At 48.5% G+C, this 121,896-nt stretch overlaps 1 long non-coding RNA gene across 1 annotated transcript; it reads right to left on the minus strand.

Annotated features, from left to right (window-relative positions):
• Positions 1-39,424: 39,424 nt before the first annotated feature.
• LOC122693281 lies at positions 39,425-120,783 on the minus strand. Its single transcript, XR_006340845.1, has 3 exons — positions 120,629-120,783; positions 78,505-78,578; positions 39,425-39,537 (listed from the first exon to the last, which is right to left on the minus strand). It is a non-coding gene; the product is annotated as an uncharacterized LOC122693281 (long non-coding RNA).
• Between the last annotated feature and the right edge of the window lie 1,113 nt (positions 120,784-121,896).

The raw sequence follows: 121,896 nt of genomic DNA on the forward strand, positions 1-121,896 counted from the left end.
CAAACTGCAAAGGTAAAATGCTGAACAAAGACTCGGAGAAAAATTCTAGTCACTCTTTATTAATCCTCAATTATATGTTAGACATAGTATGAACTGCTTTACATGAATCAACTCAGTAATTATCCTCAAAACACCCCTGGAGTTGGTATTATATTCCTCACTCTATGGGCAAGTCCAAAGGAGATGATGTGACTTGCCCAAGGACACACAGCTAGTAAATGGCAGAGCCAGGATTCAGATACAGGCTTGTCTGTGCGCTCTGCCGTGGCATCCTCCTCAATAGGACCCCAAAATAGGTAAACTCTATGGATGCTTCAAAATAGAGTGAGCATCTCAGATTTCTTCCTCTGGTCATTCATTCATTTAAACCATGTTTCTCAAGGCCCTTTGAAAGGTGCTGAGTGTAGACAGGTGAATAAGACATGGTCCCTGCCCCTAGTGCTCACAATCTAGTGCAGATGAGACCAAAACGTAAGATAAAGTTGTAAGGATTCTGGGGGCCAGAAAGGCAAGGGAGATGAATAGAGAGAATTTTCTAGTTTATGAGATTCTGTTTCCTCATACCTACACTGAGGAGATTTGAAAAGGCTATGGTTTCAAGGGTTTGTTCAAAAACTGACTGTAAACAAGTACACATTTTATAGATATTATTTTGGTAGAGTATTCGAAGTACACTTAAGCAGAAAAGGTGTTAAAACAGTTTTTTAAATCGCACTCCACTGAATTTCATTACATTGTTGGGACATCTTGTGCAAGAAGTTTTTCTTACTTGAATTTGCTTGTGTTTGGTTGAGTTAGGCTGTAAGACTGATAAGCAGTTATTGTATTGTGTTGAGTTTTATAATTTGTTAGGTTGGGTTGGTTTTGTTAAATAATGTCTGGTCAAATTGGGTTGCATTTTATTAGTTGAGTTGGGCTGAACTGGGTCATTATATTGATGAATTTCAATGGAATTGATGTGAACTAAGTTGGGTACATTTTGTAGGATTCAGTTGGCTTGGCTTGGCATGAATGAAACTGATTTGTATTCATCTATTTTAGAAAGTCTTTCTGGTATGGAAGCACTTCCTGTCCAACAACTAGAATTGCTCTTGAAAGCTCTATATTCACGGCCAAAACCACAATGGACAGAGTGTTTTGTATTAGGGAGACCTGACGCAAATAAATAGCCTGAGAAGATTGGGTCTTCCTATCTCTGCTAAAGTCCAGTTTACTTTCTAGAAGGATTGCAATAAGGGTGTCAGAAGTGGGATACTGCAAAGGTAAAAAAGGCTTTTACTCATTTCTGGCATCTCCATGGGATGAATTCCATTCATCCATTTGCCAAGCATTATGGAGCACTTCTACATGAGATGCTCTGTTCTGGGTACTGAAGACTGAGGATGAACAAGGCCCTTTTAATGTCCCTTTTAAGGAATTAACCATGTCAAGCAATTACTATCCACTATGCCATTGTCTTCCCTGAGCAAACTCTTTATCCTTGAACCTGACTACAAGCATACTTTGTTTTATTGCACTTCACAGATAATGCACTTTGTTTTTGCTTTACAAATGGAAGCCTTTTGGCAAGGCTGCATTGATCAAATCTATCGATGTCATTTTCCAATTGCATTTTCTCACTTCATGTCTGTGTCACATTTTCGCAATTCTTACCGTATTTCAAACCTTTTCATTATTATTATGTTTGTTGTGGTGATCTTGGATGTGACTACTACAACCTGCTCAAGTCTCAGTGCATAACATTTTCAAGCAACAAAGTTTGTTTTTTTAATTAAGGTGTGTAAAATTTTTAGACATGGTGCTATTGCACACTTAATGGACAATAGTATAGTGCAAATATAACTTTTTTATGCACCAGGAAACCAAAACATATATATGACTTGCTTTATAGCAATATTTATTTTACTGTGGTGGTCTGGAACCAAACCCGCAGTTTCTTCAAGGTATGTCTGTACCAGCAGGGCAACTGCCAAAATTCCAGCCCCAAGACCTCAGAACAATAGAGAGGATCAAAAATCACAAAGCCACTGTTTAAAATAAAACAAAACAAAACAAAAAATCTCGCAAGTCTGGATTACATTAAAAGGGAGAGGGGGAGCACACAAATACATAACATGATAATTTTCAACCCACAGAAACAATAAATTAAAAATCGTAGGAATCTGCCTCAATCTGATCTTTTAAATTTAAATATATCAAAGTTTATTCTTAATGGTGAAAACTACTGAAAACTTTCCCCATGAAATAAGGAACTAGATAAGAATGCTTGCTGCCAACAGTTCTACTTAGCATTATACTACAGGACCTAGTCAGAGCAATCAGAGAGAAAAAGAAGGTAAAAGCTTAAGGATGGAGAATGAAGAAATAAAACTGTCTTTATTCACTGGTGACATGAGTAAGTAAGTAGAAGATCCAAAAGAACCTATAAACTATTCAGTCAATTCAGTCGCTCAGTCATGTCTGACTCTTTGTGACCCCATGGACTGCAGCATGCCAGCCCTCCCTGTCCATCACCAACTCCCGGAGCTTGCTCAAACTCATGTCCATCGAGTCAGTGATGTCATCCAACCATCTCATCCTCTGTCGTCCCCTTCTCCTCCTGCCTTCAATCTTTCCCAGCATCATTCAATATGAATACTTTTAGTTTAACAATGTCACTGGATACAAGGCCAATACACACAAAAATCAGTTTTATTTCTGTATACCAGCAATGAACAAATAGAAAAAAATTTTAAGAAAATTACAAAACTATAATAGTATCAAAGATTTCAAATACCTAAGAAATAAATCTAACAAACAATAAGAAAATTTATTACACTAAAAACTGCAAGACATTGCTGAGAATCAGAGATGAAAAGATGGAATATTTCTTAAATTGTGGTGGGGCAATTGGGTACATACATGTAAAACAAAGAAAATTAGATTCCTCTCTAACATATTATGCAAAAATAAATTCCAGGTTAATTAAAGGCCTAATAGGGAAAAATAAAACTTTTAAAATTATACAAGTGGGAGGGGGGATCGGGATGGGGAATACATGTAAAGCCATGGCTGATTCATGTCAATGTATGGCAAAAACCACTACAATATTGTAAAGCAATTAGCCTCCAACCAATAAAAATAAATGGAAAAAAAATTATACAATAAATTGTAAGAATATATCTTATAACCTCAGGATAGACTATCTATATTAAACTAGACTCAAAGCACAAATCCTAAGAGATTAAAAACTGTGATTAATTAAACTTGAAAACTTCTACACAAAGATATCCCACACAGTATTGAAAAACAAGATTTGTACTGGCAGAAAAAAATTTCACTCACTTCATACAATCACAAAGTATTAAGAAGCAGAATATATTTTTAATTGATTTACAAAAAAGATAAGCAATACTTTGGGGGGAAATGGCATAAGAAACGAATAGATAATTCACAAAACAGAAAAATAAATGTCCATTGAACATATGTAAAGATGCGCAATCTTGCTAGTAATCAGGAAAATGCAAATTAAACCCACAAAGAGATATCATTTTACACCCATCAGATTGGAAAATATTAAGCCATCTGACAATGCCAATTGTTGGCAAGAACTCTTACCCACTGCTAGTGGGAGTGTAAATTTGTACAACCATTTTGGGGAGCAACTTGGCAAACCTAGTAGAGATTAAGATATGCATATTCTTGCACCTAGAAATTCCACTTCTAAGTATATACCTTAAAAATTCTTACATATGTGCACCAGGAGATGTGTACAAAAATTGGAAATAGGCTACATGTCCATCAGTAGAGAAAAGAATAAATTAATGTTAGTATATTTATACAATGGAACACCATATAGAAATTAAAATGAATGAACTAGAATTACATATATCAACATGTATAAATCTTTTAAAAAAACATAAAATGTATTTTAAAATAAAAGTTGTGGAATGATGCATATGGTAGAATACGACGGATATAAATCTAAGAATATGCAAAACAATACCATGTATTATTTATGGACACATATGTAGTAAAAATATTTTTAAATCATGATAAACACCAAGTTTGGGATGGGACTATATTTCTGGATCAGGAAGCAAATGAATGAGATTGTGGGGAGTAATACAGATGGAGCCAACTGTTTTTGTATTATTTTATCCCTTAAAAGAAAAATGAAAGGTCTGAAACAAATACATACAGCAAAATGTCAAGATTTACCAAAGCTGGGTGGTGGGTATATAAGCATTATTATATTAGTCTAGTGGCATGCTGGTAAATATTTAACAACTGACTCTCCTGGGGAAAACTCTGATTCACAGTGTTGGCCAATCGTCTTGGTGTAAGTAGTCCCACCATGGCCAATTTCAAGCTACCAACACAACTTCACTGAATAGAGTTGGGAAGAGATGGACACAATAGGTTCTTATGAGCCAGAAGAAGTGGGCTCCAACATACCAGAGTCTTAGCTTTCTGTGTGAAACAGAGGAAAATAAAACACTAAACAGAAATAATTTTACTTTTTTTTTTTTTGGCCATACCACACAGCATGGTGTGCTAGCATAGATAGGTAGAATAGCCAGCTAGCATAGAGAGCTAGCTAGAGCATAAAGAGCTAGCATAGAGAGCTAGCATAGAGAGCTAGCTAGCATAGAGAGCCAGCATAGAGAGCTAGCACTGAAAGCTAGTGAGAAGCAGTTGTGTAGCACGGGGAGCTGAGCTCTGTGCTCTGTGATGACCTAGAGGGGTGGGATGAGGGGGTACAAGGCTCAAGAGGGAAGTGCATGCATGCTAAGTCACTTCAGTCGTGTCCAGCTCTTTACAACCCCATCAGGCTCCTCCGTCCATGGGACTCTCCAGGCAACAACACTGGAGTGGATTGCCATTTCCTCCTCCAGGGGATCTTCCCAACTCAAGGATGGAACCGCTTCTCTTACGTCTCCTGCATTGGCAGGGGTTCTTTACCACAAGCACCACCTGCTAAGCCTTAGGAGGGAGGGGATATATGTATACACAGAGCTGACACACACTGTTGTACTCCAGCAACTAACATGACTTTGTAGAGCAGCTATGCTCCGATTAAAAGAAATTCTACTTTAAAAGCACACTTGCATATGGAAAGCGGTCAGAGTGCAGGTACTCCAGTAAGGGGAGGGGTGGTGGGTGGACTCTGCCTTTGCTTTCCTCCCCCAGGAGAACCACAGAGACACCTTTCCTCCCCCCATGTAGACCACTAGCCTCAACTCCCTGCGATGTGCTAGAATTCACAACAACATCCTCATCTCCTTTGTTGATGGTGACACTTCTTCACTCAGCAAAGAAGAAAGGAGGCATCCGAAGAGGGAATGGGAGTTCTCCCACAAGACTTGAGGCACAGGCAAGCTTGTGACTTGGAGGAAACTGCAGACCCATATTCCAAAGCCAGGTAGAAATCAACAGCCAAGGCCACAGCACCCTCTCTGCTCATACTCTCAGGACGTTGGACGGGCTCACCTTGCTCCACTGAGAAGTTCTAAGCTGACTTGTTTAGGATGCTAAGAGACATAGAACGTTGGAGAAATAAATATCTTTAGGGACCATTTGGCCACCTCTTTTCAAGCAGTGTCTTATGGCAGCTGGTGTTCACTATGGGCGCCTTAGGTGCCACGGAGGAGCTAGGAGGCGGGATCAACACCCCCATTCCCTCTCCACCCACTTGAGTGTAAGCCTTCCTCATAACAATTTCATCTGAGCATCTGGTTCAACTGCCTCACAAACTAAGACAGCATGGAAGCCACTTAAACGATGATACAACTCGTATGTTTCTGCAACTGTGGGAAAGGATGTCCAGGGAGAGAAGGGGCAGGGCCAGAACTCAAGCCCCCGGGTCCTGGCCCAATCCTTCCCACCCACCTGCACCCTCAACCTAGAAGTCACTCTGGCCATCACTGGGACATCAGGACTTCCTTCTGCTTATTGGGAAGGAAGACTGTGAAGACCAGCAGGAAAACAAGTGGGAGGAGGTACAGAACAAAAGCAACTCATGAGAATCTCCCCAGGAAAACGACTACTTTCCTGCCTGACTCGTACAGACAATGGCCCTACCTCCCTGGCCGAGGTCCAAAGACAAGACAGATGTTGCCAGGAGACTCCTCCCAAATATTCTTCACTCAGCTTCTGGAGAAAGGCACAGAGAAGATGAACCCATGGCCCTCCTCCCTCAGCAGCACAGACCCAGGCTTTCCCATCTCAGCATGAATCCCAGAACCAGCACACACCACCCCTGTGACTATGAGTAGGCTGACTAACCTGAGACTCAGTCTCATCCTTTGAAGAATGGGATAATCATGGGCTCAGAGGGTGGTTATAAGGGTCAAGTGATGTAACAAACATAAAGCCTTCAGTACAGAGGTTGACCCCACAGCAAATGGCCAAAAGATAACTGATCCTCATGCTCTAACCCACAAAACATTCAGCATGAAAAATAGGACATACTCACAAATAACTATAACACTACAAGTCAGAACAGCAGTCAATATTTATTGAGCACCAACTGCGTATGAGGCAGCTTACTAGGCTCCCCTTGAGCACCTCCCTTAATCCTCACAATAATCCTACGAGACAGCCTGTTTTATAGATGAGAAAACTGAGGCTCAAATGACATGCCTAACTCAAGCTCAATGCACTGAAGCAAGATTCCAACCCAGCATCTAATCCCATAAGCCATGCTTTCGGGTGGTTTACCGGACGCCCACCACCCTACTGCTGTGATGCCTTGAACGATGGAGCTGTCGCTTCCGGCTGCAACAGAGCACAGCTGGCGGCTTCTTAGAGGAGAGGGCCTCGTAGGGTGAACGGGAAGAGACGGCCCGCTGGGCTGAACAAGCAGTCTCCACGGAGGCAGGAGACGAGGCAGAGCTGGGCCGCCTGGAGTGCTGCCTGGCAGCAGGCTCACCCACAAGTGTCTCACCTGCACTTCCACGCGCTGCCTGATCCACAGCATTCCAGGTGGGGACAGAAGAACCACGGACGCGGACTTCCCTAGCAGTCCAGTGGTTAAGACTCTATGTTTCCAATGCAGGGGGCATGGGTTCAATCCCTGGTCAGGGAACTAAGATCCCACACACTGCAGGGTGTGCCCAAAAAAGAAAGAACCACCAACAGTATCTTGAGATGGGATACTTAGATTCTACACTTATGGGATTGAACACAGGCTGCCTGAGTGTAAAGCTTAACCCTGCCACTTACCAGCTGTGTGTTCTTGGGCATGTTATTCAATCCTTATGTGCCTCAGTTTACCCAGCTGTGTAATGGGGTTAATCAGGAGTTTCAGGGGACATGAAGATTAAATGAGGTGATGCATAGGAAGCACTTAGCACTATGCCTGCACATAATACGCTCTTAATAAATGCTAGCTATTATTGTGACTCTTGTCAATATTATTCTAATTCTGAGAGACTACACCTCTCAGCAGGACTGAATCTTGGACTGTTGGATTAATTTACCCTAAAAATCAAATGCCTCAGGAACTTGGACACACGGAATTTCAATATCTCAGAACTGTTAAAAATTAGATTCCTAGAATTATAGAACCTTCAAACCTTAGAATAAAAATACAGTTCAAGCCAATAAAAGTTACAACATAAATTTTCCCCTCAATACTGCTCTCCTCCTCTCTCTTTGGGGGATTAGAACTATTATTTTGTCACCTGGATCTCTGACTTTTTTCCCCAGAAATATATGTATTATTATTTTTTTTGTTTCAAGGAGAAGAAGTTATGTTCTTTTTTCCCCCCTTCTCCCCTCCTCTTTTTTGCTCTCTTGTGCTGAGAATATGATGTGATGGGTAAAATATCAAGTGCAATAAGTCAAAATTTCTGACAGAAATAATAGAGCCCACATCCATTTCCAGCCGTTCTCCCAGTGATAACAATTAAGCTCCGGACAGTTTGAACTTTTTACAAAGAATTAATGATGCATGTGAACACGGGGGGAGAACAATTGCTAATAATTTATGAAGTCTTCACCGGCTCAAAGTAGTAAGTTTGGTAAAGTGAAGGGGGGGAAGCTTTGAAAGGTAAACACTTTGAAAAGCCATTCTGAGGATCTGCCCTGTCAATTGAGAATTTACTACATTCCATTAAACAACCTAAAATAACTTCTATGGTAATCACCCTTCAGATACAGGCGCCGGTGCCGACAAAGGTATTATTAAGTTAAATTACCCTAAAAGTGTTGGATTGACAGAAAGGTTCAGTCAATGGTTTGGAAAGCCGGGGTCCCTAAGTGACACCGACAAACAGATACTGATGTTCTGGGGCTGGGAAACTTGGCTTTCCAAGACCTGGCGCTAACAGGATTTCAATTTAAGCTTTTAAATATTTCATGCTCCCCCTGCAGATCTCAGGAGGAGGGCTGTGGGGTTCACGGAGGTGGAAGCCAGAGCCCCTCCTCGCCTTGCCTCTCAGGACCACAGTTTGATAGGTGGCTCTGAGTGGAAATAAACAAAGAGACAAATGGTGAGGAGGGCTTGTCTCTTTGAGGGCAGGAGGGAACGATGAAAAGGGAATTTGCCAGCTGGGTGTGACTGGGGAAAGGAGGAGTCTCAACTTACAGATGGGGAAATGAGACCCAGTTCTCTAAGGGAAATGGGATCTCTCGCCTGAGGCCACCCAGCAAGTCCACGGTATCCACTAGGACGTCTAATACTTCATCTCATGATGGGGAGGGTTTCCTCTCCATTGATTTTGGATGACTCCCTAGAGTCAAGCTTGGTTTGCACAATGCAGGACCCCATAAATATGTTTAAATAAACTCTATTAATACATAACATACTTGTGGAAAGATGTACAAGTCATAGTATGCAACCAATGAAATTTTGCAGACCAAACACGAGTGCAACTAGTACTTGAACTCAAGACACACAACATTCCCAGCCTTCCCTACCCCATGACCCCAGAAGGTTGTCATATCCCCCAAGTCACCACCCCCCCAACTTCAAAGAATAACCACCCTCCCAACTCCTGACACACAGATAAGTCTGTCCAACTGTTGAACTTGAGGTAGATAGACTCACAGGGCACATCTTCTTTCGGGGTCTGCCTTCTTTCCCTTGAAATCATGTTTGTGAGAGTCATCCATGTTTTTGTATGTATCTGTGGTTTGTTCATGGTCTTGGGTGCTTGGTTTTCAACTGCATGAATGTACCATAATTTATTTAGCCATGCTTCTGTTGTTAGCATTTATGTTGTTTCTGCTTGGGACTAATGCAAATAGTGCTGCTAAACTTCCTTTTACAAGTCTCCTGGTGCATATCTGTATGTATTTCAGTTGTATTTATACCAAGAAATGGAATTACTAGGTCATAGGATATGCATAAGCTTGGCTTTAGTAGATGCCAGCAAACAGATTTCCCAAATGGTTATCTCAATTTATTCTCCCACAAGCAACGCAAAATTGTTGCAGTTACTCCATATTCTCACCAACATTCGGAATTCCCTAGCTTTTAAAATATTTGAACCGTTATGTAGTGTGTGCAGTAGTATCACATGGTGATTTTAATCCGAATTATTCTGTTGACTTCTGAAAATGAACACATACATGTATCGCTCATTTCAGTGTCCATTTTGGTGAACTGCCTATTCAAGCCTTTTGCCCATTTCTCTATAGGATTATCTGCCATTCTCGTGTGGATGGTGGGAGTCCTTTTATTTGGTCTATGTATGAGCTCTTTGTCAAGTATATGAATTTCAAATATCTCCTCCCACTCAATTTCTTACCTTTTCACTCTCTGACCTCTTTACTCTGTTAATGTCTTTCAATGAACAAACATTCTCAATTTTAAGTTTAATGTGATTGATCTATTTTTGGCCCCCACAAATATCTGTCACATGAAGAAATGCTGCTGGATTTGAGGTGGACTTCCCTAATGGTCCAGTGGTTAAGAATGCACCTTGCAATGCGGGGGACTCAGGTTTGATCCCTGGATCAGGAACTAAGATTCCACATGCCGCGTAGAAACTAAGCCCACAAGAGCATCACAACTCCGAGCCTGCGCGAGGCAACTAGGGCGTCTGTGAGCCACCATGAAAAGTCCTGCATGACACAGTGAAGACTCCAGGTGCCACAACTAAGACCAACACAGCCAAATAAATAAATAAGAAGAATGCTGCTGGGAATAGAGCCAAGGTGTTTTGGAAGCCTGGCTATTCTTATTTCACATGCCTAAAATGAGGAAATCCAATAGTGGATGGTGTATTTTTTTTTTTTTGGATGGTGTATTTTAAAAGGATTTCCTATGTAAAGTGTGATGTTCTTTGCATATAGCCAACCGCTGCAGCAGGAAGCTGGGGCAACAGTTGGGGAAGAGGTGAAGGTGACTCTGGTTACAGTTTCAGAGGGAGGCTGCAAGTACAGACCAGAATGCTTTCAAGGGCTGGAAAGGAACTGTGAGACAGTAAGCACCCGTGCCCCTGCAGCTGTGCAAATCATAGTCAAGGCTCCTCAAGATAGGGACAGCAAAGAGAAGAGTGTTTCCCACTGTTTGTAAAAGCCTTTCATAGAAGATCATGTCTGCCTCCCTAAAACCACAGGATCTTGGAATTGGAGGGATTTCAGGGGTCTCCTAGTCCAATTCCTCATACTTCTTTTTCCCTGACTTCTTTTCTTCTCTAATTTATTTATCTATCTATCCATTTATCTATTTTTGGCCACACTGGGCCTTCATTGCTTTTTGCACAGGCTTTCTCTAGTTGCAGCGAGCAGGGGCTACTCTCTCGTTGGCAGTACACGGTCTTCTCATTGAGATAGCTTCTCTTGTTGCAGAGCACAGGCTCTAAGGTGCACGGGCTTCAGCAGTTGTGGCTCGCAGGCTCCAGAATGTAGGGGCTCAGAAGTTGCAGAGCATGGGCTTAGTTGCCCTGAGGCACATGGAATCTTCCCGGACCAGAGATCGAACCCATGTCCCCTGCAGTGGCAGGTGGATTCTTTACCACTGGACCACCGGCGAAGTCCCTGACTTCTCTCTGGCTGCTCTCAAAACATCTCCAATGAGGAATTATCCAGGTTAACATTTGCATATCCCCTTAACAGGGAGCTCACTACCTCTTAGAGCTCTGTACAATCATCTTTTTACTGAGCTAAACCTGTTTCCTTAATATATCTGTCTCAGTTTTACCCTCCAGGAAACAAAGAAAGAAACTGTCTAGACCATTCATGTTGCCAAGGGCAACCCTGCAGAAACAGAGCATATCTTCTGAGATAGAACAGAAAATTCCTCTACAGCACCACCCTCAATTCCTCCCCAGTGGGAGTAGCCCACACAGTGCTGGACGTCAAGTCAGGCAACATCACAGAATGAGTAGATAGCATTTTAGCATATCAGCCACATGTAGTGTCTGGCAAAGCACCGCCTCCCTCTGCGTTTGTGGTCATTGTTATTATCTCCATTATTGTTATTAAGAATAGCAGCACTGTCTTATTTTTTTTTCAAGAAATGAAATCTTTATCCTGCAATGTCTATATGGTGTTGTCTTAATAAAGCTTGTTTTGTGTCAACATCTGTTCCACGTGACCATCTGAATTTCTTCAGGTATCAACCAACAGACAACATTCATTCTCATATTTTAATCACTTCGCACTTGCTGTTCCTTCTACTTCCAACACTCTTCCCGCCTTCATTCTCTTGAACAGTATTAACTGTTTAGGGCATGGCCCAGGCACCACCTTCTCCGTGCAACCCTTTCTCCCTCTGCCCCCTTCTCTTTTACACACATACACACACACACATGCACACACACACTGCAGAGAGAGACCCTTCCTCTTCTGTGTTTCATCATCAAAGCATTTCATGCAGCAGTCTTGCACTTTTTAGCCCCTCGGGCCAGCAAGCAGTTCCTAGGTCAAAGGTGAAACTTCCAATCTATGGTGGCTTCACATGGAGGTGTGTTATGATGTGTGCTAACTAAGGACCATCTGTGTGTCATCCATTTCCCCCGTCTCGTGGCATTTCATCCTCACAAATGTCCTAGAATGTTGGTGCTACTGTTATCCCATTTTACAGGCAAGAAAATTGAGACTTTGAGAGGTGAAGTGATTCTTCACCTGGTTATCCTTTGGTCCTGGTGCCAATGTCACTCCCCCAGGAAAGCCCTTCCTGGCTAATCCCCCAGTGAAGCCAGTCCCTGCTGCAGGGAGACCTGTGACTCCCTGACATAACCCTCCCAGTGTGTAAACATGCCTTTCTTTGTGCCAGTTATCTGATGGCTTCTGTCTTCCCCACCTAGACCCAGCTCCATGGAGTTGGAGACTGGGTCTGCCTAGTTCTTCCTGAGCATAGTACACAGTAGGTGTCCCAAAATAACTATGGAAGAAGAATAGAGAGAAAGACAGGGAAGAAGTCCACATCAAAAGAATTAAGAAGGTGAAAACAGATCCTTCGGGGGCTCCTTTTCCAGCTGTGTAATTCCAGAATTGCATGGGAGAAGAGGACATTGGGGTCTGACATCATCCCCCTGGAAGAAGCGAGGCCTTCCATGGTCTTCCCTACCTGCCATGAGCTTTTCTCTGCCCACATAGGTTCTCAGGCCTGCAGAACAGAGCCCCTGAGCCACGGAGGTCTTCTCTCTACTACCTGGGTGCCTTCCCTTCAGTGTGAACCAGGCGGAGCTGTCTCAGTCCCTTGCTTCCCTGCTGGGAGCTGGAGATGCAATTAATCCTGCAGGGGTCCCCCACTGCTTTTGGGATCCAGAGACTCCTGGGAGACTGACGGTTGTGTGAGCTCACACTTGGGAGGTGTGGAGGATCCTCCCAGGCTGTTCTGAGCACAGGCTGACCAGTCAGGGTTCTCAGGAGGGGATGCCCCCTGGGGAAGGAGCAGACGCAATTCTGGGAGAAGGCATTTGTCTTCCTACTCCCACGACTGTCTACTGGGGCCAGGAGCCAGCATGCACCCCTCCAAGAGAAGAGCACTGTCTTGAAGGCACAATGAAGGAGACAGAAGCCCCCCTGGAATTCCAAAGACCAGGGGCTACAGCCTGGCCTGAATGCTCATGTCCTGTGTGACCTCAGGCAGGGCACTTATCTCTGAATCTGGGAAATAATGGTAAATCTGGGAAATAAGGGTAACTCCTTTTCAAAACTGTTGAGGACATTAACTGAGATAATTCACATAAAGGTTTAATCGCAATGCCTAGTGCATAGCAACACTCAGTAAATGAAGCTATTATTACTTTATGTGTTGTTATCCATAACTTTCAGGGCTGCATAAGGACTAAATGAGATCATGTAACTAAAGCTTCTAGACAGAGCCTAGCACAGGGTAGTTGCCCAGTAATCGTTCATTCCCATCCCAAATCTGGAGCGCCACCAGTTTAATGGGCCTGGAGTCTCCACCCTTCACATGGTAGACAGTTAACCTTCTAAATGTTCTTAATAGTTAGATGGATGGAAGGATTATGGGTAGATGGATGATGGATGGATAGATGGATGGAAGAATCATGGTTGGATGAATGGATGGATGGATGGAAGAATCATGGGTGGATGAATGGATGGACAGATAGATGGATGGATGGATGGATGATGGGTGGATGGATGGATGGATGGATGGATGGACAGATGGATGAATGGATGGATGGATGGATGGATGGACAGATGGATGAATGGATGGATGGATGGATGGATGATGGGTGCATGGATGGATGGACAGATGGATGAATGGATGGATGGATGATGGGGGGATGGATGGACAGATAGATGAATGAATGAATGGATGGATGGATGGATGATGGGTGCATGGATGGATGGACAGATGGATGAACGGATGGATGGATGGATGGATGATGGGTGGATGGATGGATGGATGGACAGATAGATGAATGGATGGATGGATGGGTGGATGATGGATGAATGGATAGATGGATGGACAGATGGATGAATGGATGGATGGATGAATGGATGATGGGTGGATGGATGGATGAATGGGTAAATCTCAAGAAACATGATATACATCTTCATGGTGACATGGTATAATTTCAACCTATTTTTCAGAACAACACAAAGCTCTCACAAATGCCAAAATTTAAGCACCATTTTTTCTAGACCTTCTCATTATCTCATTCTTTTTCTTCCCCTGATATTATACTTTCCATCAAATTTGCACATAGTTCTTCTTTGAGCTAATTCAGCACTGCTTACAGACAAGGGACACTATTATTACTGTCATTTGACATATGAGGAAACATAAGCCCAGAGAGGTAAGGAGGAAGCCCTACAGTTAGCAAGCGGCAGAACAGAGATTCTAACCCAAATGTTTGATTCCAAAACTTCCACCAACTCTTTCACAAAACCTCCATCTTAAATGAGGAAAACGAGACCTAGCAAGGGCAGGTGGCTTGCCCAAGGTCATACACGTAGTTGAGGTCCAGAACCCAGGTTAGAATGCCCTCTCTTGGCTCCTTCCACCAGCCAGATTCAAGGCAATGTTTTCAAAGATTCTCTTGGTGTCCTCTCTCCCTGGTGTGGCAATCTCTCTTTCCAGCCTTGGGGGAGCCCTGGGCACACTTTGTGGCCATCAGCAACATAAAATGGGTGAAAATATTTCAGTTAGATTTTCTCCTCTTGATGGGTGAGAATTTTTCAGGTCTGGGCACCTTTGAAATCTCTCAACGTCAGCCATCATCAGCTGTAACTGGCACCTCTGCTAATAAATTGAGAATGTCACATCTCCCAAACTGCATTATTACCGTTTATAATTTTGATTGTTCATTTGCATACGAAAATTAGTCCTGTGACATGCGTGAATTTTATTTTATTCTTGAACTAATTATAAACAAGAATGCCACATTATTTACATAACTAATTATTGTTCCGTATGTTCCCCTGCTTTTAAATCGGGGGCCCATTCTCCATTGGTTAACTACGCAGATGAAAAATCCAAGAACATTTCTAAAGTTTAGGAACTTGTTCTATTTGCATCAAATACAAATTCTTTTGAATGAGAGATAATATGCTTTCCATTTTAATAGGCCTAAATTAGGTTGATCTTAATTTATAGTTAATTTGAATGAATAATTCCTGTCTACCTGAGTCTGTTTTTTCAGCAGCTCATTGTAAATGTTTATTAACCCATAAATCTGCTGCCTTCCTTTAGGAGGCAATTTTAAGCACCACCCCCCCACAAAAAAAAACTAGAAGGAATATGGTACAGGGGGAAAAAAGCACAAGAGCATTTAAGAAACCCTGGTACAAGTCCCTATGCTGTAAGTCACATGCTGTGTGCCTTTGGGCAAATACCTAACCCTCTCTGAACCTCAGGTTTCTCAGATATTACTTAAGTGGATTGAATTAGGTAGTTACTAAGATTTTGACCTCTCTAAGATTATGGGGTTGTGGGGCGGTGAAGAGGAGGCAGAAAGGTCTAGGTATCTTCTTCATCTTGCCTTTGATCATGCATGCGTACACAGTCATTTCAATTGCATACAACTCTTCATGACCCCATGGACTGTAACCCACCAGGCTCCTCTGTCTATGGGATTTTCCCAGCAAGAATACTAGAGTCGGTTACCATGCCCTCCTCCAGGGGATCTTCCCAATCCAGGGATTGAACCCTCATTTCCTGCATCTCCTGCCTTGCAAGCAGATTCTTTACCACTGACACCACCTAGGATGCCCACCTTTGAATGTACCTGCTCCCAAATCTCTCTTTTAATTAACATCTTAAATTTGTCTCTCCTCATGGGCAATTGACCCATTTTGTTGGCCACTATAAATAATGAGGAAAAAATTCTACCCAGAAGAGGACTGTAAGGGCTGCCAAGCTAATGGTGGGATTCCAGACATGGTGAACCTTTGGGAAGACAAACGCTCTGCAAATCTAATCGCTGGAACCCTGTGCAGGCTCCTCCCAGGCATCAATCACACCAGGAATATATGAACCCCGCTGCTGTGTCTACAGAGGAAAGAACTCTGAAGCCTGAAAGACCTGGATTTTAACCCATTTTATTCCTTCCTCTAAACTATGACTTCACCTCTCTGAGACTCAGTGTGTTACAGTGAGAATAGCAATCCTGCCTACTTTACAGGAGGTTACTAGAGGATTGAAAGAGATTTGTTGTTGTTGTTTAGTCACTAAGTCATGTCTGACTCCTTGTGACCCCATGGACTGTAGCCTGCCAGGCTCCTCTGTCCATGGAATTCTCCAGACAAGAATACTGGAGTGGGTAGCCATTCCCTTCTCCAGGGGATCTTCCCGACCCAGGAATTGAACCAGGATATCCTGCATTGCAGGCAGATTCTTTACCAGCTGAGCTAAACTGACCTCTGAAGGCGAGAAAGAAAAGGACAATGATACATACACTGAATGCTTTCTAGATGTTGCTTCTTTGGATTTTTGCCCAAGAGTCACTACTTCAGGGAAGCTTTCTCTGACCTCCCAGACAAGGCTGAACTCCTCCCTGGAGACTCTCAGAGGTCCATGCAACTCCACTCACAGGAGTGATCACAATGGCAATTTCGCATTTCTCTGTGTGATTTCTAACTTGACCATTACCACAGTAGCCTACTGCCAACAGAGGCAGACACTGTATCTGTTTTTGTCTCCATTATATCTCTTGAGTCCTGGCACCAAGCTAGCCCTCACTACATATTTGAGGAAGTCGGGACTAAGTACTTGTCCTAGACTACCTTATTGAATCTTCACAAGAATGGGTTCTGCTACTATCATACCCATTTACAGATGAGGAAACCGAGGCTCAGAGAAGTGACATTCATTCCCTGCCCAAGGTTACATGTAGAGCAAATGATAGACCCTGGATTTGAACTCAGACCTGTTTGACATTGAAGAAGCTCAATCTCTTAAACTATTTATCCCTGATCCAGAGACAGAAGAAAATAAAAAGATAACAAGGCTGGAATGAGCAGGTCCTGCCTCCAAAAGCCATCCAAAGTTTCTTGCTTTGCCCAATTGCTTAAAAGTATGCTGACTGGCCTTTGAGGCACTTCTCAGCTGGTAGGGCGAGGGGTGTCTCTGCAGCCCCCAACCAAAAGGTAGGCAGGCAGAACAGTACTGACATTGGGTAACATTTCTCCGTAACTAGTAGCTAAAGACCTGCTTCCCCTGGTGAGAGGTGCAGTCACGGTGCCAACAGCCCAATCCTCCTGCCTCTGACCGTCCCACTTTTGGTTTTAGATTTCCCCTGTTGGAAAAGATGACCCTCCCCAGGGCAGACCATCATGCTGATTCTTAAATTCAATCATGCATTTACTGAGTATCTCTATTTCAGATGCCTCACTGGATGCTGAGGACAGGAGTAAATAAGATACAATTTTTAAAGTCCACAGCTTAAGATGGGGAGTTCAAGGAGATGGCCTGGATAACCCTCGGCCAGACCCTTCTACTTCCCAGACTCCATGTCCCTCTCCCCTCCCCCCACCACTGTTGAGGCCACCTGACCCTGAATACCCATCCTCTCAGACATGGCCCCCACCAGTGTTTCCTCCAAAGCATCTATTATAACTGGTGGGGAGAAGAGAACTAATTCCCCTTTACCTCATCCTAGAATCTGGGGTTCTTTTTGGCCCAAGGCAGGGAAAAACTACCACAGTCCTGGAACTGAGCACTTATACTTTAGGCAGTCATGTTAATCATCCTGACAGCTGTAAGGAAATAGTTCACTGCAATTTTTAAATATTTATTTATTAATTTTTTTTGGCATCTTTGGATCATAATGACGGCACATGGGATCTTTCCTTGTGATGTGTGGCCTTCTCTCTAATTACCGCACATGGGCTCCAGAAAACACAGGCTCTGCAGTTTATGGTGCAAGGGCTCAGTAGTTGTGGTATGCTGGCTTAGTTGCCCCTCGGCCTGTGGGATCTTGGTCCCAGACCAGAGATGGCACCTGCGTCCTCTGAATTGGAAGGCAGATTCTTAAACCACTGGACCTCCAGGGAAGTCCCCTCTCTGTAGTTTTGATTTGCATTTCCCTAATGGTTAGTTGTGTTGAGCACCTTTTCATGTACCTTACACAGCATTATTGTGTCCATGGGTAACCAATACACATGTGTATGTTACTGTATACTTTAGCAAGCAACTGCACATAAGTCATTTCATCCCCATAATTTTATCCATAAAAAGAGATGAATTCCTTTCTCTAGTTCACACAATTAGCAAAGAAAAGCAACCTTTGTTCTCATATTCATTCCTATGCCCACACAGTACAATGAGCAGTTAGCAGGCACCTACTCTGTGCCAAACACTGTTCCAGGAAAAAAATAAAAGACATAAATCCCTGCTCTCAGTGAGCTTAAATTCAATTTCCCTTTTAACATTCATTCAGTCCATCAGTTAGTCAGTCATACACTCACTGAACACTTACTGTGTCCAGCACTGCACAGATAAGTCAGGTCTGTTCCTTGCCCTTGAGGGTCTGAGAGTCTCACGGGGGCAGATACAACTTAGGTAACTGCCCGTCACATCCACAGGACAGGCCTTCTAAAGAAGGGAGTAACACAGACATGAACTCCAAATAGGTCACGAATGTGTGATGAAAGTGACACAAGTTTGGTTGAGGGCAGAGGTGGAAGTTAAATCCTTCTCCTGGCCTGGGAGGGACTTTGCATTCACACGGTCACCTTTCTGCTAAACTGTTATATTAATTTGGTCAAACAATTGTTTCTATAATTAAACAGAGGTAGTGAGGAGAACCTCAACAAAGGTGTCTTATTTAGTTCTATAAGTGGGACACTGGTGACCTCTCCCCCCGTCTATTCAGTGATCAGACAGTGGAAATAGGACCATTAATTGGGTGTTTTAGGTACCGATACAGCTATCCAAGCAGTCATGGAGCTAAGTGGCCCCAAAGTTGCTGATGAACTGTGGTCCACGGCTTAAAGACACAGCTTTTGTTTTTCTGAGTCTCATTATCTATTTACTATTCAAAGAGGTTTCGAATAGGAAGGGACCCTAATTAGAACAAGCAGCAACTCTCACTTAGAGTAGACAACCTTTCTAGAGCACTCTGGAGAGATGAGGGCCCTCCAAGAATCTCATAAAAAAAGAAAGAAATGTCCATCAACACCGTACTTATCACTTCATAAGGAAGTGGAACCAAGAAGCAATGAAATACCCATATAAGGAGTTAAGCTCATCAGATCTCGGACATTAATTAGCTGCTACCCTTCTCTGCACTAGAGCTCAGCTAAGGGTGTTGGTGGGGGTTGGGGTGGGGGGGGAACAGGGAGGCTTATGCGCCTCTGTCCAAGGTCCTTAACTCAGATCTTTGCTCTCTCGATCACCCTGCAGTTTCTTTGGCCCCTTGAACACTAGTTAAGAAAGAAAGAAGGGAGGGGGAAGAGAGAGAGTAAGAGAGAGAGAGAGAGACAGCACTGGAGAAAAACGACTGTTTTGACATGGTTTTCAAGTAATTGCAGTTACCAAGAAAGAAAATTGTTTTCCTTCAGAAAGTCAAGAGAGCACTTACTTCCCCTTCACCTCCCTCAACACTGTTTGTGAGTACAGGCTGTCAGCCGTGGTCTTGTTATGAGCAAGCTCCCCTGTTGGGTTTGGCCGGGCCCAGGCCTTGGGTTGACAGGACCGTCCCACCGGTCGCTGCTTCGCGACTCAGGAAGGCTGTTTCTGGTCTCAACAGGGCTGGGACAATGGCCAACCGCCATACCGCCGTCACGCCCTAGAAAGAGTAGGAGGGCGGATCAGAGCGCTGAGTGCTTATCCTGGCTCTGCGTTCACAGCTGTGACCATGGACAAGCGCTCTTCCCTCTCTGCCTCTCAGGTATTACAAGTTCAACGTGAGGAGATAAGGCTGAATGGACTTGAGGTCATCCAGCCCTCTGCTGACAGTCTGAAATCCCTCAAGTCAACTTTTTTTCCAGGAGTGAAAGAAATGACCACATTTCTCACTTAAGGTGGCCCAAAAAAGCATTTCTCCACTATTAGGCAACTACTGGGCCAAGCAGCAGAAATGGAAGACTATAAGTCCCTCAGCATAAGAAATAGGTCTTTGCCTCCTGTAAGGCAAAATGTTGGCCTTCTGGGACCTTCTGTGTTCACTGCTTTACTCACTTACTCCTCACAGCAACTCTAAGAGGTAAACACTGTTGCAATCCCAGTTTACAGATAAGAAAACTAAAGCCCAAGAGATGAAGTGACTTCTTCAAGGTCACCTAGAGGAGCTGGTGTTCTAAACCCTAGCTGCTTGAGTCCACATTATTCTCACTAGGCTTCCACACAAGGATCACTGTGAACATACATCCTGCTCTGATGAGCCGCACTGGGCTCAGGGAGAATGTCCAGGCTTCCTCAGCCCCTCTGAACGAGCTCTGTCCTGACCTCCTGGGTAACAAGTTCTCACTAAGACCTCTGCCAACCAGCTTTCCATCTTGGATAAGGTGATGCCAAGTTGCAGTCCCACGCACAGGGACCGAACGAAGGCTGACATTTTTAATTAGGAGGCCTGTGATTGTTTGTTGTGACTTCAATAATAAGCATTGTGAGACCCAGGGAAATCATTACATAAGCAGAGAGGTAACAAGGCTTGCTCAGGACTCATTGCTTGAGGACCTACAGAGGGGGAAGGGGGAGAAGGTCCTGTCTCAAGGAGTGTAGTGCTGCTTCCAGACCCAGGGCTAAGACCAACAGGACTGAACTCCGGTCCGGGAGTGAAGCACTGATCTGTTCCCAGCCCCCTCCACCCAGTGCTCCCAACTGAGAAAAGGAAAGCTACTCTGTCTTCTGCCCAGGTCTGCCCAGCCAGGGAAAGGTCTCTTAGAGCATGAAGTCTCAGAGCTGGAAGGGACTTGAAGACCAGGTGAAGGCCACCCACTCTCCCCCCAAGCATGTGCCAGCTCCAAACATGACAAAGAATTTTCCTTGATCGAGACAAGGTCTGTGCCCCTGTACTCTCTTTAGACAGCCACTGAGCATCACTCAAGTTAAGGTTCTGTGTCAGAGACGGGGCTGGATCCTGGGGACATCCTGGGGAACAGAGACAGTCTTGTCTTCAATGGGATAGTGACATGTCTCATGTTCTCCAGGTCTGTTCCTTGCCAGATTTAACACATGTAGTTTAGCCACTTGTTTCTTTTAAAACACAGTTCTGGTCACTCACCAACTTATCATCTCAGAGCTACAAATCTGACACATATGTAAGTTCCTTGAGAAAAACAATCACACCCCCCCACCTCATGCATACCCCAGACCCAAACTCTCACCCGTGCAATTCAACCTTTCAAATGACAATTACTGAGTTCCTACCAGGTGCCCAGGGGCCAACTGTGAATTTTAAAAAAGCACAAGTTTTGCTTCCCTGGAGCTTTCAGTCTGCTGAGAATGAGAGGCATTCATCAAACAGGCACAGAATAAACATATTCATACCACTGGTGCTGTGTGTGATAGTGGAAATAAACAGCACAGTAAAGGTAATGCGCAGGGGTGGAGACTGACCCAGCTCAGAGGCACTGGGGGCAGGGGAGTGGGGACTTCTAGCATAAAGTGAGCTTTAGATCCAGGCCTGAAGGGTGAGAGGTTGCAGTCACGTGACCCTCAGACAGAAGAATGAGCAGAGGGCAGCCCCAAGGTGATCATAGGAATGGTCCATGTGAAGACAGGAAGAGGCCTTGAGGTTGGCGTGAGGTTGTTTAGGGTGGAATACCCCAGGATGGGGTTGGCGAAGGAACCAGAGTCATGAGGGTCCTTGTCTGCCAAGCAAAGGCCTTTGGGATTATTTTCCAAGTGCAATGGGAATCCACTGAAAGTCAGAAGCAGGGAATGGTGTGAGCTAATTGACGTTGTTAGGCCATAGTGGGAAAGAGGCAAGCGTGGAAGAAGAGATAGACGGGAAGAGGGGCGCCGTGCCCCCACATAGTCACCCACCCTCCCCCTTCACCCTTTTCACACTCAGCCATAGAGCTTCAAGAGGAGGTGTGCAGAGAGACAGCTGTCCAGGACGTGAATGGGGTGGGCATACAGGGAGTGGGGAGATGTTATTTTTTTATTATTTTATTGAAGTATAGTTGATTTACAATGTCATGTTAACTTCTGCTGCACAGCAAAGTGATTCAGTTTTATCTGAATCACGACTTTATGCACACAGGCGTGCATTCTTTCTCATATTCTTTTATGCTATGGTTTATTATAGGATACTGAATAGAGTTCTGTATGCTACATAGTAGGGCCTTGCTGTTTATGCATTCTCTATATGGTGGTTTGCGTCTGCTAATCTCAAGCTCCCAGTCCAGCCCTCTCCCACTCACCCAGCCTTGGTAACCACAAGTCTCCTCTGTCTGTGAGTCTCTTTCTGTTTTGTAGAGGAGTTCATTTGTGTCACATTTTAGTTCCATATACAAGTGATATCACATGGTATTTGTCTTTCTCTTTCTGACTGACTTCACTTAGTATGATAATCTCTGTGTGTGCTAAGTCACTTTAATCGTGTCCGACTTTCTGACCTCATGGACCACAGCCCGCCAGGCTTCTCTGTCTCTGGGATTTTCCAGGCAAGATTACTGGAGTAGGCTGCCATTTCTTCCTCCAGGGGATCTTCCCAACCCAGGGATCTAACTTGCATTGGCAGATGGGTTCTTTACCACCAGCGCCACCTGACAATCTCTAGGCCCACCCTTATTGCTGCAGATAGTATTTCATCCTTTTTTAGGACCAAGTAGTATTTCGTTACGCATACTGACCACATCTTCTTTATCCACTCATCTCCTGATGCACATTTAGGTTGTTTCCATGTCCTGGCTACTGTGAATAATGCTGCTGTGAACATAGGGGTGCGTGTATCTTTTTGAATTATAGTTTTATTTGGATATATTCCCAGTAGTAGGATTTCTAGATCATATGACAACTCTATTTCTAGCTTTTTGAGGAGCCTCCATACTGTTTTCCATAGTTGGTGCACCAATTTACCTCCCCACCAATACTGCAGGAGGGTTCCCTTTCCAGAGACCTTATTTCTAATCTTTCTGTTTGGTTCCTGGGCCTCAGCCTCTTCATGAATAAAGTGGAGTCTTGAAGAGAAATAATAACACATGTATGGGACCTTAGAAAGTCTCCTTGAATCAGGATTTTCTGTGTGAGGCTTCTATTCCCTATAGAATTGAACATTATAAAACATAAGGAGCTGCCCATCCCTAGAGGTATACAAGCAGAAGCTGAGCAACTATATAGGTAGGAAACTTAAATGCAAAGAATGAGGCTAACAATTATTTATCTCCTACTATCTGCCAGTTACTGGAACAAGTAATTTTATACCTTCTTTATGCTTTTAACAAAAATGTGAGGACAAAATCATTAGCCTTCTTTTACAAATGAGAAAACTAAGGTCTATACAAGCAAAGTGACTCACCTAAGTTCACTCAGCTAGCAATGAGAAAAGCTAACATGGTCTATATGCTATTTGCTTCTCAAGTCTTGTATCATTTCATCTCCCAACAATATTATGAGGACAATGATATGTTGTCCCTATTTCACAGATGAGAAAACTGAGGCCCAAAGAAGTTAGACCTGGTGTCCCACAGGGAGGAAGGAAGGATGCCTTCATTCTATCTCCAGAGCCACGATTCTGACTCTCAACACCAAATTCCCTTCTAAAACTTCAACTCTCATTTTCAAAGTCAATTCTGACTGACCCCAGAGTTCATCCTCTATGTCCCACCCATGTAGTACCTTCTTGGACCCCTAGAGATCTGTGAACGCCCTTCCTGGATTATTCTCCTAGGCTGCTGCAACAAATCATCACAAATTGGGCAGCTGAGAATCACAGAAATTCATTGTCTCACAGTTCTGAGGCCAGAAGTCCAAAGTCAAGATGTGGGCAGGGCCAGGGCCCCTCTGATGACTTTAGGAAAGGGCTCTTCCAGGCTTCTCTTCCAGCTTCTGGCAGTCCCCAGGCTTCTGGCAGCACAGCTCCAGCAATCACAGAGTTCTCCCTATGTGTGTTTCCAAACCTCCCCCCTTTACGGGGACATCGGACACATGGCACTAGGGACCCGCCCTACTCCAGGACGACCTCATCTTTACTCACATCTGCAGTCACACTATTTCTGAATAATGTCACCTTTTGAAGTACTGGGGGTTAGGGCTTCAACACCGAGATTGGAGATGGAGACACACAGTTCAACCCATAACTCCTTCCAATCCCAAGTGTCTCTGCCTATGGGGAAAAGGTGAGTAAACAGGCTCTGATGGACCCTGGACTGTTACAGACAACAGGTCCCCTCCACCCATTCTGCACCACCCACCAGCATCACCCCTCTATCCCAGATGCCCAGGGCTTTGCTTTGGGTCCTGGTGTCATCCTGTGTTAGTGACAGCCTGGGGCTTGGCTCCCTCCACAGTGGAGTGGCCAGGAAGCAGAGAGAAACTCTCATCCCTTCCAGGGGAGGCGGGTGAGTATTTCATACAGCACAGGAGAGCCACCTCCTGCAAATGCAACATGACACCTCATAATGGGGCGATATCAGTACAAATCCGGCCTCGCGGCAGCCCAGAGCCTCCTGGTAATTCCTCACATATTGTGCTCGTGTTACTGTAAATACAATCGCCAAGCTCAGGCCAGCTGATCAGAAGGGATCGTCCCCATTCCTGCAGCTGAGAAGACCGAGACCCGCAGAGGTAACTGGCCCTCAATCACGCAGCGGGTAAATGGTGTCCAGCTGGGCAAGAGCCAAAGAAGCAGAGAAGGAATGAGGAAGGTTGGTCCCTGATGCCACATCTGGGAAGAGGTGGGAGCATGACAGAGGGGGCTTAATGTGCCAAGCCCTGAGGGGGCGGGGCGAGGGAGGGGCGAGGAACAGACATGGTTGGACAGAAAAAGATCTAAGTACCAGGGTACAAGCAAGAAAGAAATGGAGCCCAAGGAGGCTACTGGAGTTGGGTGGACTTGGACAAGAAGTGAGTGGGGTGGTGGGGGAGGGAGGAATCCAAAGTCAGGCATCGGGGGGTGGGACCCTGGGTCTTGACAGCGACCAAGCCAGAGGAAGGTTGTGCATGCTTCCTCCCGACTGGCCCACCAGGAGGAGGGCCAGCCAATGCCTGGGCATGAGCATCCAATCCTAGGATAAAAACCAAGCTTCAGGGCAGTCTCCTCTTTTGGCAGAAAACCTGTGGCACTTAAGGGATCAAGACTGGATCCTAGAGATGGGGAGTAGGAAAGAGTGTTGGCTGTCTTCCTTCCAGCCTCCATCTCAATCCCATTCTCCTTCATTCCCTGCTCTGCTCTGAGACCCAGGAGGAGGCTAACCCACGTGAATCACGTCACCTTGTCATCTAACTTGGGGTGAGATAATGAAGCCAATGGTGGGAGGTGGGAGGGAAGCAGCCTGTTCCAGATACCATAAAGCCAATGGAAATCTCACTACAAAGAGGAGGGACTTCTTGAAGATGAAGACATCACAGAGGGAAGAGAGGCTAATAGATGAAGGCCTATGTGCTCTATTCAGGCACCTGGATTCAGCCTTGCCTGAAAGCCTGCTTCAAAAGCTTTCAATTTGATGATCCAACAAATTTCTGTCTTCCCTTAAGCTAACCTCTACATTCAAAAAGAGTTCTGATAGGACTTAAATCTCCAATCTTCTTCAGATTTTATATTAACATCCATAAATGATATATGTAAACAAACAGAACAGAGAGTCCTGACAGGCTCGGGTGATCTTGCAGTATTATAAAATGAGCAGTTCACTTGGGATTGGTCTGTCCAGTGTTTTAATCATAGCTCTGCATAATCTTGGACAAAAGACATCAATCTCTGAGTCTACTCTTTCACATCCATAGACTCCCGGAAAAGAATTAAATAAAATAACACCTATAAAAGCATCTAGATTATACTAGATGCGCCCAATAAATGAGTTTACTGCAAACTCTCTCCCCTTTCTCCTAGGACCCTAACAAGAAAAAGTGTGGACCCCAGCACTGATGAGTTTGTATATTTCATGAGACAACCCCGTACACTGTCTTATACTGCCATGCTCTCTCCACCCCTTGGAGTGTTAGTGAAAAGCTACCATCTTGGGTGATGCCTGGACAAATGGCAGGACATCGCTGGGTCTCAGTTTTCCCAAGTACGTTGCTTACCAACTGTTGTGAAAATGAAACGTGTACAGTGTTAGAACAGGGTCTGGTACATAATACACACTCAATAAATGCTGATTATTTTATCAGTGGAGGTAGTGGTTTTACTAATAAGTACTGTTACTGTCTCTGAGCACCTGCTCTGGTTTTGTGTATACAGCATCTCATCATCTAGACCTTGATAACACAACCGTGTGAGGTCGGTAATGAAGTTCCAACTACACAGATGGGCTACAGCTCAAAGAAACTGAATTACTTACCTGAGTGCTGGAGCTTGGATTTGAATATTTGTGCCCTAACCCAAGCACAATGTATTTAAGGACTATAGGCATCGCCTTCCCAGAGTCCCCGCTCACGTTTCACATTCAGCCAGCCACAATCTCTGAACTTAGAAAGGCATCTTTCTGGCACTAGGCAGGTGCAAGCCCTCCAGAGAAGTTTCCCAAGTCTGCTCCTCCAGCCATCATCTCCCTTTGCAAACACACTTTCTGTTCATGTGAATGAAACCCGCTAACTGGTATGGTGTCTGCTCTAATTATAGGTTCTCCAGCCTGTGCCAAGAGGAAGCTGGTTAGTGTACACTTGAGTAGATTTCAAATCGGATTTTGTGAGTCCCCGGCATGAGGGAAGGAGGCCAAGTCCTCCTCCGGAAGAAAATAACGGGAAATGCTGGCCCATGTGAGCGTCCCCGGCTCCTCGCCTGCTGGAGCAGGTGATGCCTTTGCTTCCCGGGTTACAGAATCCTCTTTCCAGCTTCTTTTCCTCTGTTTCTATCCTTTTTCAGGAGCTGGGAAGCGAAGGAATGGGAGAGGCAACCCGAGGTGCTGAAACGGAGGAAGTACAGCAAAGGGCAAACAATGCCTTGGAATCAGAGGAAACTGTTTTCTGAACACAGTTCTGCCTCACTTCAGCTTTTGCTGCCTTTCTGAGTCTCAAGCTCATCATCTTTCAAACAGTACTTTCTCTACAATGATCCAAGGATGTGTGTTGCTGTGTTTATTCAACATTTATTCAATATCTACAGTGTGACCTATTTCATGCTGCATTGTACCCGTTACAGCTATGAATAAGATGCTTTCCTGGGAGCTTTAGAACTCCTGGTCCAGCTAGAAGCAAGCTATTTGATACTAATCACACACTGTGATGAGAGAAGAACAAGGCTCTACAGAAAGGAGAGGCACTTGACACAGAACTGGTGCATCCCAGAAGACTTCCTGGAGGAGGCACATCTAGGATGCAACCTCAAGGATGACTTGAATTAAAGGAGGACAGGACAGAATGCTCTCCTTCATGTGGGCCAAGAGAGAAGAAAAACAAAATAGCACATTCCAGAAACATCATTTAGAATAGCCAAATATCAGGGGCAGGGGCATAAACAGGAATGGCCAAAATAAAGAAACGTTTTTTTAAAAATCATGGAATTCAACAGAGCCAATCAAAACAACATTGACAAAGAACACTTTCTTTTTTCCTCTAGTCTCTTTTTTCAACTGTCTTAATTATATTTGCAAGTCCTATAATACATTTTTAGTATGTTTATTTTGTATTGAAGTATAGTTGCTGCACAATATTATATGTTACAGATGTATAATATAATGAGTCACAATTTTTAGAGACTAAACTCCATTTACAGTTATTCTAAAACTTTGGCTATATTCCCCATGTTGTACAATATATCCTTGTGGCTTATTTTATACTTAATAGTTTGTACCCGTTACTTCCCTGCCCCTATGTTACTCCTTACCCTGTCCTTCTCCCCACTGCTAACTGCTAGTTTGTTCTCTATGTCCATGAGTCTGCTTTTTTGTTTATTCACTAGTTTGCTTTATACATGTAAGTGACATCATGTAGTATTTGTCTTTCTCTGTGTGACTTACTTCACTCAATATGATAATCTCTAGGTCACCCATGTTCCTACAAATGGCAATATTTCATTCTTTTTTATGGCTGAGTAGTATTCCATCTATTGATGAATCCATAGGTTGCTTCATACCTTGGCAATTGCAAATAATGCTGCTATGAACAGAGATGCGTGTATCTTTTTGTATTGTGGGGGTCTTTTTAATATATAACTTTTTTTTTCTTCAGATACATGCCACATTTCTCCTTCACAAATGTTCTAAAGAGGGGCAGATGGGCCTTGATGAAAACAAAGGGGAAAAACATGACGTCTCTGCAGCATTATTGGCACCGTTATTCTGTTGAGACCAATTGCACTTATCACCGGTTTGGGAATTTCAGAAACATCTTCACAGCCACACCCAGAATGCCCAGAACATCTTACCAAATGTCCAGACTCTCCATGATCCAGTCAAGTTGACACATAAAATTAACCATCAAAGCGTTTATAGGAGAGATCAGCCGTGGTGACCGGGTAGAAAAAATTTTTGAACACACCAAACTCCTCTCATGAACACACCAAAATCACAACTGTGTACAACAACCACGGGCGAAAAAGGCCAGAACTCTCCAGAAAAGACCTACAACTAAAGAAGGAATCACATGAGACGGGCAAGAAGGGTGGACCGGTGACACAGCCAAATCCCACACCCCAGGAGGGTGACTCACTGCAGCGCTTCTCCCACAGGAGTGAGAGGTCTGGGTCCCTCTTCGGGGTCCCCAGCCCAGGGGTCCTGTACCAGGAAGATAAGCCCCCAGAGCATTGGCTTTGAAGGTTAGCAGGGCATTATTTCTGGAGCCGGGGGCCGGGGGGTATACAGGCTTTACTCTTAAAGGCGTACAGATAACCTCACACGCTCCGGAGCACAGGGCACAAGTGCCTCGGCCGCACCTAACTGCTGGTCTTGGAGGGTCTCTGGGTGAGGCCGGGAGACGGGCTCATCCTGACAGAAGCCATATTTGGGAGCTCCTTCCACTGAAGGAGGCTGACGCGGCCTCCAGCTCCTTAGGGCCAAAGACCTGGCCTGGCCCTGCCACACTTCAGGCCAAGCAGTTCAGGCCAGTGCTGCCACACTTCAGGCCAAGCAGTTAACTGGGCGGGACGCAGCCTCACTCACCTGCTGTCGAGCGAGCTGTCAAGTGGGCCTGAACCCACAACTGCCTCTGACAAGAACCGGTCAGCTCACAATCCCAGAATCCCCTGCGCCCAGGGCCCAGCTCCACCACAGTCCCAGAATCCCCTGCGCCCAGGGCCCAGCTCCACCACAGTCCCAGAATACCCTGCGCCCAGGACCCAACTCCCCCACGGTCCTAGAATCCCCCACGCCCAGGGCCCAGGTCTGCCACAATCCCAGAACCACCTGCGCCCAGGACCCAACTCCCCCACGGTCCTAGAATCCCATGCGCCCAGGGCCCAGCTCTGCCACAGTCCCAGAATCTCCTGAGACTAGGACCTAGCTCCCCCACAGTCCTAGAATACCGTGCGCCGAGGGCACAGCTCCACCATGTTCCCAGAATCCCCTGCGCCCAGGGCCCAGCTCCCCCACATTCCCAGAATCCCCTGAGCCCAGCCCCACGCCTGAGGAGCCTCTGAACCAGCCCCACCCACCTGGGGCGGACACCAGACTCAGAAAAGCCACGATTCGCTTTCCTGCAGACCCAGTCTGCTCCCGGCAAGCCAGACCCTACCCTGGGACCAGCTTGGCCCCAGCCCTGCCAGCTAGTAGGCCAACACAACTTTCAGGACACCAGAGACCCTGTACCCAAATGTGTCCGGAACCTCAGCCCCACACACCCAGCTGACAATCTGACACCAGGTCTGGGACCCCTGGTCCCTGCAGCCAGACTCCCAAGACCAGCTCTGCCTGCCAGTAGTGAGGCAGCAACCCCAGGACCCGACTTCACCCACCAGTGGGCAGGCAGTGGCCTCAGAGCCTTCTGGACCCTCACTCAGCCCTGCACTGAGCCAGCACAAGCACCAGCGTCCCCTGAGGCTCTGTAGTCAGGCACCTCGTGACTCAGCTTTGCCAACCAGTAGCTGGCAGCCTCCACACAGGAAAAGCCTGGCAACCAGCTGGATCGGGGGCCTGTCAAGCCTACCAGACTGCCCGTATAGCCAACCCACCACCACAGAAGGACCCAAGCGGCCCTCATAGGGGAGCCCCTGAAGCATACAGCTCGGGGGTAACAAGAGGGGAATGTGCTGCTGGGACCCACAGGACGTCCCCATAGTGAACGTTTGTCCTACTCAGACCGCCTCTCCCTCCTTCTGTCCCCTCAGTCCTTGCAATTCACCTGTTTCTCAGTCACCCTGGCTTCGATAACCTGCTCACCAGAAAAACCTCTGAACAGCCATTGCTGAATGTGCCAGACTGAACAGTAGGCATTTTACATTCATGGCACCTTGTTTAAGCCTCACAGGAACCCTTCACGTGAGAATAAGGGGCCAACAAAGGGCTCTGTAGACTTAACAGGATGAGAACTGTTTAATTATAGCTGAATTGAGCATTAATTATTGTCAGACATTGTGATGAGCACTTTACATACACTATTTCATTTAACCTAAATATTAACCCTACAAGGTATTGTTGTCATCTCTGTTTTACATGTAGGAAAATTGAGGTCCAAAGAGGTGAAATCATATGCCAAATGAGTGTAACAGTGGGGACCGGTGACTGCTCTTGGACATAAATCTAATTAAAAACAAAAAACCCTTAATGTAAGAAAAGGAACTTACAGGCTCATGTGGCAGAAAAATATAAAGGAAGAGCATCAGGCATGGCTGGATCCAGGCACTTAGATATCTGTCTCCATCTCTTGGTATACTTTGTTTATTGATAGTTTTACTCCCAGGAAACTTCTCCTTCATTGAGGTAAGATGACCAAAAGCAGCTCTAAGTGTACCCCAAAGCAACCTAGCAACCACCATCGAAATGCAAGTCTCAGTGGACCAAACCTGAGGTCACATGACCATCTAACCTGCTCTCTGTGGTCAAAAGGGTTGCAAGGTACTATTGTGCAGGCCAGGGTTGCCTGCCCACACTTGAGTCTGGGACGGGTGTAAGGTGTAGGAGAGGGGCCTTCTCACAAAGAAAGACCAAGAATCTGTTATTAAAACCCACAGAGCAGAACAAGGCAGCTGAGCGGCAGTGGCCGCCACGCAGAGATCTGACCCAGAGCCACCTCGCTCACAGCCTGCGTGTTAACCAGTATGCGCCAGCCCCTCTGTTTTGATTGCTTCTTTCTAATTCCCTGGCCCTGGGCTGACCCCTCTCAGAGTCCCCTCCTTCAGCCCTCGGCGCTGAGCGCTGGTACTTAACGGTCATGCCAAGCAGGTGATGGATGGTGGCTGCCCAGAAGGCTCTTCAAAGGGGACAGACAGCTGCTGGCTTTGCCATGACTCTTCTGTAGGGACGAAACCCAAATGCAATCACAACACCGTGGGACCGCCTCAGCTTTTTGTGGATTCTCCCCCTTTGGGCCCCTTGCCTCTGTTTCCAGTTTACACCCCAGCAAAGTAAAACATCCCAGGCTGTCTGAGGCAGAAACATCGTATCAGAAATGGAAGCATGTGACCATCCTAGCAGCCAAATAATTGTTCCTGTGTGTTCTCAGAACATCAACCCCGGAAGATACCCCAGGTGGTTCCCTATCTCACCTTCCCATCAAGCAGAGGAGGTTCAGAGAGGGTGAGACCTTATCCAAAAGTAGCACAGCCAGAGAGTGGAAACAGAGCTAGGACACATGAAAGAGAGCTGATGCCAACTGTGCACCTACTATGTGCCGAGCTCACGCTGGGGGCTTTAGCCAAGTTTTAGCTGCTTGTTCAAACCATGGAGCAAAACTTTAGGGATGAACCCTCAGTATGTAAGGCAGGGAAGTCTGAATTCCACACCAAGGCCCTGCTATGCAGGGCATCCATGGGCCTATCTTGTCTTGGATTTGGTTTCTCCATTTAGAAACCAGGATTGATGACCTCAAGGCTGATTCCATCTCAACATTCCAGATTGTGTGGCAAAGGCCATCCTGGGGGTAAGGGGGGGCCCTCTGGGCAACTTTTTAGCCACAAGAGGGAGAGGCCAAAGACTTGCTCTGAAACACCTGAACTTCCAGGAGCCACCCCGCTCTCCCTCCCGTCCAGGACTCTGCCATGCTGTCCTCTCCCTGGCTAACTCCTACTCACGCTTCTGTTCCTACTGGAACACCATCCCGTCTTCCCTTACTACACCTCCAGATTAATTTAGGAGCCTCCCAACGTATCTCAGGCCCCTCTGCTCCCCCATCAGAGTGCTTTTTATTAGGTTGCAATCTGCCACTTGTCTGTCTCCCCTCCTGGATCATAAAATCAAGGACAGGGCTGACTCTCGTCATAGCCGTATCCCCAACACCCAGGATGGAACTGGCCCAACAAGAGGTAAAGAGAGAACCCCAACTAAATTCAAGTGGTCGTGGGGATCCCAAGAGTCCTGGGAAGACTGTGCCCCAGAAGACCCCTCTGAGCACCAAACAGAAGAGAATTTTTTCCACTATTTACCAGGTGGACTTCTGTCGCCATCTGCATGGTTTATTGGCAGTAACAGCAATAGTGCCTGTTGGTAGTGATCATTTTTCTGGCTGTGAGACCTGAGAGAGGGACTTGTCACCTTGCTCCTGAACCATACTGCAAGCCTCCCAATATCTGGAGGCCAGGAGTCCACCATATTCTCCGCACATTATCACACAGCCCAGAATGCTGAGATGGAAGAAGCTTTGGGGTCATCAATGCCATTTTCTAAAAGGAGAAACTGAGATGGGGTTAGACATCATGCACCCTTGGATCAGTGCAGTCAGAAGGGAGGTGGGAAGGGCTGGGCAGGGGGAGGACCCAGGCCTAAAGGCGGGTCCGGAGAGCCCCATAGCCAGAATGGCCCATTGGAGTTAGCCCATGCTGGGGGAATGACCAGGCCCCTACACCCGCTGTTGTCAGTTACAGGATGTAGACAGCAAGGAAGGGCAAGGTGGCCCTCTGGGGCTGGCCCATCCCTGGGGTTGACAACTGAAGGCCAGAGGCCAGTGACACCGCAAGGCCTTCCCCCAAGGAGAGTCCTAACAAAGCCCCACCCAACCTGGCCCCCATCACCTCTCTGACCTCCCCTGTCCTCTCCTGCCTCTGGCCACCCTGGCCCCCTCCTTCCTCAAACCCACCCTCTCCTTCCCACCTCAGGGCCTCTGCTCTTGCTGACCTGCCCGCCTGGAGTGCTTTTCCTCCAGCTATGTCCATGCCTTGTCCCCTCACTCTCTAAAGGTCACCTTACTAGAGCATCCTTCCTTGAGGCCCCCCCTCAATAAAAAAGCAGCTCCCTACTCTGCCCTGCCCTTCTTCACTGCCACTCACTCTGACTCACTGCATTGTTGTTATATAGTCGCTAAGTCATGTCCAACTCTTTGGGGGCCCCATGGATTTTAGCCCTCCAGGCTTCTCTGGATGTGGGATTTCCTAGGCAAGAAGACTGGAGTGGGTTGCCATGCCAGCCTCCCGGGCATCTTCTCAACCCAGAGATCAAACCCTTGTGACCCAAGTCTCCTGCTTGGCAGGTAGATTCTTTCCCACTGAGCCACCTGGATGATCCTTGTTTATTTGTTATTGTCCATCTCCTTCCTCTCAAACCGAGGCCCAGGGGACTTGTCTGGTGCAGTGCACACAAGCAGCGCCAAGCTGAGAACCCAGTGCTTCGCAGGAACTCAGTAAATACCTGGGGGCTGAATCAATAAGCCTCCAGTCCTTCACTTGCAACAGAAGAGATCCTGCCTTTGAGCTGTTTAGAGCAGGTCCCCCCTGTACTGGCCCTCCACAGGACACCAGGCTTCAGCATCATAGCGCACCCAGGATGTCGGTGCCGTAACTGTTTAATTCCCCTTTGCCCCTCTCTACAGAGGAGGCAGCCGTGAGCCAGAAGCCACCTGCCCCAGGTCACACACCAGGGAACAGCTGAGCCATTGCAGGAAGCCACGACTGTCTGACATTGTGTGGGTGGTGGGGGCGGAGGGCGGGGGTGCTCTGGGCGCAGCTGCTCCTCAGCTCAGGGGTCCTGCCACCCCTTGGCTATTTCTCTTATTTCGTGCTCAAGTTTGCCATTGCCCTCTGAGTACAATGGTGTTTATTAACTTCCCACTGAGCTCATTACGGAGCAGCCACCTTATCACTGACCACCTGCATTCGGAGCTGGGCAGGATCACGTGCAGCTTATAAATAGACCCAGTCTCCACCCCAAGGGCAGCCATAGACTCAGGGGCCACCAGCTTCACCTGGAAGTTCAAGTCTGAGGGCAAAGAGCTGACCCCTCTTCTGTCCCCATCCATCGCCACCACTCCGGGACCGGGAGTCAAGCAGGAATCCATCTGAGTCTCCCACTCTCTCTGTCCCGTCTGCCATCCCTGCACCAGACACACATTCATCTTGACACTGTGACAAGTTCAGTGCCACGTGAACTTGTCATCTGCACAGCCCAAGAGAGCTGTCGTTGGAACTTCCCGTGGTGACGTGGCAAACCTCAGGCAGGCGTGAGATTTGCCGTGGATTCACTCTGCTCCTGGGCCAGCTGGCTAATCTCTCTGAGCCTCAGCTTTCCCATCTCTGTAATGGACGAAATCATGCCCCCCATGAATGCTTGTGTGCAATTTACATGTAATAACAAATGCTTAGAATCGCAAGCTCGATCATTCAGTCCTGACTTCTCCGCTATGCACAGTCAACTGAGTGTTTAGGGATCATTTTAGGGGCCCATGAAAAGGTTTTAATGTCTTTTAAAACCAAAAGCCAAGTTGTAACATAATCCAGCGAGGGATAATATTCCTTCTTGTACCAAAGCAGTCATAAAATATAATTTTAATAATTTTTTTTTTTAATGGACGAAGAGGCCCATAAAGGCAGAAATGTGTAGAACCCAGGAACTCTGTGATACAGTCCAGGAAGGCCACAATGCAGCCCTGCAGCCATGTTTGTTCAGGGATTTGGAGGCACAAACCGGGCCCCAGAGAAGGCACTTGATTAGTTTGACCTGTACTTGACCAGCATGACTTGAACTTTGGTAACTTGATGAGCCACAAGGCTGGACAAGCAATCGGCTCACAGTCTAGATCTTTTCTAAGGAAACCCATTCCTTATTCTTGCCACAAGTATTTGTGGAGTTCCTATTCTAAGGGCTTTCCAGGTGGCCCTAGAGGTAAAGAATCCACCCTCCAATGCAGGAGACTCAGGTTCCATTCCTGGGTTGGGAAGATCCCCTGGAGGAGGGCATGGCAACCCACTCCAGTATTCTTGCCAGGAGAATCCCATGGACAGAGGAGTCCTATGGGCTGCAGTCCATGGGATTGAAAAGAGTTGGACACGACTGAGTGACTGAGCATGGTTCAAGTATTGGTGTGAGTACTGGCTGGCTGTGTGAACTTAGGAAAGTGACTTTACGTCCATGTGCTACTGATAAAATGGGAGTGACTGGGTGTCAGAATTCAGACGATGAATCCAGTGAAACTTTTTAGAAGATAGGCCAGTGTATAATAATCACTCCAAAATGTTAGCCCAAGGTAACCATCGCAAACACGGTCCCTGCCCCAAGGGAGCCTGCAAAACCATTCCATGAACAAGCGTGTTAATAAAGGGTTTGGCCTTGGTGGTCATCAGTGCTATGAAGGAAATAAGAGAGTGGTGTTAGAGCAACCTCCCTTGGTGACCTTCGGTCAAAGGCCACATCCAGCCCAGGGAGGCCAGGTGGACAAACAGCCAACCTTCCTCTCCTCCCGCCCCCTGATCTCCTACCGGGCTCCTCATTGGCAGAACCCACAGGGCCGGGCATGGGAATCTGTGAATGTGTCCAATCAAGTCAGCTCCCCAGGCTCAGGGCAGTATGGTGAAGGATGGAGCTCAGTCTGGAGGGTCAAGCAGGATACCTCCCACATAGAGCCCCGCCCCTCCTCAAGGCTGAAATCATTCATTAGCTCCTCTTTGCCCACAGGTTCCCAGGATGCCCCCGCGGCCCCTTGGTCCCTACCCCTGTTCCCACTCCCATCTTACCCTCAAGTTTGGGGAACTTCTCATGGTTCCCCCAAAGCATAAGGTCCCTTCACATCTCTAGAGCTTTACCCCGGCTGTTGCCACCCCCTGGAATGCCCTCCCCACACCCACACCTGAGCAAAGCCCAGCAGGACAGTGGGACAGTGCAGAGCCTGGAAACCTGGCTTCCAGGTCTGTTTCTGCCACTTCTTAGCTGCATGGCCTGGGGGAAACCAGTTCACCTGCTGGCACCTCAGTGTCTCACCTGTAACAGGCGAAGGATGCTAGTCCAGATTGTGAAGTTACTATGAGGGCCAAACGAAAGAAGGTTTCCAAAGAGCTTGGCAGGAGGTCACTCAGTGAGTCATGTTAGAGGCAGTTTTTCTAAAGGTGTTTATTTGGCTGTGCCCCGTCTAAGTCATGGCACATGGGACCCTCTTAGTTGAGGCATGTGAACTCTTACTTGTGGCATGTGGGATCTACTTCCCTGACTAGGAATCGAACTTGGGCCCCCTGCATTGGGAACATGGAGTCTTAGCCACCGGACCACCAGGGAAGTCCCCAGAGGCAATTTTTAAGAAGTACATCGTTTACGAAGCCAATCCTGACCATCTGTCCCTCGAGTATCAGGGCCCCGCTGTTCTATGAGCTTCAGTGGACCTTTCATAGACAGCTCTCGGGGCCCCTAGAATGCTTTCCTCTGCATCTCCATCCATGCCCTGTGAGCTCCTGGAAAGAAGGACCCGTGAGTATTCTATCTGTGTCCTCAGCATCCAATGCATGGCAGACACTCAGTGAATACGGAATGAATGAATGAATGAATGAACAAGTGTTCAAACCAGTGGACCAATCTGCCTCCCCCTCCACCTGAATAAAGCTTGAACTACTTCAGTCCCTGCCTGGACTCCTAAACAGGGCACGGGGTGACCTCTCGAGGAAGCCCAGGCCCAAGGTCATGGCAGGGGGAGGGGTACTAAGGGAAGTACCCGGCTGGGAGGAGGCGGCAGGCCCCAGCTCATTGGAAATGCAGAGAGAATCCCAGCGCGGCTGCCTTCTCTGGCAGGGAGCGCGCGGGAAAAGACAAGAAAAATGAAGCCGCCACAATCTCATTTTCTGAGGCCTGCAAGTCAGCCAGGAAATAGCTATTATTCCATCGCACTGTCGGTATTAAGTTATTTCCTTCACTAAATACGGGAATGTTCATGAATATCTATTGAGTCCCAGGTACAGACACCTCCTGGCTCTGTGGCTCAGTCACTCTGCCTTTACATTCCTCCAACAACACCCCTCAATCTTGCTCTGAAGTGAAAGACAATAGTATTTTAAATTGGTTAATAAATCTCGGAATTGATGCTCCTCGAAGGCCCGGGAACTTCGTCTCTATTACTTGAATAAAAGGGATCACATTTTAACCACTGCTGGGCTAGGAATTCGGCAGAGGGACCTGAGCCAGCCTCTCCTTCTTCGTGCTGGGGAGGGGAGGGTCAGAGGCTTCAGGACCCCAGGTCCGATGGAACCCTTTGGACAGCCAGGAAATTCTCATTTTTCTGGTCTATTCAGGCCAGCTGGACATCTTGGACCACTTTGGTTTTGATGGCTTTGTGTTCGGCCAGTTCCCCTGGATTCAAATAAAAGACTTGGAAGCAGAGTTCCATGGAGAAGATCTGACATCCTTTAAAAAGGATGGGGACTTCCCTGGCAGTCCAGTGGTTAAGACTCTGAGTTTCCAATACAGGGGCTGTGGGTTCAATCCCTGGTCAGGGAACTAAGATCTAGCATGCTGCATGGTGTGGCCAAATTAAAAAATAATAATAATTAAAAATAAAAACCACCTGGATACAGATAAGGAAGGTGGGGGAGGAAAGCATAAATAATACTGTTTGGAACACCATTCCAGGTGCTGATTCTTATATCACCTTCCTCATGAGCACAGGTGACCTTCAGCATCCTTGTTGGGGTGGAGAAAGCTTTGAAAAGCCCAGATGCAGGAGAACGTGAAGTAGGACTAAAATGTCTCCTGTTTGTTCAGTTTCTTGCCACCTACTTCACATCTTTTCCCAACCCGTCCTCGCAGCCACCCTAGGAAATGCAAAGTCCAGACGTTGTCGATGGGCCAGAAAACCCACGGGTCAGGATCATCCCTATGTACCCAGCACCCAAAATACAGCCTAGCCCCAGAGTTGTTGCTGTTGTGTACTAGCTCAGTCATGTCCAATTCTTTGCAACCCCATGGACTGTAGCCCACCAGGCTCCTCTGTCTGTGGAATTTTCCAGGCAAGAACACTGGAGTGGATTGTCATTTCCTTCTCCAGGGGATCTCCCCAACCCAGGGATCAAACCCGCATCTTCTTCATTGGCAGGCAGGTTCTTTACCCCTGAGCCCCCAGCCCCAGAGAATCAGCTTCAAAAATAGTGGGGAAATGGGCTGTTGTACAACATCCCCAATTTATAGATGTGCCAACTGAGGCTTGGGGCAGGCAAAGGCTTGCTCAGCAACTCATAGTGAACTGGACCGTCAATGACTCAGCTAAGACAGTCTGTGCACCCACTATGCCCAGGTCCTGAGCTGGGTACTACAGATACAGGTGTGAACAAAAAAAGGTGCTTGATGGGGCTCGTCATCTCAGAGTGAGGGGAGGGGGCGGGGCAGAGAGCACTTGAGTGAATAAAGAAAGAACCGGGACAACTTCAGGTGTATAGTAAGTCCACTACTTATTGTACAGTAAGTTCCATTCTGAGTGAGCTAGTAAGTCCAATTGGTTCATACGTCCAACAAAGTTAGCCTAGATACCCAACTAACACAATCGGCTATTAGTAATGTACTGTAATAGGTTTCTACTACTTTTCACACAATTAATACATCAGTGAAAGTGAAAGTCGCTCAGTTGTGTCCAACTCTTTGCGACCCCATGGATATACAGCCCACGGAATTCTCCAAGCCAGAATACTGGAGTGGGTAGCCTTTCCCTTCTCCAGGGGAACTTCCCAACCCAGGGATCAAACCCAGGTCTCCCACATTGCAGGTGGATTCTTTACCAGCTGAGCCTCAAGGGAAGCCTAAGAATACTGGTGTGGGTAGCCTATCCCTTCTCTAGTGGGTCTTTCCGACCCAGGAATCAAACCAGGGTCTCCTGCATTGCAGGCGGATTCCTTACCAGCTGAGCCACAAGAGAAGCCTAAGAATACTGGAGTGGGTAGCCTATCCCTTCTCCAGCAGACCTTCCCAACCCAGGAATCGAACCCAGGTCTCCTGCACTGCAGGCGAATTCTTTACCAACTGAGCTATCAGAACAAACACAAAAAGAAAACATTTTTAATCTTAAAAGGACAGTCCCAGGTTCGTTTCTGGAAACTGGGTCCCAACCACAGGACTCGAGATATCCGGGTCTCTTCAAGACTCATCAAAGCACACATCCCGGGGCTGTCACTGGCGGAGCAGGTGGAGAGTGACCCCCGGCTAACCAAGGACCTCTCGTCACGGGTGGGTCGGAGAAGCCGAGCTCCGAGGCACTTCCAGAAAATCTCACAGTCTGGCAAGGGCCTCGTCCAGAGTGCTGAACTCCATCTGGGGAATAAAGCCAGACACATCACTCTTTTGGACAAGCAATTTTTTTTTTTGCATAATTGACAATTCTTGGCATATTCTCCCCTTCTCCACTCACAGCCTTTTTTTCATGTCACTCATGCACGTACCAGACACTCCGAGGTGACTTCCCTTGAAAAGAGAACGCCAGAGAGACCTCTGTCTCCCTACCCTTAAATATTCCACTTGTTATAAATTCCCCGAGGAGTCTTCTCAGCTCCAAATATCAGGGGAACAGAAAGCGGGGAGAAAAGGAGGGGGAAAAACACATTCTCAGAACAGTTCTTTGTACTTGAGATTCTTTGGTTTGTATTAAAATATTCTCATCTCCCCATAATTTATGAACACTCCTGGCACTAAGAGGCTTCGCTTTGTCCCTGATCCTCCATTCTAGAAATAAAACGAAGAACGTCAGTGCGGACATCTCCCGGAGGGAGGGGGCGACTGGCCAGGCACTTCCAGAGCATCTGATTTGAGTGGTCAGGGAAAGGCAGACTCATTTCCTGACCGCTTTTATCAGGGAGGAGACTCAGCAGTAGGCATTTCCCTGTCCGTGATCTCATTTGACTTTTCCCAACAGTCCTACCATGCTACTATTATAATTATTATGATGCCACTCTCTCAAAAGAAACAGTGAGACCCTAAAGGGATTAAGTGTCCTCTCAAGAGCCAGAGCTGGCTAAATATGGGCCTTGGATTTAAATCCAGATGTGGCTGACGTCCCAGTGCTCCTACCAGTTGACTGTACCATCTGGAAAAGGAGTAATCAAGGCAGGCTACCTGAAAGAGGCAGGACTTAAACTGAGTCTCAGAGCTGCTGGTGTCCCAGCTTGCTGTGTTTTCTGGTGGCAGAGATGCAGCTGTCCTCAGTCACTCAGTCTCTGTAACATCCTGAAGGAGGCAGGATCTATAATTTATTCAGTATCATTTTTGAAAATACATGAATTTGATATTTTCTCCCTCATATGAAAACCTCTGCTTCTCCCAACCCTGTGACAGCTGAGCAAAATTTAACATCCTGATCATGACATTCAAGGCTCTTAATAATTTGTCCTAACCTACCTTTTCAGCTTTCTGCCTCATTACCGTCACACACACACACACACACACACACACACACACACACACAGATATGCCCTTAAAGATATCCCATGTGCTGGTCAAATAACACTTGATCCTCATACAGGAGGATACAGACTTCCTCCTCTATATTGCTCATGGGATTCCCACTTCTGGCAATGCCTTCCTCTGCCTAGTGAACTCCTATGCATCCCTCAGAGCCCGAGTCAAATGCCCCATCAGCAAGAAGCTTTTGCTTCATCCCTTCACATACAGTTCTTTGTACATGTATCTGGTAAGAAACAGCCCAGAGTTAACTGGCCCGTAGTGAGACATCTGTCCCCCTTACAATCAGCTTTGCAGGTAGGGGCTCAGGTCTTATATTTCTCTGAATCCCCACAGCTTTAGCACAGGGCCTGGCCCTTGCCTAGAGGGTCAATAGCCACAGATGCTGATGGATGAATAAATGAATGAGTGAGTGGGTGAATGAATGAATGTATTGCAGGCTTTCAGAGTTAACTGTTGGATGAACCTAAGCCTCTGCCTCACACACACACACAGGAAAGTCTGCCTCATGACCTTACATAGAGTTGGTCCTCAATCAGCACCTTTGGTGCACAAGACATCACTCTTCTCACCTGAAACTGCTTGTTTGGGGAGAATTAAGACAACAAAAATGGACTTCCCTGGTGGTCCAGTGGTTAAGAATCTGCCTGCCAGCACAGAGGACATGGCTCCATCCCTGGTACTGGAAGATTCCAAATGCCTGGGAGCAACTAAGCCTATGAGCCACAACTACTGAGCCCACACACACCAGAGTCCATGCCCTGCAGCTAGAGAAGCCACTGCAATGAGAAGCCTGTGCAGTGCAATGAAGGCCCAGCGCAGCCAAAAAGGAACAGAATAAGTAAATTTAAAAAGCAACAACGGGGCTGCCCTGGTGGTCCAGTGGTTAAGAATCCGTCTGCCAATGCAGGGGACACGGGTTCAGTCCCTGGCCTGGGATGATTCCACGTGCCACGGGGCCATTAAACCCACACACCACAATGGCTGAGCCTGGCTCTAGAGCCCCTGTCCTGCAACTACTGAAGCCCACGCGCCCTAGAGCCTGTGCTTTACGAGAGAAGCCACGGCAGTGAGAAGCTCCCCTGCACCACATCTAGAGGGTAGCCCCCGCTCACCTCAACTAGGAAAAGCCCGTGTGCAGCCATGCAGATCCAGTGCAGCCAAAATAAATAAATAAAATTTTTAAAAATAAATACATAAAAAGCAACCACAAAAACAAGGCCTGGCAGGCAGTCTGAGACCTCAGCGGCCCCACTGGAAGGAAATAGAGCAGCTTCCAGGGTCCAGCTCTTCTCCCTCTCTCCAAGCTCCAGATCCATCTTTTACTGACCAGTGGCCTATCTCACCTAACATCCTCCCTGAGAAGAGGAACCGGGGGTTTTCAGACCCACAGTCCAGTCGAGGCGCTGAGACTGGAGACAGAGCTGACCAAGCGGTAAAATGGCATCAAACACGTGGCTTTCATCCCAAACGTCCAGGCCTGGGGAGTGGATGGAGGAGCCCTGATTTAGGACACGGGCCAGTTTCCATGGTGCAAATATTTCCATCACGATGGATTTCAAGCCAATGGTTTAACAAGTGACTTAGAAAACTCCTGAATTTTTAACAACCAGCTCTCATGAACCGGGGTGAAGCAGCTCCAGGACTGCAGGGTTACCTGTTATGGTCATTAATATGATTATTATGGTCCAACCAAGCAGGGTTGTTTTCAGTGTCTTCCCTTCACAAATCCACATGAGATTTCCCTTCAACATGGAATGTGCAGGCTAAAAATAGTTTGAGAGTCATCAAAGCAAGGGCTAAGGTCTCAATAACCTTCCAGAAGTTCAGCACCCAAGTCCTTCCCCTGGGAGATAACTCCCCAGACTCCCTCCAAGACACCAGAATCCCACCCATTACCCTCTTTGCCCAGAGCCCTACAATGGGCCAGTCAGAAAGTGCTCCCCAAAGAAGTGCTGTGTGGGCTCAGACAAATCACCTGACCTCTCTGAGCCTCGGTTTCCTCATCTGGCTCCCAGAGATGCTATGAAGTGTTAATGAGATAACGTGTGTGGAACATATTTGAAATACCCGCCACAGAGTAATGCCCAATAAAACATAGCTATTATTAAGAATACTCATCGTAATACAAGCAGCAGTTCTGCCCCTGCTCCTCTGCAGAGGGTCCCGGGGCGGGTGCTCCCGGGCCCCGGCCTTCACAAGTTATGCAAACAGCAGGACAGAGCTGGATCCTTGGAGCTGAGTAAGCCTCCCCATCTCCTCCCCCCAGGACCCCCTCACTTCCGGTCCCTCTCCAGGACCAATTTATTTATTTCCTTCTGAATCCTCCGAGTCCAGCAAGCTGTGGAGTGGTCGGATGGATTTTTTTAATTAATTGACAGGAAATCCATGAAGAAGTGATCGTTCTGGCCCTGGCTGGGTGGGGAGCCATGTCGGCCGTGGGAAACAAATGGGTGGCTTCAGGCGGCACGGAGGTGGGGGGCTTTATTGAGCTGTGGTTGGGCTGTGGGTCCTAAGGCCCAGGAGGCCCAGCACCTGCCATGCGAGGCAGGATGGAGAAGTGAAAGGCGGTCAACGTGCCCGCCGAGAAGCCAGGAGATCCGAGTTCAGGCCCTGACACCCCCACCTACCAGCCATGTCACTGTGGACAAGTCACCGCGCCTCTCGGGGCCTCAGTTGCCTCCGAGGGTGGCGGTAAGAATTTGACTCTGACACATCTGGGGAGAGAGTCAGGGGGCGTTATTCAACCCACCACAACCAGTGAGACTAAAGCAAATGTGACACAAGCTTAGGGGTGCTTGTGCCATAGGGCTGGCCCTCTCGGGCTTTGCTGGGAACCCTTCACCAGGAGTGCCAGCCCAAGCTAGCCTGCTGGGAAATGAGAGAGACATGTGGCTCAGGCACCCCAGCCGACCCCCAGTGACAGAGCTGCCTTGCTGACCGGCAGCTGACGGCTGACTCTCTTGTGAGCCCAGGTAGTGTCGCTGGTGGCTCAGATGGTGAAGAATCTGCCTGCAATGCGGGAGACCTGGGTTCCATCCCTGGGTGGGGAAGACCCCCTGGAGGAGGGCATGGCAACCCACTCCAGTATTGCTGCCTGGAGAATCCCATGGACAGAGGAGCCTGGCAGGCTACAGTCCATGGGGTCACAAAGAGTTGCACACATACTACAGGTGAAGAAACTGAGGCTCAAACAGGGGCAACGACTGGCGTAAGACCTCATGGCTAGGACCAGTGCCATCCTCTTACCCACCTGACCCCAGAGCCATGGGCCTTCCAACAGCCCCACTCGGTTCTAAAATCATGTGAGTCAGCACGATCATCCGTGGCTGGTTCCCTCTTCCCCAGTCACCTTTCCAACAAACTCTTACCATGTGCCCCCCACCTCACCCACCCGGCCCCCCTGCACCCCCTCGGTGGTTATTTGTTGAAACAGGAGAGCACAGCGGTTGAGCATTCAGACTGATATCAGAGTCAGACTCCAGCTCTGCTTCTCCCCAGCGGTGTGACCTCGGACCAGTTAATTCCCCTCTCTGATCCGTGTCTTCCTCATCAGTAATAGGGAGAACACCAGAATGTCTACTTGATGGAACTCTTTGCAGATGACATAGGAAAGGCATGGAAGCACTTATGACACAGAGCCTGGCATGGAGTGTGTGCTCAGCAAACGCCAGGTGTTATATCTGTGGCCACTACTCCTGATCGCCTGCCACAGGTCAGGCACTGACGGGGTCCCTTTGGAAGACCATGAAGATGTCAATCCCTACCCAGCAGGGGCAGAGGAGCCTACAGATGGAACGGGGCAGTACTGAACCACTGCAGAACTTGCTGCTTTCACTTGCTGCTTTTTCTGGACAAAGGGAAGATGTCAGAAAGCAGTAGAAAGAAGAGGCAATCTTTACTCAGGATGCCAGGGTCCCAGCTCTGCCTGCAATGCGCTCTGAATGATGCCTCCCTTGTCTGGCCTTCAGTTTTCCCATCATATCATGAAGGAATGAACTTCCAAACTGTCCCATCTCTTCCTGCCATTCTGTCATCTTGGGATCTCCAGCTGTTCACCCCCATTCCGCCTAACCTGACATCAGAGCAGACCTCCCCCCAAATACATTCGATGCCAAGCAGGTTTCGATAATCCAAGCAATTCTGGTTTTTATTGATGATGTCCACCCGCCCCCTTCCTTCCACAGCCCAGGATAAATTTGCATTAGGGGCTAGATTCAAAAAGAGAAGAAAAAAAAAAAGCAAGCAAGAAAGAGGGCTGTCTTTGAAGTGAATGACATGAATTATTTCGACCTAACTTACTAATTAAGACCTCATTAGCAGCCCAAATTTGTGATAGATCAGCAGAGGACTTGGCACAATGGTTTAATTTAATGATTTCTTGCATTACTTTGTTAATCATCTTTAGTCTGATTTAATTTATGCCAATGTGACTGTCCTAATTTCTAATTAAGGCATTGATGGCGGGGACGCCCGCCATAGCATAAGAATTTCAATCAAGGCTGATACAAAAGCAGATATTCGTTTTTAAGGCCTGTGAGATAGCAATTTGCTAAGCCTTCTGCTTATTGTTTTATTCACCCCCACCGAAAGGTTGGGGAGGGTCTGGTCTTCGCCTGGGGCAGACGGATTCTCACTAATCACAGACCTTTACAGTCATCGATTTTTTTTTAAGGCTCTGAAAAAGACCTTGGAGATTAACCAGACTAAGCTCCTCATTTCACGCATGAGGCAACAAGGGCCAGAGAGGGTGAGGGGCTCACCCAAGGTCACACAGCAAGTTAGCAAGACGGCGGGGGGAGACCCCAGGCATGTGCTGTCCTCCACGGTCACCCGCTTGACGGCAGTGGCGGTTTCCGCAGGCAGGGGTTGCAACTGACTGGGGTTTGAGTCAGTGAATTAAAATTGACATAATAATTTCAATAACTTCCAGCACTTGAGGGCCAGACCCTGAGCTTGAAACGTTGTGCACATTTTTCTCAAATCCACAAACCAACACTACACATGGGCGTTATAACGCCTGCCCTCCCATTTTATAGAGGCTCAGAGAGGTACAATGCCTCCCCGGCGTTCCACAGCAAAAAAGTGGGATTTGAACCCAGATCTGCCTGATTCCCAAGTCCATGCTGCTATCACTGCTCCAGGCTGCCTCCCTAGGTCACCGTTAGGTATTCATAGTAATTTGTATCAATATTATAGCTAATGTGTATTTAGGACTTACCAAGTGCCAAGAGCTGTGCTAAGCCCCTTACATGAGAATCCCATTTGATCCTCACAACACCCTGTGAAGAAGCCATCATTCTTATGACAAATCATACCTAGAAAAGCCAAGGATCAGAGAGGTTACTTGAGCTGCCCAATGATGCACAGCAAGATGGCAGTGCCCAAAGGCTGAACCATCCTCAGCTGCCTCTAACTCTAAAACTTCCTACATCCCACCTCTGTCCTGAGCATTTCTGAGCTTGGCTGAGCCGGAATGCCTGGGCTTTGCCTCCTGGGGCACTAGAATATGCCTTTGGGCTCCTTTCAGGATGCCAGAGGCGGCATGAGCCACGGAGGAGACGCGCGCCGAGCCAAGAGCCGGGAAGAACATACTTCCATCCTAGTTCCACCACCAACTTGCAAATCCTGTCTCCTCCCTGGGCCTCAGTTTCCCACTCTGAAAAATGAGGAGCCTGGAAAAGCGGTTCTCCAACATGGCTGCACATTGGATCACCAGAGGCCACCCTCCCCCTAAATAAACCCAGGTGAATAAACCCAGCCCAGACCTGATGAATCAGAACCTCTAGGGACAAGGTCCAGGACTCTGGATGGCAACCAGCATCCTTGGTGATTCTAATACACTTAACATTTGAGAATGAGTCCTACTGGCCCCTTCAACACTGGCAGGACCAAAAATATACTCTTGACCAGCTATGCAAGCTGTTCCTTCCTGCATCCTCTTCCCCAGCATGGGAAATGGTACCCAGATGCTCAGATCAAGCACTGGAAGCGTCCTTGGCTCCTCCCTCCCTGTCTCCAGATCTCTGATCCATTACTATGTCCTGTCAACTCGACCTCCACAAAATCCTGAATGTTGACTTCCCTTCCTCCCCCTACCTAAATAACTGCACCTTCCTCCCCTCTGTTTCTCCACGGCCATCCTGGCCCCCTGCAATCCACTCTCCTCCCAGCATCCTAGTGACCTTGGCAAAATATAAAGTCTTTGCACCTGGTATTCCGTCTGCCTGGAAGTCCATGTCTTTGGCTGTTCATCCCCTTCTTGCCATTCTCTCTGACTTTCCGATCTAAAGGAACCCTGTGCGGCGCATTCCCCACCCCAGCAATCTGCATCACTCCCTTCCTAACCAGCATCGCTATTTAAAATTATCTCATTTTTCTTTTGTCCATTGTCTCCCCATGATATTTGATACAATAATACTTATACATTTGGTCTTTGTTCCCGGTTCCTGGCACGGAACTCCTAAAAAAACCCTTGGAATTTCCTGAGTGACAGGGGTGAGAGGAATATCTTTTGTTATTCATAATCAGCCCCTTTCAACTCTAGTGAGTTTATGTTAATGAGGTGACTTGGGGAAAACCCCTAAGGATGGGGGCTGGTTGCCAAGGGAACCAGCTCTGCGATTAGAAGGTTGGAACTTTCAGTCCCACCCCACCCCCAACTTCTGGAGAGGTGAGAGGGGCCGGAGATTGAGGTCAGTCACCGATGACAATCACTGCAATGGAGGTAATGAAAAGCCCAGTAAAAGCCCTAGGCAAAGGTGTGGATAGCTTTGGGGTTGGAGCCGGGAGGGCAGGGGGGCCCCACGCCACCTCCCACATACCAAGCACCATGCAACTCTTCATTCAGCTGTTCTTGAGTTGTATCCTTCACCATCAACAAATAATAGCGTGCAAAGGGCTTTCCTGTGTTCTGCTAGGTGTTTCAGCAAATCATTGAAACCATGCAGGGGCCTGTGGGAATCTGAAACGTATGGGGGCCAGCCTGTCCCTAACTGAGTCCTCAACCAGTAGGGTCTGCAGTAAGCCCAGGTGGTGAGTGTCAGGACCGAGAAGGAGGACATCCAGCTGGTGTCCAGGGCATTGGAGAACTGGCTCGTGGCGGGAGGGGGGTGGGGGCGGGAATCCCACCTATTTGGTGTCAGAAGCACTGTAAGTAGTAGAATAAAAACAGTGCTCTTTCCTTCTAGTTGCTATTCACAGTCGTAGCAGAGAAAGAGAGCTTCGTTTTTAATTGTACCTTCATTAGCATGTCAGGTCCATGGGAGCAGGGTCCCTACCTGACTAGGGCACCCCAGTGTCCCCAGGAGGCAACATCTGACACAGGGCAGACACCCCAAAGTACCCGTCACATGAACAAATGCAAGATGACATCTGTGCTCCTGGAAGAGCTGGGTCTGAACCCTAGTCCTTGGCGATGTCCCAGAAGAGGAACACCTTAAGAAAGGACATCTTAGGGACTTCCCCCACCCCGGGCGGTCCAGTGGTTAAGACTCTGCCTTCCAATGCAGGGGGCGAGGGTTCGATCCCGGTCAGGGATCTAAGGTCCCACATGCCACAGGGTGTGGCCAAAAAATTTTTTTTAAAAAGAGAAAGGACATCCTGGGGACCTTTAATGCACAGGACAGCCTCGGGTCACAATGAGGAGAACTGGCCACAACGTTCAGGGACCCCTCTGTCCTGGAGATTCAGCTGCCACTACGCCCTTGAGCGCAATCATAGAGAATTAAAAAGTTTGCAAGAAAGTGCATCTGCTAATGTGCAACATTTATGTTAGTCAATATAGATTTATTTAATGCAATAAATGACATAATTGGACTTTTATTTCCATAATATATTTTTCCGAGATAACTAATATTGTGAGTAACCCTGGATTGCTGATGTCTCCTGAATGAACATATTTCCTGTATTATTACTCTTGTATAAAACTGACATTTAAACAGTTTAATAAATGAGCAGTTGTTTGACTTGTATCAGTTTCAATACATTCCGGGATATTAATAAAATATATTTCATAAGCCAGCTCAATAGACCATGCCGTAAAAATTCAATGATTTATTAGCGACACACTGGCTATTAGTTGGGACAGATACTCAAAATGCCATTAGGGTTAAAATAATAATCAATCAAACTAATTAGACCCTATTTTTCATATGCAAATATAATTAAGCATACATTTCTCCCGTAACTTTAAAGAGAATTATTGAAGCTCAACCTCTTATGAAGAGCCCCTCACTTGAGTTAATGAAATGACAGTGTCTGAAGTTGGATATACAAATGAAATTGATGAACTGTTCTGGGCTTTGAGGATCACAGGGAGGTGGAACAGGAAAAGAAGGGCTGAAAAAAGACCCCCCTGTACACCTGAGTCTATTCATCCTACCAGAGCTGATTAGGGGAAAGTTTCAAGACTCAAAGTGGGCATGGATGACAAATCCATGGACTGAACTCACACCACTGAGTTCAGACCTTCGCTTCACCAACAGAGTGGACCTTGGCAAATTAACTTCCTCTGCCCCAGTTTCACCATCTGTAAAATGGGAGTGATGATGATAGCACAATGAAATCTGCTGAAAAGAGTAATGTGTGGCTCGCTCATAACAAGCACCCCAAAAACATTAGCTGTTTTTATCCAGAGGCAGTTTATTTGACCCCTCAGCTTTTTCTGCAAGACCTTTCAGCTGCTTGACTGGCTGAGTGACCCTGGCAAAAGTCTAATCCTTTCTCTCTGGGTGTCGGCTTCCAAGACTCCAGAGTCAATGGGTTAGACTAGATGATTCAGAAGGTCAGAGCTTACAGGTGAAGAAGCTGAAGAATGATGACCACTAATCATTCTTTTCTAAGTCACAAAGCCTAGCTGTGCCCGTGAAACAGGGTCAAAGCGGCCAAGGAAACCAGAACCAAGTCAGGGCAGGAAGTCAGAGCATCTGGGAGTGGTCTCTTCAAAGAAACCAGTATTGGAGAGCACGAGAAGAATCTAGACTGCTTCTTCCAGCCTAGATGCTTGGCACATTAGCGAAGACCAGGGTCAGCAAACAATTTCGGTAAAAGGCCAGAGAGTACGTATTTCAGGCTCTGCAGACCATACAGTCTGTCACAACTCCTCAACTCTGCTGCCACAGCTTCACAGCAGCCATAGACTGTGCTCCAACAAAACAATTTACAGACACAGGGGACAGGAGAGCTGAGGCTCATGAATTCAGGTAATGTCATCTGATGAGACAAACCCTGAGATGTGCAGTGACTTAACCATGGCAGAGGTCTCTTTCTAGCTCCTGCAAAGCCCACTGCAGACACTCCTGTTTGGGTAACTCTCTAGGGTGACTTTCTTCCAAGAGGTATTAGAGACCCAGGTTCTTGCCATATTGTGGCTCCTCCATCCTCAGCTCAGAGTCTCCCAACTCACTGGACTGAAGTGAATTAAATCAGTGGACGGGAGAGGGCATGTAAGATCACACCTGGGAGAGTTTATGACCAGGATTGGGGGTGGAGCCCATCTCCCCCACTCACATTTGACTAGAACTTGGTCTCAGCATCACTGAGAGGAAGGCTGGGACCTGAGCTGTGTGTCCTGAAAGAAGACAAAACAGATGTAGGGAAAAGCTAGTCATCTCTGCCACAGGAGAGCGAAAAAAAACCCACAATATGTCTGGATGTGACAGGATGCATTCACCATCTCCATCCTACCTTTTTGCTTCTGATTTCGATCTGGACAAATAGCATAATCATGCTACTTGGGGACCTCCCCCAAGACTTCTGGGGTTACTTGCCCATCCCCCTTTTCCATATTCCCTCCCCATGTCTCCCTGTAAGGACCTCCCCCCCATACCTGTCTCTCCTCCTGGCAGGTTCTGTCTTTCTCAAGGGCAACATCAGGTCTGTCTGGCTCACCACTGTACCTGTCTTCACACTGACCACGTGGGAGATTCTCAATAAAAATTAATGCGTGAATAGATAAATCTAAGATGAGTCATAATGATCAAGCACATGTAAAATTGGGTTAAAAATAACAGAAAATAATTAAGAAGAGGCAAAGAAACTGATGTGACATATCCCCGAGAAAAAGCCCATGAATGTCCAGGAAAAGAAGAAACCTGAAAAATTCAGAAGAAAGCCCAGAATTAAAAGTAGGAAAACAGGGGCTTGCCAGTGGTCCAGTGGGTAAGACTTCGCCTTCCAACACAGGGGGAGCAGGTTGGTTCATCCCTGGTTGGGGAGCTAAGATTCCCTCATGCCTCTTAGCCAAAAAACCAAAACATAAAACAGAAGTGATATTGTAACAAATTCAATGAAGAGTTTTAAAATGTTCCATATTACCTGAAACCATGACAGCATTATTAATAGGTTATACCCCAATACAAAATAAAAAGCTTTAAAAAAAATGGCCCACAGAAATATAGCAAACAGCTGCAGCCATACAGCCCTAAAGAATATGAAAGAATGAACTGTGTGTCCCTGTGTGTGCACGCATGTGTGTATTTGTGTGTGGGGTTACACCAGTCTCTTTGTCTAAGATAGGAGCTCATGCATCAGACACTAACTTGGTCTGGTTTTTCCAGCCCTTTCTTTCCACCTTAGGTCAGAACATGCACGGGGCTCTGGAGAGGAGAAAGGTAATTATGCCCAATGGGTGGAGAGCAAACTCAGCATTTTTCGCAAAAAGGCTGTGGGCTCTCCAAGGGACATCCGTGGCCAGAAACCTGGCTTCAGCCACAAGATGTATTTCCAGCCTCAGGGAGGAAGAAGAATGAGATGGTTGGGGCTTCTGCGCCAGCCGTCTTTTTTAAAAAATCATTTCGAAATTAAATTAAATGCTATTAAATTAGCGAAAGTGCCAGGGGAGCCTGGGAAGAGAGTCACTCAGATAAATGGCTGGGCATCTTAAAATCATGGAGGTGTCAGATGCTGGGGCTGGATGGGGGGGCCCCGTTTTCTGGCTCTGGACCATGCCCTGCGTCCAGATGACCTGGGGAGTTTTCACAAAAGCACAGCGCGGGGCACATGCCCTTGTAGAGAAGCTGGCTCTGCAGGTGTGCGCGGAGTAGGGCTTTGTCTCTTAGGAAAAGTCCAAGAAGGTGATTCTGACATACATACCCAGTGACAAAGCACAGATATACCCCAGTGGCTTCATTTTGCAGAGAAGGGAGAGAAAGGGACTTGTAAGTTTCTCCCAAGGTACAACAACAATGCAGAGGGAGATCAGAGGTTTTTCAGTCCTAATACAGTCTCCATACTGGAGGAAGGGGATTTGGGAAGATTCCAAAGGAAAGGTGAGTGTCTGGGGCAGAAAATGCTTTCCCATTCTCCAACGCTCGCTGACACATTCAGCAAATATTCACAGCACATCCCCTCTGTCCTGGGGACCCCGTGATGGCCAAGCCCCAGCCCGTGATAAACAAAATGACTTCAGCTACTGATAAGTGCTATGATGGAAATGAAACAGGAGGAGGAGAGAGACAGGAGGGAGGCCACTTTAGCCGTGACATTTGACCAGAAACGTGAGCAATGGACAAGTAAATCCAAGGATGAGAAACAAGGAACAAATGTCACCAAAATGTCTAATAGTGGGGGTGGGGGGGTGGGGAACCCCGCTGTCTCAGTGGTAAGGGATCTGCCTGCAGTGCAGGAGACGTGGGTTCAGTCCCTGGGTTGGGAAGATCTCCTGGAGGAGGGCATGGCAACCCGCTCCAGTATTCTTGCCTAGAGAATCCCGTGGACAGAGGAGCCTGGCGGGTTACAGTCCATAGGGTCGCAAAGAGTCAGATACATCTGAAGCGACTGAGCGCTTTCGCATGAGTTCAGCCTTTTCAACCCTGAAAAAGCAGCCTTTGAGCTGGGGACAAAAGGATAGGTCAGAAGGGGCAGAGCAGTGTGTCCATTCATTCATTCAACCTTGTAGCAAATCCCTATTGAAGACCTACTGTGCGCCAAGCACTAGAATGAGTGATAAAATTCAGTGGTGAGCAAGACTGCGCATGCTAGCTTTCAGAGGACGGCAGACACTGAACCAGGAATCCCGATAAAGCTGGGCTTCTCCGTCTCACCACAGTGGACACATGGGGCTGGATCATTCTTTGTGACGGTGGTGGGGGTGGGGGCCTCTCTTGTGCATTAGAGGATGTTGACCAGCACCCCAGGCCTCCACCCGCCAGATAGCCAGTAGCGTCTCCCAGTTGCGACGACCAAAAGCATCTGCAGACAGTGCCGTGTGTTCATGGGCGGCAAAATCACCACCCTGTACTAAAGAGTATTGAGAGAGAGAGAGAATAGAAATTTTTAATGTATAATGTTTTTAAAAGGAGATGGGAAATATGGAGACTTTGGGGAAGAACCTACCTAATCCAGACCCCAAAGCGCTCCCGAAGTGCGGAGGTCTATGCAGCACATTTCTACAAACCCACGCCCCTAGTTTTAGCAAAGAATCACCCGTGACCCTTTCACATCTGAAGGGAGAGGCCAGGTAGAGAAGGCTGGGAGCACGTGGAGGGTAGTGGGCGCTAGGGACCCTTGGAAGGCGATTCTGTTTCCTCCCACTGGGGTATAAAACCCCCGCTCCCAGTTGAATCCCAGTGGCTTTGCCCACCAGGCTCAGAAAGGGTTAACCCGCAATGTTTATTTATGAACTTGGCCTATTACTGTAGCATAATTTGAATACAGTGCCTATGAGGTTTTTTATTGCCGGCTATAATTTCATTTTTAAAGCTCTCCCTATGCCATACTTTAAAAATGATATCTCAAACAAGAAATAAATTCTGTTTTGCAGCTGTGTTAACTATATTTTCCCATGGGACACACTATTTTGTCCTTGACACAAACCCCTGGGGGTCTCACTGAGAATTGCTTTGGCAGCTCCGTCTCTCTTTTTCTCTCTCTCTTCCCCCACACTGCTGCTCTTCCCTGAAACACCCCACAGCATCCCAACTGCATTCCAGGGAGGCCCGAGCCCTGGACAGTGGAAGACCTGGGCAGCTTTCGGTCCAAGAGTGGCCTCCGCCCCCTCGCCAGCTGGCTGTAGGACAGGGCAGCACTCCTGGGCCCTTCTGAGCCTTTGGATTGGAAAAGCGGGACTTGGGGCACAATACTGTCACCCCCCCATGCCCGCACCCCCATCACCCCTCCTCGGCCACAGCTGGAAGCCAGTGGAATCTCTCCCTCCTTCTTGCCCGCACTCCTGGAGCCGGGGATGGAGTTCAGATAATCTCTGCATCTGCGGAGTGATGGATCGGAAACCTAAGTCATCCGGCTCCCGTAATTTTAAGCTTTCCCCCTGCATCTCAGAGCGGAAAAAAAAATATGGCCGGGCCCAACTGACAGTAACAATAGCTTACATTTATGGACTGCTTCCTCTCTCCCAGACACTGTGCTAGAATCAGACATAAGCGCATTTTGATACTGACAATAGGCCTTGGAGTATGTGTGACTCTTCCCATTCTCCAGAGGAGGCAACTGAGGCTCAGAGGGTCAGAGGGAACGTTCACTCCGGTTAGCTCGGGGTGGGGACAGTCAAGAGAAGAGGCTGAGATACCATCCTCAGCCCTGCACCCCGAGGTGGCCCAGAAGGTGGAAACAGAAGGGCGAAGAGAAAAGGGTGTGGGAGGCAGGGAGCCTGCTGGATGTAGGCGCTCAGTGCCGAAAGGCCTCAATTAATCAAATGGAGACTAGGGCAGACGGGGAGCAGGAGAGAGCAGCCAGAAATGGCCAGTTCCCTGCACAACACACAGCAGCTGACCCTTCTCTGCACCTCAGCCCTGCAGAGACACAAAAACTGCAGCTTTGGTGGCAGGCAATTCAAGTGCTGGTTCCATGCTGCAAAACCACCTCTGGCTCTGTGATCCGAGCGAGAGACCCCACTTCTCTGCAAAGCAGTTTCCGCATCCTTAAAATGGGGGCAGCACCACCGTCATTCCGAGGGTCCATTATTGACTATAATCTACTGAACACACTATTTTGATGGACATAGTCTGGTTACAGAAAAGACGCAGGGAGAGAGACATGCCAGGCAGAGGAAACCTCAGCTACGAAGACACGCTGGCATGGAGTTCGAGAGACCTGTGTTCCAGGCCTGAATTTGTTGCCATTTACTTATTAGTCATTAGCGCTTGGACAAGTTCCTTAACCCGAGTCTCAACTTCCTCATCTGTAAAATGGGGCTATAAGTGCCTTCATCTAAAAGTTGTTTTGGATTGGTGAGAAGTCAAGCAAAACACTTGAGGTTTTGTTTGTTTGCTTGTTGGCTGTGCTAGGGTCTTATTGCTCTGTGCCGGCTTTTCTCTAGTTGTGGCGAGAGGAGGCTCCTCTCCAGTTTTGGTTCACGGGCTTCTCACTGCAGCGGCTCCTCTTGTTTCAGAGCACGGGCTCTCGGGCACATGGGCTCCATAGCTGTGGCTCACGAGCTCTGCGGTGCAGTCTCAGTAGTTGTGGCACACAGGCTTAGTTGCCCCACATCATGTGGCATCTTCCTGGACCGGGAATCACACCCAAGTCCCCTGCATTAGCAGGCCAATTCTTAACCACTGAACCACCAGGGAAGTCCTAGTAGCAGTTTACTAAATGGTACCTGCCACTGTGATTCAAGGTGGCTCAGAGTACCTGGTGATTGAGAAGGACACGGTCTTTGAAGTGTTAAGCTCTTAGCTCCACCATCGGTGACTTGCTGAGTCCAAATCTCAGTTTCCTCATCAGGAAAATGGGAATGATTTCTCCTTCACAGGAACGTCGTGTGGAAGGACAAACAATCACTTGCATGCTTCTGTCACTGCCACGAGAGTAACATGCACCACCCAGTACTGGTCCCAGAAAGAGGAGAGAGCCATGTGGACAGAGAGCTATGCACCCAGCCTGGGTGATCCAAGCCTCACCTGCTAGAGCGAGTCCAGCCAAGATCAGCAGAGCCACCCAGCTGAGTCCAGTCTAGGGGAACCAACCCTCAACTTACCCCACAAACCTGGGAGAATACATTAGTGTTGTTTTAAGCCACCAAGGTTGGGGCTGATTTGTTATGCAGCGTCCTTGAGTCCATAGCTAACTGACACTGAGGAATTCCACTCCACAAAGTAATATCGATAGATCCATACACTCAGCTACCGCTCACTGAGCAAAACCACGTGTCAGGCTTTGTATGAAGCACCTTGCATGTTTTCCCTTACTGGATCTTACAACAACCATGGCAGGGAGGGAAATGACTACCACCGTTTTATAGACAAAGGGACTGAGGCTCAGAGAGGCGTGGTCACCTGCCCAAGGGCACTTAGCCCGGAAGAAATCCAATGTGGATTAGAAACTCAGGTCTCTGACACCAGAGCCCCCACCTTGAACTACTAGGCCCCAGGGGCCTCCAGGCTGGCGGGTCTGATGCCCAGGGCCCAGCACACAGTGAGTGCAACGTAAGTGGATGTTCTCTGTGCCTCAGGAAGGCGCCAGGGGCAGACCAGTTGGCCAAGCAGGACCCCGAACACAGGCCGACTCTCGCCGGTTCAGTGGCCCCCACCGGGGCCTCCCTACCCCCTCCCTCCCACCCGCCTGCAGCCGTTCAGGCTGAACACCTCCCTTGCAGCCCCTCTGGCACCAACCCTATAAATATTAAACCAGCGGTAATTAGGGGGAAATCAGTCAGTCACCGCACTCCAGAGCCCCGCCACGTCTCCCCACCAGGCCCGGGCTGCCTTTGACTAGGGAGCTCTGTTCCTTTTAATTTGGGGACCTCAGACAAGGCATGTGTCAGGCTCCGGGACATCAAACCCATCCCCACGCGAGCCGCGGCCCCGACAGCAGACCCCACCCCCTCGGGGCCTGGCAGGTTCTGCCAAGACCCAGCAGAGGGGCTCTGAGTTGAAGGTGGGGGGGAGGGGGGACCGCAGGGCTCCTGTCAAGGCCCGAGACGCACCCCCCCCCCAGGGGGCCCACATCGTTTTTGTGTGGCATCGGGCTCTGGTGTCACCGCTTTGCAGGGCTGATGACACGTAATGCACGGTGACAATGTGTCACATCAGAAAACACAGCCCCGCGTGCACTCGGGTGGGACCACAAGCCCCAGGGGTGCCGGGGAAACCAAAGGCAGGACTCTCCCGCCAAGGCAGCCCACCCATGCCCCCCTCTCTTGGGAAATAAACAGCCAAGCTTCCCACCAGGCCTCGTAGAGTCAGGATGGGTGGAGGACGGAAAAGTGCCCTTGCGTCTCCCAACCCGCATACATTCACAAAGAAGAGTAACTGATCTTGTCCAGTTCTAGCCACCTCTTTGCCTGGAATAAGCTAACAGGAGCCCCTTACACAGCAAGCACCAATGAGTCATTGTTGCTGTCATTATTATACTGAAGACCACGTGACTCACAAGACTTGAAAGTGATCAGTTTCACTTGAAAGCCAACGGCCTTTCTCCTGCCTCTCCACTCCCACCCAGCACCTGGCACCCAAACCACCCCCTGTAGAGTTTCCCTCGTCCAATACAGGAACTCATCATCGGCACCATGGAACAATCACAGTCTCCATCTTCACTGGCCGAGTACCACTGGCCAGGCTCCCATGCAGGCATGAGACAGGGAAGGTGAAATCATTCCCATTTTGCAGATGGGGAAACTGAGGCCCAGGAACATGAAGGCCTTGTCCCATGACTCACAGCAAAGCCAGAGGTGGCCCCAAGATGGAGAACCCTAATATCCTGACCACCCCTCCCCAGCCACTGTCCTGCCATTTCTAGGAAAAATTCTAAGGCTAGATGGAGTTGCATTCAATCCTATGAAATGCTCGTGGTAATGCTAAAATGGGCATGCACCCTGTTTTTTGCATCAGGAAACCAGGACTCAGGCTGGAGGTGTGCCTTGCCAAAGACCTCAGGGCTCGTCCAAAGCAGAACAGAGACTGGCGAATGGAAGTCACATCCCCCAGCCGTCCCCACCCTCCAGGAAGGAGGCAGTCCCCGCCTAGCCGAGGTCTGATGGGGCACCCCTCTCCCGAAAATGACAATGCCTGGGGAACAAGCCCCTGCTCTCCCCAGCCTGTGGCCTGGAGGAACACTGGGGGCCCACAGTGGCAGCACAGGTCCATGGCGTCTGCACACCCGTGGAGGAAGGGAGCCAAACCTCAAACTCGACAGACCCACACGAGTGGCAGGTATTAATTGGTGCAATTAGGCAGCCCTTTCCCAAGGCCATAGAAGCTGCAGCATCAATAATTAGACTCAGATTGGAATTCCTTCAGCTCTGCGTGTAAACAGGACACTCTCTCTGCAGTTGCGGTAAATGATTTGTTCAAGGGGGGAAACATTTACTGTAATTTGAAAGGAGCAATTGACTGTATTATTAGTGAATGTGAGTGCCCAGCTGGTGACAGACTCCACAGAATTCTGTCTTCTTCCCCGGACTCGAGGACAGAAACCCCTTCCCAGGGGTTGGGGTGGCCCAGTTCCAGAGGCAGAAAAACCCAGACTAGGGCTCAAGTCTTAACTCCCCCAACTGCTTGTGTGCTGTGTGACCTTAGGCAAGTAACACAACATCTCTGAGCCTCCCTTTCCTCAGCATGCTACCAATACACATCTTATAAGGATTCTGTGAAGATGAGATGAGTCAAGCACACAGAAAGTGCTCAATGAAATGAACTGTTAGTCATTACTGTCGTTAAGTAATAAATATTGTCATCTCTGGAGCATTCCTGAGACCCCCAAGGAGCTTATACTCCACTACCTACCTGCAAAGGGAATCAAGCAAAAAGACAAAAGCTATCATCCACCCAACAGATCATGCCTTTGTCACTTATTGAGCACCCACTGTGTACATGGTTGAATCAGTCAAGGGACCAGCTCTCAAGGTGCTGAGTCTTTAGTGAAAGTGGATAATGGCCAAACTTCCCAACAGATAGCACTGTACAGTTTATAAAGCACGAAAACCTCTGTTAGCCCCCCATCCCTCACAACACATGGAAGCTGGCATCTTGGTGCCCATTTTACTGATGAGGACTCTGAGGTTTTAACTCGCTTTTCCAGAATCTCATGGCAAGAGGCAGAACTGGGATTTGAACTCAGGTCTGTCCATCCCGTCACCCTCTAGAATCACTTAGCAAATTCCCTCCATGGAGGAAGTGAGTGGAGATGGGCTGAGATCACCCACTGCCTGGAAAGGAGCCTGCCCTGGGGACCCCAGGATCAGGTGAGGCTGGCCAACTCCATCCCAGTTGGTGGTGGTGGTTTCGTTGCTAAGTCCTGTCCGACTCTTTGCAACCCTGTGGACTGTAGCCAGTCTCCTCTGTCCATGGGATTTCCCAGGCAAGAACACTGGAGCAGGTTGCCATTTCCTCCTCTAGGGGATCTTCCCTACCTGGGGATCGAAACCAAGCCTCCTGCATTGCAGGCAGTCTCCTGCACTGTAGATGGATTCTTTACTGACTGAGCCCATCCCAGGGGTTCCTCCAAAAGCCGAGATGTCCTTGCCATCTCTCTGCCTCCTTGCCTGGGCCCCCATGGCTGCTCTCCCAGGACTGTCTTCATGCCTCATGGGCCCCCACTTGCCCACACTTTTGCTTGGGGATCTCACCCTTTCTGGGGTACCTGCATTAGTCCCTGCAGGCAGCCCTCTAAGACAGAGATGAGTCAGAGATCAGACAGAACTGAGTCTCCATCCTTCATTCTCCTCGGACCAGCTGGGCAGCCTTGCCCAAGTGATCGAAGCCTCAGTTTCCACATCTGCCAAATGGGGGTAAGGGTGGGGCTGTTGCAGGTGAAGCTGTGAGTCCCATGAGGACAAGAGCATCCTCTCCCATCTCCCATCACTGCATTCCTGGCACAAAGGAGACACTCAGCGATGGAAGGAGGGAGAGGAGGAGGAGGAAAGGAAAGAGGAGGAAGGAAGGAAAGAGAAAGAAGGGAGGACAGGAGGGCAGGATGGTAGGAGGTGACCGGAGGGTCCTCCCTAGTCCCAGGGGTCCTGTTAGGGGAGAAGGGTGCTCTGTGAGCTGTCCCTTACCCCTCCCACCCCAAGCTGGGCTCTAGGAAAGAGAAGGGCAAGAAACCCTCTGCCATGCACCACCCTCCCCTTGAGTCCCGCAGCTATCCAAGCACAGAAGCTCTGTTTACCCTCAGCTCAGCAGGCCCAGATGGGATTCAAAACCGCGTCTCCTCGGGCCCAGAACCCAGCCTATTCCCAGGCCCAGGCTGCCCCCTCCCAGGGAGACAGCAGAGGAGCCCAGTGCCTCCTGACTCCTGTGTGATGGGAGAGCCTGCCTGGGCCGGGGAGGAGGGAGGGGGAGGAGGGGGAAGGGGCAGCGAGTGGCGGCCGGGAGGATATTTTAGTGCCCCATGAAAACCTGAATAAATAGTGTCTAACCTTTCCCGCTCCCACTTCCTTATCTCAATATTCCATTTAATAGCACCTTTCAGGCCTCACTAAAAGAAAACGAGGGTGTTATATCAGCTCTAAGTCACTGTTACAACGAGCCTGCCCGCCACGCTCGGGGCTCCCGGCTTCCCTGTTCCTCGCGGGGGATGAGGATCCTGGTCTTCTGGGGATGCCCAGCGCCCCTGACCGGAGACCACCGGGGCCTGGAGACGTTGCCGGCTGGGGATGGGGCTCTGCCAGCAGCCTCCCTTGGAACTGTGATGGAACAAAAGGCAATGGACCAAAATCTGCCTTAGTGTCCAAGGACTGCCATAACAAAGGACCGAAAACCAGGCGGCTTAATCGTCGAAATTTATTGCCCCAAAGTTCTGGAGACTAGAAGTCCAAAGTCAAGGTGTGGGCAGGGTGGGTTCCTTCCGAGGACTGCAGGGGAAGGGTCAGCCCCCAGCTCTCTCCTTGGCTTGTCGGTGGCCATCTTTTCCTGTATCCTTACATCGCCTCTCTCCGCAGGAGTACCATTAGGATAACAGTACAATGTTAGGATAAGAGTCCCTTGGACTGCAAGGAAATCCAACCAGTCCATCCTAAAGGAAATCAGTCCTAAATATTCATTGGAAGGACTGATGCTGAAGCTGAAGCTCCAATACTTGAACCACCTAATGCGAAGAACTGACTCATTGGAAAAGACCCTGATGCTGGGAAAGATTGAAGGCAGGAGGAGAAGGGGATGACAGAGGATGAGATGGTTGGATGGCATCACCGATTCAATGCACGTGAGTTTGAGTAAACTCCAGGAGTTGGTGATAGACAGGGAGTCCTGGCATGCCACAGTCCGTGGGGTCACAAAGAGTCAGACACGGCTGAACTGAACTGAACATAGAGATGACTTCTGCCTGCTGCTTACAGGGCACCCCTCACCGAGCCTGTCCCTCCACGTCAGCATCTCCCTACACCAGATGCCACAAGGCAGCTGCTGTCCTTCCCCGTTTCAGGAGCAAGCACAAAATCTCCCAGACTTACCCAAGACCACACAGCTGGTGAGCAGCAGAGCCGGGACTCAAACCCAGGTTTGTGCCTGGCTCCTCACGGTACAGCCTGTGCTGGGATGTAACCAGGGCTCCACCTGCTTCCAGCTTGGGTGAGTCCCAACTGGCAACTCAGTTTCCTCCTCTGTGAAATGGGCATATGTAAAGGCTGGCCCACAAGAAGGCCGTGGGAACCGAATGAGCTTCTATCCGTTGACAGGGCCTGCAAGCGCCACTCATCAGTAGGTGGGTAGAGCTTCACACAGACTCAGAAACAGCACAGACAGACCCACACACACAGTGCCGGTGCATACAAAGACCTGCGGGTCCTCGTGTGTCGGGGTGGGTGTGTTTGTCAATTGCAATGACTGTCCATGAGTTGCAGTGTCTGTACAATGGCACATGTGTGTGTGTGTGTGGTGTGTGTGTGTTCAGCAGGTGTGCATTCCTGGATCCAGTAGGGCCTGCATTTGGAGGCCTCCCTGTGTGTGTGTGTGTTTCAGAGCACAGGTGCTGACCAGCCCAGGTGAACAGACAGAAGCTCTGTGTCCCATGCACCTGGGCACCTGTTTGTGCATACTGTGTGCAGGGAAGTGAGCTTGCATGTGTTTGCACGAGCGTACACAGTATCTGCCTGCCTTGGTACACCCAGATGCCTATGCGTGTCCGTGCTGTGTGGACACGGGCACATCCCTACAGTTCTGTATCTGAGGGCACCTCTGGGCACCTGTGTATACACCTGCCTGAGTGTGTAAGCCTGGCTTATACTCTGGGCCCGTGACCGTGTCGACCCAGAGCCCGAGGTGTGCGTATGTGGCGGGGAGCCGCGCGCGTGTACCTCTGGGAGCCCCACCTGGAGTGCATGCGGCCGCCGGGCACAGGATCCAGCACCGGGGTAAATGAGGCCTTTTCCGCCCCCGGCTGCACCCAGGGCCTGTGGGCGGCTGCGCTAATAAGGCTGCTTTCCCCGAGGCGGTGGCTGCTGGGAGCATGTCGGGGAGCCCAAGCCTCGAGGCTGGGCTCTGCGGCCGCTCACCAAGGCTGCCTCGTCAGCAAGACCACGGCCCACCGTGACCCTGTGCCCTGCGGTAGCCAGGGGCCAGCCTCGGCCCAGGAGTGACCCCTGGGGACACCTGCCCTTCCCCAGCCTACATGTCTCCTCCACTGAGACAGTGGCCCAGAGTCCTAGAGGGTCCTGGAAGGGACCAGGTCCACCCACCTACACAGGACCCCTCTGATTGGGACTCTGACCAGCCTTGAACCTGGCCTGTTGAGGCCTCAGCCTTCCTATCTATAAAATGGGGCAAGGCTCTTCTAGATGGGCCACCTCCCTCAAAGCCTCCTGACAAAATAGCTGGAAGGGGGAGGACTTCTCTGATGGTCCAGTGGTTGAGACACCGAGCTCCCAGTGCAGGGAGCACGGGTTTGATCCCTGGTCAGGGAACTAAGTTCCCACACGCCGCATGGCCAAAAAAAATTACAAAAAGATCACTGGGGTGAGGAGGCAGCAGGAGGAGAAGGTCTCACCCCTCAGTACAATCCTAACAGTGATCAGGAAATATTCCATGAATGCTAATCATGGCCCAGAGCCAGGTGGCTAATGATGATAATAATAATAAAGGCAGTTACTGTTTACAGCTCACCTAAGTTGTGATGGTTACTATTATTATTATCATAGGTGTTCTTATTATTGTTCTCTCTCTGCTACGCAGCTCAGGATCCATGGCTGCCCCACCACCCATCTCCCCCATCCAGGGAGCTGCCTGCCAAGAGCTGACACTCCGACCTCCTCACCAGGGCTTAATTAGGTCCCTTAGAAGGCAGAACTGGCTCAGGGCCTGCAGGGAGCTTGGAGCAGAGGAAGCTGCGAGGAGCTAAGGAGGTGGCCACAGGCAAAGACAAAGCGGGATTGGACTGGGCTGGGTGAGGTGGTCTCCCCTAACCCAGGGAATGCCCCCATTCACCATTAGGGCCCCTCTCTGCAGTGAGGCCCCAGCCTGAGTGAGCTAAACACACACACATATACATGCATTGTTCCCCAAGCTCCTCATCCACCCTTTAGCTGTGAGCAGAAGCTCCCCGCAAGCTTCATCAGGGCAGAATAGTGCTGGGGTTAACTCCTCAGAGTCAGACCCACCTGGGCTTGAATCCAGTTGCGTGAAACCTTGACCTCAAGCTACTGGCTTTTCCTCTCTGAGACTCTGCTGCCTCTTCTTGAAAATCATCATGCCCATTCCACAAGGCAGCTCTGAGGATTAAACAGTAAAATGCAGCTAAAGGGTTGAGCCCCACCCCTGGGCCAGAGTCAAGTCCCTAGTTGTGCCTGTTACATTATTATTGTTATTATTATTGTATCAGTTGCGATGGGATAAGGCATGCTGCTTTAACAAGAAACCCCCACATCTTTATAGGTTTATTTCAAGCTTGCACTGCAGGCCTCCTAGGTTGTTGGATCCACAGCCTGAAATAGATAAGCACACCAGTATCTGCGGAATGAATTGATTGAATTTCCTACATGGGCCAGGGGTCAGACTAAGCCTTATCTGTGCCCTTGTAAGAAAGCATACCAGAGCAGGCTGCAAGGATGAGTGTGGTAGAAACATTGCAACAAGGCTGTATGTCCACATTCTAGCCCAGCAGTGGCATTGCTAGCATTCTGCTGCAAGAAGACAAGCTGAAAGCAAGACTCAACGTTAACCAGTCTCCCTGTTAACCCAATTTCTGGGCTGTAAGCCCTTTGAGGGCAGTGATGGTTTGTGAGAAGTGTCTGTCCAGTTGGATGAGACCTGGATCCTGCGGAGGGGTGGGTTTCCAGGGCTCCTCACATCAGACGGCTCTCCCGGGCCCTGCATCTATCACGGCAAGCTGGTCTTGGAGAGAACAGAAACAGTGCTTGAGAGATGGATGTCGATGGCAAATGGGCTGTGATGATCATGCGTCTCCATTTTCCCCTTAATATACATGATGAATAAACTTAATTACACGGAAAATTGCTGCCTTTGAAGGATGGGGCGTGTGTGGCTTTCTCAAGTTGCTTAGTGCTTGCTCTCTCTCAAAGGTCCAAAGACAGGGACCCCGAGTCACCACCACGGACTCCGGGACTTGCCTTCACGGGATAGCCACGCTCAGGCAGAGGTAGAGCCAGCTCACAATGAAGCAATACAGTGTTGGCTCTGAGAAGACCTGGAGTGTTCACTTCATCCAACCACCCATTTTACAGATGGGGATAATCGAGTCCTGGAGAAATGGACGTGATGACTTGAATCAGGGCTCCATCTCTTCCTTCTCCAAGCCTGAATATTGTCCTGATCCAAAAGACTCATAAGTCAAATTCCTCTTGATTTCAATATTTTCCAAAGCAGACATTTGGGAGACTGACCCATGCGAAGGACGTACTCTCTAAAGGGCAAAATTCTGAGCATGGGGCCAGACCAGAACCAATGCATAACAGAAGTTAGCTGTCATTTTTATTGTTTTTGTGGTTATGACTATTACAAATTTTAGGCATTGAATAAAACCAGCTCCCCCAGGAGGAAAGAGAGAGAAAGTCAGGACCTGGTAGGGAGGAGACCTGGATGATGGTATAGCCTCTGTTACTAATCATGTGCAATTTAGCAAACCCACACCAACCTCTGAGTCTGTTTCATGTCCTGTAAAATGAACGTAGTAATCTTTTCTGTTAACCATCAGCAGCCTATTAGAGGCTCCGGATAGCTAAAGAGTGTCTGAGCCTCACGGACTTGTGAGTGGTTGTGTAAAAGTTATTAACGGGAGACTTCTGTACCATATCACTGCTCAACTGGTCACAGACAGAGCCAAGGCTTGGGCAAGCGTCCTGTGGTCTTCTGGACTCTGCTGAGATGGAGATAAGCTGGCCTGAAGCCAGGTGGGCAGAGGCAGAATGGCAGGGAGGAAGTAAGAACACCGAGGTCTGTAAGCAGCCTTCACCTTTATTCAGCAGACATCTACTCTGGGGTGGTGATGTGCCAAAGGAGGGGCGCAAGCTGAGCAAGACGTGGGATCAGCTCTCAAGAGCTCTCAAGACTTCCCTGGTGGTCCAGTGGTCTGCCTTCCAAAGCAGGCAACACGGGTTCAATCCCTGGTCGGGGAACTGAGATTGCACATGCCGTAGGGCAACTGAGCCCACGTGTCTCATCTAGGGAACCCACAAGCCGAAAACGACAGAGCCCATGCTCTCTGCAGCCCACACGCCGCAGCTAGAGAGCAGCCCATGCGACAAAACAAAAGATCCTGCCTGCTGCAACTCAACCCCAAAGCAGCCAAAAACAAATAAGTAAATATTTTTAAAAAGAGGAAGCACAGAGTCTAGTAGAAGAGACAGACGCAGCATCAATCAGTTAGTGTCATGACTGAAAAACAGCCGGGAGTGGATGCAAAGCACAGGAGGCAGTTGAGGCGGACCCTCGGAAGGAGCGTGGGACTGAATGCACCGTGTATTCATTCATTAGTGCAAGTCAGCATGCAGTGTGTCTCATGCGCTGGATATCCCAAAATGGATAAAACCCATGTGGTCCCTGCTTTCCCTGACCCCGCAGTCTACAAAATGAGACTGAGCCAGGCCAACAGGCAGCAGTGGGAAGGCCACGTGGAGCAGAAGGAACAGCATGGGCAAAGACAGGAAGGTGGGATGCACCTTGGTGTTCTTGGAGCAACAGCCTTTCACAGGAGATGAAGTTCGGAGGGTGTTGGTGTTAGTCAATCAGTCGTGTCCGACTCTCTGCAACTCCATGGCCGGCAGCAGCCCGCCAGGCTCCTTTGTCAGTGGAATTCCCCAGGCAAGAGGACTGGACTGGGTTGCCACTTCCTTCTCCAGGTTATCTTCCCAACCCAGGGATCGAACCCAGGTCTCTTGCATCAGGGGGCAGATTCTTTACCATCTGAGCTAACAGGGAAGTGCTACGGGAACCCTCTCTTGTTCTGCAGGCCGACAAGGAGCTGAAATATCTAATCCCTCACCTTGGAACACCTACTCTTCTCTCAAAATACCCTGTACAACAGGTTAATGGAAAAACAATTGGGATCGATTTCTACAACGGAACATTACCCAGCCACAAAAAAGGAACGAGGCACTGACAGGTACCACGGCGTGGGTAAACCCTGAGGACGTTACAGTGAGTGAAATACCCCACACACAAAAGGACAAACGGTGCATGATTCCATGAGTCACCTAGGGTAGGCAAACTCACTGAAATAGAAAGTGGAGTGGAGGTTATCAGAAGGTGCGGGGAGGAGGAAATGGGAGTTATTGTTTAATGAGTACAAGAGCTTCTGTTTGGGATGATGAAAAGTTCTGGAAATGGTTGGTGATGGTTGTAAAATGTTATGAATGTACTTACAACATCACTAATATATATACTTAGAAATGGCTAAAATGGTAAATATTATATATGCTACGTGTATTTTGCCACAATTTTTTTTAAACTTCTATTGAATATAGTTGATTTACAAGGTTGTGTTTATTTTTTTAAATTTTGGCCACACCCTGCAGCATGTGGGATCTTAGTTCCCCAACCAGGTATTGAACCTGCACCCCTTGCATTGATTGAAAGGTGCAGTCTTAACCACTCGACCACCAGAGAAGTCCCTAAACATTTTTGGGGGGTGGTGGGGGTTTCCCTAGTGGCTCAGTGGTTGAGAATCCCCCTGCCAGTGGAGGCGATGCGGGTTCAGTCCCTGTTCCAGGAGGATCTCACCTGTGGCCCTTGTGCCACAGCTACTGAGCCTGCGCTCTAGAGCCGGTGCTCTGCAACAAGAGAATCCAGCGCAATGAGGAGCCTGTGCGCTGCAACAAAAGGGTAGTCTCCACTCGCCACAACTAGAGAAAAGCCCGCATAGCAACAAAGACCCAGCATGGCCATAAAGAAAGAAACTACCCCCGCCAAAAAAATTTTTTTTAAGTGAACTAAGCTTCTCTGGGGCTTCCCTGGTGGCTCAGACAATAAAGACTCTGTATGCATGCAGGAGACCCAGGTTCAATCCCTGGGCTGGGAAGATCTCCTGGAGAAGGGAATGTCTACCCACTCCAGTATTCTTGCCAGCAGAATCTCATGGACAGAGGAGCCTGATGGGCCACAGTCCACGGGGTCGCAAAGAGTCGGACAAAACTGAGTGACTAACACTTTCACACAAGCTACTCCGAGCTACCGGTGTATCTTTTAAATACTCACAAGTTCATTCATTCATTCCATAAATATTTATTAAGCATCAGCAACAGACTAGACATGGCTCCAAGCGCCGGGGAAGCAGAGGCAAAAAAAAAAGAAAGAGAAAAACAAAGGCCCCTGCGAGCACGGAGGTGATAGGCTTGCAGGAGCCAGACAGTAAACAAGTAAATGCATTAATAAACCAGATAATTATAGATGGTAATGAACTAAGGAGGATACAAACAGGGCAATGTGCTGGGGAGGGATGGGGAGGGAGGTTTTCTACTTTGAGATTGAGTTCTGGGCAGGGCTCCCTGCAGAGGCAGCTGGTCCCCTGAGTCCTACCGGAAGCAGCCATACAAACAGCTGGGAGAAGAGCAAATCTCAAGATAGGCTGGACGCCCTGTGCATAATATGTGTTTCCCTGTCTCTCTCTCTCCCCGACCTGCCCAAGTCTTTCTGATGCTGGCCCCACTCTGAGAGGGTATGAGGGTCTGGGGCTGGATACAGACACAGCTGACTCAGGACCCTTACATAAGCATCTTCCAAGCCTCCCTATCTGAAAGGACTTCCCCGAGTCTAACTTCTCTCTCTCCTGCTACAGGCAGAAGGAGAGAGACTCTTCAGAGAGGCGGCCCTCGCTCTGACCCTCCCAGCCATCACACTCTCTACAATCTCCAACCCTGTCACCTGAGACGCACAATGGGAGAGAGGAACCCGATCACTAATACCAAGCAGTCATTGATGGTGCAGCTCGAGAACTGTAATATAATTAAGTCCCAAGCTGGGGCTGGCCCATTAGCGCCTTTTAGATCATCCAGAGACAGTGGTTTCCTTAATGAAAGGCTCTTCATGACAAAATTGGGCTTCCATCCATCTCCATTATGGGGGGCAGTTTACCTGCTTACACACGCGCCACGCGCACTCCCTGGCAGGGGGTGGCGGTGACTTGAGGTTGCGGAATGGCTTTGCAGGCACCAGGACACTGATAAACAGCCTGTCCCAGCCACCGAAACAGACAGAACATCCAATTCTCCCGGGGCCGGCTGTCTGCCAGTGTCTGGAGGATGAGGGTAGACGGAGATTTCTTGGGATGGGGCAAATGCTGGCCAAGACAAGAAGGTTCCTGCCTCGGGGAGTAGGTTCAGCCAAAGTGACGTGCAGGGCGACTTCAGCCCAGCAACTGGGAGACAGGATTTCTATCTCAGCCTAATGGGTACACGTGCCGGGCGCTGCGTGGGTCTCACTCCAGCTTTTGCATTCATGCCAATGAGGCAGCTACACTTCCTTATTACTCCCCTGACCACAAACTCACCACCCACTGATTCTACCCTGAAGATACTACCAGGATCTGGACGCCATCCTCCATCACCTCCGTCATGGACGAGTTATCATCACCTCCATCATGATCTTCCCACCAAACTCCCGGCTTCCACTCATGCCCTCTTCCAGGCGGTTGTTGTTCAGTCGCTCAGTCGTGTCTGACTCTTTGCAAGCCCATGGACGGCAGCACACCAGGCCTCCCTGTCCATCACCAATTCCCGGAGCTTGCTCAAACTCACGTCCATCAAGTTAGTGATGCCATCCAACCATCTCATCCTCTGCCGTCCCCTTCTCCTCTTGCCCTCCATCTTTCCCAGCATCAGGGTCTTTTCCAATGAGTCTTCTCTTCTCATCAGGTGGCCAAAGTATTGGAGTTTCAGCTTCAGCATCAGTCCTTCCAATGAATATTCAGGGTTGATTTCCTTTTGGATGGACTGGTTTGACATCCTTGCAGTCCAAGGGACTCTGAAGAGTCTTCGACACGACGGTTCAAAAGCGTCAGTTCTTCGGCACTCAGCCTTTTTTATGATCCAACTCTCACATCCATACATGACTCCTGGAAAAACTGCCAGAGGAAACTTTTTCGTTTTTCTAAACTTCATTGTGGTGAAATTCACATAAATGGAACAATTTCACTCCTAGGTATACACCCAAACGAACTGAAAACAGGTGTTTCAGCAAATTCTCATACACGAATATTCCTAATAGCACCATCCACAATAACCAAAAGGTAGAGACCACCCAAATGTCTATCAGCAGGTGAATGGATAAACAAATGGAGTCTATCCATATACGTTACTTTTTTTTTTTGGCCAGGAAATGCAACTTATGGGGTCTCAGTTCCACAACCAGGGACCAAACCCAGGCCACGGCAGTGAAAGCCCAGAACAGGGAACTGTAAGCTACCAGGGAATTCCCCATCTATCCATACGATGGAATATTACTTGGCTGTAAAAAGGAAGCAAGTTGTGATACAGGCTACAATGTAGATGAAGAGGAGGGGCCTTTTTAAAAAACAATCATGTGCCTCCCCTGCATGGAACTAGCCACTGGTCTCTTTGAATGACCTCCAGACTCTGTGTGAAGATCTGTGAGGTCCTACGCCCCCATTTTCTCTCTGACTTTTTTCCCATGCCTGCCCTCCCCCCTACACAAATCCAGGTCCACCTAGCCAAAACTATGGTTTTTCTAGTAGTCATGTATGGATGTCAGAGTTGGACCATAAAGAAAGCTGAGCACCAAAGAATTGATGCTTTTGAACTGTGGTGTTGGAGAAGACTCTTGCGAGTCCCTTGGCCTGCCAGGAGATCCAACCAGTCCATCCTAAAGGAAATCAGTCCTGAATATTCATTGGAAGGATTGATGCTGAAGCTGAAGCTCCAATACTTTGGCCAACTGATGCAAAGAAGTGACTCACTGGAAAAGAACCTGATGCTGGGAAAAATTGAAGGCGGGAGGAGAAGGGAAGGATGAGATGGTTGGATGGCATCACCAACTCGATGGAAGTGAGTTTGAGCAAGCTTTGGGAGTTGGTGATGGACAGGGAAGCCTGGTGTGCTGCAGTCCATGGGCTTGCAGAGAGTCGGACATGATTGAGACACTGAACTGATGCAGACTTTTATTCCCAGCCAGCCCCTCCTTTTTTCCCAATCTTCTGTCAGCTCCCCCCACCGACACAACCCCCCTTTGGGCATCAAGGGGTTAGCCTCTCCACCCCTCTGTTTGCCCAGACTCAAGTTCATTACGCTGACTAATTGCTTCAAAGTCAGCAATTCCACCATCACTAATGGAAAATGTATCTGCAAGTAATAGATTAATTGGCCACCTGTGATCAGCTCTGAACCAGAGGATCACTGGGCACGCTGGACCCACCCAGCCCCTCCTTCCAGAGCCTGGAGAGGAAACCAGAAGCTGGACTCAAGGGGACGTTGGGGGCATCCAGAGTTTCACTGACCATCGCCCTGAGAAAGGCCTGCCAGTCAGTTCTGTCCCTAAAGAGACACATCCTACATCCTTTCCAAAACATTAAAATGCAAGTGTGTTAACTTGAAAAAAAATGAAAATTTTATCAGCATAATTAGCCACCAAATATCAGATCTACAGCTTCCCCTTACCCCAGAAGGGAGGGGGCGTTCCTCAGAAGGTCTAAAGTCATTAATTAGAAAGTAACACTTACCCGTTTGCACACTAGCTATGTTCCATCACTGCCTTTTCTCACTGAATCCTAGAGACAGCTCAATTGTTGCTGGTGTATCGTTATCCCGTTTTACAGAAGGGAAACTGGGCACAGAGAGATGCAGCAACCTGCCCAAGGTCACAGTGAAGAAGTAAAAGAAGTGACCCAGGGGAAACTGCAGGTCTGCGTGACCTCCAAACCAGATCTTTTTTTTTTTTTTTTTTTTTGGCCACACTACGTGGAATGCAGGATATTAGTCCCCCGACCAGGGTTGGAAGCTGTACCCCCTGCAATGAAAGCACGGAGTCTTAACCACTGAACTGCCGAAGAACTTCTCCAAACAAGACTTATTCTCCTCTGCTCTAAGGACAACAAATGAAAGGCCTTGCACAGGCTAAATCTGGCCCAGGGCTTGTGTTTGTAATTAAAGTTTTATTGGAACACAGCCACATCCACTCATTTATATACTCTCTGCATCACAACGGCTGAGTGAGTTCAGTTCAGTTCAGTGGCTCAGTTGTGTCCGACTCTTTGCCACCCCATGGATTGCAGCACACCAGGCTTCCCTGTCCTCCCAGAGCTTGCTCAAACTCATGTCCATTGCATCAGTGATGCCATCCAACCATCTCATCCTCTGTCATCCCCTTCTCCTCCCGCCTTCAATCTTTCCCAGCATCAGGGGCTTTTCCAGTGAGTCAGTTCTTCGCATCAGGTGGTCAAAGCATTGGAGTTTCAGTTTCAGCTTCAGCATGGGTAGTTAGGACAACGTCTGAAATATGTATTATCTGCCCTTTGCAGAAAAAACTTGCAGACCGATGCCAGACCCAGTTACCCTTCCCAGTAGATGGGATTTGCACCGTAGCAAAGTGAGGGGGAAGAAAGCTGAGACAAGGGGCCGACGTGAACCTGGCGATGCGGAGGGAAACCAGTCTGCAGGAAGGTCTCTGTGAGCCTGGAAGCAGAGAGGGGAGCTTAGAATCGGGGAGAAGCAGAGGGAAACAAAGAAGGGGTTAGCAGGCTCACAGTAGGCACTCAACAGATGCTTGGGAGATGGAGGATGAGCAAGGCTGGAGTCTGAGAGGTGGAACTTGGCAGAGTTTGCCCCTCTGCCTGCCTGGTAAGTGAGTACCTGGTAACTGAGCACTCCCCACCTCCTTGCTGGTCGAGGAAGTTTTACAGGCTGCAGAGTTGCTGGAGGCTGTAAAAACATGAGGGCTTTTTTCCTTTAAGTCTCCCCTATAAGTCACCTCAAAGCATTTCCCTGATCGATTGGCTCTTCTCCTCCTTGTAGGAGCCCTCCCCGGGGAACTGTTTGCCGAAAGGAATTGGCCAGTTTGCATTTAGTCACCTTTATCTGACCCAGGAGATAAATCTCTCTTAGTTTAGTTTTTCCACAGGGAGGGGGGATTCTTGGAGGCCCTTTGGGCACCGGGCAAAAGCTGGAGACGGCGCTAATTCAGACGCTGATCATTCCAAATGGGAGCTGATAGGAGGGCCTGAGAGAGCCCAGTGTCCCTGGGAAAAGCAGGTTTCTCTAAGGGACCAGGTTTATAAAGGTGCATCTGAGCCGCCTTGAAGCACCAAGCTTCCCTCTGGGGAGTCAAGTACATGGATGGTGGCCCCTGAATGGGCCAGCAGTGGGGGCACTGTGGTTAGGGAGAAAACGGGTCCCCTCTGAGAGTGACACGAGCCTGGGTGGAGAAGCTGGACGTAACACAGTGTACCCAGGGCCGCGTGCTCGCATCACAGGCTCCGGGTTTCCAGCCCAGCTGCAGGACCTCGGGTGAACAGCTTCCCTTTGGAGCCTCAGTTTCTTCCCCTGTGAAATGGACATAAAGATACCAACCTCATAGCCCCGACCTCCTAAAATGGTCTGGGAGATTCAATGAACTTCTGCATTTAAACAAAGGGCTCAGTTCAGTCGCTCAGTCGTGTCCGACTCTTTGCAACCCCATGAACCACAGCATGCTGGGGTTTCCTATCCTTCCAGAGTTTACTCAAACTCATGTCCATCGAGTCGGTGATGTCATCCAACCATCTCATCCTCTGTTGTACCCTTCTTCTCCCGCCTTCAATCTTTCCCAGCATCAGGGTCTTTTCAAATGAGTCAGCTCTTCGCATCAGGTAGCCAAAGTATTGGAGTTTCAGCTTCAACATCAGTCCTTCCCATGAACACCCAGGACTGATCTCCTTTAGGATGGACTGGTTGGATCTCCTTGCAGTCCAAAAGACTCTCAAGAGTCTTCTCCAACACCACAGTTCAAAAGCATCAATTTTTCAGCCCTCAGCTTTCTTTATAGTCCAGCTCTCACATCCATACACGACCACTAGAAAAACCATAGCTTTGACTAGACGGACCTTTGTTGGCAAAGTAATGTCTCTGCTTTTTAATATGCTGTCTAGGTTGGTCATAGTTTTACTTTCAAGGAGCAAGCGTCTTTTAATACCATGACTGCAGTCACCATCTGCAGTGATTTTGAAGCCCAAAAAAATTAAGTCTGTCACTGTTTCCACTGTTTCCCCATCTATTTGCCATGAAGTGATGGAACTGGATGCCATGATCCTAGTTTTCTGAATGTTGAGCCTTAAGCCAACTTTTTCACTCTCCTCTTTCACTTTCATCAAGAGGCTCTTTAGTTCTTCTTTGGTTTCTGCTATAAGGGTGGTGTCATCTGCATATCTGAGGTTTTTGATATTTCTCCCGGCAATCTTGATTCCAGCTTGTGCTTCATCCAGCCTGGCATTTCACATGATGTACTCTGCATAGAAGTTAAACAAGCAGGGTGACAATATACAGCCTTGACGTACTCCTTTCCCGATTTGGAACCAGTCTGCTCAGCACGTGGCAAACTCTGAATAAAGGTCGCTATTCCTGTTCCTGGGCTTCCCAAGTGTCTCAGGGGTAAGGAATCCCCCTGCCAGTGCAGGAGATGCAGAAGACATGGGTTCAATCCCTGGGTCAGGAAGATCCCCTGGAGGAGGAAATGGCAGCCCATTCCAGTATTCTCACCTGGAGAATCCCATGGCCAGAGGAGCCTGGTGGGCTACTGTCCACAGGTCTCAGAGTCAGACATGATTTAGCGACTAAACAGCATTCCTACTCCTATTACTATTATTGCTGTTATTTGGCTGATGCAAAAAAGCAGAGGCTATTATTCATGCACGTACCCTGCTAGATCCCCTCCCACCAGCACACATGGTTGATGGAGCCCACCATTCCCAGCTTCTGCATCCCCTAGAAAAAGTTATTCCACTGATGGTCAAATCTATCAGAAAGAACCCACTGGCATCCCCAAAGATGCAGATTTTGTATCCAGAGATCCTGAACCCCTTCATGAATAAAGTTCCTTCCACTCAAAGACTCTCCCCTTCCCATAAGGTTTTTCTGGGCTCAGGGGAGATCCTTTGAGATGCTGTGAAGTCAGCCTTTATGAGAAGGATAAAACTCTTGAATCTCTGCCTCCCCTTGGGGACAATCCACAGGTGACAAGGCTCAACCCAAGGAGACCATCACAAAGTGTCAGTGTAGGTACTGCCCAGCATCAGACAGACCACCTTTCCAATCTCAGATCTGTCACTTTTTAGCCTGGTATTTAAATCTCTATAAGCCTCAGTTTCCTCATCAGGAGAATGGGAATACTAGTTGGTCAACCTCATGGGATTATCAAGAGGTTAGCAGAGATAATACATCACAAAACCCTGAACCTAGAGGCTATCACACTGCGCATGCCCTGGAAAGGGTATGATTATAAAAGATATCATCATTAACAAAGAGCCCCTGATTGCAGATAGAACGCCATGACTTTTAATCCCAGTTTGGCCACAAAATAACTGATGATCTTGGGCAAGTCCCTCTTGGCCTCAGTTTACCCCTCCTGCTCACCAAAGCCTCCCTCCCCTCTGGAAATCCACCACACTACTGCCAAGCTCCATCCACACCCGGTGTCAGCACCGAGTCTAAGCATCTTTGCTCCTGAACCTCTGCAAATCTCTGAATGGAAGAGCTGCTTATTCACTGTGTCTTTTTTACCAAGAGCAAAAACCCAGGGGTTTTTCGAAGCCAGGACTCACCCCATGTCCTCTGCCTCTTTGAAACACACACACACACAGACACACACCTTGGCAGAAGACCCATCACCGGCTGCCTTCATCCTCCCCCCGCTCCCATCACATGTTCATCCAGAAGTCCTTGTCAGAATATCCCCCCCGGGACCAGCAGGTGGGAAATGTCATTTTGGATCCATTACTAGAGCTCTAAGGTGCTTAGAGATGATCAACACCAATTCCGACTTCCATCCAGGGAGGAGGGGCGGCTGGAAGCAGCACGCATCTCCGGCAAGCGGTCCTGCCGCAGCCACCCCAAGCTGCTGGGTACCGCCGCCTGGGAGGCAGGCGAAGGGGGCTCTCCGGGGGCCAGGGGGCCCTCGCCACTGTGCCCTCAGACTTCCTGCCATGGCTGATTTGAATAATTCAGCAAAGCCAGGTCTCCTGGGCACTATTGTCTTCAGTGAAGGCAAATCAGTCGCCTGCTTGGCCTGTTAAGAGGGCCCCTGCCTGCTGCCTTTTTCTGTAAATCAGGATTAATGAGATGGTGAGGGGAAGCGCCGGGCCCTGGGCAGAGATGCTGGCAACTGGCTCTCCTGGAGCTGTGGCTTCTGCCTCCGTGTCCTCGGGCAGCCTTCTGTGGCACTCATCAACTTGTCGATCACTAGCTATCACACGCCCTGCCAGCCCTCACCTCGGCCCCTCTGCCAGCCCCCAGGGCTCCAGGGGAAAGAGAATGCAAGAGAGAGAAAGCTGTCCGCAAGGGGGCTTTGCCCCCTCACCCCTGGCTGCCCGGCGGACTCGGCTGGTGTCAGGGGCTGGGCTCCTTTCCCTCCAGCTGCACCCAAGAGAGAGGCGTGGGGAAGATCCTCCCAGCCTGAGGCTGGCAGACAGCTTGTTAGGCTCCGAGACAGCGAGCATCCTGGGCCTGGCTCTCTGACAGCTGTCACTCCCATAGGGGACACCTCCCTCCCCATCCTCCTGCCTTGGGGCAGCTAAACAGGTGGACTCTGGTTACCCCACTGCTAGGCTGTGTGACCTTGGGCCAATCACTTAGCTTCTCTGGGCCTCAACTGCGTTATTTGAAAAGTGGAGATGAAAACATTTATTTGCTGCACAGGGGGTCAAGAGGATTCCATGGTGTGCAAAAGGGAAAGTGTTAGTAGCTCAGTCGTGTCCGACTGTTTGTGACACCAGGGACTGTAGCCCGCCAGGCTCCTCCGTCCATGGGATTCTCCAGGCAAGAGAATCATACTGGAGTCGGTAGCCGTTCCCTTCTCCAGGGGATCTTCCCGACCCAGGGATCAAACCCAGGTCTCCTACATTGCAGGCAGATTTTTTTCCATCTGAGCCCCCAGGGAACCCCTTTCCAAGGTACATAGGCTTATAAATTCCTACCACCAGCCAATATCCAGCCCATAATCATGTATCATCATATCGTATCCATATCATTTTCATTATTAACTCTAGAATCGTGCTACTCTGAGTATGGTCCACAGGCCGTGCCAGGTCAAAAACTATCACCTCCAAATAGTGAGGTATGCACAGAGAAAGAGAGTAAATGTTAAGAAACTTTTATAATAATTAACAGGAATTTTATGTCTCTTGAATCTAATGATAAAAAAGCAAGGGCTTGGACTTTGTAGTTCTTTTTGATTTTTCATTTAATCTTTAAAAAATTCATTTTTTACTGGATTTTACAAGTGTCAGTCTGCAATGAATAGGAAATCTTGTTAAGAAGAACACTGGTCCTTCAGCACAGGTAGCTTGAGAAGCAGGGTTCTAGATACTCTCACGTCACACAGGTCCCCTGGAGAGCTTGTTAAAATAGTTTCTGATTCAGCAGATCTGGGTGGCACCTGAGAGTTCGTACGTTGTTTTTTTTTTCCTTTCTGGGGGAGGACAGGGAAAGGGGTTTCCGGCTTCCCAGGTGGCGCTAGTGGTAAAGAACCTGCTTGCCAGTGCAGGAGACATAAGAGACATGGGTTTGGTCCCTGGGTCAGGAAGATCCCCTGGAGGAGCGCACAGCAACCCACTCCAGTATTCTTGCCTGGAGAATCCCATGGACAGAGGAGCCTGGTGGGCTACTGTCCATGGGGCTGCACAGAGTCAGACACGTCTAAAGCTACATAGCACGCATGCAAACTTTGGGGGTTTTGACTGCCCTGTGCAGTAATGCAGAACTTCCCTGGCCAGGGATCAAACCCATGCCCCATGCAGTGGAAGCTCCAAGACTTAAGCAGTGGACCACCAACGAAGTCCGAATCTGCATCTCTAATAATAGCCTAGAGGATGCTGAGGGAGCTGGTTCAGGGATCACATGGGGCTGGTGGGGGGGGGGGGGCGGGGAGGGGGGAGAGTAGGGAGCATCCTGGCTGATGCTCTGTCCCCTGCCTGACCCAACTTCACTCCTTCAGGTTCCCCCAACACCCAGAGAGGCTGCCCCCTAGTCTTTTCACAGATGAGTACTCACCAAGGCCTCCAGACCCAGAGGCTACAGCTCAGAACCCACTGCGGAACCAGAGGCACATGTCAGAACTCCCAACAGCAGCAGCAGCCAGCGACTAACACGTGTCGAGGAGGCACCCTGTGCCAGGCTCCGTGTGAGGCCCTAGGATGCCCCACCCCAGCCACAAGTCTCTCTCTGCAAGTCCTTGAGACGCGGGTGTGTACATGCATGCCTGCTCACTCAGTCGTGTCCAACTCTTTGCGGCCCCATGGACTGTAGTCCACCAGGCTCCTCTGTCCATGGGATTTTTCTGGCAAGAATACTGGAATGGGTTGCCATTTCCTCCTCCACGGGATCTTCCCCACCCAGGGATCGAACCTGCATCTCCTCTGTCTCCTGGATTCCAGGCAGATTCTTTACCCACTGAGCCACCAGGGAAGCCCTTGAGACACTGCCTATCAAACCCCAGCAGGCTGCCAGGCAATCTGCACACAACCAAGGCAGCTATTGTCATTCTCCTGCATGACCGCTTCCTACTCACAGCACCTCTTTAAGGTAAGGTGTATGTGTTAGCTACTGCTGTGTAACAGATCAACACGAAAACTAGCAGCTTAAATCCTGGGCTTCCCTGGCAGCTCAGTGGCAGAGAACCTGCCTGAAAATGCAGGAGACACGAGGCTGATCCCTGAGTCGGGAAGACCTCCTGGAGAAGGAAATGGCAACCCACTCTAGTATTCTTGCCTGGGAAATTCCATGCACAGAGGAGACTGGTGGGGCTACAGTCCACAGGGTTGCAAAAAAGTCAGACGTAATTTAGCAACTAAACAACAACAATGGAAAAGCCACTGTTTCCCTTGAGCCTATGAGTCAGCTGGCTCTCCTGCTTGCCTGGGTCTGCCTTGACATATACCGGCTGGCTCTCTTATGCATCTGTGGTCACCTGGCTCCCAGGTGTTTTAGAATAGTCTCAGCTGGGACAGCTCATGTCTGCTCCGTGTGGTCTCTCATCCTCTAATAGGTTAGCCTGATTCTCCTTCTAAGGTTCAGAGAACAGAGTGAACAAAGCCTCTTGGGACCTGGGCTCAGAACTGTCATACCTTCACTTTCACGATGTCCTATTGGCCAAAATAAGTCACATGGACAGCTCGAAATCAAGGAGTAGGAGGAAAGACTCCACCTTGAGACATGAGATGTAAAGTCACATTGCAAGGAGCATAAGCACAAAGAGAGGGGGAGGTTCAGAGCCATTTTTTGTAGGCTTACCGTTATCTCTCTTTCTAGAGGAAGATACTGAGGGTCAGAGAGGTTCAGAGACTCACCTGAGGTCAGATAGCAGCAAGAAAGGGAGCTCTGCCGGACTCAAAAATGTGCTCTGAACCACAGCCAGACTGCTCTGTGTGCAAAAAGGGAGAGAGAGAAAAAAAAATACATTTTGGTAACTCAATTCACCAAAGGAAGAGGATTTTCAAATATTTTGACATCTCCAGTGGAGGTTTCTGCCTGCCCGGGCTCCCGTGCCACCCCCTGCCCTCTAATCACAGGCCTGTTTTCCATCACCTGCTCTCCTCTTCCCTCCTGGGCCTTGCAGCTTCAGGCAATTTATCTTTCCCTCTCTTTTTTAATGGTCTCTTTAACACAAGGGTTTTCTAACGAGACAAATTGAAGGGCTTGGGCAGAGCTCGCGTGTGCTCGTGGGAAGGTACGCAGTGAGAAGCAGAAGGGAGTCCAGAGAAGGGACCGGCACAGACCAGGTGGTCCCCAAATCGAAGAACTGGGGAATTATGTCTTGTCAGGCACCTTGCCCAACCTTGTCCCAAAAGTCTAGGGCTCTTGTCCTGGCTTCTCCAGATTCCCACGGTCCCGGAAATGTCCATGGAAACCGTCTGGAGTAAGCTGCAGCAGATGGCTAATCTAGAAACTCAAGCAGTCCAGAAAGCTTTATTTTGTTTGTAATTGAGTATCATATCTATAGGGCTTCCCTGGTGGTTCAGTGGTAAAGAATCCGCCTGCCAGTGCAGGAGACTCTGGCTCGATCCCTGGGTAGGGAAGATCCGCAGGAGAAGGAAATTGGCAACCCACTCCAGTATTCTTGCCTGGAAAATCCCATGGGCAGAGGAGCCTGGTGTGCTGCAAAAGAGCCCTTTTTTCCAGAGGCTGCACAAGAGTCAGACGTGGCTTGGTGGCCAAGCAGAAGCACGCATAATTTCTATTTAAGCCTGTGCTCAACCAAGTGACGGAAATAGTTACTGTGCATTTAGGGTCCTCTGCCTGCTTTCTCCAGGGCTGTGTCTGAATTCTGGAGGGGATCCTCCCTGGTGTCCAGCGGCTAAGACTCCACACTCCCAATGCAGGGGGCCTGGGTTCAGTCCCTGGGCAGGGAACTAGACCCCCCATCCCAGGCAAGAATACTGGAGGGCGGTTGCCATTTCCTTTTCCAGGAGATCTTCCCAACCCAGGGATCAAACCCACACCTCCTGCATCTCTTGCATTGGCAGGCGGATTCTTTGGCCACCTGGGAAGCCTCTCCATGTTCCCTTTACTTCCCACCTCACTCTATCCTGCAGCCCACGGAGTCTTTTCCAGCCTCAGAGACAGGACCACTTCACTCTTCCATCCTTCCAAATCTTTTGTCATATGCCCAGTCCTTGGCCGGCTTTTAAAACTCAAAAGCCAAGGCTGGATTCCTTCCTTATCTGAGTTCTGCTGTGTCATCCTTTCCCTGAGGCATGCCGCATGGTCTGGCTGCTGCCTGAGTGAGGAGACGGGCCACAGCACATAAATAAATGCACAGAATTATTTTTTTTTAAAAGAGGATCTAAGTTAATATTTTCCTGCCAGACTGTGAAACACTGTGTTTGTGTGAGTTGCCTTTTTCATCTCTCACGATTTTCTCAGTGACCCTATAAGAAATACATCAAATGTCCCCATTTTATAGATGAAGAAACAAATTCGGAGAGGTCGGATGGCTTGCAAGACCCAAACCCAAGGACGGTGGCATAAGTGGCACACAACCCTGTGTTTTCTTCTTCTTTTTTTTTTAAGCAGGAGTTTTTCATTTAATTTTTTAAATTTTTTATTTTTTTGACTGCTCTGGGTCTTCGTTGCTGTGTGGGCTTTCTCTAGTTGCAGAGCACAGGCTCTGGGGCACAAGGGCTTCAGTGACTGCATCTCCCAGGCCCTTGAGCTTGGACGCAGAGGTGGTGGCACTTGGGCTTAGTTGCCCCGTGGAGTGTGGGGTCTTAGTTCCCAGACCAGGGATTGAACCCGTGTCTCCTGCATTGGAAGGCGGATTCTTAACCACTGGACCACCAAGGAAGGCCACACCCCCATGTTTTCTGACCCCAACTCAGCACTCTGAACACAACTGTATTATTTCCCTGTGTCTTCTATCTTCTTTACCTTCTGAGATCTGTTTTCTTCAAGAGTTTTCCCCCTGCTGCTGAAAGGGTACAGTATTGTGACACAATTAGCTCTCTTTGGGCATCTTGACCAGACATAAGCATTCTCCTAAGCTAAAGGAAAAACTCCTGAATGAGAGAATTTTAGACATAGGCATAAGTGGGTGAAAGGTCACTAAACTAATCAAATATCTCTGAAATTATACACGAAAGTTTCACCCACAAGTGAGTTGGGCCTTCTGGATGGGAAGGATCAGATACAGAAGGTGAGAGAAACAGATGGACACACAGACAGAAGGCCAAGGAGGAAACGACAACCAGTGACCCAACCCAGCCTCTCACAACATGGGAGCTCCCCAAGGAGTGTCGGCTTCGAAGCCAACACCAACTCTAGGAGGCTCTTAAATCTGAACTCCCAGTGAAGAACAGATGGGAAATGGAAGGAAAGCAAAGTTCAAAATATGCTTTCCATATTTCTTGCCTAAATTTAAAAAAAAAAAAAAGTTGTCAGGAACCACTGATTGCCTGTTGCCAGGGGTTATCTGCACCCAGTGAATTCCCAAGTCAGCAAAGGGTGCTTCCCCTCTCGGATCCAGCTTGTCTACCGCAAGCAGATAGCTGGGAGTGCAGGCCGTCATCCCACCCCCGGACCCGGCGGGTCCACCACATGAGAAGGGAAGGGTGCAGACCTCAGAGGCATGCAAACCTGGGTTCAGATTCTTTAAAAAAAAAAAAAAAAGATATTTATTTTTGTGTATTTGTTTATTTGTCTGCACTGGGTCTTTGCTGCAGCCCCTGAGATCTTTAGGTGTGGCATGTGACTCTTAGCTGTGCCACGTCCCTGACCAAGGATGGAACCCCAGCCCTCTGCCTCCAGAGTGTGGCGTCTTAGCCCCTGGACCACCAGAGAAGCCCCTGGGTTCAGATTCTGAATCTGCCATTATCTGTGTGACTTTGAGCAAGTTATTCAACCTCTCTGGGCCTTGGTTTCCTCATCTGAAAAGTTTCCTTTTTTTTTTTTTTAATATTTATCTATTTGACTGCACTGGGTCGTAGTCACAGCATGAAGGATCTTAGTTGAGCCATGCAAGCCCTTAGTTGAAGCATGTGCGTCTAGTTCCCCGACCAGGGATCAAACCCGGGGCCCCCTGCGTTGGGAGCACAGAGTCTTAACCACTGGACCAGGAGGGAAGCCCCTGTAAGGATCTTTAATGATTTAAATAAATTAATGTAGAGTCATGTTTGTATGGTTGCTACTAAAATAAGACATGGTGGTTGTAGCAGAAATGGTACGATGTGCTCACCAAATGCTACTTCGTATTCATCTCTCCTGGACACGTAGAAAATCACCCTTCCTAGCCTCCTTCCAGGTAGCTAGGGTCACGTGACTGGTTCTGAGTGGAGGTCACAAGCATCACTTTCAAACTGTGGAAGTTCTCTTGCCCCCTGTTAATATACGAAGCCTCCTGTTGAAATGCAGAAACATTCAAGGAGCCTAGATCACTGAATCACCATGTGGAACATAGCTGCCCAGACCCACAGTGGACTTTACAGGGGCAAAAAAATGAGCTTTGCTTACGAGGCATTTTTGCGGCAGTAACCTAGCTTATCCTGACTAATTCAGCAATCCTTGGTATCAATGTTGTGCTGTATCAAAGTATATGTGTGCTCATTTGCATACTCAGTCGCTCCGTCCTGTCCGACTCTTTGCGGTACCAGGGACTGTAGCCCGCCAGGCTCCTCTGTCCATGGGATTTCCCAGGCAAGAATATTGGAGTGGGTAGCCATTCCCTTCTCCAGGGGGTCTTCCTGACCCAGAGATTGAACCCAGGTCTCCTTCAGGGCGGGCAGATTCTTTACTGTCTGAACCACCGGGGAAGACCAAAGGCTCCCATTTAAATTCCAACAGTTAACTGGCTAACAGACCCACATGGGATGTATGGACGGCTTTATTCAGATGCCTGTTGGGAGCGGGGGATGATATGGCAGGTTGATTTGGAGCGAAGGGGGGTAGCAAGAGCTTATCGCAGGGAACCACAAGCACCTGTCCAAACCCAATCATTTCAGAGCATCCCAGTTCTCTCATATCGAATAGGTGATGCTTTCCTCATATCCATTTCTGCTCCTCATCCCCCGCTCCGTCCTTTGTACCCCCAACTCTTAATCGCCTGGCATTATTTTGCTCTTCTTGGCCACATTCTGGCCCCTCATACCTGAGGGCAGAGGTGCAGCTGCTCTAGTTTTGACCTTGGACACGGCCAACATGTAAGGCTCTGTCTCAGTCAGCAACCCCCACTGCACTCCCACCCCTGGTGCCTCGCCATGGCATGGACCAGTATCTCACAAGTGGGGCTTGGACAAGTTGGTTAAAAAAAAAAAAAAAAAATTTTTTTTCCCCGGCATAATTGAGCCAGAAAGTCTACATCCCAGGATCATCATGTCTAGAATCAAAGAAATGCAAAATCAAAGTGCTATAGTAGTTGAGGATAGAGTGCTCAAGTATCAAAGAACACTAAAAACCCCTGAATCATAAAGAAACCGCGGAACTACAGATCCCAGCTGAGCCTAAGTGGAAATTTAACATGTTAGGCCTGCTCTACCCTCAGGCAGCTATTTGCATGAACTGCAGTGCTTGAGGGCTGGGAGCTGGAGGAGGTGCAAGGCGACGTGTGCTTAGGATCCAGGAGGACAGTAGGCAAGGCAGGGTGGTCCCTGACTCCTCTGGTACCTAGAACCACACCCGGAGAGCTTTGCGGTCTTTCTCATGAAGCTTCCCTTGAGTCAGGCTCCTCTGAGCCCTCTTCTCAGCTAGATCTTGTCCTTAGTACCCGTTCTTGCCGGACCCGCATCACCCACTTGTAGTAAGAATCCTGTCAAGTCATTGAGAGAATCCCTTATCCTTGATATCTGACCCCCTGGCCTGCCTTCAGCATGAATCCCCTCTACCCTCGGGACTTCCATGGTGGTCCAGTGGATAAAACTCCACAGTCCCAATGCAGGGGGCCTGGGGTTCAATCCTTGGTCAAGGAACTAGATCCCACATACTGCAACTAAAGATCTCCCACGTGGTAGTGAAGATCCTGAATGCCGCCATTAAGACTTCCCTGGTGGCTCAGATGGTGAAGCATCTGCCTACAATGCAGGAGACCCGGTCCTTGGGTCAGGAAGATCCTCTGGAAAAGGAAATGGCAACTCACTCCAGTACTCTTGCCTGGAAAATCCCATGGACAGAGGAGCCTGGTAGCCTACAGTCCGTGGGGTCACAAAGAGTCAGACACGACTGAGCGACTCCACTCACTTTCACATAATCAAAAACAGAATCCCCTCTATCCTTGATGTCTTCTGTTAGTCACTGACCATTCATACCACCACCTCCAAACTGCTTCTTGGCTAAAAGTTCTCACTGTTCTTTCCATCTCCCCTATCAGAAGAGTCCTGAATAAAGTCCATGTGGAATAGTTTTTCAAACAAAATCCAGTAAGTAGAATGGACAGAGCTGTTCAGCTTGAACACAGGAAGGGAATGTGAAGTCCTTCAGTTCTTACATAATCCAAAAATAATAAATGCTGGAGAGGATGTGGAGAAAAGGGAACCCTTCTACAATGTTGGTAGGAATGTAAATTGGTACAGCCACTATGGAGAACCATATGCAGGTTCTTTAAGAAACTAAAAATAGACCTACCATATGATCCAGCAATCCCACCCATGGGCATATATCCAGAGGAAACTATGGATTGAAAGGATGTATGCACCCCAACGTTCATAGCACTATTTACAATAGCCAAGACGTGGAAGCAACCTAATTGTCCATCGACAGAGGGATGGGAAAAGAAGATGTGGTACATTTATATGATGGAATATTACTCTGTCATTAAAAATAATAAAGCAATGCCATTTGCGGCAACAAGGATGGACCTAGAGATTATCATACTAAGTGAACTAAGTCAGAGAAGGAGAAGGATCCTATGACATCCTTTACATCTAAAAATCCGTGATACAAATGAACTTATTTACAAGTAAGAAACAGACTCACAGATTTAGGGAATAAACTTACCGGTTGTGAGAGGGGTGGAGAATGGGGGGAAGAGATAGTCAGGAGTTTGGGGATGGACGTGTACACATATTTAAAATAGATAACCAACAGGGACCTACTGTATTGACACAGGGAAGTCTGCTCAAGTCATACGGCAGCCTGGATGGGAGGGGAGCCTGGCGGAGAATGGACATGTATATGTACGCTTGTATCCCTTTGCTGTCCACCTGCAGCTATCACAACATTGTTCATTGGCTACAGTCCAATGTAAAACAAAAAGTTTAAAAAAAAAAAAACAGTAAAGTTGCTGACAGTCTGCTTGCCACAGTGCCTATGTGTAATATTGATGAATCAGGAGCCGGGCCTGGAACTGGCTGTGGGTCCAAGCGCCCAGAATATTCAAGCACTCTCTTGCTGTTCCCTGATGCCATCACTTGGCTTTACACTGTGATTCTTCTACCACGGGCACTTGTTCCAACGTGAATTTCCACTGCCGCCCACATGCTGCAGCCTGGGCAGACAAGCCTCCTGCCTAGAAGCAGATTCCAGGCCCCGGGGAGGACAAACAGTCCGCCACCATTACACAGGGACATTGTGGGACAAATGAAGGGCCTGTACGCCCACCAACATCTGGAAGGAAGCAGCCTTCGATCTCCACTCTCCTCCTATCAGAGGCCAAGAGCCACTTCTCGTTCAAGCCAATTGAAAAGAGCAACATTTTGCTAACCTCCAGTCCCCCAAAGCCCAACCTGGACATTTTGGGACCCAGGGACATTTTTCTCAATAAATATCTTCTCCCCAGAGCGAGACAGCCTGCCCGTCCTCATTGCCCTTGGAAAAGCTTGTCTGTTAGATGTTCTGAGCTGCCGAGTGCCTTCCTGGTTAAACATTTATTCTGCAGCTTTTGTGGATAAATAGATCCATACATGTGTCTGCATGGTTAGGATTAAATATTAAGAAGACGCACAGGCAGAAACCTGGTCAGCCTGAATGAGATGAAACTTGGGGAGCAAATGGCAAAAGGTATGATTGGCGGATCTGAGTGGGGATGAAGGGGGAGTGATTCACGTCACTGTGGCCCGTCAGGTCCTGGGTTGCCCGGGTAGAAAGAAGCCCTGTCGTGACTCTTCCCCTCTTCTTTTCTTCTCTTCCGTCCTTCTCCCTCCTTGCTTTCTCCTCCCTCCAAGGCGTGGAGGAGCCGCCTTCCCTTCCAGCATTCACAGCACCACTCCAAATCTGACTGCCTTTTACAATTTTATTTGATTAGGTTTTACGAGCTGACTCTCTCGACGACGTGGCGCAAGTTGCCGGATATGTCAGAGGCCTGGTGGAGACCGGAATTGAAATGATTCTAATTACATGTGATAATTTTTGCATTCTAACATAAAACAGTTGCCCAAAAAAAAAAAAAAAATCCCATTACAATGGTTAAAAGACAAATCATTTAGCGAGTCTCTTTCTTTATTACTTTATTAGACAATTTACAAGGCAACATTTTGAACAATGGGATCGGGTGATGGCCCAAGGCTATCCAACTGTAAGTTGCACTAAGAAAAGGGAGTTCGTCTATTGTCATCAGTCAGAAAGTCAAATGCAATCATGGGGACTCCATTTGGCTTGTCAAATTAGCCGCTGTTTTAGGTCATTAGCATGGCGGAGCATTGCAGGCATGGAGATCAGGCCCCCAGGTCTGGAAAGCAGCAGTGAGAAGCCACCCAAGATACTTTGGATCACCTCCTCCAAGCAGCCTCCGAGCACCCCAAATCCCAGCCTCCACCACTGTGGGAACACCAATGTCTACTGTCTAAGCCCCCGTCTATGGTCTTCTGTCACGGCGGCCTGAGCAGACTAAGACACTGACCGATACGCCCTCACTTTACAGACGAGGAAACCGAAGTTCAGAGAGTCAGAGATGCTCGACCAAGGCAGCGTGGCGTGAGAACAGCATGGAGACTTTATTGACACCGGGGGGGGGCCAGCGTTTGTCTTCCGGCTGCGATGGTTACCTTTATGTGTCAGTCTGACAAGGCTTCAGGGATGCCCAGACAGCTGGTCAGACACTATTTCTGGGGATGTCTGTGAGGGTGTTTGAATCGACAGGTTGAGTAAAGCTCATCCTCACCGACGCGGGTAGGCATCACCTGATCCACCAAGGGCCAGAAGAGAACAAAGAGGCAGAGGCAAGGCCAGTTCACTCCCTCTGCTTGAACTGGGGTGTCCACCTTCTCCTGCCCTTGGATATCAGCCCTCATGGTTCCGGGCCTTCTGACTTGGACCTGGACTTCTACCGTTGGCTCCGCTGGTTCTCGGGACCTGGGGTGTGGACTAGAACCACACTGCCAGCTTTTCTGGGGCTCAGTCTTGCAGACGGCAGACTAGGGGACTTCTCAGCCTCCATAATCACGTGAGCCAATCCTTCATAATAAATTCCTATCTCTCTATAGATCTATAAATCTATTGATATATCTAATCCATACCTACCTACCTACCCCTATCTAGCTCAGCTATCTATCTATAGATTTACTGGGGGCTTCCCCAATGGCTCAGCAGGGAAAGAATCTCCCTGCAATGCAGGAGACACTGGAGATGTGGGTTCGATCCCTGGGTGGGGAAGATCCCCTGCAGAAGGAAGTGGCGACCCACTCCAGCATTGTTTCCTGGAAATCCATGGACAGAGGAGCCTAGTAATCCAATTTCCATGGAATCCCATGGACAGAGGAGCCTGGCAGGCTACAGTCCAAAGAGTCGCAAAAGAGTCAGACACGACTGAGTGACTAAACACACACACATAGATCTACTGACCTAGCTAATCTATGTACCTACCTACCTCTCTATCCCTACCTACCTATTTACCTACCTACCTCTCTATCTGTCCTATTGGTTCTGTTTCTCTGGAGATCCCTAACTAACACACGAGCTCTGCTGATCACTGGCTGTACTCCTCTGGGCAAGCGTCACAGGTGGGTCCCCAGCAAGCAGACGTGACCATGCAGGCGGTTCAGTGGAAAGTGCTTTTGGGATCGGAACTCAAGGACGAGGGGAGAAGGAAGCAGAACTGGAAAGAGGAAGAAGGTGAGCTCTGATGATGGTCCACCAAAGGTCTCAGCGGATCCCACACAGAGCTCGGGAGCCAGGATGGCCTCTCAGAAGCATCTCGAATTAGGACAGGGGGTCAGGACTTTATCTTCCCGCATCTCTCAGTCACTGGATGTTGGCTGCCCTCAGAAGGGAGTGACCTTGCTGAGTCAGCCCTTAAAGAGGGCACGACTCCTGGAGTGAAAGAATAAACCCTTCCTTTCCTCAACTGGGGCCGGTTGTACACCCCAGCATCCAACATGGCAAGTTACTTAAATGGTCTGAACCTCAATCTTCAGCTGCAACATGGGGCTAGCAGCACATACAGCTTGCTAGTATGATGAAGATGATTGGCTGATGCTTTCGATACACCAGGCCCGAGGTTAAGAACTTTAGATGCACTTCAGCTTGTAGGGATGTTTGAGGAGTGAATGAGGTAGAACATGTAAATGCTTAGAATATTTCCTGGTATACTATTTGTAGTATATATTGTAGTAACTACTATATGTATATTTGGAGGGCCCTGCGCTGGGTCTTCCTCACAGGCATGCGCTTCTCTAGTTACAGTGTCCTGTGGGACATGGGACCCTAGTTTCCTGACCAGGGATCGGACCTGCATCCCCTGCATTGGAAGGAGGATTCTTAACCACTGGACCACCAGGGAAGTCCATCCTCTATTATTATATTAAATATTGTGTACCTACACAACTGCAGCCGTCTCTTCATCGGCCTCACAGTAGCCAGAAAGAGCTCTCAAAAAGGCCACTATCGCTAGGTTCTACTCCCCAGCTCTGAATCCTTCCAAATACATCCCTATGACATTCTAGACGCAGCCCACCCCCAAAGGCGTTTCCTAATCTCGGCCCCTCTATGCCTCACACTTCCCCAGCCTCATGGCCAATCACCTTCTTTTGGAAGCCCTCTCTTCACTCCAGGTTGGTCAGACACATTTCCCAGACCCCTGCCACCCCCTGGGCTTGCTCCAATCATGCTACCTGATTTCTTTTTTTTAACATACACACTGCTATGTTTATTTTTATGTATTTATTTTTGGCTGTGCCGGGCCTTTGTTGCTACATGCAGGCTTTCTCTAACTGCAGATGGTTTGGGCTCCCCTCTAGTTGCAGCGTGTGGGCTTCTCGTCGTGGTGGCTCCTTCTGTTGCGGAGCGCGGGCTCTGGGTGCACAGGCTTCAGGAGTCGTGGCTTGCCGACCTGAGCACGCGGGCTTCAGTCACTCTGACTCTGGCGCAGTAAGTTGCAGTGCACAGGGTCAGTCGCTCCACGGCACGTGGAACTTCCCCGGGCCAGGGATCGAACCTGTGTCTCCTGTACTGGCAGGTGGATCCTTATCCTCTAGACCACCAGGGAAGTCCTACCTGGATTCTGATTATCCACTGGACACCATTCTGCCTACCCCATTGGACACCGGGTTCCATGAGGCCAAGGCAGCAAGAGTATTTTTGGATTCTTAAAGAACTTTCCAAGAATAAAAAAAAAAATCTCAATTCCCAGCCCTCATTTGGGGAGTGGGAGGCTGGCACACAGGGTGGGTGATCGGGAAACACTCACCGCATGAAGGAATCTTTCTAGGAAAAGCCCAGCCCTTTCTACCATAAGTGTGGGGACTTTTCTCCGCGTCTCAACGGAACCTACCTAGAAATTCAATTTGAAACCCATGAAAATTGGCTGCAAGTTTACTAACCCCTAGAGATGCAGATGAGCGAAACCAGGCAAATGGCTTCTATTGTCATCCGTAACGGCTGTTGTGTTTTGAATAAGCATTTTTATAACTTGCAGACTGGGCCACATGCTCGCAAGACCTGGAAGCAAGGAGGTCTGCCGTCCAGGGTTCCTCCTGGCCCCTGCGGGCTGCGTGTCCCTGGGAGAGTCACCTTCCCGCTCAGAAGCTCGGATTCTTCCCGCATAAAATGAGAGCTGTCGCTGAGCTGAGCCCTAAACACAGACCTCCCGCTCCAAACAAACAGGGAACTTCCCCGGCCGTCCAGGGGGTAAGAATCAGCCTTCCAACGCAGGCGACACGGGTTCCATCCTTGTTTCCGGGAAGATCCCAGTGCCGAGGGGCCACTAAGCCCGTGGGTCACAATTACTGAGCCGGCGCACCCAGAGCCCGCGCTCTGCAACAAGAGAAACCAGCGCCGTGAGAAGCCGCGTGCACCGCGACGAAGAGGAGCCCCAGCTCGCTGCGGGGGCAGAAAAGCCTGAGGGCAGGAACAAAGACCCAATGCAGCCAAAAAACTAATTTTTTAAAAAAGAACGGAACTTCTTTTTTAAAAAGCATGATTTCTACAGCTCTTGAGCTCATCAAGTCTAAGGCTTCCTGTCTACACCTGCGAACTTCTTAGTGGTTCAATCCCCAAGTCTTGCGCCTGGTTGGCACTCCAAGCCACCAGCAGCATCGGTCCCAGCTGTCTTGACCCAGCTCCGAATGCGCCCCCTGCAGGCCCAGAGACAGAGGCCGCCTCCCACCTCCCAGCCACACCCCCTTCCAGCCACACCCCCTCCCAGCCACACCCCCGCCCTGGTCCTCACTTCTATTGTTTCTCCTCCCTAACCCCCTACCTCTCTCCCTTGCACCCTGGGCACCATGTGCCAGGTATACAGTTGGCGCTCAAAAAAAAACACTGCACGATGTTTATTTCATGGCAGGCCAAGTATGGGTTGAACTGTGTGCCCGCAAAATATGTTGAAATCCTAACCCTTGGTACCCGGGTCAAGCGCTCATCCACCCCAATTGCACGTTCCCCCAAGTGCCCGCTGTGTACCAGGTACTGTGCCTGGTGCGGGGGGAGAGGATGCTGACCCAGACAGACGCGCTCCTGTCCTGGGGGGCACTCAGTCTGGGGCTTAACAGCCATGCAGCTGTCTTTGCATCACCAGGTGTCGGAGGAGCGACAGAATTCACCGAGACTTCATCAAGGGGACCTGTGTGCATGAGTGGGCTATGGACCTCCCCAGGGGACTAAGCACTGGCCTGTGAGACTGGGTCTGTGATGATCAAAACAGAACCACGTCCAGCTTCCCCCGTGGAGTGGACGTGGGCCCGTCCGCCGGCTATCTGTCCATCTGGAGAGGCGGGCGAGGCTAAGCCCCAGTCCTGGGCGCCCCAGCATCACAGCCCCCAGCTTTAGCACAGGAGGCCCGGCCGGCCAGCCAGCCAGCCAGCCCGATCCACCGCCTTGGGGGTCAGCAGAGCCGTGACCCGAGGGCGTCTCATCTCCGGCAGCTTGGCAGTGGGTAATTGCCCAGCCACCTGCGGCCGCTGGGCCGGAATCAATTTTATCCCCTCCATCCATCTGCCAGCAGACAGCGCCCTCCACTTCCCGTCGCCCTGAAAATACTGCCTCTGGGGGTTCCGGGGATGGGGAAGCAGTCTGGTCACCACCTCCCAGTCAGGCCAGTGTGCATGCCCAGTCTGGATCTGTTCCAAGACCCTCATCTGGGTTATTGATAATCATAATAAATAGTTGTAATTACCAAGTGCTCATGATGGTCAGGTCCACACTCAGCTCATACAAGGCTCAGCTTTCATTCCATCCTCACAGCAACTCTACCGGCAGGAACAAGTGTTCCCACTGAACAGATGAAGAGACTGAGGGTCAGAGAGTAGATGATGTCTCTGGATTCTGTTCCGTGTAGCTCCAAAGCCTCATGTCCTAACTGGGAGCCAGGAGGTGCCTTGTGGGCAGGGCGTCATCCCAAGGGCCTGACTCTAAGTGAAGTGGGGCATGTGCCAGGGTGATGCCTGAAGAGTCTCGGACCCAGAGGCAAGAAGGCCTTTTTCATATCACTTTTCAGAATGGGGCTGTGTGACCTCCATCAAGGGGCTTCACCTCTCTGAACCTCAGTTTCTTTGTCAGTAACAGAGGTTGAAAGGCTATGGGAGCCAGGGCAGGCTGGGGGGCTATGTCTAAACTGGAGCCTCCACCTCCCTCTGCCCGACAGTCTAATGGTTCCTTCTGGTTCCTTCTGCTGCCCTTGCGGTTTTCAGCAGGGTACAGGCAAACTATGCTTGGTGTTGAGACTCCAGAGAAAAGTTCACTGCAGAGGCTCAGGGACTCTGGGCCGTGTGCCTTGGTCAGTGCTGGGGGTGGGGGACCTGGGGGTCTTCATGGGCGAACCTAGAGGCCATTGTCACCCCAGCTATGTCTAGGAAGTGTCTTCCATGTGCTTGCCCCCCCTTTATTTAACCTCACAGCAACCTCGAAGTAGGTGTGGTTATCTCCATTGTACAGATGAGTAAACGGAGGTTCAAAGGCACTGAATGACCTGCCCAAGTCATCAAAAAAAGCAACATCCTGGCTAGGATTGGAACTCAATTCTGTTTGATTCCAGGGTCATTATTCTTCACAGCTCTGCACCCTCACCCAAGCCTACAATGACCACCAAACCCGGACCAGCTCTTTCATCCCCCATGGAAGACTGAAGGCAAAAAGACCACCAACTTCAGAGTCACACGGAACTGGTTCTTCATTACCAACATGAAAACCATACGCAACAAAAGGAAAAATAGGGACTTGGACATTTACCAAAATTTTAAACTGCTGCAAACAATACCATAAAGAAAGCGAAAAGACAACTCATTAAATGAGAGAAAATAGTTGCGAATCATCTATCAGATAAGGTATTTGTATCCAGGATATATAAAGAACCCCAACAACTCAATAACAGACAACTCTTTTTTTTTTTCAATGGCAAAGGATCTGAATAAACATTCCTCCAAAGAAAATATACAAATGGCCAATAAGCACACTTAAAGATGTTTGACATCATTAATCATCAGGGACATGAAATGCAAGTCAAAACCACAGTGAGGTACCACTTAACACCCACTAGGATGACTGGAATCAAAAAGTCAGATAGTAACAAGGGTTGGCTAAAATGTGGAAAAATAATCAAAACACTCATCTTCTGTGGGCAGGAATATAAAATGATACAGTCACTTTGAAAACAGCCTAGCCTCAAATTTTGGTAAACATCATGTTCTTGTATGACAGCAATTTCACTCCTAGGTATTTAGTCAAAGGAATTGAAAACATACATCTACACCAAAATTCTAAAAATGTTCATTAGCAGCTCTACTCACAAGAGTCAGAAAGTGGAAGCAAACCAAGTGTCCATTAACAGATGAATGGATACACAAATGTGATATATCCATACAATGGAATATTATTCAGCAATAACAAGGAAGAACTTACACAGGCTACAACACGGATGAACTTTGAAAACACTATGCTAAGTGAAACAATCCAGTTACAAAAGGTCACACATGGTAGGATTCCACTTATATGAAATGTCCAGAAGAGGCAAATCTATAGAGACAGAAAGTAGATTCGTGGTTACCAGGAGCCAGGGAGAGACAGGAATTAAGAACGACTGCTGGAGTCTCCCTGGTGGCTCAGGGGTAAAGAACCTGAGTGCCAATGCAGGAGACACGGGTTCCATCCCTGGCCTGGGAAAATCCCACACGACGTGGGAAGCAACTAAGTCCGGGCACCACAACTACTGAACCTGTGCTCCAGAGCCCAGGAGCCGGAACCACTGAGCACTTCAGAGCTTCTGCTCCACAGCAGGAGAAGCCGCTGCAACGAGAGGCCCGTGCACTGCACCTAGAGAGTAGCCAGTGCAGCAATGAAGATCCAGTGCAGCCAAAAATAAATTTAAAAAAAAATTTTTTTAAACTTCTAACAGGTTTTGGCTAGTGGTGGCGGGGGGTTGAGGGGGCCACAGGAGTGGACTTTAAAATGCTCTAATATTGAATCATGGGGATAGTTGCACAACTCTGTGAATAGACTAAAAACCACTGAAATGTACATCTGAATATGTGAATTTTATAGTCGGTGAGTTTTATCTCCATAAAGCTGCAAAAGAAAAAAAAAATCCATCTTAAGCAAACTCTAGAGTTATGTGACCTTAGAATACAGATTTCCCATCTCCAAGCCTCAGTTTCCTCCTCTGTGAAATGGGCTAATAACCCAAACACCACCTTAGATGGAAATCAAGGAGAGAGTGCCTGGACCCAGCACACAGTAGGTGCTCACCCCGCAGGAGGTTCCTTCCGGAGAGTGACAGGTCACTGGGGTCGCCCAGGCAGAAGGCACCAAACGAAGTCCAGCCTGGCCCAGACGGCAGGGCTCTGGACACAGGAGGATGCTCATTGCCCATGACATAATTTAGATGGATGGCTCGGGCCATCCGTCAGGCTGGGAGCGGGCGGCCCGCGAAGAGGCCGTGGGGGAGCCCATTACCGTACACGTGTTAACAGCGCATCCTTTGTACCGACAGCCGCGCGGGCGCGGGCAAGGGCCGCTCCCCGCATTGTCTGCGCGCCGCGGCCCCGCGGTGATGAATGGGCCGCGCGCACCCGGCCGGCCCCTCCCGGGTACCGCGGGCCGAGGGTGACACCGCGTGGCCGCGCTGGGAACTGCGAGCAGAGGCCGCTGACAGCCGGCGACCGGCCCCTTCCTTCAGAGCTCCAGAGACACGGTTATGTCAAGCCCTTAGGACACAGCCTGGCACATAGTAGGCCCCCAAGAAACCCAGATTATAGTGGTCACTACCTTTACTTTCAGGGGTGAAAACAGGCACAACCGAGTTCAAAACCTGGATAGCTTTGCCAAGTACAAAACACTCCATCAGTTTCAGAGAAACAGCAAACACTTTTTTAAAGGATGTCTCAAATATTTCATATACTTAGCCTTCAAAAAACTCATGCATAGTTTATCTGAAATTTGAATTGAATGGGGCTCCCAGTTTTGTTTTCTTTTGTTTTAGTAAGTCCAGCAACGAGGTGACTTAGGACATAACACTTCACCTTTCTGGGCGTCTGTACAATGAAGTCGTCCTCTATTCCTGTACTAACAGGATTGCTGTTCCGATTAAATGACATGATGTGTGGGACCTCCCTGCTGGTCCGGTGGGTAAGACTCTGTGCGCCTAATACAGGGGACCCGGGTTTGATACCTGGTCAGGGAACTGGATTCCACATGCCACAACTAAGACCCAGCACAGCCAAATAAATAAATATTTTTTTAATGAATAAAATTTAAAAAATAAAAATACTTGATATATGAAAAGAAAGTAAAGAGAATCAAGGTCAAAGCTAGCTGGGGTTAAAGTGCTCATGTTCAACCACAATTCACCGAGTTTCGGAAAGAAATGGCCAAACGTTAGTGGAGGAGTCTTGTTCAGGTGCTAATTCACGTCTGACTCTTTGCGACCTCATGGACTGCAGCACGCCAGGCTTCCCTGTCCTTCACCAACTCCCAGAGTTTGCTCATACTCATACTCATTGAGCTGATGATGCCATCCAACCGTCTCATCCTCTGATGTCCCCCTCTCCTCCTGCCCTCAATCTGGGTCTTTTCCAGTAAGCCGGCTCTTCGCGTCACACTGGAGGATTCTAACAACCATGAGATTTAACGAGAGTCAGCAAGACAGCTCCGTGCCTTTGCGTGTGCTATGCCAGCCCCTAGATCACCCTCCCAGCCTATCTCCTGTCGGTCCTCCAGGACTCAGCCTGGTGCAGGCTCTCTGACGCTCCTTCCCTCTTCATAATCCCATCCACATGCTTCCTTGGAGAAGCAGCACCTTATTCCTCTTTGCCTGGCCAAGTACATGGTAGGTACTCAGCATTTGTTAAGTGGATGAATATATATACATAGTAGTTCAAGGCTCACAGATTAGTATCTTACACTTTTCTGGCACTGCCAAAATGTAAGTGCTGGAAGGTGGATGGGGTCTGTTCTGCTCCTCTACTCTAGCGCCAGCATCCAAATCGAGATTTGTTGAATTCACCCGGATTGCACAGCGCATCTGGCCCTGTCCCCAGTACTTTAGCTAAACACAGTCTAAGCTATTAACTTCTCACAAGCCAGTGAAGTAGGTGCTTTTATTATGCCCATTCTACAGATGAGGAAGCTGAGGCACAGAGAAGTCAAGCCCTTTGCCCAAGATGACCCAGCTTCCTGGGAAGAAGCCACACCTAAACTAGGGCACTGAACTGGCTCCAGTGCCCAACTGCCACGGTGGCCCCACTCGGGGGTTTCAGAGTGGGCAGACCCGGGTATGGACGCCGGCTCTAAGCTTCTCCGGGGAGTGACCTCAGCAAAGCTCTTCTCGGAGTTCCACTTCTTTCTGTTCACAAAGTGGAATCGAATGAATTTACCAGCCAGATAGAAACTATTCGTAGGAAATGCACACAGCTGGTGCTCAGTAATTGGTGATCTCCCCCGTGGTTGCAAATACCATGGTCAGGCTGTGTGTAGAGAAAAGGGAACTCTCTTACACTGTTGGTGGGAAAGTAAAGCGACACAGCTACTATGGAGGACAACATGGAGATCCCTTAAAAAACTAAAAATAAAACTAGCATGGTAGTACGTGTGCGTGCTCAGTCATGTCCGACTCCGTGTCCTCATGGACTATAGCCCACCAAGCTCCTCTGCCCATGGAATTTTCCAGGTAAGAATTCTGGAGTAGGTGGCCATTCCCTTCTCCAGGGGATCTTCCCAACCCAGGGATCGAACTCCAGTCTCTTGCATCTCCTACATTGGCAGGTAGATTCTTTACCAGTAGTCCCACCTGGGAAACCCCAGAACTAGCATATGACCCAGCAATCCCACTCCTGGGCACATATTCAGAGAAAACTATCATTCCAAAAGATACACGCACCCAATGTTCATTGTAGTACTATTTCCAATAGTCAGGACACGGAAGCAACCTAAATGTCTATCAACAGAGGAATGGATAAAGAAGATGTGGTACATATACACAACGGACTATTACTCAGCCATGAAAAGGAATGAAATTGTGCCATTTGCAGAGCCATGGATAAACCTAGGGACTGTCATAGAGTGAAGTCAATCGGAAAGAAAAACATATCATATATTAACACAACTATGTGGGATCTAGAAAAATAGTACAGATGAACCTATTTGCAAGCAGAAATAGAACAGAGACATAGAAAACAAACATATGAACACAAAAAGAGGAAAGACGAGGGTGGGATGAATTGGGAGCTTGGGATTGACATATATACACTACTGTGTATAAAATAAATAACAAATGAGAACCTACTGTATAGCGCAGGGAACTCTACTCAATGCTCTGTGTGGACCTAAGTGGGAAGGAAATGGGAAAAAAAGAGGGGATGTATGTACACGTGTGGCTGATTCACTTTGCTGTACAGTAGAAATTAACACAATATTGTAAAGTGAATATACTCAAAAAAATTTGTTTAAGTCATGGTAAAGGGAGGAGAGAACAGCTCCTTAGTGCTGCCTATTTGCTCCACTTCTGGGGCAAAAGAAGATTTTGTGGTTGCTAATTCCTCCTAGAGACAGAAAAATAGCTGGAGAGATTTCCATTAAGATTGCCTGTAGAAATCTGTGTCCTGGGCCGGCTCCAGGGCAGGGAAGTGACTCCAAGGTGCCTTGTGCAGTGGTCCACCAGCAGAGGCTGGGAGTGGGGGCAGGCAGGAAATTCTCCAGGGCCCCCAGGAAGCCCCCTCCCAACACACAGGTCAGAGGGAGAAGGACGGAAGTGGGGCATAGTGGGGTGACATCCTCTCTGCCCCAGATCCTGCTCCACCAGCAGCCAATGTCTGCCAGTTTGCTCATCCACCAAAAGCCGAGGATTTTAGCCCTGGCGCTGGGGTGTCAAGTGGGCTGGACCACGGACACACAGAATGCAGAGGCAGAGCAACGTTGGTGCCCTACGGCTGGCCTCCTCTCCCAGGCATCTCCCTCAAAGGCATCTCAGACTCACACCCAAGTCTGGGCCTCAGTCTCCCCATTGACATAATAATGACCCATAAGATGAAACAATAACGCCTCTCCTCCATACCCCACTCCCAAGGTCAAGAAACATCCATAATCATCAATAATCAACAGTCACTGGGAGCTCCCACTTAGCATGTTACAGGAGAAATGCCCTACCCTTATTTCAAGGTAATCGGTTGCCGGGGTTTCCAGGTGGCACAGAGGTGATGAATCCATCTACCAATGCAGGAAATGTGGGAGACTTGGTTAGATCCCTGGGTCAGGAAGATCTCCTGGAGGTGGAAATGGCAATCCACTCCTGGAAAATTCCATGGACAGAGGAGCCTGGCAGGCTACAGTCTGTGACGTGACAAAGAGTCAGACACAGCTGAGCACGCACGCAGTCACTTGCCTAAATCCATGTGGCCAGGAAGAGGCCATCAGATGAATAACAGCGTCCCAGCACTGTTCCACACCTTACATCAAACAATCATCTAACCCTCACTGCCACGCTGTGGATGATTATCCCCATTTCATAAGAGAGGAGATTGAGGTTCAGAGAGGGAGGGTAACTTGCACAAGGTAACACAGCAAGTCGGAACACCAACTTTCTCTCCATGTTCTCAGACCAGCTGGAAGGATTTCTAGAGAGGCTGGAGGAGGAGAAGCAGGGCATCCCACCCTGACCAGCCTCCCTCCTGCCGCGGGAAGACCCCTTCCTTCAGTTTGTTCAGAAGCCAGACGCCAAGTCATTCCCCTCTTTTAGAGGGGAGCGTCCCCTCCTGCCTCGCCCTCTCCCCCAGCAGCTGCCCCCTTCCCTCAGGTTCCTCCCTTCACCTCTCTCTCCCACTCTCCAGCACAAAGGGTTGCCAAGGTAACCGCATCACCAATGACTTCCCCCTTTGTCTGGGGCCCTCTGAGGAAATTCATAAGCCAAGTTGCTGCTCGCTGACCCCTGATGACCCGCGCGGGGCAGTGCAGCCCTGGACCACCCCTTCAAGGCCCCCTCACCCCACCCCACTCATTTCAGCAAATACACCCTGGTAGCGACAAACTCCAGGTCCCATGACGCAGGAGGCTGGGGGCTGGGAAGAGGTGTTTTGAGGAGTAACCTTTGAAAAAGACACTGCTAGAAGCACTGCGGGAAGAGATACAAGGAAAAAACATACTATGAGCTTGACACTGCTGGACATTGTGGACAGGTCAACTAATAACGCCTACTACGTGCCTCACATTGCAAAGCACTGAGAATACCACTTACTAAGTTCCTGGGTCTTTGCTGGACACTGACGGGGCACCGGACGTGGCTCGGCAGGTAAAGAATCCCCTTGCAAAGCAGGAGACGCAGGTTCGATACCTGGGTTGGAAAGATCCCCTGGAGGAGGGCATGGCAACCCACTCCAGTATTCTCGCCCGGAGAATCCCATGGACAGAGAAGCCTGGCAGGCCACAGCTCTGCCTGGCAGCCTGGCAGAGACCTCCTTGGTCGCAAAGAGTCAGACATGACAAGTGACGGAGCACGCACGCACACACAAAGCTGTTCTGGGTGGTCTCCAAAGCTGGTGACTCAGTGGTAAAGAATCTGCCTGCCAAGCAGGAGACGAAGCTTCCATCCCTGGGGCAGGAAGATCCCCTGGAGGAGAAAATGGCGACCCATTCCAATATTCTTGCCTGCAGACTCCCATGGACAGAGGAGTCTGGCGGGCTACAGTCCATAGGTCACAGAAGTGAAGTGAAAGTCACTCAGTCGTGTCCGACTCTGCAACCCCATGGACTATACAGTCCGTGGAATTCTCCAGGCCAGAATACTGGAATGGGTAGCCTTTCCCTTCTCCAGGGGATCTTCCCAACCCAGGGATCAAACTCAGGTCTCCCGCATTGCAGGTGGATTCTTTACCAGCTGAGCCACAAGGGAAGCCCATAGTCACAGAGTCGGCCATAACTGAAGTGACTTAGCGTGCAAGCGCTTAGCTCTCTGCTCAACACTGACAGGGCACATACAGTCTCTAGTATGTGCTTCCACTGTGCTAAGATGATGGAGAGGTGCTGGGAAATGTGGGTCTCAGAACTCATCCTGGAGGGGCAGGCATTTGAGCCTAGCTCTGGAAATCCAACTGGGACATACAGAAAATAAGGTTTGGAGAAACCGGATAAGGGGGAAATTGATACTCTCTGAGCAATAACTGAGTACCAGGCAGGCCCCTTGCTTCAAGCAACAAGGTCAGGACTTGAAGTCAGATGCATCTAATTCCACGGTGCCCTTCCCCCCTGCTATGGTATTTGATGATGTTCCCAGTGGTGAGCGCTCCACCAGCCTGTATCTCTGAATGAGGGAGATAGGAGCAGAGCCCCTGCCAGCCTGAGACAGACAAGGGGCATGAACAAGAAGTCAACGTGTGCCCTGTTCTGTGCCACTAAGATTTGCACCACCGTAAGTAAGACGGAGGGGCTGGAGCATGTCCCGGACCCTTTCTTGACTGTTACACCAACAGGCCAAACCAAACTCCTGAGTCTGGCTCTCATTGGCTAGACTGGGTCATGAGTCCCAGCACGGAGCCAATCACGGACAGCAGAGGGCAGGAGTGTTCTGACTGGCTCAGGCCTGGTCCACATGCCCTCCGCCAGATGTCGGAGTGCCACAGTGAGCCTCATTCAATCTGGCGGAATGGGGATGGCAGGGGACTCCTTAAGAAAGTAGGGTGCGGTTGGAAATTTCCTGGCAGTCCGACGGTTAGGGCTCCAAGCTTCCCCTGCAGGGTGCATGAGTTCCACGCCTGGTCGGAGAACCAAGATCCCACATGCCACGGTGGAGCGGCCAAAAAAAATTAAAATAGGAGGGGACTGCTACCAGGAAAAGGAAAAGATGCTAATGAGGCAAAACCCACAGCTGTCCACTTCAGGGGCCTTGTTGGGGGTGACACTGCAGGAAATGTCTAAGGTGAAGGTGAAGATAGTCCCCTAGCTCCTTCTTAGGTAAAGGCCTTACAAGGCTCTGCGATTTGCCTGGAAGAAGATGCCACCGAGTTCCACTGGGCGATTTGGTTTCTCCCCTAGGTCTCAGCAAGTCCTTCGATTTTGGAGGGACGTGCAGGGCAGCTGGCTGATTTTCTCCTAGGAAAATATAGGGTACTAGGCTGGGGTAGGGGTGTGTCAGGGGGAGAAGGGATATTCAACCAGCTCCCAGCTGCCCAGGAGGATAGAGGAGGCTGGGCCTGCTCAGAGCAGCAGGTGAAGGCTAGTGCAGGCACCTGTCTCCATACGGCGCAGGTCCTTCCCCATCAGGTCTCTCCTTAAGAAACTTACATGGCTCCTCACTGATTAAAATCAGTGCAAACCAGACACTATGCTTAATCGTCCCAAGACCCTCATGAGCAGGTGTGAAAGGGCTACCTCATTATAAAACAAGTGGTGGACACTCGGAAAAGCATGACCTATGCAAGGTCAGTCTTTATCCAGTCAACACATCTTTTTAAAAAATAATAATTTGACAGTACAAAAAAGATAAGCAATAAAAGAGGAAATTGCCCTTTACCTGTCACACCCATTCCAGTCTCCAAAGGAAGCACCACTGACTGTTTGCTGACCATCCACCCAGCTGTCTTTCTATGCTCATCTAATACATTTGCGTGTTTGTCATGTACCAAGAATGTGCAAGGGCTTTACAGGTGACTGTCAGAAAGATGGGTTCTCTTGTGTCCACGGCCCCTGTCCTGCAGGACGAAGTTTCAGAAGAGGCCTTCAGCCCCTTGCTGCTGTTGTTCAGTCACCAAGTCCTGTCCGACTCCTTGTGACCCCGTGGACCGCAGCAGGCCACGTTTTCCTGTCCCTCACCATCTCCCGGAGTTTGCCCAAGTTCGTGTCCACTGAATCAGTGATGCCATCCAACATCGCATCCTCTGTCGGCCCTTCACCCCTTACGAATAAGGGGGTAGAGTCTCTCAGGGAGCAGTGAGGGACCTGGGACCCTTTACTGCAGTGTTGCAATGCTTGCAACTGGACACACCTCTCCTTGAGCAACAAAATACGAGCAAACTATATAGGACTAAAAATAATTGTGTGCAGGCGTGGTTAGGGCAAATTATGGACCCAGAAGATACGAAGAGACAAAAACACCCAACTGCCACTTTTGAAGAGCCTGGAGGGAGAAAAATGGGGTGTCAGCAGCAAAAGCAGGGTACTACGCATGCCCTCTGCACTCAACACCACCAGTTCAGTTCAGTTCAGTCGCTCGATCATATCTGACTCTTTGCAACCCCATGGACTGCAGCACACCAGGCCTCCCTGTCCATCACCAACTCCTGGAGTTTACTCAAACTCATGTCCATTGAGTTGGTGATGCCATCCAACCATCTCATCCTCTGTCAGCCCCTTCTCCTCCCACCTTCAATCTTTCCCAGTATCAGGGTTTTTTCCAATGAGTCAGTTCTTCACAACAGGTGGTCAAAGTATTGGAGTTTCAGCTTCAGCATCAGTCCTTCCAATGAATATGCAGGACTAATTTCCTTTAGGATGGATTAGTTGGATCTCCTTGCAGTCCAAGGGACTCTGAAGAGTCTTCTCCAACACCACAGTCCAAAAGCATCAATTCTTTGGCATTCAGCTTTCTTTATAGTCCAACTCTCACATCCACATCTGACTACTGGAAAAACCATAGCTCAATACCACCAGCGGGGTGGGCAAACCACCCAGTCAACCCTCTGGCCCCACCCCTGACACACTCCTACCCTCACCCCATATAAGGAACAAGCTCCCCTCCTTCACCCTCAGGGAACCAGCGAGCAAGGGAAACTGTTACTTGTTCTCGACTCCCCCTGCTGTCTCAGGGACCCCAGTAAAACCTTGCCTGAAAAAAAAAAAAGAAAGAAAGAAAGATGGGTTCTCAGTGGTGTACAAGTTGCCATATAAATCCATCTAGATTTTTTTAATCTTGAGTAGTCAGGATATAGGAATGAGGGACTGACAAGAAATTGAAAACCACATTAGATTAGATCTCTCCCAGCTCCAATTTCCCCAACAATCCTTATCAACCCAGAAGAAACCGAATTCACTACTGCCCAGATGCCCTGCCTGTCCTGGCCCTTGGTCACCTCTCCAATCAACTACACCATCCATCACCATCCCCTAGCTCCCCTCCAGCCCTCCCTCCTTATTTCTCAAACACCCCCCAATGCACCATGCCTCAGGACCTTTGCACCTGCTGCCTAGAACACCTTTCTCCACTTTCTGATGGGCTCACATGCTCATCTGCCTTAAGTCTGTCCTCAAACATCCCCTTACCATAATTAAACCTGACTCCTCCCACCCAAAACACTCTACCTCTCTTTTATTTTCTTTTTGTTGTTGTTGTTTTAACATATATTACCCTCCAACATACTATAAAAATCTCAATTTTCTTATCTCCCTCATCATTAACTAAACTGTAGCTTCAGTGAAGTCGGGAACGTGTTTCTATTTTGTCCATAGCTGAAACCCCAGGGCCTTCGGACAATGCCTGTCACACAGTGCGTACTTCATAAAAATTTATTGAATAGCTACATTCCTGGTGGCTTAGACAGTAAAGATTCTGCCTGCAGTGCAGGAGACCCGGGTTCAATCCCTGGGTCGGGAAGATCCCCTGGAGAAGCGAATGGCTAGCCACTTCAGTATTCTTGTCTGGGAAATTCTGCAGAGGAGCCTGGTGGGCTATGGTCCATGGAGTCGCAAAGAGTCAGACACGACTGAGTGACTAACACTTTCACGTTTCACTTTCTTTACGTTTATGAAAGGAGGCCGCAGGTCAATGGGCAACACGTCTCAGACATGCCTGAAATTTTTTTTAGAACATTCGAGCCTCATACTTTTTGGAGCCAGCACTCTAAGATATGAAATCTTACAGGATGGCATGTATGGAGGGATGAAGGGCTGAGGTGGGGAGGGGGAGCTTTCTCCCCCAAGAGCCCTTTCCTACAGACATCCCTTCTCAACTGAGACAGGGGTTGTGCAGTGAGGCCCCAAGTCAGGACCTCCAATCAGAATCCCCAGCCCTGCCTCTGGTGGCCTCTCGTCCCCTGGATCTACCAAGAAGCAGGGTCCAAGAAACTCAGACACCAAAATCAGAGGTCCTGGGATCCAGCTCGCTGGGGCAGCTGAGTCTCAATTCCATTACGCTGCCACTGCGCATTCTCTTCCCTATGTATGATTTATGCTTCTGGATGAAACTTCTTTTTTTTCTCTCTCTCTACACTTTTTGGATTCTTCTCTGAAATTTTTTTCTCCTTGGCCTTTTCCTGGGTCAGTGCAGCCCTGATATTTGATTTACTGTTAACAGTATTGACTGCATAGGATTGAGCCAAGAAATGGAAGAAATTGCTTTTTCTTTTTTTCTCTCTGCTGGTTGACAGGTCAGTCTCTGCCGGGTTGGCCAAGCTTTGTGAATGCACTTAATATGGCCAAGGGAGCGGGGTTTTGTGCCTCCGTGGCTGGAAGGTGACGGACGCTGGGAAGGAAATGAGCAAAGGGTTGCCAGCTAAAGGGGATCCCGCACCTGCCTCCCATCCAGGTTTTCCCTCCCAGATAAGATACAGGCTTTGAGAGGAGGTGCTTCAGAGTCGACCAGTCTTGGAATGAAGCTGTGTGGGCTTCCCTGGTGGCTCAGTGGTAAAGAATCCGCCTGCCGGGGCAGGAGACGCGGCTCTGATCCCTGGATTAGGAAGATCCCCTGGAGAAGGGAATAGCAACTCACTCCAGTATTCTTGCAAGGGTAACCCTATGGACAGAGGAGCCTGGTGGGCTACAGTCAATGGGGTCACAGAGAGACGGACACGGCTGAGCAACTAAACAGCAGCACCAGCAGCAGCAGACCTTGGGGAAGTCACTTAACCTCTCTGAGCCTCTGTTTCCACATTCACAAGATGGAGGTAATAACACCCTCCTCACGAGTGAACTGTAAAGTAATCAAGCACGAGAAACCCTTTGAATCAAGCCTGTCACCTTAAGAGCACAATTTCTTGTACCTGCCGTAGTCACCACCATCATCATCACAATCATGACTATTACTGTGTAATTTCTTTTCTGTCCAAATACAGAAACAAACACTCTCTCCCATGAAAATGATGTGGGAAGACTGGAGATGTTTTTATATTCACTTATATATGCAGGGGGGTTTTGGCCATGCCACAAGCATGTGGGATCTTACTTCCCTGACCAGGGATTGAACCCATAGCCCCTGCAGTGGAAGCATGGAGTCTTAACCATTGGACTGCCAGGGAAGTCCCTGATATTTCTCTATTGTGGTTGTCACCTGGTTACAAACTTTGTTAAGGACCATGAAGGGAAAAAGAGGAGGCTGTGAGAGGAAAGGGGAGGGCATTGCTTGATCTGAACTGGAAGGATACTTTTAGAAGGAACTTCCATGATAAGCTTATTCCTAGTAAAAGAAGCAGCAAGCCCACTTGAACAATGGCAGATAGTTTCTGCCATTCAACATCCAGTCATCAGAGAGGATCACTCTATCATGGTCACAGAGATCTGTGGCAGGGCACTGGACCAGCTCATACCAGCCCAGGAGAGCTAATGGCTAAATTTTCAGGAATTTTGTGAGCCTGTTGTATACTGTAGCCATGATTCATGATTAAATTATATGGAAATATATGTTCCAAACTGTATTTTTTAAGTTCACTTTCATTTCCTTAAACAAAATAATTTTAAAAGATCTTGAAAAACTGAAATATAACTTTTTTGTTCATTCATAGTCTCTTATGGAAATTTTAAATAAATTTTTTAAATAAAATGTGTTTGGATCAACTCCCAAAATAATTAAATTATATAAGCTTACAATTAAATAAATGACATTAAAAATGACTTAAAACTCATCACTTCCTAATTGACCACTTTTTTTTATTATCTATGCTTTTGAAGTTATTTACACCCATTACATCTATCTGCTGGACATATGCATAATAACATCTGTGCATCTCTTCAACTTCACTTTCAGTGACATCAGGTTGGTAGCTTGAAATCAGCCCCAATGAAAATATTTACAGACACTAGTAAATGCTTCAAGCCAGGGTTTAATTTACTATTGTTTTGTTGATTCTCTAAAAAGTGATGTGAAAAATGTTAATAAAGCAGATTAAACTTAAAGATATGCTGTGTTCATAGTCATTCTATTGTCGAAGCACAGACAATCGAGGAACTATCCTTCCAGTATTTGAAAATCACGATTCAATTTAGAAAGAAGTTGCCCACGCCACTGACAAACAAGTGAAGTCCAAACCATATGTCTTGTTGCTTTATTTTGTCTTATTAATGTAAACAAAAATATTCACCAAGATTCATGTCAGAACCACACATGTTAAATGTTAAACATGTACCAGCACACCACTGAGTCATTTTAGTGCCTTCCAAATTAAAAATCAAGAGCTATGGCTATAGCGAATTTTTAAAATTATTGCTGGACATGGAAAAGTATTTCAGGAAAGGTGGTTTGTCACTTCAAATTAGTGGGTCATTCAGATGGTCTGTGAGGATACTGGGACAGTGAATCTGAAATTGGGGCTGATCCAGAAAATTCTCAGAATCACCATTCTTAGAACAGTTTGACAGCATCACCTTGTTGATAGAAGGATAAGTAGATTCCAGCACTGCCACTATGATGCATAAACGTAGGCAACTCTGTGAGTCCCAGAGCCCCCCTCCACTATAAAATTAGGATAAGATGGTTCCATTGACTACATCCCGGATAGGTAAGGCGATCAGGTGTGCCATGAATGAGTTGGGACTCATTTGAATGTAAGTGATAAACATCTAATGTAAGCTAGCTTAGTGGAGAAAGGGGAGATTCATTGGTTCTCAACAGACACTGGGGCATGTTGGAAGGAAAAGCTCTCATTTCTCCCTTTTTTTTCATCTTGTGATGGAGGCTTCACTGTCCACACACACCTTCTACTTTCTCCACGTGGCTGGGACCGGCTAGACAAAATTAAGTGCGGGGAGAAACTTCCTCCAACCAAGTCCATAGACCAATCCCATGGAAGGACTCTGATTGGCCCTACTTAGGTCACGTGCTTGCCTCCTGCACCAATCACTGTCACCAGAGGGATCAGATGCTATGATTGGTCAGACCTGGGTCATGGGACCACTTCTGCCTCCAGGGTGGGCAGAATCTGTTTCCAGAAGAAGGGAACTGGAAAAGCTTTCTAGGCAGATACAATTCATCAGTCCTCTCTAGGAGGTAAATGTGTGCTGGAAAGATTAAAGCAACAAGCATGAAGGATGAGAATAATTATTCTCAGAATAAAGGGACAAGGTTGTCTATATCTTGCACATGGAGTTAATTCATTTAACAAACCATCTTTTCACAGTGTAAAATTGATCTTGTAGCTCCAAGCTGGAAACCCTGCAAGGACCTCATGATCCGAGTCGTTGCCCACATTTTGGGGCTCATTTTGGACCCCTCCTCATCTCTCGCTGTGCCCCAGCCCCACTGGGCTTCTGTCTCACCGTGTGTCTCTCCCCTCCCTTCCTCCCTCAAGATCTTTTGCATGGATTTCCTCTGCCTAGAATGTTCCTCCCCTAATTCCTTAACCCCAATCCATCTTTCTAATCTATTTTCCCCATAAGTGCCATAGATGATAGAGACTTATTTGTCTTGCTCCGGGTAACATCCCATGGCTGAGCTCAGCATAAGGCACACAGCAGACAGCCAACACATACTTCTGAAATGTATAAAGAAATATTTATCATTCCAAGAAGAAAGGAATCACAAGTTCCCAGCCTTTACACACAGGTCCATTCTTCGTCTCATTCTGGCAATACTACATCATGTAACAGTTAAACAAGAAAGTCTTCTTGCCTTCAAGGAGATCCCGGTTTGATGGGAGGCGATGGCAGAGAGTTGCACACAGAACTGGCACAAAGTGAGTATGGGGCCCGGAGACACCCAGGGAACAGAGGTCACGATTCAGAAAGATGGCAAGCACTTCCTGGAGAAGGTGCAGCCCAAGATAAGTGACAGATGGGTAGAAATCAGGGGAGTGAAGAAGGCAGTGTTCAGGGGGATGGTACTGGGGTGGGAAGGAGATCACTGCATGCAGAGGGAAGAGTAATGCAAAAACTTGGGGGCATAGTTGTCAAAAAGGGACAGAGAGTGTACATATTGTTGGGGCCGGAGGGAATATTTGTGAGGATTCAGGAGGCTGATTTTGGAGAGAATGAGGCCCAAGGCCAACCCAGAATGGCTTTGAAGCCATCCTAAGGAGACGGGACTTGACCCACATGGGGCCGTGAGACCCCACTGAAATCTCCTAAGCATCAGCATGGACACAGATACAAGGTGTATCACAAAGAAATCCTCACCTGGCCCATCCCCTGGGGGACAGAAGCTGAGACTAATGTCAGTATAAGGGTTTCAATTTAGACAAATTCATGACTCCATGGGAGGGACTGGTGGGCAGATCTGACCATGCCCCCCCCCACCCTTTTAAGATTGAGGTTATTAATATAATCTCTGATTTTTAGAATCCTCACATTCCAGAAGCATAGATGCAGAAATAAGAGAAACTCTGGCTCTTAGACCCAGGGGAAACGGAGGCATGGCACCTCGGTCTTGCAGAGAACAGGAGGATACCAGGTGGAGCCCTATATCCACAGCATCGCAGAGACCTGGAGTCACAGAATGGCAAACCAATAACATTCCTCTTCCTGAGCGGCGCCAGTGGTAAGGAACCGGCCTGCCAATGCAGGAGACAGAAGAGTCATGGGCTCGATCCCTGGGCTGGGAAGATCCCCTGGAGGAGGGCACGGCAACCCACTCCAGTATTCTTGCCTGGAAAATGCCATGGACAGAGGAGCCTGGCGGGCTACAGTCCATGGGGTCGCCAAGAGTCAGCCGTGACTGAAGCGACTGAGCATACACATCGCACGTCACTCTTCGCCGGCACAGGGGATTCGGTGGGGTTAGGTCACCCGAGCCCTGTGAAATGACACAGGAAGCCTCTCCGGAAGGTGGCCTTGGCCTCCCTAAACCTCCTTCATCCTGGGTCCCGCTGGGGCATCTGGTCACCCTCCCAAGGGCTTCCTCCTAGGAGGCCCCCACCCTACGCCCCCTCTGTTGGATTCTTGTGGCTGCTCCCCGCCCCCAACCTTCTGACCTCTGACTCACTCCTTCCTGCCCGGAGTCTGAATATTTTATTAGCTAGCATCAGTCCTTAAAGATAAATGCTGTTTTATTTCTCCCCCCACCTCCCCCGTCGCCCCTCCTCCCAGAGTTCAACTCAATTTTCTCAGATTAAATAAAATTTCAAAGTGTCAGTCTCCAGCAAACGACGAGTTGGAAGGTGGTTGATTTTCCTAACCCGATCGCCAGTCCAATTACAATTTTTAATCTATATGTAGATAATGGTGAACAAAACCCCATAGAAATGTCAAGAGTGAGGAGGTTATTAGCTTAGTTTTAATTACTGTCCATCATTCTTAGCAACTGGAGAGACCCGGCAAATTAGGGGAAGGCGGCATTCCTCCGAAAGGGTTCAGCCGGGCCTCTGGGCTACGAGTCCACGAAAGCACCCCCAGGGAGATGGTTCAGGGTGCAGGCAGCGCTCACCCTCCCACCCAGCCCTGCCAAGGGTTCCTGGCCAGAGAAGCCTGCGGACCTGAACTTGGGCGGAATCAGTCACACCAGCTGATTCGATGTGACTGCGGACCTCCCTTCTCCAGCATCCCTCTGGGCGGCTGGCCTCTCCTCCACTCCTCCACCCACTTTGTGTCTAAAACATCCCTCAAGGTTCTTCTTTTGTCTTGACAAGAAGAGTAATTCTTGCTCATTGTAGGAAGATGTTTGGAAAATTGGGAAAGATGAAATGGAGGAAAGAAGAAAAACCTTACCCTAATCTTACCACCTAAAACAACCGTTAATATTTGAGGTTATTCCCAGTCTTGTGAATATGTGTGCGTATACATATATTCACAGATATGCATGTGCACACATGTATAAATAAGATAAAATATAAAAATTAATACAAATACGCCTATATAATATATAAATATTTAATATTAAATTTATGCAAAATGTATAAATACAATATATTGATTTAAATATGTATATATTATTATAGATATAATTCAATTACAGTATATAGAGTTAGTGTTATATACATACACACAAATTGGATTATACTGCATGTGGCTTTTTCTGTCTTTGTCATAAACAGTTTCTCATATTGTGACTGTTATTTGCAAACATCATTTTAGTAGCTGCAGGAAAGTCTATAGCCTGGATATATATTTCTCTAACCCACCCTCAGGGCTTCCCCGGTGGCTCGGTGGTAAAGAATCCGTCTGCAATGAGGAAGACTCAGAGGACAAGGGCCTGATCCCTGGGTTTGGAGGATCCCCTAAAGGAGGAAATAGCAACCCACTTCAGTGTTCTTGGCCACAAAGAGTAGGCTGCAACTGAGCCTACATGCGATCCACCCTTAATTTTGGCATGTGCAAAGCCAGTGCGTGTGTTTTTAATGTTTATTTATTCATTTGGCCACATTGGGTCTTAACTGTGGCATGGGAACTTCTAGTTCTGGCACATGGGATCTAGTTCCCTGAACCAGGAATTGAACACGGGCCCTCTGTATTGGGAGTACAGAGTCTTAGCCACTGGACCACAAGGGAAGCCCCCAAAGCATATTTTAATAGAGATGTGACAATACTTTGTGTTTACTATTGCACCCTGATTTTTTCACTTACTAAACAGTTTTTTGTGTGTGTGTTATTATAAATTCTGTGACTATCATTTTAATAAATCACTCAGTCTCTAACAAGTATTTTTGAGGGTTTCATCTGTGCCAAGCACTGTGCTAAGTGGTGGAGATATAAAAATTAGAATCCAATAAACTTTAAAGTCTTCTAGGGTCCTGATCTGATAAACCACATCTTTCATCAAATTGAATATATATGTATATACACTACTATGTATTAATTATATGCTAATCGAATTAGTCCTGCTGTTATTGGACATTTGGGTGGATTAATGTTTCTCACAATTGTACAGAACAGCGCCGTGAACGTTTTTGTATATAAACTATTATCGCTATATTGAATTTTTCCCTTCTTATATATGCCCCAGAATGCAATGAATGGGTCTAAGGGTATTAATATTTTTTAAATTCTTAATGAGAAATCTGGTTTCTACTTAAATGAAGTTTTAGGAGTGAAACTGATTTGTGACCAGGAGCAAATACCAAGAAAAAGAAAGAAAGTAAGTCACACAAAATTAGACCCCCAGGGGGCTCTATTTTAATTAATTAGAAACAGTGCTATTTTTAATATCTCAAAGGCTGTCAGAAGGCTGTAATGAAAGAATAACAATGTCTTATTCATGGAGAGAGACAGTGAGTTTTTAAAAGTGCTCACCCTCATCCTTTTAGTTGTGGAACAGCTTCAGAAACTATAAAATAGTGTTTTTCCATACAGCAGGATAAGCACAATGAGCTGTTGACCAAGTGATTTTAGGTGGCAGAGACATGAGCCTATTTTTAATTTTTCATCCTTTTATGTTTATGTTTTCGTGTGTTAGGGGAAAAAAAAATCCATAGAATATCAAACCCACACTCTCGCAAGATTAGTTTAGAATAGACTAGGGGAGGAATAAGAGAAGGGTTAAACTGCAATTTGAAGAAAGATATGCATGGAAGCACATAGGTTGCATGAATATGGCGACCATCGGGTGCCTGGGAGGGTCACGGGAGATGCTGTATCAGCGTGACCTAGGACGACGATGACAAGAGACTGTCAACAAGGCCAAGTTGATGGGACCAGAAAGTCCCAGATCTCGGGGAACTTGCTATTAATATTCATCGAGCATCCCCATGTGGCAAAGCTGTGTTGGCCAAATTTGGGGCTTTTCTTCACTGGAGAGACTAAAAATAATATTCCAGACCTCCTTGGCAGCACATTAAACTGGCCTGGGGGCGGGGTGGCCTTCTAAGCCACCAGTGGCCAATGGCTGGACCTCTCCCCTAGAGGTTCAGCATCCATACCTCTGGGCAGAGTGTGGGCATCGGTATTTATAAACCTTCCCCATGGGTCTGACATGCAACCAGGGATGAACACTCCTGGTCAGATGGCCTTCCTTCTGGGTGTTCATACATGGGGGCTGGTCATACCCACCTCGTGATCTCGCCCCTCTTTGGCATTCTAGAATTTCCCCCAGCCCTCTGCTCACAGGATAATGAGGCTAACAGCCAATCAAGCCTTAACAAGGATTGATGCGTTTATTAAGCCGCCATTAGGTGCCAGGTGCTTCCCACTCCGGAGCCCAGGAGACTCAAGGGCAAGCAGGATACGGCCCGGGAAATGCTGGGGATGCGAGAGGAGAGAGAAAGAAGAGCGACTTCAGGCCTTGAGGGTGGACTCGAGGTCCAAGCCACAGGGGAATCTCAGTAGCAGATCAAATAAAAGACCCTGAAAAGACTCTGATGCTGGGAAAGTTGAAGGTGGGAGAAGAGGATGACAGAGGATGAGATGGTTGGATGGCATCACTGACTCAATGGACGTGAGTTTGAGCAAGCTCCGGGAGTTGCTGATGGACAGGGAGGTCTGGCGTGCTGCAGTCCGTGGGGTCCCAAAGAGTTGGACATGACTGAGTGACTGATCTGATCTGACTGAATGAGTCTGGGCCAACTCATGTCTAGATCATACGCCTGGGTGGGAGTACCATCAGAACATGGACTATGAGGTTCTGGGTGGAGGATGTGCTGGAAGACATGTGGGTGGGGCACGTGGCTGGCATTTTGATCAGTGAGGGACAATAACCGGCAAATGCCAGGGCAGGCAGGAGTGAGCCATCCTTGGTTGTGGGAATAATGATTGAACGTGATGCAATGATGTGTCTCCTCCTTTTCTCAGGATGTCTTTCCACATCCAACCCTCCAAAGGACATGAGTCACACACACCGCCATGGGATGAGTTGTCCTCATCTCTTCCTGCGCCCCCTGCCCCTCACACTGGACAAATGGATAGACTTGTGGGTGGCTCACCTTATTAATTCAAACATAGGTCGGCCAAGATCACCTCCTGTTGCCATCTATGAGCCGGCCCAGACAGTCCAAAATTCCTTAACTCCAACATCATGCCCTAGAGGGGGAAAAAAAATGAAAAATCAACAACCACCACCACTTCCCAGGCCCTGAACCATCAGCCACTTTTCAAAGAAAGTCAAGACTCTGTCACTTTTTTTTCTGCTCTCCCAAAATTAAAATGTGCCTCCAGTATAACTTGTTATCAAAAATAGAAGCATTTTATCTATCTTTATTGCAGAACAGAGATTACATGGAGACATTCAATTTGGAGTCAATTTAAATTTCAATTGTCTGTGAAATCTAAATCAATAGGGTATAGTTCAATGACGCTTTAATAAAACAGGACATAACAGAGAAATCATTAGGAATTACATATGATAAGAGATTGAAGCCAAGCCTCCGTAATGGCGGAAGGGACATTAGAAAATTACCCCCAAGCATTCACAAGTAAACCAACTGCTTCCTTTCCCCGTGAGACGCCTGAGAAAGCTTCATTTTGCCGTGAGCCCTGAGAATCCATCTTTGTCAGCCCAGTGATTGGGGGACAATTTACAGTGAGTGACAAAGGCAGCGGGTTTGTCTCACATGGAAGGTGCCTGTCACGTGTCTCCATCCAGACACTACGAACACGTGTTATGCCTTCTCCGAATTCTTGACCTTCCTCCCCTCACCACTGGCCTCCTCTCCTCGAGATGTGTCCCCCAGGGGCCCCCCAGGAGGGTCCACCTCAGAATAGGAGGCTCAGAGGCAGGGAGAGGGGACAGCTGGATACAGTGGATCAAAGCCAGGCTTTGGAGAAAGACAATCCAGGAAGAAACCCAGCTCCTCTCCTGGGTCTGGAGCAAGTGGTTTCACCCTTGTGAGCCTCCCCTTCCTCATCTTAAAAACAGAGATATGACTCTGCACCTCATAGGTGGGAGCTTCATTCATTCAATACATATTTGTTGAAGAAAGAGACTCACAGACTTAGAGAACAAACATAAGGTTGTCGGGGGGGAAGGGACAGTTACGGAGTTTGGGACAGACAGGTACACATCGCCGTCTTTAAAATGGATAGCGAACCAGGGACTGTACAGTGCAAGGAACCCTGCTCCATGTCATGTGGCAGCCTGGAGTGGAGGGGGGTGTTGGGGAGAGGACCGACCCAGGTATATGTTTGGCTGAGATCCTTCAATGCTCCCCTGAAACTATCACAACACTGTTAATCAGCCACGCGTGTGTGCTAAGTCACTTCAGTCGTGTCTGACTCTTTACGACCCTATGGACTGTAGCTCGCCAGGGCCCTCTGTCCACGGGATTCTCCAGGCAAGAACAGTGGAGTGGGTTGCCATGCCCTCCTCCAGGCGATCTTCCCGGCCCAGGGATCAAACCCACATCTTTTAAGTCTCCTGCTTTACCACTAGTGCCACCTGGGAAGCCCCTCATCAGCTTTATCCTGATACAAAATAAAAAGTTCAAAGAAATATTTGTTGACGGCCTACCATGGGGGAGCAACAGGGCCAGAATGAGGATGAGGCAAGCAAGGCATTTCCTCTGAGTACAAAATTTAAGGGGCACCAAAACAGCCCTCAAGATAATGTCTTTAATTAACTTATTTATTTCTGGCTGCGCTGAGTCTTTGTCGCTTCGCCCAGGCTTTCTCTGGTCGGGGCGAGCAGGGGCTGCTCTCCACTCACGGTGCACAGGCTTCCTGCGGCGGTTTCTCTGGTCACAGAGCGCAGCCTCTCAAGTTCTGGCTCAGCAGGAGTGGCCCACAGGCTTAGCTGCCCCTTGACATGTGAAATCTTCCAGGACCAGGGGTTGAACTTGTGTCCTGTGCGATGACAGGCAGAGTCTCAACCACTGGACCACCGGGGAAGTCCTCAAAATAGCTTCTTGATGCAGTGTTTTTTTCAAATCAAAATGAACACCTCAAATCCATCATGAACAAAATATCAAAACTGTGTACAGAGACAAGGCCACAAACAGTGCCACGCCCTGGTAGAGTTGGGGGTCGAAAAATATCAGCAACAGCACTGATCCTGTCTTTGTTTAAAATTCTGAGACTTTGCTTCTTGTATTAATTTTGATTTTTTTTTAATATTGCATTAAAACACTGTTTATCTTAATGACTGAGATTGTATACATCCACCAGTCTTAAATTTTGCACCCCAGAGGGGACTTCCCTATTGGTCCAGTGGCTAAGACTCCAAGCTCCCAACGCAGGGGGCCTGAGTTCAATCTCTGGTCGGGGAACTAGATCCCACATGTCGCAACTAAAGACCCTATATGCCGAAACCAGGACTCGGCACAGCCAAGGAAATGTGTGTGTGCTCAGTCGTGTCCGACTCTTTGCGGCCCCATGGACTGCAGCCCGCCAGGCTCCTCTGTCCTTGGAATTCTCCAGGCAAGAATATTGGAGTGAGTGGGTAGCCATTCCATGCTCCAGGGGATCTTCCCAACCCAGGGATCAAACCTGGGTCTCCTGCATTGCAGGCAGATTCTTTACAGTCTGAGCCACCAGGGAAGCCCCTGAAATTAAGTATTAAAAAAAATTTTTGCTTCACCCTAGTCCTGGCTCTGCATGTGAAGTATGTTAAGTATTAGGGAAAACACCAGAAACCAGGCCCACGCATTACCCCATGGTTTAGCAAATGAGGCAAGTAAACCAATAAATAGGATAATTATAAGTTACCATAAGTCTAATGGTAGGAACATAGCACTGAGACAGGCAGTAACCTGCTCAGATAATGATCACTGACACCATCTCCAAATGTCCAAGCTTGAAAAGCCCTTGCCATTCTTACCTGTAGAATCCTGTTGTGCATTAAAGAGTTAACTAAGCAGGTTTAGCATCTTCAACCCTGAACCATCTAAAGAAAGGACTACACTGGCTCTTGGGAGATTACCTCTAAGCCCTTGAGTCATTCTCACTAATAGGAGTGTCTTTGAATACTTGGGACCCTGGGCCACACCTGGCCGGACAATCTATGCTAATAATGTGATTTATGGGGGACAGCCTTGAATCCTGCTATATCATTTGATTTTTGGAGGGGCTGGAGGCCGAATAATTAAGGTCAGTTTGTAGGTGCTCCATGTCTATGTGACTGATGCCCAATAAAAATGCTGGACCCCATGAATCCAGTAAGCCTCCCTGGCTGGCAAGGCTCTGGATGTGTCATTGCACGCCACTGCTGGGAGAGTGAAGCTCTATCCCACGGTTCCACTGGGAGGAGACAACATCATACTTGCTCCTGGTCTCTCCTGGACTCCGCCTAGATATCAGGTCTCCTGGGACCACCCCAGGACCGCCCCTCCCACAAACGGAAGCAACCCCAAAGGGAAAGCACCACCCCCACACCCCTCCAAGAGCCTATATTTTCTTCCTCACTCAGTGCTAAGCTTGTCAACATTTCTGAAATTTCCCAGGCCTAAGAGAAGAGCCTGCGGTTCATCTGCTCTTGACGCACCCACAACCCAGGTGATGAAACCGGCCAGGGCAGGGCATTCATAGGGGCGAACGTTTACTGAGTGGTCTCACCCTGTGCCATGAGCCCAGCTGCCACTTAAGAGCATCATTTCATCGGCTCCTCATGCAACCTGTGAGGCGGGGCTACTGCTGATCCCGTGGTCCTGGAGGAACATTAGGCCCAAAGTGGTGGAGCCACGCCCGCCTGTGGGGAAGCCCGGAGTCCCGCGCGGCTGCCAGTGGAAGAGCTGGGATCAAGCCTGGACTTGAATGACTTCAAAACAAGTAGTGAGCTCCCTGTTGCTTGGGCTATCCAAGAGTCTTCATAATCACATAGCAAGAAGGTAGTAGAAGGTATTCAGGAAAAGAGAGACTAAACTATCAGAGTCACACGAAGCGGCTCCCTCGACCAAAGGGTTTCTCAACCTCAGCACCACTGACATTCTGGACTAGATAATTCTTTGGGGGGAGGCGGGTGCTGTCCTGGGCACGGGAGGATGTTCAGCAGCATTCCTGGCTTCTACCCTAAGATGCCCGCAGCAAACCCCTAGTTGTGGCAGCCAAAAACGTCTCCAATCAAAAGGGCAAATTCCTTTTGCTCCACCTGCATTCCCTCTCCAAACCACCCTCCCCTGACTCTCTGCCGTAGGGGCTGACATAGGGTCAATGTGTCCTCCAGGAAAATGGGGCGGGTGTGGGCGCAACCTCTCCCCTGTTTGAGAAACTCTGCTCTGCAAGAATTTCTGGAAAAGTCAGTAAACGTCCATGAAGACCAGCGCTGACAAGGAAGTGCAGTTCTACACCCAGGCAGCGCCTTCATGGGAGAGAGTCGTGCACTGCAGCAGCCCTTATATCATGGCGGAGATGCTGTATATCTGCTCCCCCTGTCAGCATCCCAGAGCGGCAGGAGGAATATCTGTGTGTGTAGAAAATACAGAGAGAGATGGGAGGGAGGGAGAAGGAGAGGGGAGAGAAAAAGAGGGAGGGAGAGAGGAAGAAGAAAAGGAGGGAGGGAAAATGCCATGACCCCAAAACAACTGAATCCAGGCATTATTTGACCTAATGCAACAAAATTGTGCCATTTTCACCAGACCAACTCTGAGCTGCTACAATAGGATCTTGGCAAGCCTGGACCCATTGAAGAACCTGTGCACGACCAACCCGGAAGGATCCTTAGAAAGTGGCAATCTGAGAGCTAACCCTGGCTTGTGTAATCACAGGGTGGGGGTGGGTGTTGGTCTCAGGGGTGGGTGTTGGTCTCGGGCATCTTCCTTTTGCTCCACCCCCATTTCCTCTCTAAACCCACCTCCCCTGACTCTCTGCCCCAGAGGCTGACACGTGTGGACTGCAGTGGACTGTCTTGCCTTCTGCTTTCCAGTTGAGCTCTGCCAATTGGAGGTCCCTTCAGAAGACTAAGATCATGGCCTCTGGTCCCATCACTTCATGGCAAATAGATGGGGAAACAATGGAAACAGTGACAGGCTTTATTTTGGGGGGCTCCGAAATCACTGCAGATGGTGACTGCAGCCATGAAATTAAAAGAAGCTTGCTCCTTGGAAGAAAAGCTATGACCAAACTAGACAGCATATTAAAAAGCAGAGACATTCCTTTGCCAACAAAGGTCTGTCTAGTCAAAGCTATGGTTTTTCCAGTAGTCATGTATGGATGTGAGAGTTGGACTATAAAGAAAGCTGAGCGCCAAAGAATTGATGTTTTTGAACTGTGGTGTTGGAGAAGACTCTTGAGAGTCCCTTGGACTGCAACGAGATACAACCAGTCCATCCTAAAGGAGATCAGTCCTGGGTGTTCATTGGAAGGACTGATGTTGAAGCTGAAACTCTAATACTTTGGGCACCTGATGCAAAGAGCTGACTCATTGGGAAAGACCCTGATGCTGGGAAAGATTGAGGGCAAGAGGAGAAGGGGACAACAGAGGATGAGATGGTTGGATGGCATCACTGACTCAATGGACACAAGTTTGAGTAAACTCTGGGAGTTGGTGATGGACAGGGAGGCCTGGCCTGCTACAGTCCATGGGGTCACAAAGAGTCAGACACAACTGAGCGACTGAACTGAAGGAGAGGTCCAGAAGGAAACGAGAGGGAGGAGGGTGATGGAGGTCAGGGTGTTTATCGCCTCCTACTCCTGCCTGCCAGGAGCTCTGATGGGGTGGCTGTATCTTTTCACAAAGGGTTTCAACCCCCGCCTGGAGACCACATAACCCTTAACCCTCCCTGGTCCCATCTCCTGGTCTAGGAATGATGTTGGTACCCTCTGTACCTAGACCCCAGAGACTTTGCTATCCTGTGTGGTTTCCCTATGCCCTGCCCACACCTTTGTAAGCAATTCCTTTATTAAACTCTCCTTGAATTATCCCAATTTATATGTGCTATGTGTTTCCTGCTGGGCCCTAACTGGTGAACCATGTGATTCATTTGTTCAAACAAAATTGTATGCAAAAACCCAGCAGATGAAACACCAAGGCAGGGCTCCTCCATCCATGCAACATGCATCTGTTTGGTGTCCACATGTGGCCAGCTCACCCCGTGGCTGTTAGAGGCAGAGGCTTACTTCTCTGAACAGATCAGCTCTCTCCAAGACCACTTTGATGGTCTAATTATCCTTGGCTCAATGTTCTATGTTATGTAAGGAGGCCAACTGGTATTTCTGAAGAATTAAAACATTCCTCCAGGCACGTCTCACCGGTGAGTACAATGTTATCTCTCCTTCTATACTTGTACCCAAAACATCCTCACTCTCCAAGCCCAAACATGGTTCAGTGTAACTTGGATGTCTCCTATTCTGCAGGCGTCATCAAACAGTGGTTTGTTGGAAATTCCCCACAAACAGGCTGTTAGTGACAGTATCACAAAGGGACGTTTTTAAAATTTTTTTTAAATTAAGCTCCACTATGGTATGATCTGGGCTTCCCTGGTGGCTCAGTGGTAAAAAAAAAAATTCGGTTCCCAATGCAGGAGACATGGGTTCAATCCCTGGGTCGGGAAGATCCCCTGGAGAAGGAAATGGTAACCCATTGAGTATCTTTGCCTGGGGAATCCCATGAACAGAGGAGCCTAGTGGGCTACAGTCCATGGGGTTGCAGAGTCGGACACGACTGAAGTGACTTAGCACGCACACACAGTATGAGCCTGTGCCGTCCAAGAAGGGGTAAATCAGTAGGAGAAAGTGATACCAAGAAAAAGAAGTTTGATCTGACCTTTAAACTGTAAGTAGGATTTGGTAGTTAAACGAAAGAAGGGGGGATAAGCCCAGAAGGGAAAGCACCAGAGCAAAGGTGTGAAGTTGGGAGGTGGTGATGCAACTGAAGAGTGAGAAAGAGGAGCCTGGCCCAGAGAGGAAGGGGATGGCCCCAGGAGTTAAGGGAAATGTATTTTAATAGACCAAACGGGGCCAGATTACTAAAACCCTTGAAAGGCAGGCAGGTGAAGTTTCTCTTTAGTTATTTGATAGAGTAAGTAGTAGGAAGCCTTAGATGGTGTTTGAGCAGGGGAGTAATAGATGATACCATCAATCCTCATTATTCATGGATTTTGTACCCGTAACCCCCAAATCTATCTCCATAGTCATTCTTGGGCACAGGCAGAGTGGTAAAAAAAAAAAAATGTGTCACCCATCATGAACATTCAGAGCTGGGGCTGAGCAAGGTAGCACTCTGCCTTCCTGTCTCAGCTCACATCCTGTGAACAAGTGTCCTTTTGTGGTCTAAATGGGGCCACTTTTTTTTTTTTTTTGCATCTGTATGCTTTCCATTGGTGATTTTGCTGCATATGTTTTTCTTTGTTCATTTCATTTTGCTATTTGGCTATATAGAGTTCCTAAGTGCAAGCAGGCTGTGTGATGTGCCTTATGGAGTAAAACACACATATTGGAGAACATTTATTCAGACATGAGCTGTAGTGCTATTGGCTGGGAGTTCACTGTTAATGAATCAACGATATATATTAACTCAGGTATCTTTAAACAGAAACACACATAAAACAAGTTTATGTATTCATCAGTTGACAAAAAACGTCATGTCCAGAGGCTTTCAGGAACCTAACCATGTATGTCCCCTAAGAGCCATAGTTCAGTCTTCACCAGTTCAGTGTTTGTGGTTAGTTTATAAAGCATAACTAGTTGGAATAACAAGAATCAACATTCAGGAACTGGGTGGAGGCCACAAGACCATCAAGAGGAACCACTTCTTGGGACTTCCCTGGTAGTCCAGTGGTTAAGACTCCACACTTCCAATGCAGGGGGCACGGGTTCAATCCCTGGTCAGGGAACTAAACCCCACATGCCAAATGATGTGGGCAAAAAAGAGGGGGAAAAAAAAAAAAGAGGAACCACCTCTTGAGAGCATGAGCGCTGGAGCCAGTGCCTGGGCTTAAATCCCTGTTCTGCCTCTTGTTAGCTGTGTGGCCTTGGACAAGTCACTCAGCCTCTCTGGGCCACGGTTTCCTCATCTGTAAACCCTTATCACAGGGTGGCTAGGAGAATCTCAATGTGTCCGTGTTGTAAAATATTTAGGACACTACTTGGCACACCACGAACACTCTGCATGTTTCAGATTTGTTAAATAAATAAATGGAGAAAGGAACAAAAAGAGAGACCAACTTATTTCGCAGAGAAGGAAACTGAGTCGGGCGTAGAAGAACTTACCACACTGAGCTATTAGCAGAGTTGCTGAGCTCTTTCCGACGATGGCATGGGGTGATGCCGGCTCCAGGGAACCTGCTACCATCCTGTTTCGATGACTCAGCAGCAGAGACGCCAAGGTGGAGCTGACCCCAGCCGGCGCAGGAGCAAACCTACCCTGTGACCCAGGGACCACCCCCAACCAAGTCCCCATCCTGGGAGCCCCTCCCCCTCATCCCTCTTCCAGCAAGCCCCCACGTGCCTCTTCCAGCAAGCCCCCACGTGCCACTTCCAGGCACGGGCCAGGCGGATTCTAGAACGCTCTAAAGGAGCGCCTCTCCATCTCACGGTTTAAGAATTACTAGTGATCTCCAGCGTGTGCCTGCGGAGGAACAAGAAATACTACCACGCCCGGGCAGAAACCTAATGAGAAACCGAACATGGCCAGACAGAAGCTTAACAAGAAATACTGGCTCAGGCTCCCAAGAAGAACAGCGGGCTCGGGAGGCCGGGGCAGGCGGCCTGCCATCTTCCCCCGCCCACGAATCGATTGCGCACAAGGCTATCCAGAGCAGGGAAGTAGATAAACGGGAAGATATACGACAGGAGGGGCCCAGGGCTGATGAAAGGGGAAGAGAAGGCAGCTTAAATCAAGGGGCAAGTGCTGCGAGAGAGGGGAGATAACAGGATTTGTGTTTATGGTTAACTAGGAGAATCGGCTGAGGTGCTGGGGCCGCGAGATGGGTGAGCACTCCGGGGAGGGGGTGGGTGGAGAGTGCGCGGTGCTCCCGGTGAATCACCGATGCTCTGGGCGGCAGGCAGGCAACGCAAGCCAGAAAACAGATACCTAAAATTGCAAAGTCCCTCCTGGTCCATTTGGTTGTGGCCCCAAACTGCCTTTCACCCTCTGCCCTTTGTTTCCAGGCTTGCCTGGACATCGCAGGGCAATCTCAAAGGTATCCACAGCAAATGCTTACAGGGAAGCTCCTCTGCACCTGTGGCTGAGCAGAGGGCCTCCTGTGTCTTATGCTAGCCAACATTCACTCGGGGCACTGGGGTTGTTCCCATTTTACAGAGGCGGAAACTGAGGCTCAAGGGGAACTGTCCCAACGCAGTCAAGTGGTGCTGGAATTCCAGCCCAGGCAGTCTGGCTCCAGAGCCCACCTGGATTCTAGAGGGACTTGGTTGCCACCATTAGTATCCACTTAAAGGGAGACAATATGCCCCCATCACATTCTTTCAGTGTCTCTGTGGCAGACAGCTCCTATTTGGTGGGAAAGAAGAGAAGTGAG

This window comes from Cervus elaphus, chromosome 5 (genome assembly GCF_910594005.1).
Source record: "Cervus elaphus chromosome 5, mCerEla1.1, whole genome shotgun sequence".
NCBI lineage: Eukaryota > Metazoa > Chordata > Mammalia > Artiodactyla > Cervidae > Cervus > Cervus elaphus.